Source organism: Panicum virgatum, chromosome 2N (genome assembly GCF_016808335.1).
Source record: "Panicum virgatum strain AP13 chromosome 2N, P.virgatum_v5, whole genome shotgun sequence".
NCBI classification, from domain to species: Eukaryota; Viridiplantae; Streptophyta; class Magnoliopsida; order Poales; family Poaceae; genus Panicum; species Panicum virgatum.
In genome coordinates, this window is record NC_053146.1 from 44,944,006 (window position 1) to 45,086,004 (window position 141,999).

General features: G+C 49.9%; 7 protein-coding genes and 2 pseudogenes across 12 annotated transcripts; 5 read left to right on the forward strand and 4 right to left on the reverse strand.

The window, feature by feature from the left end:
• Window positions 1-4,615: 4,615 nt before the first annotated feature.
• Window positions 4,616-6,287, forward strand: LOC120660660. The gene has a single exon (XM_039939275.1). The coding sequence runs from the start codon at window positions 4,791-4,793 to the stop codon at window positions 6,060-6,062; it is 1,272 nt and encodes a 423-aa protein (XP_039795209.1). The 5' UTR covers window positions 4,616-4,790; the 3' UTR covers window positions 6,063-6,287.
• A 15,188-nt stretch (window positions 6,288-21,475) lies between these two features.
• LOC120660663 lies at window positions 21,476-22,062 on the forward strand (annotated as a pseudogene).
• A 54-nt stretch (window positions 22,063-22,116) lies between these two features.
• Window positions 22,117-26,969, reverse strand: LOC120660662 (Golgi SNAP receptor complex member 1-1-like). Its single transcript, XM_039939276.1, has 5 exons — window positions 26,602-26,969; window positions 25,633-25,860; window positions 25,338-25,502; window positions 22,500-22,613; window positions 22,117-22,420 (listed from the first exon to the last, which is right to left on the reverse strand). The coding sequence occupies exons 1-5, from the start codon at window positions 26,635-26,637 to the stop codon at window positions 22,307-22,309; spliced, it is 657 nt and encodes a 218-aa protein (XP_039795210.1). The 5' UTR covers window positions 26,638-26,969; the 3' UTR covers window positions 22,117-22,306.
• Window positions 26,970-34,529: 7,560 nt separating this feature from the next.
• LOC120662665 lies at window positions 34,530-49,385 on the reverse strand (annotated as a pseudogene).
• A 2,259-nt stretch (window positions 49,386-51,644) lies between these two features.
• On the forward strand, window positions 51,645-52,880 carry LOC120660664 (probable CCR4-associated factor 1 homolog 7). Its single transcript, XM_039939277.1, has one exon. It carries the CDS (start codon window positions 51,847-51,849, stop codon window positions 52,684-52,686), a length of 840 nt encoding a protein of 279 aa, XP_039795211.1. The 5' UTR covers window positions 51,645-51,846; the 3' UTR covers window positions 52,687-52,880.
• A 10,468-nt stretch (window positions 52,881-63,348) lies between these two features.
• On the forward strand, window positions 63,349-67,080 carry LOC120660665 (U-box domain-containing protein 45-like). 2 transcript variants are annotated; one of them, XM_039939280.1, is made up of 3 exons: window positions 63,349-63,887; window positions 64,002-64,940; window positions 66,577-67,080. In XM_039939280.1, the coding sequence occupies exons 1-2, from the start codon at window positions 63,349-63,351 to the stop codon at window positions 64,906-64,908; spliced, it is 1,446 nt and encodes a 481-aa protein (XP_039795214.1). In that variant the 3' UTR covers window positions 64,909-64,940; window positions 66,577-67,080. The 2 variants fall into 2 exon arrangements, with proteins under 2 accessions (XP_039795214.1, XP_039795213.1); XM_039939279.1 differs by lacking the exon at window positions 66,577-67,080 and having other exon boundaries at window positions 64,002-65,173.
• Window positions 67,081-77,380: 10,300 nt separating this feature from the next.
• Window positions 77,381-78,851, forward strand: LOC120660666. Its single transcript, XM_039939281.1, has 2 exons — window positions 77,381-78,305; window positions 78,635-78,851. The coding sequence occupies exon 1, from the start codon at window positions 77,592-77,594 to the stop codon at window positions 78,105-78,107; it is 516 nt and encodes a 171-aa protein (XP_039795215.1). The 5' UTR covers window positions 77,381-77,591; the 3' UTR covers window positions 78,108-78,305; window positions 78,635-78,851.
• Window positions 78,852-81,375: 2,524 nt separating this feature from the next.
• On the reverse strand, window positions 81,376-84,819 carry LOC120660667 (motile sperm domain-containing protein 2-like). Of its 4 annotated transcripts, none has more exons than XR_005669690.1 (7): window positions 84,490-84,816; window positions 84,135-84,287; window positions 83,006-83,152; window positions 82,594-82,746; window positions 82,115-82,237; window positions 81,894-82,035; window positions 81,376-81,644 (listed from the first exon to the last, which is right to left on the reverse strand). XR_005669690.1 is itself a non-coding variant. In XM_039939282.1 (6 exons), exons 1-6 carry the CDS (start codon window positions 84,616-84,618, stop codon window positions 81,958-81,960), a joined length of 783 nt encoding a protein of 260 aa, XP_039795216.1. In that variant the 5' UTR covers window positions 84,619-84,819; the 3' UTR covers window positions 81,893-81,957. The 4 variants fall into 4 exon arrangements, 1 of the variants encoding a protein (XP_039795216.1); XR_005669692.1 differs by having other exon boundaries at window positions 81,387-81,637; window positions 84,490-84,819; XR_005669691.1 differs by having other exon boundaries at window positions 81,387-81,785; window positions 84,490-84,819.
• A 45,679-nt stretch (window positions 84,820-130,498) lies between these two features.
• LOC120660668 (bHLH transcription factor RHL1-like) lies at window positions 130,499-134,173 on the reverse strand. 2 transcript variants are annotated; one of them, XM_039939284.1, is made up of 7 exons: window positions 133,438-134,173; window positions 133,238-133,324; window positions 132,980-133,132; window positions 132,581-132,646; window positions 131,891-131,956; window positions 131,692-131,760; window positions 130,499-131,293 (listed from the first exon to the last, which is right to left on the reverse strand). In XM_039939284.1, exons 1-7 carry the CDS (start codon window positions 133,936-133,938, stop codon window positions 130,883-130,885), a joined length of 1,353 nt encoding a protein of 450 aa, XP_039795218.1. In that variant the 5' UTR covers window positions 133,939-134,173; the 3' UTR covers window positions 130,499-130,882. The 2 variants fall into 2 exon arrangements, with proteins under 2 accessions (XP_039795218.1, XP_039795217.1); XM_039939283.1 differs by having other exon boundaries at window positions 130,883-131,293; window positions 132,980-133,129; window positions 133,438-133,938.
• Window positions 134,174-141,999: the final 7,826 nt, after the last annotated feature.

Genomic DNA, 141,999 nt, shown 5'->3' on the forward strand with positions numbered 1-141,999 from the left:
CGGTGGAAGAGGGAGGGGGAGAATTGGGTGACCGACATGCGGGTCCCGTATAACGGTGGTTAACAAAGAATAACGCTTTCCATCCCCATCCCTCCAACCAAACAAAAAATGGAACGGCTCCGTCCTTCTAACCAAACACAAAACATAGAACCATCTCGTTCCTAAAAATAGGAATAGAATCGCTCCATTCTACCTCGCTCCTCAACCAAACACACCCTAAGCTACCAATGCTATGGAATGTGGCACCGAATCTAAAATTGAGTAGCTGTCGGAGTCTCGGAGAGACAGAGACAAGAGTGGAAGGACAAGATGGGGCGTCTAGCAATTGAGCACCAAGTTGTAGAGAGAGGACATGGTTGTATTCAAGGGCAAGAGAGAACACAATGTTCATATGGCGTAGAGAAAAAGTCCTTCTGTACAATAGTTTGTGTTCGGCTTAAACCCTAGACTGTTGAACTTGTATCGTTAGCTGTTTACCCCAGCTAAACAACATTTTGAACAGGATAAATGATCATATAAACAGGGGAAACAGCTGATTAAAGTGATATAAATTGGCAAGCCACTGGGTAGCTTCTAAACAGCTGATTAAACGGGTCGAACGGCTGTTCAGTCGAGCAGTATGGTGATAGCGTAATCATCTGTCATGTCAGAATGTTGTCTGGTTCCACGTCAGCTCACTGATTTTCTTTTGCTTGGTGTTTTATTTTATTCATTTGCATTAGATGTGATTTAGATGCTTCCATGTCATTGATAAGATAAATGCAGCTTCAACTTCAACGCGTGCATCCATCGTCGTTTTGTGTTTTGACATGGTCAGTCCTCTGTCGGAGCCCCGGGGCGGGGTGGTTAGGGATGGTAAAGGGCCCAATATTTTGAACTAGAAAATCTAAGAATCGGATTCTAAAAGAGCCGGGTTCTAAATATATGTATTTTTGAACTAAAAATTTTAAAAGTTTTATTGGGCTGTGAAGAGACCATTAGGGCCATGGCCCACGACGGCTGCCGGCTCGAGCGCCACCGTCTGGGGCCAGGCACCGGCGAGCGGCCCTGCCCCTGTCGGCTGGCCGCGCACCGGCACCCGAGCCGCGGGGCCATCGGTCGCGCCACTTCCAGGACCGTCGCTTCGCGCTGGTCGCTGTCCGCGAACATGGGGGAGTGCCCGGCGGTGGCATGGCACGGTGGGGCTCCTGTCGCGGCACAGCGCGGCCGCGCCGGCCGGCACAGGCTGGCGCGCTGTACGTCCGTGCATCGCGATAGCTGTATGGCATGGCATGGGATGGCCTTCGTTCCGGCAGCTTCAGACGATGGAACAGCTTCTTTAATAAACACGTACTTACCAGTCGTCGTCGGCAGTCTCCATCACGGATTGAAAGCAGGTGGACTGAGCCGAGCGGCGAACACAGGAGGGAGCTGAGACCTGAGAGCTCGTGCGCGCGTACGTACGGCCTGGCCGGACTTTCGATTCTGGAACGGCGGCGACCGTACCTTGAGGGAAGATGGAAGGTAGAAGAAGAACTTGGATTGACACGGTCCAAGTCATCCCATCGCGCGTCCGGCGGCCGGGCCCCTGGCTGGCGATCCGGCTCGGTCCAACGTTCGACCACAAGACGCCCGCGGCATCCGGGAGACCACGGGGAGGGTCCGCGATGCCGCCGTTCCTCCAAGGAAACCACGGCCGGCACGCCATCGGTGCTGGTCAAATAATCGACGGGTGGCGAAGGGAACTGGCACCGCCTGCCCCGACGGCGATGGTCGTCGCCCCATCCCGCAGCCAAGCCGGGAGCCGGCCCGGGCCACGGGCCACCCTGCCCCGCCGTCCACGCGCACCGCGCGCCACCGGCGGCACACGAACCGCGGGACACTCCGAGGCGCAGACTCCCAAGAAAACCACCGCCGCGCGGCGAGATCTGCTGTCTGCGGTGGTGGGTCGGCCGGCCGGCGGCGGGGCAGGAGGTTTGACCGTTCCTCTCCGCCCCTCTCGCTCCGTGCTCCGTTCCCCTCCCCGATCTTACCTGCCGCGGTGGCGGTCCGACGACGATCGGGTCCGGTCCACGGGCAGAAGAATCAGCGCTGAATTAAGCACGGGCGCACGTTGAGCTCTCACGTGCTCTGCTAACTAGTGGACGCCGACGAGCGCAGCTCGTTTCGCTGCCTGCACGCACCTCCCCATGATCGCCTGTTTCTCGCAGTGTTTCGCTATCCCTTTTCCTACCTTTTGAGACTTCCGACTGGCTCATCTTTTTGGCTCAATCGGCCATGTTTCGTGCGTGCATGTCGCGACCGGCACGCGTGCGATCCGACTCCACGAGTGCATCCAGCACGGACGGCTGGCCGTGTCTACCGTGTCTAGAGGTGGTAAAGGGTCTCAATTTTTGTTTAAGTAATCTAAGAGTCGGATCTTAAAAAAATCGGCTCTAATTTTATATAATATATCTCGCATAATTGGGTTGTCTCATCCTCATGATCATGCCTGACTTGATGAGTTTTTTTTTTCATCTTCTTTTGGGGCAAACGCATGGAGCCTGGCAAGTAAAAAGGGGCGTCCTTTCAAATGATCCACGCCGGCCGAGTGCAGAGAGTAGGTGCGCAAAGTTCTCGGCTTTCAGCGCAGCGAAGTCGTACGTGCCTTCAGACTTCGAGAAAATCGGCGTGCGACGAGGATGTACGAGCAACTCATGGTCGCCAGGCAACTCATGGTCGTGGCGTGGTCGATCTTGCCCGTGAGGAGCTTCAGTTCATGGCAGCACCAGCAACTCATGGTCGCCAGGCAGCGCAAGCAGTCGCACGCCTCCATCATGTTCAGGGCCTCAGGGGGTTAGTATTCGAGATGGAGTTAGGTGACGGTGGTGAGTTGACCTAACTCGAAATGGCTTGGTCAGACACTCAGACATCCACCACATAACACTCCTCTCCCATTCACGTACTCTACAGTTGATAGCCGCTTAATTAGCTCTTTTTACGGCGTGCCAAAGCCTTTTAATCAACTGTTTAGTTAATTCCAACGCCTTGAGTCTGGTGAAGAACTTTTGTGCCATAGTCCACAGTTTTACACGGCCGTAGGACCTACTCTCTCCATACTCGAAAAGAATGTTGTTTCGAACAAAGTTTGGGTCAAACATTGGGAACATAAATCATAAATAATTTTTAAGTTGTTGAGTTTCAAAATACAAAAATCATATGAATAAATTTGTCTTGAAAAATACTTTCATAAAAATATAAATATATCACTTTGTGATAAATAATTTTATAAAAATAAAAAGTCAAAGTTAAGCTTTGGAGACCGTGTCGCTGTCTAAAACGACATTATTTTTAAATATGGAGGGAGTACGTGGCGAGGTGTAGCCTGCTGCCGGCTACCAAAGTACCAAATACGCCCTATATATATGCAAGCCTATGGTTATCGTCATGTTCCATGCATCTCAGAGCTACTATATGTAGTATATGTACCATGGCGTATAGCTCTTTCGCCCTCTAAATGATGGCCTAGCCAATGTAAAAAAAAAAAGAAAAAAAGCATAGCTATATTTGTGCGCTTTTATTGGAAAATGTCTAACGGTTTTCCAAATGGCATGATGCTATCTGTTAGCTATCCTTCTCCAATTCTACTTGTTTAGTTTTAAGTTCTCAAGTCAAGTTTGTTAACTTGCTACTATTATCTTCGTTCTTGCAATATGGCCTCGTATCCTGAAATGGACGATCTCTGCACGTCAAAGCCACGGATAAGCAAGGTGCTTTTTTTTCCTTCTTAATTCAGATTGAGCTCGAACTTTTTTTTTTCCCTTGTAAGACTCGGCCAAACACCTGATTGAATAGCTCGTCCGTCGCGAACAGCCCGAATAAAAAAACAACTCCGTTGCCATCGACGTTTGAGAAATCCGGTGCATTCACATCCATTAATCAGTACCTGCACGAATCGACGAGGCTGCCCCTCGTGAACATGCGTGCTCAGCTTCAACACCATGGTCCTGTTAGGTTCGCGTTAGTTTTGTAGCGCGCTAGTGAATAGTGACACTTTGATTGCTAATTACGGTGTCAAACAAAGCCAGTTTATAAAACCAATTCCAGAATCCCGCGCTAGTGATCCTGAAGAATCTAATGCGGGCTTTGACCGCACGATTAGAGGATGGTTACTGCAACATCATTGTAGCAAATCATCGATTAGTTACCGTCATTAGATTCGTCGCGAAAAATTACATATATTTCTAAAAAAAGTTTTACAAATAAACCATACATGTGGGATTTTCTTTTCGAGAAATGTGCGCACTTTCTTGCCGATCCAAACAAGCCACCGCGGCACGCCCCGGTAGTATGGACACGGCTTTATTCGCGCGGTCTCGCCCTCTTTAAATCCAAAAAAAGAATGAAAATTAGTTATTGACGAGCTCAAAATCACGAGACAGCCAAGCCAGCAAGCGCCCCCGGACCAGGGTCGGGTCCAAGCTCTGCACCTGCGCCGGTTGTGGTGGTGGCATCGCACACAGTGGCACAGTAGCATACCGCGCCGCAGGTGTCGCGCTCGCACCCCAGCTGGGTCCAGTCCAACGCGACACCGCCCCCACCGCGTCAGAGTTATATGTAACGCGACGCTCCCTCGCCGCGAGCGGTCCCTGGTCCAAAGTCCAAGTTGCCTGCTGCAGCCAGCCGGCCGCCGTACCCCAGGAGAAAAAAAAAACAAAATCTTCGCTGCGATTCGCCCACCCATTGCAGTGCAGAGGGCGCCGCCAGAGGCTGAGGCCTTGCCTTCCCGTTCGTTCCCCCCTCCCCAAAGGCCAGCCAAGCCAAGCGACGCGATGCCCAACGCGATACCGGCCTGCTTCCGCGCCGCGGCGGCGCCGGGCGGCCGGGCGGGCCGGGCGTCGGCCACGGCGCCCTCGGGGTCCGGGAGCGGGACGGCCTCCTCGGGGGCGGGGACCAGCCTCGCCACGTCCGTCTACGAGACGCGCCTCGGCCTGGCCGCGCTGTCCTGGTCGCGCGCCGCGCTCGGGCTCAGCCTCCGCGCCGTGCTCCGCGTCTCCGCCGGCGACGACGAGGACGACGACGGCGACGGTGGTGGCGAGGACGGGGAGGAGGCGACCGTGGCCGTGCGCGTGCGCCCGTGGCTGCTGTGGCGGCGGCGCGGGTCCAAGCGCTTCCGCGTGCGGGACCGCCGGGTGGACCTGGCCTGGGACCTGTCGCGCGCGCGGTTCCCGCCCTCGGGCTCCCCCGAGCCCTCGTCGGGCTACTTTGTCGCCGTCGTCGTGGACGGCGAGATAGCGGTCGTGGCGGGGGACATGGCGGAGGAGGCGTACAGGAAGACCAGGGCGCGCCGCCCGCCGGGCCCGGGGCCCGTCCTCGTCTCGCGCCGCGAGCACGTGTCCATGCGCGACGCGGGCGCCGGCCGCGGCCACCGGACCTGCGTCCTCGTGCGCGGCAAGGAGCGGGAGATCTCGGTGGATCTCGTCTCGCGGGGCCAGGGGCAGCCCAAGGAGCAGCGGGACAGGGACAGAGACAGGGCCGAGGTCGGCATGTCCGTCTCCGTCGACGGCGAGCGCGTGCTCCACGTCCGCCGCCTGCGCTGGAAGTTCCGCGGATCCGAGAAGGTGGACCTCGGCGGCGGCGACCGCGTCCTCGTCTCCTGGGACCTCCACAACTGGCTCTTCCCCGCGCGCGACGCCTCGCCCCCCGACGCCGCCGCGGCCGCGGCCCCGCCCGCGCACGCGCACGCCGTCTTCGTCTTCCGCTTCGAGCTCGCTGACGGCGGCAGCGGCGAGGAGCGCGACTCGGCCGACGCCAGGGCGAAGGAGGTGCCCGACAAGGCCGGGAGAGGCGGCTGGGCGGGCTACGTTGGCAGGTGGGGGAGAGGAAGGGACTGGAGCGAGAGCAGCAGCAATGGCGAGAAGCGGAGGAAGAGGGGGCCGGCCCGCAGGCTGGCCATGGCGAGCTCCTCCTCGTCGGCGTCAGTGGCGTCGTCCTCCGCGTCGTGGGCGAGCGGCTCCACGGTCATGGACTGGGGCAGCCCCGAGGACGCCGAGCTGCAGCGCGGCGACGGCTTCTCCCTCCTCGTCTACGCCTGGAAGAACTAGAGTGGTGGGCTAGCGGCGGAAGCGGCTCGCCGGCATTGTTTCGATTGATGATTGGTTCTCGATTCAGTGAGTATTTCTTCTTCCCATTGTTGTAAGTTGCAATTGTTCACCGAGCAATATTCTTGTGCAGTTTTGAGTGCTTGCTCCACTGACCACACCATTCTTCTTTTACAATCTCCATAGAAATGGACATCTAGAGAAAGTGAGAAACCGTACTGTGTGATCCATGGTCTGTCTATCCAAATTAGGTCGCTCTCTTCGAATCCTACAACTACAAATCATTGGTTGGTTCTCTTCATTTGGTAGCGCGCATTGTGGACTTGAATAGCATCTTAATTTAGAGATAAAATAGGTGGTTACCCTTAGTGGTTGAATGACTAGATAAGAAAACTTAACTTTCTGGAGAAGTTGAACTGTTGAAGTAATCGAGCACGATGCAGCTGCCGCGCCGCCAACGGGATCTTGCCGCCAACCTTGTTCCCGACAGGTCGAGCACCGGGATCATGTCCATCTTACTGTGAGCTTGAGAGGAAGCGGACCCTTGGTTATTCGATTTGTTCAGACGCTTTTCTTGCACGGCTACAAACAGCGCCACCAGCAAGGTCATATCGACTTCTGAAAAGAGCTGGTCGAATGTGTGCACGCGCCGTGATACTCGTCGCCGGCGACTCATCGAGGTGGCGGACGTCGGCGTGGAACTCCATGACAACGATGTCAATGAACTTGACATGCATCGTCGTCGCAGCACATGGCGGTCGCCAGTGCCCGTGAGGTAAGGCAGCACGGGGCGGCGACTAACTGTGCCTCCATGGCATTGAGCTTGATAAGCTCAGGCTCAGGCAGTAGCGCATCGACCACTGGCGGCGGCAGCAACGTTCGTTCAGTAGTTCCCCGAGCCATGGGAGCAACCGGCCGGATTACTAGCGTACATTCGAATCCCTCCAACATTAGGGTTGCTTTTGTTATCATTTACACAAGCAAATCGTAACCACAAACAGTAACAAGCTAAACAAGTAAAGCATATATAATTAATAAACGCATGGGTCGACCCAAGGTATCCATTGGACCACTAGAGGTCATAGCTGTTTGGGAGAGCTCCACTTCACATTTTTCAGCTCCAACCTAATTCTCTTGCCAAACATGTCTACCTCCACGAACTCCGACTCGAAAAAAACATGGAACTAGGCAGAGGTGGAGCTCCCCGTGCGGCAGGGTGGGGTAGCTGCGCCACCTACCGCCGGAGTAGCACCACTAGGACCCATCTTTCTTCCTTCCGGCGAGGTGGCGAGCAATGAAGCGGCGACATCCATCATATCCGTCACAAGAGCAGTAGTTAGGCACAGGAAAAACGGGGAGAGAAGAAAATAGGCACAATAAACCCAGCAGAGTCGGCCCAAGTGGAATCGTGAAAGCATCTCCAAACCCCTAATTCCCAATCGCGCTCGGTACCCTCGCGTCGTCGGCTCCCCCCACTTGCATCCGCGCCTCCACAGTCTGTCGCGGCACCGCCCGCCGCCGAGCGTGGAGCCTGCGCTTGTGCTGGCCTGCCACCTCAGCACCGCACGGCGCCTGTGTTGGAGCCTAGCGCTTAGGCTATCTCCAACCATTCCCCCTCTCCAATCTCCCCCAAGCGTACTATTTACTATATTTTACTACCTCTCTCCAAAAGTTTCCTCCCCCTATAACTCTTTCTCTCCAACTATTCCCCCCTATATACTATCACTCATTAACTAACTATTTATTTATCGTTTTTGAATTTAAAAAAATCATATAGTATTTGTACTGTCATAATACGCATTATCATCATGTTATGGGGCTCAAACGAGATTAATATTGCGAAGAAATTGTGTGATTAGAATATAAGGGGAGTTTCAAAGCTTTGGGGGGGGGGGGGGGGGACCGTTGGATGGCCAACTCCCCCCAAAGCACCCCTACCTTCGGTGGGGGGAGGTATAGGAGGAGCCATTGGAACTCGCCTTAAGGCCACACCATGCATCTCGCTTAGGCCTGGGCGTTCGGGTTACCCGAAAATTTCGGGTCGGGTTTTTTAAATTTCGGATTTTGAAAACTAAAATCCGAAATTTGTTTAAAATAAACAAAACCTGACATTTCGGTACCTGATAATTTCGGGTTCGGGTTACCCGTACTACCCGATTTTCTGCTTGTTGTTCTAATCTAGCAGCTGAACAATGCTGAACAATAGCCAGGAGAAATCTGGAGGGAGAAAAGGAAGAAGCGCTATCGAATGAAAAAACAAACTCTTTGTCACTGCATTTATCAAGTGTATCTAGTGCTAGTAAAGAAAAAACTCGTCTCAGCCTGTGTAGTGTTCCTCCGTCGTTGGTGCCTTTCCGGCTTCCTAGTCAGTGGCCGGAAAAGCTCCTTGCCCGCACTGCTGCACGCCTGCACATAGCAAGCCTGTGCCCCCTCGTGAGCGCCGCTGGATGCCAACATGGAAGACCAGCCGCTGCAGGCCTGCAGCTTGACGAGGAGGTCGGGGCTGCGGCGACGCCGTCGGCCGTCGCGCACTGTTGCTGCGGCGCTTCTGGTGGGCGGTGGGCGTTGGCTTTGGCGTCCACGACGAGATGCGCCGTCAAGGGGCGGCGGCTCTGGCCTGCAGGGTGGTGGATAAGGCTGGGTGTTTGGGGTGAGGCGGCGCGAGAGGACGGCGGGGTGCGTGAAGAGGCGCGGGGTGCGGGGGTTGGGCGGCTGTGTAGGGTTAGGGTTAAGGTTAAGAGGTTTAGTGGGCTGGGCTGTAATGAATAAATATATTTGGGCTGTGTTATTTTTCGGGTACTTCTGATAGTTCGGGTATCGTGGCCCAATACCCAAATTATCCGTAATAATTTCGGGTACCGTGGGTTAGAATCCGAATTAGGGTTCGGGTTTTTTCGGGTTCGGGTTTTTCGGGTTCGGACTCGGGTTTTTCGAGTTCGGATTTCGGATTTCGGGTATTGTGCTCACCCATACTCTCGCTGCAGCTATAGCTGCAGGTGCTCCGACCCGGCGCACCAACTGGCCAGCCACGAGCGGCACGACACCGGAATTGGTGAGGGAGGTTGGTCGAAGCAACGCCGGCGAGCAGATGACATGCTTTGGCCATAACTATTTTATATTACATTACAATTCATATATTACACAGTAATACACACCAAGTCACTAATTGATTTGTTCTTCAAATCTACACGTTTCTTAGCTCTTGGAATGTTGGATTTTGGTCTTTACTGTGGACACTTTTCTTGTTCGGTTGGCCTTTGTTGAATTCATGGACTATTATCTTCGAATGAGAGATATGATCATCAATTAAAGTTTAAATTTACCATAGATTAGCTAGTGATGTGCGTTCTGCGATGTCTTCAAAAAATTGTATTTGCGATGCGCCCCACCTAAATTTTTATTCGAGCTCCACCACTGGAACTAGGGGTCAGCTCCATGAATTTAGGGGAGCTCCTCAAAGGGTGCCCCATGAGTAAAAGTGACTATATACACAATATCCTTTAATTCTAGAAGCCAGAGCTACGTTATCAGCCAAACAGGTTCATCAGCTCCATATTTTTTCTAGAGCATGTAGGTGGAGCTGCTCTATGGCGGAGTTGATAGAGTGGAGCTGAATTTCATAGAGCGGAGCTCTCCTAAACAGACCCTAAAATGGAGCAGCCGGTGCTCCTCTGCATATTAAATGGATCACTGGTTCGATTACGGTTCACTCCAAGGTTGGTCCTTGACGATCAGCACAAAATGGTTGACCCGGACCAAGGGATCAGCCGTTGTGGTAATTCTTCATATCAGGCAGCTGCGGACCTACGGTGAGTGCCGTGGCTTGAGAGAAGGCTGCTAGTATTACACCGTGCTTGTCCGGGCTTCCAAGGGCTCTGGCTCCTCCTGACAGCGGCACTCTATCGTCAGATGAGACGGAGCTGCCGGCTCCTCCGCGTAATGTAAGGAGAAAATTCTCTGAATGCCATCCGAAATTATAACCATCCCTTATGTACCATAAAAAGTTAAGTTGTCCCTTCATTACTATTAATTGTTATAGCTCATCCCTTGCACGTAGGGTTGCAAACGGTCGGAATGGGTCGGGTAACCCTGTTACTGTTTTCATTTTTTATATTTTAATATGAAAATGATATCGAAAACGAAATGGTCAAATATGAAAACGAATACGGACTCATTGGATATCGAAAGCGAACTAATTCGAACGGATACATTTCGAAAACAAACGGTCTATGGAAAGTCAAAATGGAAATACTGACCTGTAAGGTACAGGTAACCAATTATCCAATAAACCTGACATGAGTACGTGAAAACACATAGACAAATGATACTAACACAAGTAATTGTAAACTATCATAATAATTCACAACCTCACAATGTTCATAGCAAGACACATAGTAGTGCAGTACACTTTTTATTGCTGCCCTTTTTGTCCTAGAGCCTACCAAGAGCAATAAAAAACCTGTGAAAAGTCAGTACCAACATTAATTCATAGGTCCACAGCAGACAACACAAGCATATACGATGGATGATGGATCACTAAAATGAGATAGAAGCCGGCGAGATGTTAATCGCTGAGGCGATGGCTCTAGAAGACGGCAGACGCTCTTGTTCTTCATCCTGCCCTTCCTTCCTGGACGAGATGACAAATCCATTGCACCTGCAGCGCCGACCGTCCAAGTTAGGGGCCGCGACCGACGACACCCTCATCCAACCTGAGGCTGGTGGTGCTAGAACGGGCGGCGAGCAGAAAAACAAACATGGGGCGGCTCTGGAATGGGCGGCGCTGGAACGGGCCGCCGGCTTTGGGCACGGCGGTGGAGGGGAATCGATTCAAAGGATGATGGCTTTGATGATACATTTTTTGTCTCTCGGCTTGTGAAAGGATTGAGAACTGACATCGGTACAGGGATCCAGGCTCATATTCCAAAAACTATGGATGAGGTCGTCCTGCTTGCCAAGAGGCAGCAACAGGTGTTGGATAAAGGTAAGCAACAATGGCCTAACAATCTGCTCAAGGTAAATTTTAGTCCAATTCTCAAAAGAATGAGGGTAAGACTGGGGGGCAACAGTCTTCCCTTTGGAAGGAGAGACAGACCCTTAACTACAGGAAGGCAAACAATTTGTGCTATTATTGTGGTGAGAAATATGATCACACTCATGCTGCAGTCTGTAAACAAAGACCTCAAGCACAGGTTCATGCCCTGGTGGCCAATGACTTGGACATGCCACTATCTGAGGAAGTGGTGGCCTAGCTGGAGTTAGAGGACTCCTTGACTTCTGAGTTTTGTCAACTTTCCCTTAATATCATGGGGATGCCATTGGAGGCCAATGACTTGGACATGCCATTGAAGCTAAAAGCTCTAGTAAAAAACCAGGTGAAGTTGACTTTGGTAGATACAGGCAGCACACACAGTTTTGCTAGTTCTGCATTTCTTAAGAAAGTGGGTATTCAGCCTGTGCCTATTACCCCCAAGAAATTGAAGTTACCTAATGGGGAAGTATTGATTTCTGATCAGTGGGTGCCTCGTATGACATTGTGGTTTAATGGTTATACACTACAAGCAGACATGAGAGTGTTGGATTTTTCAGCTTTTGATGGGATTTTGGGATGTGATTGGTTGAAACCCCATAGCCCAATGCAGTGACATTGGGAAGACCCTGGAGTTTGAATACAATGGTCAGTTGGTTAAGATGCAAGGAATCCAACCACAAGAACTGACCATTCAAGAATTGTCTACAAACCAATTGGTCAAATGTTGGAAAGGTAATGATATTTGGGAACTGGTCATGGTTCATCACCAGCCAGTGGAAAGTGATAGGCCTATTCCCCAAGAGGTGACAGACTTATTGCAACAGTACCCTAATGTGTTTGCTGATCCCAAAGGACTACCACCAAGTAGAGTATATGACCACACAATTCCACTCCCCCCTAATGTTGTACATGTTAACTCAAGACCATACAGGCATCCTCCACACAATAAAGATGAGTGTCGGTACCCCAGGACTGGGGTACCCCCTCTTGCTGTGTCTAGGCAAGAGCCTTATGGTTATCCTTGACTACGTCCAAACAGCCGGACCCCTGCGGTCCGGAGCCCTGTTCACCCAACAACGGTCCCGGATCCGTCCCCCGGCTGGGAAAGGTCTGGGAGCACCACGTGTTTCGGGAGAAGCAGGCGCTCATCCTGAACAGTCGGGGGCTCCGGACCTCCCGTGGAGGTCCGGACCCCCTGTATAGTAACCGGACCCCTCACTAAGGGAAGGAATTGACACCCCGCCCCAAGGTGGTCCGGAGCTGCCACGTGTCTGCAAGCACAGACACGTATATAAGGCCGTTTGGTCTCCATACTAAGGTTCACCTACCACTGCATTCATTGCGGTAGGTGGACGTCCGCATTGATATAATAGAAGCAGAGGCGACTCTTTGACCAGGGGACACTATTGATAGCATATTACCAAGACGTATAGTGGAGCTGCTGGCGCCGCCCACGCCGCGCCTGTCAGTCTGCCATGACAGATGGACATGACGGCTCGGCTTCGCCCATTATGACGCCTACATAATAGCCTTAACAGGCCACGCCACAAGCTACGTTTCCCCAACGGGTACCTTACTGACGGGACAAGAGAAGACCTCCCTGAGTCAGGGGGACAGCAGGGCATGAAAGAATATTGGAGAAAAGATTCACAACTAGTGTAGCCATTTAAGTACTCTGCGCAGTATGCTACACAGTCACGTTGGGCCCACTTGTCGGGGCCTCAACGGCCAATGTATCCGCACCCCTTGGTCTATAAAAGGGAGGCGCCCGCTAGAAGAAAACTCGGGCTGGAAAAAGGCCAAGGCCCGGCAGAGGATAGGGACATACATAACCAAGAACAATACTTCTCCCAGTGGATGTAGGGTATTACGCTCCGGCGGCCCGAACCACTCTAGATCTTGTGTTCTTGCGTGCTTGCCTCAGTGCTAGATTAGCCTCACCGCCTAGTACTTCCCCGAGTTCTCCCTAACTAGGGAATAGGCGAGTGCGTTCCGCCACCCGGCTGTGGGTACCCTAAAAATCCTGCGACATTTGGCGCCGTCCGTGGGGAGATCAGGCGTTGGCTGGATCTTCAGGCTTCTGGGCTGTGTTCATCCTCTGCAACGACGAACGAGAAGATGAAGGAAGGCAGGGTGACACCCACGCCACATGCCATGGCACCGGCGCGGCAACACCCACGGAACGGCGGCGCACAGCAGCGACGCCTACTGTGCATCGCCACTGCGACACCTCAAAGCCGGCGCGGCGGCGCACAACGGAGGCGCCGTTGGGCGCTGCTACCCCTCCATCGACTCAAGGTTTTCTCTCAAGCAACGGCTACGCTTCCTCTACGGTGGCATGGCGTCGGCTCAAGGCTTTCTCTCAACATGGAGCCTGGAGCCAACGGCCATCCCGGAGGAAGTTGACCGTGTCGTCGTGTCATCTCCGGAATCACCCGAGGTGCTTGGTGCTGCTGCAGACAGGACCCCGCCACCAGGCACGGGGGCCCCTGGCACTAGCACCAAGAATAAGCCGGCGAACGGCCGCCCTTCTCCACGCTCCGTGCTCGTCCATACGAGCACCCGTTCTCCTACTGCAGCAAGCGGCAGGCGGGCTAGCTCCCGGTGGCAGACGGCGACGGCAGGGGGCCTCTCCCATTCAAAGCCAAAGAATTTGTCTCATGCTACCTAAGCATATGACAGCTCTTAGGCAAGGAGTGATCCCCCGAGCTCCCGAGGTGATGCTAGATGATGCAGTTCAGGCACATCCAGGGCGCCTTCGCCTCCGACGACTATAAAGAATCCAGGAGTAGCGGCACCACTTCCAATCAGAGAAGGACATGCTGTAAAGAATGCAGCCGAAGGTTACTCCTAAGATAAGACTAAGGAAATTCCTCCTTTGTAATAACGTGGCGCCTACGTGTGAGTCCAGAGCGGTCAAGGTCCGACCTTGTAAACCCGACCTCTGGCCCTATCATACAAACATGCAAAAAACGGTCCGGAGCGGTAGAGGTCCGACCTCGTAATCCCGACCTCTGATGTATACCATGACAACCACAATAATAAAGGGGATTTTCTTTCTCAGTTTTATCTAGGCTCCACATTGATTACATTTATTCGCCTTGGTTTAACTATTCTTTCCTCTTAAGCGGGATCTTCCTTTTATTGCTAACAATCCAAGTTAAGTTACTGGCTTGTGGCCAGGTGGGGACACCCCTTCTAGCTGGAAGGCAGTTCGGACCCTTAAGGACCTGCTCCGGAGAAGTAGTACTCGTATCCTGGGGTAGAGAAGCTCCGCGTAGCTTAGCCTGGTAATGTACCCTAAGTTTACGTACTTCACTACCCTGTTACAAGTACTCTAGTATCCGAGACTGCTGTCTTTAGAGGTCCCGGGCTCCCTTCTAGTATAAGGCTTGGTTTCTCGCACCTTACTATGAGGACCGGTGACATATTTCATCGGATCGTCAGCAACGACTCAAGTCCACTCCGGTGGCCCGCTCCGGCGGAGACCGCTCGCCACGGTCGACTCAAGTCCACTCCGGTGGCCCGCTCCGGCGGAGACCGCTCGCCACGGTCGACTCAAGTCCACTCCGGTGGCCCGCTCCGGCGGAGACCGCTCGCCACGGTCGACTCAAGTCCACTCCGGTGGCCCGCTCCGGCGGAGACCGCTCGCCACGGTCGCCAAGAGCCGGGTCCGGGAAGTGGTGCTTGTTCCCTGAGCAATCTGAGGTCTGTGTAGCCGCTTAGCTTGGTTCCGCACCCTAAGCCTACACCTTCGTCGCCCTGTGGAGAGCGCTCTAGTACCTGAACCTGGCAACCGGTGTACCGGCCTCAGGGGTCCGGAGTGCCCGCTCTCTGCATGAGCACACCGACACAATCAAGTTTGCGTGGAAACACATCACGATAGTAGGCCCCACCCGCGGGTTCGTACCTCTCCCGAGGTGGGCCCAGGGGCCACTGTCGGTACCCCAAGACTGGGGTACCCCCTCTTGCTGTGTCTAGGCAAGAGCCTTGTGGTTATCCTTGACTACGTCCAAACAGCCGGACCCCTGCGGTCCGGAGCCCTGTTCACCCAACAACGGTTCCGGACCCGTCCCCCGGCTGGGAAAAGTCTGGGAGCACCACGTGTTTCGGGAGAAGCAGGTGCTCAGCCTGAACAGTCGGGGGCTCCGGACCTCCCGTGGAGGTCCGGACCCCCGCGGAGTCCCGGACCCCCCATGGGGTCCCGGACCCCCTGTATAGTAACCGGACCCCTCACCAAGGGAAGGAATTGACACCCCGCCCCGAGGTGGTCCGGAGCTGCCACGTGTCTGCAAGCACAGACACGTATATAAGGCCGTTTGGTCTCCATACTAAGGTTCACCTACCACTGCATTCATTGCGGTAGGTGGACGTCCGCATTGATATAACAGAAGCAGAGGCGACTCTTTGACCAGGGGACACTATTGATCGCATATTACCAAGACGTATAGTGGAGCTGCTGGCGCCGCCCACGCCGCGCCTGTCAGTCTGCCATGACAGATGGACATGACGGCTCGGCTTCACCCATTATGACGCCTACATAATAGCCTTAACAGGCCACGCCGCAAGCTACGTTTCCCCAACAGGTACCTTACTGACGGGACAAAAGAAGACCTCCCTGAGTCAGGGGGACAGCAGGGCATGAAAGCATATTGGAGAAAAGATTCACAACTAGTGTAGCCATTTAAGTACTCTGCGCAGTATGCTACACAGTCACGTTGGGCCCACTTGTCGGGGCATCAACGGCCAATGTATCCGCACCCCTTGGTCTATAAAAGGGGGGCGCCCGCTAGAAGAAAACTCGGGCTGAAAAAAGGCCAAGACCCGGCAGAGGATAGGGACATACATAACCAAGAACAATACTTCTCCCAGTGGATGTAGGGTATTACGCTCCGGCGGCCCGAACCACTCTAGATCTTGTGTTCTTGCGTGCTTGCCTCAGTGCTAGATTAGCCTCACCGCCTAGTACTTCCCCGAGTTCTCCCTAACTAGGGAATAGGCGGGTGCGTTCCGCCACCCGGCTGTGGGTACCCTAAAAATCCCGCGACAATGAGATAGAGAGACAGGTTAGAGAGATGATACAAGCTGGCTTTGTAGTGCCTAGTACAAGTCCTTTTTGCCTCACCGGTATTGCTTGTCCAAAAGAAAGATGGCAGCTGGAGGTTTTGTGTTGATTATAGATGGCTCAATGAGTTAACCATCAAAAATAAGTTTCATATGCCTATTATGGAAGAAATATTAGAAGTGTTATCTGGTAGCAAATACTTTACTAAACTGGATATGAAATCAGGTTACCACCAAGTCAGAATGAAACCAGAAGATGAGTACAAAACTGCCTTTAAGACTCATCAGGGCCACTATCAGTTTAGAGTCATGCCATTTGGGCTGACCAATGCCCCAGCAACATTCCAATGTTTGATGAATGATGTGTTGGCTCCATTCTTGCGAAAATTTGTGTTGGTGTTCTTGGATGATATTTTGATCTACAGCCCTTCTTTGTCTGCCCATATAGACCATCTCAGACAAGTCTTGGACAAGTTGAGGGAACATAACCTATACATGAAGCTCAGTAAATGTTCTTTTGCCAAGTGGCAACTACATTATTTGGGTCATATCATTTCAGGAGGAGTGGCAACTGACCCAGTAAGACAGCTGATATGGTAGCATGGCCAGTTCCTCAAACTGTTACTGAGTTGAGAGGCTTTCTAGGGCTGACAGGATACTATAGGCGTTTCAGAAACATTATGGCCTTATTGCCAAACCACTCACTCAACTTCTTAGAAAGAAACAGTTCTGTTGGTCCCCCTGCAGCTCAACATACTTTTGACACACTGAAGCAAGCTATGGTTACTACACATGTTCTAGCTTCACCCAATTTCAATGAAACATTTGAGGTTCAAACTGATGCATTAGATATTGGCATATATAGGGGCATTCCTCATACAAAAAGGGCAACCAATTGCTTTTCTGAGTAAAGCCTTAGGAGAGTGCCACAAGCACATGTTCATTTATGAGAAGGAATTCTTGGCCTTCATAATGGCTGTTGAGAAATGACGCCAATACTTGTAGAGACAAGAGTTTGTGATTAAGATTGACCACAAAAGTTTGGCCTACCCGACTGAACAGAATTTATACTCTGATGTGCAGAGGAAAGCTATGACTCGGCTCATGGAGCTACAATTTCGGGTGGTCTGCATAAAAGGGAAGGATAATTTGGCTGCTACCGCCTTATCTCGTGTGGGGCATCTACTAGCTCTCTAGGCTGTATCTCAAGTCCAACCTCAGTGGATACAAACTATGTTGAATTTATATGTGACAGGTAGTAGAGCTTAGGAGTTGTTGACTCAGTTGGCTTTACAAAGTCCAAATGATCAAGGTTTCAACTTACAGCAAGGCATCATAAGATACAAGGGCAGGATTTGGATGGGCAATAATTCTACAGTACAAACTAAGCTTATTGTAGCACTCCATTCCAGTGCAGTGGGTGGGCACTCTGGTCAGCATGCTACTTATCATAGAATTAAAAAATTATTTTGTTGGAAAGGCCTCAAGCAAGATGTGGAAAATTTTATCAGGCAATGTCAGATCTGTCAACAGGCTAAGCATATGCATTCTCAACCTCATGGCTTGTTCCAACCTTTACCCATACCAGAGAGAGCTTGGCAGAACATTTCACTGGGTTTCATTGAGGGCATGCCTAAATAAGATGGCTACACAGTGATTTTGGTGGTAGTGGATCTCTTTACGAAGTATGCTCACTTCATTCCCTTGAAGCACCCTTATATACAGCTCTCATGGTGGCCCGTGTGCTCTTTGATACTGTGGTCAAATTACACTGTTTACCCAGGTCAATGATCTCTGATCGTGATAAGCTCTTTATGAGTCATGTGTGGAAGGGAATATTCAAATTGTTTGGAGTAAACCTCGAGTTCAGTACGGCTTATCACCCGCAGACGGATGGCCAAACTGAACGAGTCAATCAGTGCCTCGAGATATACTTGCGGTGTTCAGTTGGTGATTCACCAAAGACTTGGAAATCTTGGCTTGCCCAGGCCGAATTCTGGTACAATTCTACTTATCATTATGCATTGGTGTGCTCTCCTTTTACAACTCTCTATGGCCATGAACCGATTGTGGGTATCCCAGCACTAGTTTCGTCGGATACTGCTCCTGTAATGGCTGAGTTCATTACTGATCACCAACTACACACTGAATTGTTGAAGGACCATCTGGCCAGAGCACAAACACACATGAAAGTCAATGCAGATCGTCAAAGAACAGATATGAACTTTCAAGTGGGAGATAAGGTGCTTTTGACAATGCAACCTTATGCTCAGTCTTCACTCATCAATAGACCCTATCCCATGCTCGCCAAGAAGTATTATGGACCTTACACTGTTCTACAGAAGATTGGCAATGACGCTTATCGTCTGGATTTACCACCTTCCAGTTTGATTCACCCCACCTTTCATGTTTCACAGCTGAAATCTTTTACTCCTGACCATACATCGGTGTTTCTGAACTACCTTCAATGGTCAGCCTGGACGGGACTGATGTCGTGCCTGAAGCTATATTGGATCGTCGTCTCGTTAAAAAAGGCAACAATGTTGTCCCGTAGGTACTCATCAAGTGGACCAAGCTCCCTGCTACATTGGCAACCTGGGAACAGGGGTGTCCCGCCCAAACCGGAGACCCAGTGCGAAATATTAAGATGGGCCCTAGTGGTCCTAGCGGCGGCAGCGTCTAGGCTGCTGAGTGTTGTGGCCGTCTAGAACTGGCCGTAGCCCGTGGGTGTCTCACGACTCACGTCTGGCGACCGGCGTCGGAGAGTAGACACCACGACCGCCAGGTGCGAGTCCGCTCCATATCTACCTCCGCGAGGCATGAGTGTCAGTGCACGACAGGAGATAAAGCGGTGTCGGTGATCGAATCGAGCGCCACTGCGGCTGCCGCGTAGAAGGCTGGGAGCTGGACTATCAACAATCAGGAATACGATGTGTGAATTCTTGGTGCAATTTGAACCTCGCACATGCCTAGGGACGCCCCTGCTTGGGGACAAGCAAGTTCTCCAGAGGGCAGATGTCATGGCTGACGGGCATTCCAAGTGAAGGCGCCAACGACGAAGACGTAAACCGAGAGAGGGAGGCGTGTGTGAGTCATCTGCGTGTGGGTCCAGGTGACCAAAGAGAGTGAGTTGGGTATAAAACCAAAAGCTTGTAACCGAGAAACATGAACAATTTGATTTGAATAAAGTTTTGCCGAGGTAGGGTGTCCTCTGCCCGGTCCTCCTCTCTATCGATTCTTCCTTGAGCACCTCACATCGCCAGCGGCAACGGGGCGTTACTATCCGGCCGGCACACGGAGGCGAAATTCTTTATGCACTAATTATCTGACTTCTATGTCTAGTATGTTCATTCAGTGCAATTATATAATGATAATATTGCATTAGATGATTAGTTATCATTTATGTGTCGATGATTTCTGTCATTTAGGGCTAGTTTGGAAGCCCCGAAACCCGTCGGTTCCCCGTGATTTCCCCGGGCGAGAATTCCGTGGGACAAGCTCCCCGGGCAAATTTATCGCGACATTTGGTAGCCAGCGAGACGTGGAATTGCAGCCCGCATCTCTGCGTTTTCCACGGGGAAAAAAATCCGTGAGGCATGAGGCTGGGAGCGCTTCCCCGTCCCTCGGCTCTCGAGTCCCGACGCCGCGATATCTTCGCTCGCTACTCGCGACGCAAGGGCGAGACCGGCGCCGCCGCCGCCTCCCATGCGACCTCCCTCTCCGCCACCATGTCTCTGTACGAGAATGCCAGCACCTGCGCCTTCGCAGGTTAGTCCACCTCCGCCCGCATCTCCTCCCCCAAGTCCACCATGAATGAGATCCCTGCCGCTGCCGTGGATCCACCCCCCCCCCCCCGCCCCTGCCACCCTGCGTCGTCACATCTGCTGCGCCTCCTTCGCGAGTCAAGACCTTCGCCTCTGCTTGGGGACTCCAGCACCGCCTTTGCTGGAGTCCCCAAGTAGAGGCGGGAGTCCCCAAGCAGAGGCGCCAAGACCATTCAATTGCAGCAAAACCACTGGTAATACTTGTTTTGCAGAACTCACCATTCAATTCTGCTGGTACAATGGCGGGAAGTGGTAACACGTTGATTTGACAAAAGGTATCACCACTATCTTGGATATAGGACAAAATTATCATGGATACATGAACACTTTGGTTAAAGATGTGTTTGTAACTCATATCTCTTCTGCTTCAGCTCATCTTCCTTTTGTTGCTATATAAAGAAACATGCTTGGTCTGGACTAGTAATGTGACATGGATTGAGCAGTATGTTGATTAGCACAGTTTCTTTAGTTGACTTTGCTATTCATCAAAAGTATACTAGAACAATGTTTTGTGTGTGCTAATTGTTTACATGTTGGCTTGGCTGTCATCCTTGCACTGTACAATCGCAGTTTCCTCTACAAAGTGTTTCATCTGCTAATCATTGTACTCCCTAGTGGGACAAAAACAGTCGATCCATTTTACTAAGTACTAAATCCATGCTTTCTTTATCAACTGTCAAGTTATTTCTCACTTCGCATGTTTATACAGAACAATGACCTACAAGGAACAATCCCATGCAGCATCAGAAACAAAGTGATGGTGGGCATTAGGCTCAAGTGACTGTACTTTGTGCTTGTGATTAATTCCTAGTATTCTGCAGTGAATGACCAGCTGGAGGACTAAATGGAGGGTTGGTAGTTGGTAGACTTCAAATTGGTTTATATCTCAATTCCTGGATGTATGCTGCAATAGAGTGACTTGTTTGGGCTGTATATGTAGCAAGAGGAATACTTGCTCGTTCATGATTACGAGATGTCATTCAGATATTTTATTTTTTTCTAGATTTTCTCTAATTTTTTTGAGACTATTTTCGTTCTCTGGTGTTTCTAACCATCTTGTGGTTTCCAAACAGCGATGGCGAAATATTTTCTAGATTTTCTCTGATTTTTTTGAGACTATTTTCATTCTATGGTGTTTCTAACCCCCTTGTGGTTTCCAAACAGAGATGGGAAATAAAACCCCAACGGGGTGGGCAGCCCAGGGAAATTAGTTGCCGCAAAAATCCCCGTAGGGGCATCTCTTCCCTGGGTTTGCCTCCCCGCACTTCCAAACTAAGAAGGAAAAGTAGACTTTTTCTAATCCAAAAGCTGCTGAACATGCTTATTTCATATTATAGTAATCTATAACTCAGATAATCTATGTTGCCAAACAGCTCATGGATTATTTCTCTCAAATTTATAATAATCCAATTATATAATCCATCATTTAGAAGCTAGATTATATAATCTTGCTTGTAAACAAACAGGGCTCAGAGCAACAGCGGCAGCTCAAACAACAGTCACACACAGAGAGCTCAGAGACACATCCACATTCGAATCGAACGCAGCAGCGGCAGCCGCCGAGAAGGATGAAGGTGGAGGTGGTGGAGATGGCGCTGGTGCCGCTGAGCGAGGCGACGCCGAGGCACACGCTGTGGCTCTCCAACCTCAACCCGACAGTGCCCAAGAACCCACACGCCGCTCGTCTTCGACTACTACCCCTTGCCCATCGGTGCCGGCGCCGTAGGGTCCCCTTTCTTCGACCCGGCGCGGCTGCAGGACGCGGTGGCCTGGGCCGGCGCTGGTGCCCTTCGACCCGCTGGCGGGGAAGCTGGTGTCCAACCCGAGCGGCCGAATCAAGATCGACTCCACTAGCAACGGCGCGCTCTTCACCGTCGCCCGTGCGAACTTCACCGGCGACGAGCTGTTCCGGGACTTCGAGCCATCCCCTAAGGCACCCCGCCTCCTCGTGCCCTTCGCCAAGTCCGGCGAGCCACCCTGCGTGCTCGCCATGGTCAACAAGACAGATCCGTGAAACCAAAAGCAGTAGCCATACTTTCGGATCCACCAGTAAACCCAGATCTGGCAGCATGGGGTTGGCAGAGTGTCAGTTGATGCAAGTTCGACAAGCCACACGTACTCCCAAACGTACGCTAGGTTCAGTTCAGACTTGAGACTTTTTATACTGGGGTTTGCAGTTGCACAGCTTTAGACATGGTGGCTACAGCACGCCCGAATCGTAATAGCATTGAATCAACCAATATTGTACAAACACCAATCAAGTTTATCTGTACCGGTAGTGTGATCCCAAACGTACAACACTGTAATACCTTTTGCTCTGGCAAAAACTACTTAGACAACCAGTAGATGAAGATGAGGAAGGCGCAGACGGAGGCGACGAGCGAAAGAATGATGGTGTCCATGGATTTTTTCCTTCTGATGGACGAGAGGACGTGGTTAATCTGTGGGGTTGAATGGAAATTTGTGAGATGTACACAACACGGATTGAGCTGTTTTGGTCATAGGATATGGGACGCATACCGTCGGAAGCCGGCTGCTGACATTGCTTATCTTTGAAGTGATGCCGCCAAATGTTGACCGTTGAGTCATGAGAGAGCCTAGCATCGCTTGAGCTTGCGATATCACGTTATCCATCTGATATCATTAAATATAACTTTTCAGGCATACAAACAATAGTATTCACCATTCTGAGGTTGTAAAACAAGTTAGACAAAAGTTGAACAGAAGGCTTTCCCTGAAGCAATTAAACTGGCAAATTTGCTATCTAGCAAGTGATTTCTAAGCTCAAATGAGATACTTTTACTGAACTGATAGTAATAGCATAGTACTATAGCAGCACATGAACTTAACTACTGACACAATTGTTTGAGGCCAATTTTGTGCCTTTTGGCTGTTCCTGGACAAGTATATATAACTTGTGGTTTCAGGTTAAGTTCTCACTTGAATAACAGAGTACTAATTTTATTAGTTAACCTTTTGAGGCAGTAAGAGGTAAGTGGGTGATTAATAAGTAGAGAAGATTATTAAGGTCAATAAAAGTGACAATAACAACAAAGCCATTTGATCGTACACTGGATATTAGTAGCCTCAATAGATGTGAATGAAAACAAACAAAATCTTCCGGGTCAGTAGCATAGTCACAAAGTCCCTGGGTCGACCGGGTCGAGGAACGGGGTCGAGGGTCGTCACTTTATAAAATTGTGGTACGAATGGGGTATATATTTATGGAACGATAAATTATTATGTGGAACGCGACCCTGATTCATCGGGGTCGATATCTTCGGATCGCTGTGTCTTTATAAAGACAAAAACTATATATGTGCTACTAATGAAGAAACTAATCTGCACAAGCATATAAGAAACGTATAAAAGAGTACATTTAGACCATGCTACACGTACTCAGCTCATTGTCTAACAAAAACCATACCAATCCACAGTCCTTAACCTCCTTAGCCCAATTAAATCTGCTAGCAATGGGGCTGCGACCCCTTTCAAACCGGGACACGATCCAACCTTGAATGGGACACTGACCCTCTTCGACCCCGACCCTCGAATCGGAACGGCGTTCCCGGGTCGAGGGACGAGGCATCGACCCCGAATCCTGTGACTATGGTCAGTAGACAATTGATTCCCAATACCAGCAACTACTACTCTCTAGCTTTTCCACACCACCCACAATTTTTATAGCTGCTTGATTACATCATTTTTTGCATCTTAACCATACAATTTTCAGGTCCCATATAAACTACAACTTCTATTCATTGTAGCCTATTGTCATTATGCACATTTGTTCATGGGAATTGCAAGTCCCATTGCAATACGCAGGGTACTGAGTTAATGAAGCAACTAACACATAAGTTTGAACCCCATTGCGCACAATGGTTGGAGCACCTCTACCAGCCAACAATGGGTAGTGCAACAAGAAGTGTATGTTGGTCAGCTAAATAGCAAATATTTGCAAGAAGAACTGCAGAAACTCCTAGGGTATCATATTTATCTCAACAAACTGAACTCCTAATAGTCCAACTATTAGGATCATTACAAGTTGATAAACAACATCATTACATACATTAATAGCAAGCTGTAAGCCAAGTGCGCAGAATCTTTCGATTTTGCAGGTAGGTCATTCATGTTCAGACACTACAAGATTTCAATGGGGGCTTAGCTCCTACTACCCACAACACGTGGTATGTAACTTCAACTATCCTCAAAGCTTCCACATCACAACATTTGCCATGGCAGTTTCAGCTTCGAATAAAACAGAAAAGCTTATTTAGAAGGGACATATTTCAATCATATTCCACCCCAACTATATCCTCAACAGTTAAGCATGATTGATTTTCTGTTGGATGTATAATTTTAGATAGGAAACGTTAATGGTATGTACAAGTGGCATTTAGTTGTCAGCTTCTCACAAAAGAATTGTGCTTTCAAGTGTTGGCAAGAAGTACAGAGAATGCCAACATGCTGAAAACAGGATTTGCGAACCAGTAAGCAGAAGCGGATGTCAATATAGCTATATAACATGAATGTTATTTGTGCTTGAGCTCCATTAAAATTGTTCCATAGCCACGTGTCATGAGTTAATCTATTCCATGCTTGTTAGTTTTTAGCTCACGGTACAAATCATTAATCTCCTACATCCTGACCTGAGCACACAAGTGGGTCAATCTCCAACGTCCCGACCTGAGAATTCATTAAACTAGAATCTCATATTGAACGATGCGAGCAATCAGCCTTTTAGGGTCCAATTGGCAACCATACATGGTTATGTCATGTTCACCATTTTGTTAAAGGTTTTAGGTATGTCCAGAAACTAGGCAAGAACTCCTAGGTGTTTCCCTCTCAACAAAAATACAGAGAGATTCTGAAGTTTTCTAGTTGTTTCCACCGAGGTAAAAAACTATCACACATGAGGGAAGTTGAATGAAAAACTAATTCGAACAAACAAAGATGTTATATTATACAGAAAGATATTAGAAACTAGGCAACAACCAAGTGCTGTTTAAATATTATAGTCAGGTTGAAGAATTACTTAGTGCCTACAAAGATATTGATATGTCAACCAAGTTCATTCAAAATACATACATTGTTCATCACAAGTGTAAAAGGCAATATTGGCACAGTAGCATGGTGTGGTAACATGGGTCCATTTCTACCACTTTCCAAGAAATGGTAGTGCGTGATTCTTCAACTTTACATAGTGAATTCCTTTATTTTGATCCTATGCCATGAAATCATTTCCCAATAGGAAGAAAAATGCAGGTTCTAGTGCAAAAGTTTGGTTTTCCATATTGTTCTCTCAAGAAGACATAGGAGAAACAATCGAAGGATGCCTGAACGGGAGGGTATTCATACCTGTCCAGTACTCCTGCTTATTGCAGCTTGTTCCCTTAGAAGAGCTTGATCAGCTGAGTCTGATGCCTCTTCAACATCAAACTTTGCTCTATCAAAATCTCTCAAGTCAAGGAGTGAAGCATGTTGTTGTTTCACTCTGAGGCTTGATCGAAGCCGGTAGAATTCCTATATCAGAAGAAACAAACCATGATTGTCAATGGAAGTCCAGTCATGCCATATGTGGTGTTTTTTTAAACCGTACACCTGGAAATAATTATGATGAATGAAAATAGGTAGTCTAAGAGGCAACCAGGACCTGGGTAAGGTCTTGCAAAATCTCCATATGACGAGTCAGAGTATGAGAAAGAACTTCAGAACCTCCTGATGATACCCAAGTTTGCATTTGCGAATTTACTTGTTGCAATTGCTTCAGCGATCTTTCTATATCTGACTCAATATCGTTCTCTGAACCATCCGATTTCATAGAAACCAATTTACGGTATGCAATCATTTGGTCATCTAACTGAGCTTCCAACCTCCTCGCCTGAAAGGAGAGATATACAACATTTAAAACACAGTAGACCTTACACAGCAATAACCAGACATGACAGAAAACTGGATTAGCCTACAGCACCATAAAACCATAAAGGAATAAATAATTGAACTAATATAGTGCAGCATCGCAACACTGACAGTTTTAAACTAGAAATCAAAGACATAGAACTGGAAAAAAACAGCCCAGTGCCACTGCAGGTAGATTGATCAAAATCCTCTACAATCATAGTACCAGTAAATAGCATGTCCCCGCCATGAAGATAGAGCAAGTCATTACCTGGTTCATTTAGCACTGTGTGACACAAAATCTAGACAGTACAGTATGCAATCAGTGGCACATTGCTACAGATTGCCCCTTCAGTTAGGCAAAAAAAAAAACACTAGATAGCGCTACAAGTGGACAGCTAGACTAACTGTCGAAACAAAAATATTAAATCCAATTCAACTTTTCTGGGCTCCGCATTCGCTCCGTGCACGAATAGCCTACGGATTCAACGACTTACAGAGTACAATAGCCTCCTCTAACTCGTCCCTCCTCACTTTTGCGCCCATGGATGCCCCCCTCTCTCGGAATTGACAGGAGCCAGATCCCAGGTAACGACAGAATCCCGAAATTCTCCTGGTGGAGAGAGGCACCCGCGGGGCTACGCGGCCGCAAGAGCGGGACCGAAAGGATCCGAGGGACTGCAAAGGGAAGGAGCGCGCGCGTGGGATTCGCGGGGCGGGTCACCTGCTTGCGAAGGGCGTCCCAGGAAGACGCCTCCATGGCCCCCGCTTCCACCTCGTCCTCTTCGGCGCCGTCCTACAGGTTCGTCCCGTCGGGTGGGCAGAGACCCCGTCGGCGCGCGGCGGCGGCGTCTGGTCTGGATCTCGCGCGCGCGCGCGGGCGGGCGGCGAGCGAGCGAATCGGTGGGAGGGCCGGTGAGGGGGAGAGGACGGGCGCAAGGGGTGGTTGGTGATGCGTGCCCGAGCACGATGCGCCGATGTGTTTGGCGAGGGAGAGGCGTCAGGTCGGGTGGCGTGGTCAACCGCGGGTGCGCCCCGGCCCGGGCTCGCTCCGCTGCCCAACTGTATGTTTGGTTGAAGAGCGGGACGAGCAGGGTCGGAGCGGACCGCTCCCCGCGATGGTTTGGATGGAAGAGTAGAGGGTTGGGTTGGGTTGGCTCAAGAGGAGAATATTCTTTTTAGATGTGGGTTCGCCTTGTTTCTCAGAAAATGGCGGACGGGGTGAACCCAATCCCGTCCGTGAGCTCCGTCAGCACCCGGCGCCCGCCGCCTCCTGCAGCGCAGCCCGCCGCCTCCACCGCCTCATGCCGCGCCGCCCGTCCTCGTCGCCCGTTGGCGAAGTGCGTCGTGGTGGCCGAGCTCGCCCGCGACTGTTCGCGCCCGCGGCGGCGGAGCTCGCCCACGGGCGGAGTGCGTCCGCGGCGGCCGAGCTCGCCCGCGGCTGCCCGCGCCCGCTGCTGCGGATCTCGCCCGCGGCGGCTCGCGCCAGCGGCGGCCCGCGCCCGCTGCTGCGGAGCTCGCCCGCGGGTGCCCGCGCCCGATGCTGCGGAGCTCGCCCGCGGGCGGAGCGCGTCCGTGGCGGCCGAGCTCGCCCGCGGCGGTGGAGGGCCGGTGCGCGCGGATCCGGCGGCGGTGGCGAGGTGGCCGGCGGCGGCGGGACGGGGCGCGCCGGCGGCGGCGGGACGAGGCGAGTGGAGAGAGAGGAGATGGAGGGAGAGGAGTCTGACATGTGGGGCCCACTAACGGAGTTAGTGTTGCCATCCAACCCGTATTCCAATTCCCTCAACCAAACATGTGATGGGTTGACTCCATCCCAAAATCAGATCTACAAACCAAACAATAGATGGGTTGGCTCCGTTCTCAAAATGAGGGTTGGAGCCAACCCAACCCAACCCACTGATCCCGCAACCAAACACACGGCAAGTTGCCGAGCCGGTCGCGGTGCCCAATGGGCCATGCCACCACTGCCACATATCCCAAATCCCAATTATGCCCGGGGTATTCTACTAGCCGTGACAGTGACGTGAGTTTTTCACAGGATTACAGAGGAGGATAGTTTGATGGGTGTAATATGGAAGTAGTAGTCTCCATGCACTACCCCGAACCTTAAAAACCTAAGCCTCTTAACTAAAGGTAAATAGTTAAATTGGTAGAGTCAACTTGGTCCCTCAACTCTTAAAAGGTTTAATATGGTTATCCAACTTTAGCTTTTAATTCAATTTCATCTCTAATCCGAATCCAATTCCATCCCTCATCCCAATGGCGGACCCAACTTTTTGTCAAGACTAGGGCCAAAATTCAACGGCCAAAACTAACTCATGCGCATCACATATAAAGTAATAGCTACAGTAAAAGATCCAGATCGAGAAAAAAACTTGAAATTAAAAGTTTGATAGTTTGATACAATACCTAGTCAGGTAGCCAAGATTTGGCGCGTTCATCCGGTCACATCTTCCATTTCCTCGTCGCTATTGGCATCTCCTGCACATGGACAATATGAAAGTATAAATAAAAATGTTGCACATGGACAATATGAAAGTATAAATAAAAATGTAACGAAACAACTAGAACTCCATAGTTCTTTTTTAATGTAAAAATGTAATGTACCAGAAGTAGTGCTTAGTCTAGGTAGACTTCATTTCTTGAAAATGATGTAAGATGTCAGCATCTTTTAGCTTCAGAAATACTTCTCGCCCAATATAACATAGCATTCTAGAATTCAGCCACTCATCTCCCATTTTATTCTGCGAATCTGTCTTGATAATGTTCATAGCTGAGAATGCCCCTTTTACTGTTGCGGTTGCAACCGGTAAAACCAAAGCCAATTCAATGAGGCAATAAACTAATGCAAAGTTTGTGTGTCTATCTGATTGAACCATCTTCATTGCAAGAACACCAAGGTCCACACAATTTTTTAAATCAGGATCAGCTCTCACATCATCAATGAAATTATCAAGTTGCCTTTGAAGTTTGGAAAGCTCATAGTGGGAGAAAGTCAGCATCATAAATCTTAGCAAGTTCCATCAGTTTGTCACGGTCATAATTGGCAAAGGAATTTTTTGGATCTAGACAAGCAATGCATCTCAATAATTGGGTAGACCTTTATGGAAACTGGTTGTTTAATTCAACAATAACTTGGTCATTCACCACATTAAAGATTTCATTTTTGAAGTGATGGTAGTAGGTTACCTACTGCCCTCCACGACCCCTTGATCGACCCCTGACTGTTAATTTGTCCTCCATATTTGGGATAATGATGTGACGGGTCATACAGAATTCCTTTACCCCATCAAATAGCTCATCCCAGCCATGCTTCCTCACATCTTTTATTTTCTCCAATGTGATCCCAATCAGCCCTACAGCCCGAACTATATTCTGATCTTTTCTTTGCAAGCATTGTGATAAATCATTAGTAACGCCCAACATATTGATCATAAGATGCATTATAAGCACAAACTCAAAGTTCTCCATTTGCAACAACAAACCAGAAGTTGTAGTTCTCTTTTCTCCAACACCATCTTCAGAAATATTCTCTAATACTTCTAGGACAGCATCCCACATCTGCTGAAGATGACATAAAGTTTTGTGATGTGAGCCCCATCATGTATCCCTGCCCTTGCAAGGTTGATTTCTTGATTTTTCCCTCTTCCACTAAAAAATTTACCAGTATCCAACTGATTGACAATGTTCTCATGGTGGTGGTGTGCCAATTGATCTCTTCTCTTACAAGAAGCATTGACGGTATTGACGATCAAAGTGGTGATGTTAAAGAAATAAAATACCGAAGAACAACACTTAGCAACTGAGACCACCACTAGTTGAAATTGATGTGCAAAGCAATGTATAAAAAAGCATGTGGATTCTCATCCAATATTTTCCTTTGCAACCCATGGAATTCTCCTCTCATATTAGATGCCCTATCATACCCTTGCCCACGCAATCTAGAGATCGACAAACCATAGTGAGCAAACATACCATCTAAAGCTTCCTTTAGAGAAGAGGAAGTTGTATCAGCCACAGCCTTGACACCAAGAAATCTTTCAATCACTTGCCCTTGCGCATTGACATACCTACATAGACACATATCACATACATACAAATCAGCAAGATATATAGATACAAATCAATAAGAAAAGTGAATCGAAATTAGTAGGACATACCTCACTATCACAGCCATTTGTTCTTTGATAGATGCATCTCTTGCCTCATCCACAAGAACAGCAAAATACCTTTTCCCAATGTCCTCAACAATTGCTTTGGCAGTCAATTCTCCACAAGTCTTGCACAAGTCTTTCTGAATTTTATGTGATGTCATTGTATTGTTCTTACCAGCAGTACCAAGTAATTGTGCAGCCTTTTCATCACTTTCCTTATACCATTCTAGCATCTCTAAAAAATTTCCCTTGTTCCTTGATGTGGAGGACTCATCATGTCCACGAAATGCATGTGCTTGCAGCAAAAGAAATGTTACAACTCTCAATATAATGATCAAGCGACTTCTATATTGTTCTTCCCCCTTTTTGGTTCCCTTAACTAATTTATGTCTCACACTTGTTCTCTGGTTTTTGTAGGACTCATAATCAGTTCTTGCCTTATTGTGAGCTAAAGAAGCAGCATGATCATCAAATAACTTTGGGCCATCCTTCCAATTAACAAACCCATTTTTTGTGAAGGCTTCAATACCAAAATTCTCAACTCTAAAAGGTCTAAAGAGATAACAATAGAAGCAAAATGCAGCATCCTTCTTAATACTATATTCCAACCAAGGATGATTTGTATACCATTTCTCAAGAAAACTCCTACAGCGGCCACTTATTTTCCTTCTTGGATATGTATGACCAATTGGTTGGCATGGACCTAACAAAATATACTCCCTTTTGGCATCATCCCTAATGTTCGAATGCATTTCATCAATTGGTTTCCGAAGGCCAGATCCAAAATAATATCTTCATCAGGATCAAGCACATGATTCGAATCCTGATCTACAATCTCCTCCTCAATTCCTACTGTTCCCTGTTCTAGATTAGGAGGCTCAATTGACTCTATAGCAATGCCAAACGGATCAAATTGGACTTGTGCAGCACTTAATCTAGTCCCAGCTGTATTTTGTTCTGTACCTTGAGATGGAGGTGGAGGAGATTGATTTGTTTCTTGTTTCGGAGCTGAAGGTGGAGAGACATCATCCACTTCATCTGCATTATGTTGTGTGGCAGGGGGACACGTGCAGAATAAGATTGCAAAGTCTTGCTCCTTTTCATTGTGTAAACTATAACACCAATTTGCAATTGGTCATGTCAGTGCCAATAATATTCATATGCACTTGGGAATTGGAATTTCGGAGAGAAATTACCTCAATAATACTCGGCAGTAGTGCAGCTCGCAGCCCAGCAGCGGCAGGCTGCCCGGCGCCCGCGGGGGACGACGCCGACGGCCGGCGGGGGAGGCGCGACCCTAATGGGGGATGACGGGTCGACGGCAATGCGTGCGTGCGAGGGTGCGAGATCCAGGCGACTAGGCGAGGCAGCGGCGCAGCGCGAGCCTGCGACTAGCGATTGCGGCGGCGGCGTGCATCTTCTGGCCGTGCGCCCGTGCATGACCTGCCTTGCAGAGTGCTGACCTGCTTGTTTTGTTGGGCTATTGGGCCACAGATTGAGGGGGGTTGCAAAATTTTTTGTCCCACGACTAGGGCCATGGCCCTAGTGGCCTGGGTTGCAGGCCCGCCCCTACCTCATCCGAACTGGACAATCAAATAGGCATTCCACATCACTTGTATGCATGGTTTACTATAGCAAATTTCATATATACCCGTGTTTCAGTTGGCTTCTCTCTCCCCTCAACGTGCAGCCGCTCTTCCTCAAAGTCTTCTTGGACAAGTAGCAGCACCACAAGAAATCCAGGTTCTTCCAAGCTTCCACAGCTATGGAAGAGGATTGATCATCCAGGGAGCAAAGCTGCTCCCCTTCTGCTCTCTCAACAATGTGTTTAATACTTACTCGTCTGTCGTACCTGTTGTTCATGTTAGTAGTTTTTAAGGGCATGTTAGTAGTTCTTGGTAGCCTTTGACTTGTGAGATTAGTAGCAATTTATTCTTCTTGTATATGGAGGGCACTTTGGACTTTGAAACCTATGCTAAGATCCGGTTGGATGACGTGGCATGCCTACGTGGAGGTCTAGCTCTGAAGAAGGGTAAGATTGAATCAAAAATAGAAGTTAGAGGATTAAATTCTTTTAAGAGTTGAGGGATGAAGTTGACCCTCACATGAAAGTTCAAGGATGAATTCACCTATTTTGCTGGATCTCCCGAGTTGGTGTGTTGCGCCTGAGAAATTTTTAGGCTGATTTTTTTTGTGCTAACAGTTACATTTGGATGATTCGTTGTACGTTTCATGTTCAACTTTTGTTCAACTCCAATTTTGTTTCCTGTTGTACAACATTTTGTTCTATCTGAACATTTTTACATCTAGTTTGGATGATTTTTTTCTAATGTTCTAAGTTTTGTTTCTTTTGTGAAATATTTTGTTTCACTTGAATAAAGTTTGTTCCTTGAGTTAAAGTGATTTATTTAAGGTACTGAAAATTTCTCATCCTACTTAATGTCTACAAGGATAAACTTTTGTTCCATGAGTTAGGATGATTTTTTACTAGCGTTTTCCATGAAATTTATGAATTTAAATACTTATCAATAATTTGAAATTCTTCTTGTTAAATTGTTTAAGCATTCCATACATTCATGTTTTCAAAATTTAAAAATTATCTATAGGCATATATGTGTCATGTTAACTTAAAATTATATACATTTATGTTATGCTCTGTTAGTTCAAATCTACTGAAACGAGTATACCAATCAATGACACTTATGTTAGGAGGTAATCTTTTCTTATCTAGGCATTGAGATTTATATAAATTCACCACAATTAAAATTTATAAAGCACCATACGAGTACAGGCTTACAACTCTCTTGAAATTGATCCAGAATGTCAAGTAGGGGAATGTTCCTTATACAATGGCTGTTAATAATTATAGTTTTTCATGTCGAAACTCGTACCTTCAGTGCTCTAATAGTACATATTATTTCTTTTCATCCTATTTCAGTTCAGTGGTCGATAAACTTGAGAGCAATTTGATTACTCATGGTGGTGCCCTAGAATCGAATTGGAGAGAGAAATTTATTAAAAGTGAATAAAAATATTTACTCTTCTTATGTGTCCCGACTATGAGTAGAAAAAAGCAAATTAAACTCTTCTTAACATGACATGTCGACCTAGACTCAAGTGCGACTTGACCATGCAAGAAACAGCCCTAGATACATGGGGGACGCCTGATCGGCCGGCTGCAGCTTGCCTGTCCCCTTTATGTATCCCCTTCCGTATCCCCTAAACACGTGGAAGTCAGCACAACACCGAGAAAACAGAACCGTCTCAACCGGTCCGCCCCCGTTAATGCTCTGTTCTATTCTTTCCCCTTCTCTGCTCACTCGTTTAGCTCATGCTATCCTGAAGCTTCTTTCTCTATCCGCAGAGGCCTCCACCTCGCTCCCCTTGTCGGCTGCGGCGCATTCCCCCGCTCCCTCCTCGCCAGCCCCGGCGGCCCTCTATGCCGGCCACGACGCCTCACCCGCTCCCTCCTCGCTCTCCTTGCTGGCCGCGGTGGCCTCCTCACCGGCTGCGGTGCCTCCCCCTGCTCCCTCCTTGCCATCTGCGGCGCACTCCTCGCCAGCTCTGGCGGCTCTCTGCGCCGGCCCTGGAGCCTCCCGCTCCCTCCCCTCCGGACCTGGCAGCCGAGCGCGTTAGTAGGCTGCGGCCATGTCCTGGTGTTGGTGCTGCTGCTGTTGCGTGGTGTGTGCCAGCTGCGATTTTGGTAGAGGCAAAGTTCTGACAAGAAATGGCAGCAGCAAGCTCGAGCTTGGTGGTGGCAGTGAGCTAATTATGAAGGGGAAATCATTGTTTCTAGATTCTTGATCTAAATTTTGGGTGGTCAGGACCTTTATTCATGCTTCATAATTTTGATTTGGGTGATCAGGAACTCTATTCTTGCTGGGGGATCTCGATCTGGCGAGGGGGAGTTCGATTTTGGTGTTTCCTTGGTGCATCGAGTCGAGGTCACCACGACGGGACATCGAGCTAGGAGGCTTCTAGGATCTCTTCTCGCAGCAGCATGCTTGGCAGCAAGGTATGCAATTTTCTACTTTAGATTCTATTTTCATGACGTCTGATTGAAATCTAGCTCACCAAATAATCAAAATGAAACACAGATAGTCTAGTTCCTTTGTAAAATAAATTGTTGTATACATAGGATTCAATGATCTTGAGTCCCAAAAAACATATTTTTGGGATTTGCATCAAATGACTGAGTAGCATTTCCTGGTTGTGTGCCTCGACCATGATCAGGAGTCCCAAAGAAAGGACCAAACGATGGAGGCATGAAATCATTTCCACCTAGATAGTAGCCTGGATAGAAGCCTGGCATTTGTATGTGATGTTGGTGTGTACTAGTCCTTAAATGGCCCTGCATACCAATAAAAAAAGGAATACTATTATCAGTATCGCATATAAGTCTTTACAATGGTAAATAAACTAGAAATCTTATACCAAAATAGTGTTATATGGATGTGAATGTGTTACTACTTCTATTGGAAAATGAGATGTCTTTGGATCATTTATGATTTTTTTTCCTCTTTCCTGTTGGCTTCTCGAAATCAGATGCAGAACTAGTATTTGCTTCCATTGCAGAATCAGATGCCTTTGGGTCCTTCTTGGTCTTTTTTCTCTGCCATGTTGCCTTCTCAAAACCACCAATTGGTCTCTCAGATCCACGAACTTCCTTTTCTTTAACTTTGATGCCTCTTGGTTTTATAGCCTCATCTTGTTGTTGTGTTCCTACAAAAAGTTAATTGTTTAGGAAAAAAACACAAGTATTGTTCAGGTTCAGGTTATAATTATTCAGGTTCAGGTTATAGCATAGTGCAAACCTTGTGTATGAGTTGAACTATCCAAATCTGGATCAAATCTTTTTCCTAGGCTTTTCTCCACATCTTCTGCTAATCGCTCTGCATTGCTTACAGCCATTAAGTATGTTTCATCAGATTTTGCAGCTCGGGCAGCTAATTTAAGAAACATTTTAGATAACTCCTTTCTGCATTGTGATAGCTTTGTTTTGGGATCTTCGTGTGTCTCAAAATTGCTCTTGATATGAAGTACTTTCGCATCTATCGTCCATCTTTTTAGTATGTATTGTTCAGGAATTTTTTTAATATTGTTAATATCAAGTATCTTCAACGCATGGCAGCAAAAAAATCCAACGAATTCAAACTTTTTGCAGCTACAATTTACTTGACCTCCCAATGTAGAAAACTTTACTATGTGTTCATTTTTCCTCCCACAAACATTTATTTTGTACTCCTTTTCAGCATCAACATCACCACAATAGAATAGATCACAGTTCAGTGTTTGCATCACTTGTTCTTGAAATACCTTAAACACCGCAGGAGTGTAAATTTTTGCTGCATGCCTTAATATTCTCAGGTTCGATTTCAAAGGTGGGGTACTTTGTGTTGCCTTGAAATCACATCTCACCTCCTCATATCATTTATCTGCCACCATCCGGTCAAAGTGCTAAAAAAATTAAGTATGTCATATTTTACACTAATATATCCCTTCAACTCATTATTCATGCTTTTACTTCTTTGAGTGCTAACCATATCAGTAGAAAATGTATTTCGTCCATGTAACACCCCGGGTGTTTACACAGTAATTTAATTAGGTGCCTGCACAGTAATTGTGTAGGTTTGCCACGCATTATGTGCTTGAATTACGTAAAAAGGATCTTTTTGTAATTATGAAAGGTTATAAGTGTAATTATGATTTTATGCAAGGTCCTTTCTGTAGTTGTGTTGAATAGGTTGTGTAATTATAGTTTTAGTGGAGGGTGTTTTTGCAAAATTTCAGTGCATTTAATGCATGGCAGCCATTTTTGCTTTTGAGTCTAGAGTTGAAGTGAATTTGCTTTGAAAAAGACAAATTTCCTAGAATTCAAAATCTCTTCAATGATTTTAATTTTAGCTCTTGAATCTTTGGTCAAATAAATTTTTTCACAACATCAAAGTTGTAGATCTTGAAAAGTTGAACAACTTTCATGTTGGGCACTTTTTCATTTGAGCTTTAGTTTAAAAGTTATTGCTTATATACAGAGAGGTCCCTGGAACTTTTGGTAATTGCAAAACGACCCTTTTCTTCCACCTCCACCCCCTGCTCTGCTTCTCGCCGCCGACGCCACCGATAGCGCCGCCGCCGACGCCTTCCCGGCTTTCTCGGCCATTACTCCGCCGTGTGCTGGCGCCCACGCGTCGCGGACGACCTCCTCCCCCTCCTGTTGCTTCGCGCTGGAGCCTCCCGGCCGAGCCACGCGCCCCCGCCGCTTCCAGAACCGCCCCGACGGCCGCCACCGCGACGCCGCCGTGGAGCGCCCCCTGCAGAGCCCGCCGCTCTCTTCTAGCGAGCGCCCGCGCACTACAAGAGTCCCAGAACTCGATTTCGCGCATCCCTTCGCTCTCTCCTCGCTCCCACACCGCAGAACACCGCCGCCGCCCCGCTTGAACCCCGGCGAGCTCCACCCCGCCGCGGAGCCGCCACCCCAGACCCGCTCCACCCCTACATCCCCCACCATTAGCCGCGCCTCGTCCTAGCGCAGCTCCCAGGCCATTTTCCCCTCGCCCAAACCTACCGGAGCTACCTCGCCGCCGTGCTCCGAGCCCGCAAGCCACCGCTCGCCGTCGACCCGCTATCTCCGGCCCTGCTCTCGAGCTCCAAAGCCACCCAGAGGTGCGCCTTGGCCTTCTTAACCTCCCACGACCCTCCACCCTCGCCGCCGGCGCTCACCGTCGCCGGATTTGGCCGGCCATCCTCCCTCTGTTCTTTTCCCCACGGCCAGGGACCCCGAGTTTGAATTTGAAAAACCCCAGGGGGTTGTCTGCGATGTCAGTGACTCAGGGAAATAGTGCTATAAGGACTTGTTTGAAATAGTTTGTTGTGATCTTTGAAATTCAATATCAATTCATAGAAAATTCGTAAAATATCAAATCTAGATGTTTTGGAATCCTCTTGAAGAGCTCTATGCAGTAGAACCATAATATGTTAGGCTTTAGTTACAAGTTTTTGCTGTAGATTTTGTTTTGTGTTATTAGGTAAATAAATACTTGTTCTTTAATCTTTTTCTTATCTGATGCTTGAAAGCAGTGGCTTACTTGAGGTGCTTCCAATATACCGACTATTAGTTGACTATATTGGAAGTAAAGTGTGCTCAGTCAGCTGAGGGAGTCTGACCTTCCCGTCGGCGATGCGAACCGAACGCTGCGCTCAAGCAGTGACTTACTTGAGCTGCTGCCAATATACCGATCTCGATCGACTATATTGGGAGTAAAGGAACTTGTGAATACGCCTCTGAGTAGCGTATGTTAACGTTGGCCATACGGCGGAAATTGTATGGCTGCCGCTTCTATAGTGAGCGGTAATGTTTGGGAACGCTTTCATGAGTGCTGGCATGAAAGGTTCATTGGGTATATATATTTATGTTCTGTCAATCTTAATGCAGGTACGCTAACCACGATTCGATAAGATAAGAACGGTTAGAATGTATCGACTAGCTATATAGGGAGAGCCGTATTTATCTATACCACCGTGCTAACCACGTAAGCCCAACCATAGTTGGCAATTGTTTATCTTATGAGGTCGGTCAGGACGTGCATGCATATTTGGTTGATGTTTGATTGGTTCATAATAGTTGAAGTTGCTACATGAGCTTGTTAAGGAATTTCTAATATGAATCCTCATAAGATAAGTGTTAGTGTGCTTAAAACATGAGTGAGTGAAATTCTGATTTTAGTAGAATGCTTGTAAAATGCTTAGGTTTCCTTTAGATGAAAAATATGGTTTCGAGTCATGCCTTCCTCCTAAACCCCATCTTGTTGTTATAAGGATCTTTTCATTCCTTAGAATCTCAAATGATGAACCAGTACCAATTGTGGTTTATTATTCTTTGAGTTTGGAATCATATCATCTTGTGAATTAGAATCACATTTGTTTTACCGCAGTCTTCTTAAAGCTTTATTTGAGAAGTCTTGAGATAATTGTATTACTCACATTTGAATCCTTTTTGATTCAGATGGCGACTTGTTCCCAGATCTTTTGGGATGAGGAGGGAAATGCTCATACCGATTGTCTGTACTGGGAGGGTTTTCCGAGGATTCTTTGGGATTCACTTCGTATCTTCCACTACCCAGATCCACCCCAGTACACGGGACGCCAGTTTTCGGAGGATGGAATTAAGAAGAACAGAGTTAAAATGACCATTCCTCAGCACCCCACCTTGGAGTGGCCACCGATTGAGATCGAGGTGATTGGGTACCGTCTTGTGGATGCGTTTGAGAAAGCAGCTCTCAACGCTATCACCACTTTTTGTGAGCACCATCCTGAGGAGCTTGCAGCATATCCTATTGGTTTGTTTCCAGCAGTCAGTGCTGGCAATGCAGAGTGGCTGTTCAGGGGCACACACTTTGGGCACTCGATTGGAGATGTAGCGGATGAGACTATCGAGGCAGTAGTCAGATATATGAATGCTCAGTCTCACTACCAGATACTCCAGCAGCGACACATGGACCAGGTGATAGACTTGGCCCAGGGTTTTCAGCGAGGCCTTCGTTTGAGGGATACTCAGATTCAGGGACTTCAGGATGCCGTAGCTAGGAGGGATCTGGCCATTTCACAGTTTGAGCATCAGGCTATGGAGCATGGTGCTGAGATAGAGCAGCGCAACATAGTTATTGGTTTTCTTCAGGGGCAGGTGAATGAGCTTCAAGCAGATTGGGCTGATGCTTTGGCACATGTTGGTATGCTCCAGGAGCAACTAGATGCCCCAGCTGAGCCGGCAGCAGCAGAGGAGGACCCAGAGGAGATTGAGGGAGTATCTGACTTAGATTCAGAGCACGCACTTGCTGAGCCTAACCCTCAGCCGGACGACTCTTCTTCCGGCAGTGCCTCTTCTGTGGGCAACCTCGACGACTTCTAGGCGTCTTAGACTTGTCCTAGATAGTTGTGTTCTCTTGTTGTAGCATATGTATATAGGGAAGATGTTATTGTAAAATAGCCTTAGGGAGGAGTACCACTTGTTGTATTATATGTGGTAAGGTTGAGCGATGTTAGGTTGTAAGAAAAATGTTGCTTTGGATGTAATATAAGTAGCGACTACCAGTTTGGAAATCATAATCTTCCTACTTAGCAAATATCTTCATTTGTGCATTTTCACGCCGCTGATGAATATTAAAGATGTTGCAAATTTTGTGGCATTTGTGCTCATCAAATGTTAGCATGCGAATCTGTGAGACTAAATTTTAGTCCACCCCCTTCTATGATCTCTGTTGTTTAGCAACATAGCACATAGCGATGAAGAGCGAAGTGATAGATTATTGTCTTTACCCTTTGCTCTCAGCATTGAGTCTCTATACGATGGAGCATGAAGCTATCTAGCAGCTGACTAGTTTTGATTTTTGTGGGTTGCACAGTTATGTGTTGTGCATATTGTGCTACACCGCATCTAGTAAATTTTGCTGATTTTGTTTTATCCATTGTATGATCATTGCACGTGCCATTGATTTTGGAAGCGAGAAATATGTATCTAATGGATGTCTTCCATGATTACAGATGGTTGGTCATACACGTGGAACGCCTGATGGCTTCGGTTGTGAAAATGGCAGTGGATCTCAGCAACCACCGCCACCCCCGTCGAATCTGGCCGAGTTAATGGCCATGCAAACAGAGCTGCTTCGCCAGCTAGTCCAAGGGCAACAAAATCAGCCACGTCAACAGTATGGAGGAAGGGAGGCACAACCAGCGGGTTACCAGGAATTCTTTGGTACCCAACCTCCGCTTTTCAGCAAAGCTGATGACCCATTGGATGCCGATGCTTGGCTCCGTACGATCAATTCCAAGTTTGCTTTATTAGCAGTACCGTGTGTTGATGCAAACAAGGCCCCCTTTGCCGCCCAACAGCTGCGTGGTCCTGCACGTATATGGTGGGATAATTATTGTGCAATGCAGCCTGCTGAACATATCATATCTTGGGAGGAATTCAGAACAGCCTTCAGATCACATCATATTCCGGATGGACTAATTGAAAGAAAGTTGAATGAATTCTTGGCTCTAGATCAGGGAACCCGCACTATTCTACAATATGCACAGACCTTCAATCATCTGTGCCAGTATGCGGGCCACCATGCTGATACTGATGCCAAGAAACGTGATCGTTTCCGTCGTGGCCTCAATACTAAGCTCAAAGAACGTTTAAACTTGGTTCAGCCCAATACCTATAATGAGCTGGTTAATATGGCCATTACACAGGAAGATTGTATTGCTGCACATCGTGCTGAAAAAAAGCGGAAGGCACCAACGGGACCCTCGAGTGCCCAGCCACCGAGGTATCGCCTGGTGCAAAATACTCCACCAAGGCCTCCACAAAGAAATGCCCCAGTGGGTAGGTTTGTCTTTAGGCCGCCTCAGCAACAAGGAGGATTCAGACCTCCAGTGCCTCAGCAACAGCAACAGCAGCAATTTAGGCCGAGGCCGAATGCCCCACAGTTCAATAGTGGGAATAGTAATAATCGATGTTTCAACTGCGGCAGTGCTTCTCATTTTGCCAAGAATTGTCCACAACCCAGAAAGAATAATCCAGGGCAAAACTCTAATCAGAACAACAACAACAACAACAACAACAACAACAACAACAACAAGAGCAAGGGCAAGAAGCAAATGGTGCAAGTCCGACAAGGGCGAGTTAACTTCACTACTCTTGCAAACCTTCCAGCAGGAGCACCAGTAATGACGGGTACTTTCTCTATCCATAATAAACCCGCAGTCATATTATTTGATTCTGGTGCAACTCATAGTTTTATAAGTGCCAAATTTGGAGCAAGAATAGGATTGGACTTTTGTCATACTAAGGGATCTTTCATGATAACAACCCCTGGTGGGAAGATAGCTTCCAATCAAATCACTAGATGTGTGCCAATTAAGCTGGGTAGTAAATTGATAAAGACAGATTTGATCCTGTTGAACTTAGAAGGCATGGATGTTATTCTGGGCATAAATTGGATGACTACACATAAAGTACTGTTAGATATCTCTTCACGAGCTGTCGAGATAGATTCACCACACCAAGGCGCCACCATACTCTATCTACCACGACGAGAGTGCTTCAACTCTTGTGCCTATGCCGCAAAAGAACTTAAACTTGAAGATATCCCTGTTGTGTGGGAGTATGCGGATGTATTTCCAGATGATTTGCCTGGAATGCCCCCGGATAGAGATATTGAATTTGTTATTGAGCTTCAACCCGGTACAGCCCCTATTTCTAAGAGGTCGTACCGAATGCCTCCAAATGAATTAGCAGAATTGAAAGTCCAACTCCAAGATCTTCTTGACAAGGGCTTTATACGTCCAAGTTCTTCACCCTGGGGATGTCCGGCCCTGTTTGTGAAGAAGAAAGACAATAGTTTGAGGCTATGTGTTGATTATCGACCACTCAATGCGGTCACTATTAAAAATAAGTATCCTCTTCCCCGCATTGATATTCTGTTTGATCAGTTAGCTGGAGCTAAGATTTTCTCTAAGATTGATCTTCGTTCTGGCTACCATCAAATAAAGATCAAGCCTTGTGATATTCCAAAGACTGCTTTCTCTACCAGATATGGACTATATGAATATCTGGTTATGTCTTTTGGCCTTACCAACGCCCCAGCATATTTTATGTACTTGATGAATTCAGTCTTCATGCCGGAGCTAGATAAATTCGTCGTGGTTTTCATTGACGATATTTTGATCTACTCCAAGAATGAAGAAGATCATGCTGAACATTTGCGTATCGTTCTTCAATGATTACGAGATCATCATCTTTATGCCAAATTCTCCAAGTGTGAATTTTGGTTGGACAGCGTGAAATTCTTAGGTCACACTATCTCCAGTGATGGTATATCTGTTGATCCAACTAAAGTACAAGAAGTGATGGATTGGGAATCTCCTATTTCAGTTCATCAAATTCGCAGTTTTCTTGGTTTAGCTGGATATTATCGTCGATTCATTACTGATTTCTCCAGAATAGCCAAGCCTATGACAGAGTTATTGAAGAAGGGAGTGAAGTTTGTTTGGAATGATAAGTGTGAAGAAGCTTTCCAAACTCTCAAAGCACGATTAACTACTGCTCCAGTATTGTCTACACCGGACAGTACCAAATCTTTTGATGTCTATTGTGATGCTTCGGATACGGGACTTGGTTGTGTGCTTATGCAGGACAACCGGGTTATTTCTTATGCATCAAGAGCTCTCCGGAATCATGAGAAGAATTATCCAACCCATGATCTGGAGTTAGCAGCTGTCATTCACGCTCTTAAGATTTGGAGACATCATCTTATGGGAACTCACTGTAATATTTACACTGACCATAAGAGCCTCAAATATATCTTCACTCAAGCTGATCTCAACATGAGACAGAGACGCTGGCTGGAGTTGATAAAGGATTATGATCTAGAAGTGCACTATCATCCAGGAAAGGCTAATGTGGTTGCGGATGCACTCAGCCGCAAGTCACAATGCCATTGTCTATCTGTAGAACCATTCAGTGAAACTCTATGCCAGGAAATGATGAAGTTAAACCTAGAAATGGTACCTCAAGGAAGTTTGAACCATATATCAATTGAGCCTACACTTCATGATAGCATCATCATGGGACAATTACATGATGAGGGTATCAAGATCATCAAGGAAAAGTTATCACAAGGTGAAGCAAAGTATAAATGTTTCCGAGTGGATCACAGAGGAGTTCTATGGTTTGAATCTCGACTGGTGGTACCTAAGGATCATCAGCTTAGAAAGCAAATCCTTGATGAAGCACATCTATCGAAGTTTTCGATTCATCCCGGTGGTACCAAGATGTACCATGATCTCAAACAAAATTTCTGGTGGACTCGAATGAAAAGAGAGATCGCCAGATATGTTTCTGAGTGTGATGTTTGTCAAAGAGTTAAAGCTAGTCATTTGAAAGTAGCTGGTACTCTCCAACCTTTATCTATTCCATCCTGGAAATGGGAGGACATTAGTATGGATTTTATCGTTGGTTTACCCACTACTCCTCATAAGCATGATTCTGTTTGGGTAATCGTTGATAGACTCACCAAAACCGCTCATTTTATTCCAGTACACACCACTTATTCTGCCAAGAGGTACGCAGAGATCTATCTCGATCAGATTGTTCGTTTACATGGAATTCCAAAGATGATTATTTCTGATCGTGGGCCTCAGTTTATAGCACGTTTCTGGGAGCAAATGCAAGAATCCCTTGGAACAAAACTGATTCGTAGTTCAGCTTATCATCCACAAACAGATGGGCAAACTGAGAGAATCAATCAAATCCTTGAAGACATGTTGAGGGCATGTGTTATTCAATATGGCAAGAATTGGGTTAAATGCCTAGCACTGGCAGAGTTTTCATATAATAACAGTTATCAATCCAGCTTGCAAATGGCACCATTTGAAGCATTATACGGTCGAAGGTGTCGAACTCCTTTGAATTGGTCACAAGCTGGAGAACGCAAAATTTTTGGGCCAGATTTAGTCTCGGAAGCAGAGGAGCAAGTCAGAGTTATCCAGGTTAATCTTAAAGCAGCCCAATCAAGACAGAAAAGTTATGCAGACAAAAGAAGAGATCCTTTACAATTCGAGGTAGGAGACTTTGTATATTTGCGAGTATCTCCTACTAAAGGTGTTCAACGCTTTGGTTTAAAAGGGAAATTAGCACCCCGATACATCGGACCATTTGAAATTATCGAAACTTGTGGACCCGTTGCCTACCGACTCCGCCTTCCAACTCAATTGGCCGCCGTTCATGATGTCTTCCATGTCTCACAACTTCGGAAGTGCACCATGGTACCTACTGAAATCCTTGAACCATAGGATATCGAGATTGAATCCGATCTATCTTATACGGAGTATCCAATCAAGATTCTTGACACAAAAGAAAGAAGTACTAGAAGGGAGAAAGTTAAAATGTACAAAATCCAGTGGAATCAGCATACTGTAGAAGAAGCTACATTGGGAAACTGAAAATTTTCTCCAAAGAAACTTTCCCGACTTTCTTAGAACCAGTCCAGGTACCAAGTCTTTGCACCCTTTTCTTACTGTAATCTCGGGACGAGATTCCTTTTAGGGGGGAAGGCTGTAACACCCCGGGTGTTTACACAGTAATTTAATTAGGTGCCTGCACAGTAATTGTGTAGGTTTGCCACGCATTATGTGCTTGAATTACGTAAAAAGGATCTTTTTGTAATTATGAAAGGTTATAAGTGTAATTATGATTTTATGCATGGTCCTTTCTGTAGTTGTGTTGAATAGGTTGTGTAATTATAGTTTTAGTGGAGGGTGTTTTTGCAAAATTTCAGTGCATTTAATGCATGGCAGCCATTTTTGCTTTTGAGTCTAGAGTTGAAGTGAATTTGCTTTGAAAAAGACAAATTTCCTAGAATTCAAAATCTCTTCAATGATTTTAATTTTAGCTCTTGAATCTTTGGTCAAATAAATTTTTGCACAACATCAAAGTTGTAGATCTTGAAAAGTTGAACAACTTTCATGTTGGGCACTTTTTCATTTGAGCTTTAGTTTAAAAGTTATTGCTTGTTTACAGAGAGGTCCCTGGAACTTTTGGTAATTGCAAAACGACCCTTTTCTTCCACCTCCACCCCCTGCTCTGCTTCTCGCCGCCGACGCCACCGACAGCGCCGCCGCCGACGCCTTCCCGGCTTTCCCGGCCATTACTCCGCCGTGCGCTGGCGCCCACGCGTCGCGGACAACCTCCTCCCCCTCCTGTTGCTTCGCGCTGGAGCCTCCCGGCCGAGCCACGCGCCCCCGCCGCTTCCAGAACCGCCCCGACGGCCGCCACCGCGACGCCGCCGTGGAGCGCCCCCTGCAGAGCCCGCCGCTCTCTTCTAGCGAGCGCCCGCGCACTACAAGAGTCCCAGAACTCGATTTCGCGCATCCCTTCGCTCTCTCCTCGCTCCCACACCGCAGAACACCGCCGCCGCCCCGCTTGAACCCCGGCGAGCTCCACCCCGCCACGGAGCCGCCACCCCAGACCCGCTCCACCCCTACATCCCCCACCATTAGCCGCGCCTCGTCCTAGCGCAGCTCCCAGGCCATTTTCCCCTCGCCCAAACCTACCGAAGCTACCTCGCCGCCGTGCTCCGAGCCCGCAAGCCGCCGCTCGCCGTCGACCCGCTATCTCCGGCCCTGCTCTCGAGCTCCAAAGCCACCCAGAGGTGCGCCTTGGCCTTCTTAACCTCCCACGACCCTCCACCCTCGCCGCCGGCGCTCACCGTCGCCGGATTTGGCCGGCCATCCTCCCTCTGTTCTTTTCCCCACGGCCAGGGACCCCGAGTTTGAATTTGAAAAACCCCAGGGGGTTGTCTGCGATGTTAGTGACTCAGGGAAATAGTGCTATAAGGACTTGTTTGAAATAGTTTGTTGTGATCTTTGAAATTCAATATCAATTCATAGAAAATTCGTAAAATATCAAATCTAGATGTTTTGGAATCCTCTTGAAGAGCTCTATGCAGTAGAACCATAATATGTTAGGCTTTAGTTACAAGTTTTTGCTGTAGATTTTGTTTTGTGTTATTAGGTAAATAAATACTTGTTCTTTAATCTTTTTCTTATCTGATGCTTGAAAGCTTGTATTGCTCTGAAATTTTTGTGGGGGTTGAATCATGTTACACTAGTTTTTCTATAAAAATTTCATGATCAGTTCTTTGTTGTAGCTATTTATTTGATTTAATCCTTGTTTAGTATACTTTATTTATGATAAATAGTTTCTGTTCTTGTTAAATCCTGAAAATATTCCTGAGTGTTCATCTGGAAAATATTAGCTTGTCCAGGAAGTTTGAGGCTTAGTTCATTACTAGAACAGGATCTAAAATTGAATCTTGCTAAACTGATGTCTGTTTTGTTTATTTTCTCAGAATTATTTCTTTGTATGTAAAATCATGAAAAATTCACAGTAGATAAATCATCCCTGTATAGATCTTCTGTTAAATTTTGAGCCTCTTCTTGGCTCTAGTTTGATCTGTATAATTCAAGCTTGTGCTAGGTGTTGCCTGCATAAATGATTTGTTGTGATTAAATGGCTACATGTCTTGGCATGATTTTTACAGGGTAGCTTAGTATGTTCATGTTCTATTTAGTGTAATTTTGGTAGAATTTATTAATATTTGTACTCTGAGTTGTTGATTTATTTACAAACCATGACTTAGTTGTATAGGAAATCACCACCACTCATTTTATGAAGTTAGTTAACTTCTTTTGTGCTGTTGATCATGATGCCTTGTGTAGTTAAATGTGTTATTTAACTACTCTATAAAGGATTGCCCATGTGTGCTTATAATGTTGTTTTTGCATTACATATAGACACGACTGCCTTATCGGACGGGACGTACGAGCTGATCCCGGAATCTGACGGAGGTGATCTCGAAGCTCAAGCGAACACTGCGGAACTAACTGAAGCCCCGGACCAAAGTTCGGAAGAGCCTAGGGCTGAAATAGTTAGCAACTACCGAGAAGGCAAGCCCCGGACATAACCTATACTTCAAATTAATATCATTTACTGTATTATTTTACTTGTGCATTTACAGTTCATAGGAGTTGAATTGAAACCCTAGATGCATGATCCTAGGAACCTATGTACTGAACACTAGACCTGAGTTCGACTACTTGCTAAGCTTATAGGGTCGGTAAAAGTCGAGTGATTGCCTGTCACTCGCGAGCTTTATAGGAATTGATTGTTTACTTTCTGTCATCAATATAAGGACGACGGACGGGGTTGTGTTCGATTTCATGATCTTATGTGAGACCCCGTCTGTGTTGATGAACTTGCTAAGGTCGCGGTGTGTGGTAGTGCCGGTTAAGTTTTTGAAAGTACTAGTCACATGCCGTAAATATGGTACGCGGCAAGCCTAGTAGCCGATTGGACCGGGGAGTGGATATACCTCCCACTCTCTCTTAGGAGTAGGTTTTATTTTTATGTTGCGCAACACTACGACTTCTAGGGACAAGGTTCGGCCTTGGAGCCCTGTAGTCGGCGAGAGTGGCACTATCCACAAGCCGGAAAGAAAGGTCAACGGTTGTTTGGGAATGACCCGACGGTGTTCCAGACGTGTGTGCTAGGTTGTCCTTGCAAGGTTGAATTTCGATTCAGAATCGTCCGCCTCTCACGATGAAATGAGACTGCTTGATTGATCTGCCACACAGAGTAATAAGAGCAACAATATTATGATCAATCTTGATGTTTGCTTAGTTTTCTACCATGATTGGTTAGTAGCTGCTTACATAGAATGGTTAATCAACTAGAATCTTGAAGCTAAAACCTGAAAGTAAGGACATACTTTTATTGCTTTTCAGCAAAAAGGAATACCAGAGCCTCACAAAACCTTGCATAGTCTAGTTAAAGTGGGCTACTTATACCCGTTGACGGTTAAGTCTTGCTGAGTATTAGAATACTTAGCCTTGCTGTTGAAACCCTTTTTCAGGTATGAGTTTTGAGGATCAGATCGCTAGCTTGACCTATCCTTGCTCGTTGCCTCCTGGCTGGTCCGTAGAATGGGATACGTCTTCGGCCGGCAATGACTATGACGAGTGATACCATGCTTGGGCTAGCTTGGTATACTTTTGCGACGTGTTGTAGTCATCGTGTTTCATCTTCCGCTGTTTAGACTCTGAACTTATAACCATAGCTTGTATAACTGTTATTTAAGTTGGCTTTGTAATAATGTGTTTAACTGGTTTGTAATCGTTATTATGCCTGAGTTGTAAAATTGTGGTTGTAATATCTCTGAACTCGCCTTCGTGCGGGGTATGCTTGTTCGATCCGAGAATCGGTGGTTGTATCGGGACGTTACCCGACAGACCAAAAATTGTTCCGTTTGAAGTGCGTTTAAGCTAATGTTGCCTTTATGGTGATGGTTTATGCACTTGAGCCGGGATAATTTAGGCGGTTCTGCCACAGTCCATACACTAAGGCACATTTCTCCTTTTTATTAAATAATCTTTCGAGCCACTCATTTTCTTGCAGGTTATATTTCTCTAGCAAATTGTTCCATGCATTTATAAAATCCTCCTCCTCCTCTTGATCATAAATACATCTCTAAAAATCTGTATTAAACTTCTTATATTCCTCCACAACTCTAGAGAGGTGCTTGTATGCATTTTGGTTCATATGCCAAACAATAATTCTATGATGACTCTCTGGTAGTACAATCTTAATTGCTTTGTCCATTGCTGCATCTTCGTCAGTTAAAATAATTTGTGGCTTCTTGCCTGACATAGCAGCTAAAAAGGTGTTGAAAAGACAAACAAAACTTTCAGTAGTTTCATCATACAAAAGTGCAGCACCAAAGATGATAGTTTTCTTTTGGTTGTTCACTCCAACAAGCAAACCAAATGGACGCCCATCATTAACTTTTCTGTATGTCGTGTCAAAGCAAACAACATCACCATAAACTTCATAATCTGCAACCATTTTTGAATCAGTCCAGAATATATTTGTTATCAAGTCATCATCATCAACCTGAATGGAATAGAAGAACTTCTCTTCGTTTGATGTTTTCTTCTCTAGATATTCCAACACTCCTCCGGTATCTGCTTGGTTTATCTTCAGTGTCCTCTTTGAATACAATTTGTTTTTCATATCTTCACGTGTAAAACCAAGATTATCAATTCCACCTGCTTCTTTTGCCATGAGATCAAATGTAGCTTTATTTGAAATGCCGACAGCTTTAGCAGCTTCAACACTTGCAAGTTGTGCTTCTGTTATTGTCCTTTGATATCTTAAATGATGTGCTTGGCTAGCGGTAGCAAGAATATGATTGTGCTCAGGCTCAAATTCATAGATGTAGTAGAACCCATCTTTGAGACTGATCTTCATGCGATTTTGACACATACATCGGGTCTCTGGTCTACTATACTTGGAAGAGTCCTCTCTCTTATCAGGACCTCGAATACCTATTCTTTATTGTGGTAGTATTTTTCACATTATGTGAACTGCTTCGTTGAATGCTGAATCCCTTGACTCGAGCATAGAAATTGTAAAAGTCATATACCTCTTGCTCATAATAGAATTTCATACCAATCTTTGGTATGTTGTCTTCCACAGAATTTTCTACTTGGGCCGAATCTTTTCTGTAATTCTGGTTGAATTGTTAGAGGGAGCCATGTGCATTAAGTTAGAAATAAAATATATATAGTAAATTCACACTACGAATGATATTAGGGTATGATTTGTATGACTTACGCTTTCTAACTCAATCCTTTCTGTGTCAACAGACTGAGTGTTGATCCTGAAGAAATTTGATGAGGATGTGGCAGCATCAGTATCAGGTGGCGTGATGATGCTTTGTACTTGTTGAAGTAATGGCACTGACATATCCATGTAGTTAGTCTGGTGAGGCGTAGGAAGATTGGCGTAGGAAGATTTTACTGAGAAGCCATGTAGTTAGTCTGGTGAGGCGTAGGAAGATTTGGCTGACAAGCCATTGTTGCTGTATCGTTGAGGAAGATGTAACTAATGATCTAGATTTGGCTGCGAAGCCATTGTTGCTGTGTCATTAAGGAAGATGTAACTAATGATCTACATCTGTTGTAATTGGTGCCACTTTATAGGATATGCAGCTTTCTTTCCCTCCATTAATTTCAGGTAATTGTTGTTTGGTGCTTAAAAAAAAGTAAACGCGCGCAGCATGGGGCCACGAACGGAACGGACGTCTCCGTTTTCTCGGCGTTGGGTTGTTACGGGGCAAAAAAACAGAGGGCTGCAAGCAACAAACTCCTTCCATTTGTTTATGATGTTCTAAGTTTTGTTTCTTTTGTGAAATATTTTGTTTCACTCGAATAAAGTTTGTTCCTTGAGTTAAAGTGATTTATTTAAGGTGCTCAAAATTTTTTCATCCTACTTAATGTCTACAAGGATAAACTTTTGTTCCATGAGTTAGGATGAATTTTTACTAGCATTTCCCATGGAATTTTTGAATTTAAATACTTATCAATAATTCGAACTTCTTCGTGTTAAATTGTTTAAGCATTCCATACATTCATGATTTCAAAATTTAAAAATTATCTATATGCATATATGTGTCGTGTTAACTTAAAACTATATACATTTATGTTATGCTTTGTTAGTTCAAATGACACTTTTGTTAGGAGGTAATTTTTTCTTATCTAGGCATTGAGATTTATATAAATAACGCGGCTAACTTACGGCCGGCCGTAAATTAGAACGGTGGTACGGCCGCCCCTCTTGGTGATGTGTGCATGCATGTGATAGGCAAGGAGAGTAAGAAAAAGTGCATGCATATGATAGGCAATGAGAGAAAGAAAAAGTGCATGCATGCACATAATTTCAAAATAGAAATGATCATAGTTTCAACACCGAGCATCAAAATCAAATTCCAATTGCACAGGTGTATCTCTTTCGAGGAGACCTTCAAAACAAGACCCCACTTGAATATATTTCGACGATACTTTTTAAAACACATAAATTGCTTTATATACAATGAAAAAAATGCCAAAATCAATTTGTTAAAATGCTCAATCGATCTGCTAAAGTTGTCTATTATTGATCATGCGGTCAATATTCACCTACCTAATAAAGTTGTTTACCCTTATGCACTATTGACACTAAATATTCTATCTTCACAATATGAACATCAATGTCCACTTAACTGAACTCGAGCATGCAAAAGCAACATTATGTAAACCCATGAACAATTTTTGCAAACATCATAAGCAAATTAGAATACGCGAAAAAATATTTTCTCTCAAAAAAATTATATCATTAAAATATAGTGGTGTGAGATCTTATTTTGAAGCTTTTATTGAAACAAACACACCTGTGCAATCGGATTTTGATTTTGATGGATGGTTTAAGAACTACAACTTTTTCGTTTTAAAATTGCTTGCGTGTGCTACTGTCCCGCGGTGGTGAAATGTCAACTTAGACTGCCATACAATAGCACAAACGTACGGCAGTCTGTAATAAAGTCATTACCTTATATAAATTCACCACAATTAAAATTTATAAAGCACCATACAAGTACAGACTTACAGCTCTCTTGAAACTGATCCAGAATGTCAAGTAGGGAAATGTTTCTTATACAATGGCTGTTAATAATTATAATTTTTCATGTCGAAACTGTTACCTTCAGTGCTCTAATAGTATATATTATTTCTTTTCATCCTATTTCAATTCAGTGGTCGATAAACTTGAGAGCAATTTGATTACTCATGGTGGTGCCCTGAAATCGAATTGGAGAGAGAAATTTATTAAAAGTGAATAAAAATATTTATTTTTTATGTGTCCCGACTATGAGTAGAAAAAAACAAATTAAACTCTACTTAACATGACGTGTCCACCTGGACTCAAGTGCGACTTAGCATGAAAAAAACAGCGCTAGATACATGGGGAGGCCCTATCGGCCAGCCGCAGGTCGGCACGCCCGGCGGCCCCGGGCGGCAATCATGCCCGCGGCTCCCGCAAAACGGGCCCCACCACGTGGCACCAATCGTGAGCCGGCGGCGCACGGCACCCACTTTCCCCATTCGAGGCTATGCTCTTCTTCTTCCCCCGAATTCCCCCATCGGACTCTCCTCTCCTTGCCGGATCTCACCACCCCCACCCCCACCCCCACCCCCCATCCGCCCCGCCCATGGGAGCCCCCACCCCTCGCCGCTGACCCGTGGGCTCCACGTCCCCCTCCTCCGTCCTCCCCCTCCCGCCCCCGCCTCCGCTCCCGCTCCCGCTCCACCACGCGAACCCTAGCTGTTGTTGCCGAAAGAGCTCTGGCGGCCGAAGAGGAGAGGAGAATAAAGCTCGAATCTTGGATGCGCCCGAGCCGATGGCGACGCCCGCTGCAGAGAAGCCCGACGATGTGGAGATCCGCGAGGTCTGGGCGGACAACCTTGAAGCCGAGTTCGCCGTGATCCGCGACATCGTCGACGACTACCCCTACGTCGCCATGGACACGGAGTTCCCCGGCGTGGTGTGCCGCCCGCTCGGCACCTACAAATCCGCTGCCGAGTTCAACTACGCCACCCTCAAGGCCAACGTCGACATGCTTAAGCTTATTCAGCTCGGGCTCACATTCTCCGACGAGCATGGAGGGCTGCCGGCGCTTGGCCCAGGCGGCCGACCCTGCGTCTGGCAGTTCAACTTCCGAGGGTTCGACCCCCGGACCGACGTCGCCGCCGCGGACTCCATCGATCTGCTCCGCCGCAGTGGGATCGACTTCGCCCGCCACGGTGCGGATGGAGCCGACGCTCGACGCTTCGCGGAGCTGCTTATGTCCTCCGGCGTCGTGATGAATTCCGATGTGCGTTGGGTAACCTTTCACAGCGGCTACGACTTCGGCTACTTGCTCAAGCTGCTCACCGGCACAAACCTGCCTGACACCATGTCGGGATTCTTCCATCTCGTCAAGATTTACTTCCCTGTGATCTACGACATCAAACACCTCATGAGATTCTGCAATAGCCTCCATGGCGGGCTGAACAAGCTTGCTGAGCTGCTCGACGTCGCCAGGGTTGGAATCTGCCACCAGGCAGGGTCCGACTCGCTTCTGACTGCGCTTTCCTTCAAGAAGCTCAAGGAGGCATACTTCAACGGGTTAACCGAGAAATATGCCGGTGTGTTGTATGGGCTTGGCTTTGAGGGTGGGGAGACCACCTCAGCTCACTGAGTAATGGATAGTTAAATAAAAGATGAACTATTTATGGGAATGGAGAAATCTGTTTGGTTACTCTGCTTGATGATTTCCTTTTGCTTGCCCTGGATAGGTATGGCTTTTCACTCAATTGTGATTTCAACACCAAAACTACCTTCAGCTGGGCTGCTAAGGTGGTTTCTACTGTATGATTTAGCTGTGGTTTGATAGAATGTGTTGTTGGGTGTTGACTGCTCTTTGAGGTTTATAATGCCACAGTAATCAGTAATCACCAATTCACCAACTGAAGACTCAAACATTATCAACGTCTACAATGCTATGGTAATCAATCAATTACACCAAGTCATCATCTGCAGTGTCAAACACTGTTCAGTAGCAAAAGGAACACTTTAACTTGTCCTCTGATATATAAAGCTCATCAGTTACATGGCTTCTGGGTTACCCTTGAATCGTGGGTGTTTATAGGCATTATTCTGATTTCTGTACCCTTCTATAACATCCAATTTGCATTCTCTTTTTATGGAGGCTATAGCTGTAGTTTTGCAGTCCCTAGTTCCCACACCACAAACACAGTGCACTATACACCTCTGTTGTTTTGCATAATTTTGTGAGTTCAGTGGGCCACTTGAACCAACTAATGAATTGAACAATACACATGAGTTTCGGATTCCACTGCCAAAAAGGCTCATATCCAAATAGCAGTGAATATCTACACAGTGCTAAGAGTGAAAAACATTTCACATAAGGTGCAAAGTGACGTCACATAGCGTTATATTGTTCATAAAAAATCCATTCTCTGAAAGTTTCAGTTTGGACATCTTGAAGAAGATTTTTGTGAATTTGTCTAATATTTAATGCTGCAGATAGCTAGGTAACCGATTTATTGTGTTATGTTTTATTTTTCCTGAACCCATATAGTACTGTCTTGGCTGCTGTAGATTGTGTACTATCAAGTTTGAATTTCATTATGGGAACACGCTGTCCATTGTAGTAGATCTCATCATTTGCTGCCAAATTTTGTTTCTATCTATGTGAGTGCATCATGGTCGGTGCACATACTTTTAAATCAGAGCTTGATTATGTACTGTCTTAGAAAGCTTTTGCTTAAACAGTATGCCAAAGTATGTTAATAAATTTTAAAAAAAGCTTTGCTGCGCTAGTCCTCATCATTTCTTTTCATTTGAACTGATATTACCCGTGTTCCTTGAGCATGGATTGCGGAATAAACATTTAACTATTTATGAATATTGGATAATTGTGTTGATGCTTGTGTGTTTGGTGATTTCCATTTGCTTGCCACCAAATAGGATCAGTTTTCTCTTCAGTTATGATTTCCCACAAAAGTCGTACTTAGGTTAGGTGTGATTTTCTGCTATCTGATTTTACTTGGTGAATTTGATGGAATGCACTGAGGCAACTTGGTTGCACCAGTTCAAGTGCTGCAGTGACATTTTCAATAGCAAAAGAAACAATTACTTTGTCTATATGAATCTTATCGAGTAAAATGCACCGTGGGTCCTTAAACTAATTGACCTGTTTTGTTTAGGTCCATGAACTCTGAAAGTGCATTTCTGGGTCCCTAAACATTTTAAGTCGTTCACCGCAGGTCCATACGCATCCATGTGGGCAGCTAGTGCTGATGTGGCACGCTGACTAGGCGCTGACCGTATACGTGGATCGCCAAGTCGGCTCTGACGTGGATTTTCTTTTTATTGTTCCCCCTCTCTCTCCCCCCGTCCTCCCCCCTCCATCACGCCTCCGCCTCCGCCTCCGCCTCCCTCTAGCCGGCGGCGCCCCCCGCTCTCTCGGCGCCTCCTCCCTCTCCGGCGAGCAGGGGCCCGGCCCTCCCTCCCTTCGTCTCCTCTCTCCTCCCCTGCCGGCGAGCCGCCCCAGCCATCCCTTCCTGCCCCCGCCGCAAGCCGTCCCGTCCCCTCCGGCGGCAGGGGCGCGGGGTGGCGGCGAGCGCGCGCGCTGCCAGCGGCGGCGGCACGCGTGCAGGGCCAGCGGAGGCGGCTCGCGCGCAGGGCCAGCGGCGGCGGCACGCGCGCCCAGGCCCATGGCGGCGGCGGCGGCGCCCGCAAGCCCCTCCTCCCTCATCCTTCGCTCGAGGCCGGCGAGCCCGAGGCCGCGCTCAAGCTCCGCCGGCCCCCTGCGGCTTTGCGGCGGCTCCTTCACCTCCCTCCCGGCGGCACCTCCATCCCAACCCGGCATCACCACGGCGACCCGCGCGCAAACACGGCAGCAAGGTCGAGCTCTCCCTTGCTCCCCTGCCTAGCTCTCCCCTGCGCGGCGGCGGCCAGATCCGCACGCTCCCCCAGCGTCGGGCCTCACGGCGCAGACGAGCCGGACCGCCACTCCAGCGCCGCCCCTCGAGCCCGCCGTCTGCTGCCTCCTCGCGCGGCGCCCTCCACTCGCGGTCGGGCCTGCGTGGCGCGGCGTGCGCGGCGGGGCGGCCGCGGCGGCGCGCGCTCGCCAGGCTGGGCGGATCCCGCGGCCATGGCGCCTCCTCGTCCTCCCCCCTCCTTCATGGGCAGCGGCCATGGCGGGTCCTCCGCGATCCGGCGGCCGGCATGGCGCACGACGCACGGCGAGGCGGGGCGGCGCGGCCGCGGACCGGCGCGCACCCTCCGCCCCACCGCCGGCGAGGCTCTGTGCTCGCCATTCTCCCTCTCCCCCACCTTCGCAGTGGGCCCCACTCACGGCCGCCGATCGGGAGCTCCGCCGGGCCAGCGCGCGCGAGCTCCACCACGGCCGACGCGAGGACCCGAGGAGGAGCTTGGGAGGGAGGAGGGAGGCGGCGAGGAGGAGGGAGGCGTGGAAGGATAGGGCGAGGAGCGGAGGGGAGGTGGTTCGCCGCCGTGGCCGCTCGCCGGCCGCGCCGCGGCCGCCGGTCCGCCCTGCCGCAGCCGCCGCATGGAGGGGACAGGGGATCCGCCGTAGCCGGTCGAGGAGAGGGAGGAGGGGCGAGCTCGGCGTGGCGAGGAGGGAGGAGGGACGGCGGCGCTCACGGGCGGCGGCGCCGCCGTCCAGGTGGGTCGGGGCTTGGGAGAGAAAGAGAGAGAGAGAGAAAATGAGAGAGCGCCTAGTCAGCGTGCCACATCAGCGCTAGCTGCCCACATGGATGCGTATGGACCTGCGGTGAACGACTTAAAAAGTTTAGGGACCCAGAAATGCACTTTCGGAGTTCATGGACCTAAACAGAACATGTCAACTAGTTTAAGGACCCCAGTGCATTTTACTCAATCTTATCGCATCTAGGTTGACATGGTCTTGGAGCAAATCTGAAAGTTGGTATATGGACTCACTATTATCACCTCTATACCCTTTCCTAAAGGTGAAGACATTTCAGTGTTTTAATGTCACTTATTATCAAATTTTTGGATGGAGCTCAAACTCACATGTACTCTTTAATGGAACTTTATGTTTACACTTGATATTCGATGGGGACATGGAATTTGTATCTATATGCATTGCATCCACTGGCTATTGTTATCCATCTTTTTGGAGTTCCACCAATCAAAAGAACACATATTCAAATAGCAGTGAGATGAATTAAACAGTGATATTGGCATTAGGTGAGAATCCTGATACCAACTAACGGTCAACTGAATCTAAAATAAATATATGGTCAGTCGTTGCCTGTGGAGGTGGTGCATATCAATTATAAACTGGTTCTGTACTGGCTATATGGTGACTCTATGTAGGGCTTTTGGTATGATCTCAGAAATTGGTCAAAGCCCAAAGAAAACCTTCTATAGTAACTTAAATGTGAACTTCCTTTTTGAACGAGGTTTTGACACCCATTGTGTTTGGTTGTACTATGCTCAATGATTTCACTGGTGATCATTGTAAAAAAAGTATGTTAGAACATTGTTTGGTTATGATTATCATTGAGTTGTTTCATGAGTACTGTATGATCTTGCCGTGTGTTGGTTGTCATTTCCTATTACTACGAGCTCTTCATTATCAGTAGATTTTGTTTATTTATTGGCATTGGCAGGTACCACCTATTTTCAGGGTAAAGTCACGTTTACCGTCTGAAGGCTGAAGCGAACATTATCATGATACATGCCTTAATAGTTTTAGGTTGGATGCTATTGAAATAAAAGTTTCACTTATAGGAAACATTTCATGTATCCTGTCAATTGAGCTAGCATTACCGGTGCGGAGAGAATGGCGCCACTTTAAAGGCTTTTTAGGGTTCCCGCTGAGACAGTGAAACTGGCTGGCTCGTTGCTCTGAACTCTGAAGTGGTGGAAAACATTAGAAATGGGTAAATATCAGTCGCTAGGAATAGGCTATTTTTACTACCTACAGCAACCTGGCTTTGTGTTCAGTTATCCTGAAACCTTTGCTACAGTCTCTTTTGCATTTCTATGTGGTACAGTATCTGCTTTGGGAAACACTTGTGCCGATCAGCTGTATCTTCTGGATGTGTAGAACAACTGGTAGCATCTTTCTGAAGCCGGTTGATTTGAAATAAGTTTCGCTTGGACAATTTGCGGGATCGACGCCTGCCAGTGGAGGTGGAGTTGGATTGCTGCTGCAACCTCATGCTGCCGGGCCAGCAACTCGGCCCACGGCTGCTGGGCTCCCCATAGCTGGGCGGAACAAGCTGAGCAGCTGCCGTCCGCCCGTCCGTGCTCACGCCGCGCCGCCCTTTGTGCCGCCGGCCGCCGCTAACGCCTGCCCTTTGGCGGGGGCGGAGGAGCTGAGCAGCTACCGTCGAATCATCCATCACATGAGGCGACATGGCTCTTCCTGCTGAGGTTACATGCCATGCCAGGTCTGATCCCCTTGCTTCTCAGGCCCCTGCCTGCAAGTCAAAACCAGCCGGCCTCCCACCGATCATGTTACTTTGATCCATGTGGTGTTGATCACGTCCTTGCTGTCCCCGTAGTTTTTGACGTAATGCGCCGCGTCCATCCCCTGTGCCCCGGGATGGATCAGGCCAGCGAGACTGTTCCTACTTCGACGCACGCCCGGCATCTTCAGTAGGTATGCGGGGAGCAGAGGCCAGAGGGCAGCACATGCCCAGGTCCTGGCGTGCCTTTGGTTACAGACTAGTATGAATTATGAGTTTATCCACAGTAGTTGTGGTTCTAGAACGATGCTGATCTGACCTGACCTGCCTTCACTTCACTTGCTCAGCATGCTGAGCCGTCTTCGACTTGGGGCTCCACCGATACCATGCGTTTTGACAGCCTGCCGTAGACCCACATGCCCAAAGCGTAGGACCGACCCATGGATCCTCATCTCTCGACACCCCCACACCGGTGACCTTGTCCGGCGACGGCGAGCAGCCCCGGTCGGTAGCCCCGCGCACGCAGCGCAGCTATTCCTGCGCTTCGAGGAGGGCGTGCGTGCGTGCCCCCGAGCGGCCGCGTCGCTCTCGTCCCTGGCCGAGCCGAGCGGTGGCGTCGTCGTGCGTGCCGCCCACCAGCCGGGTTTCGGAGTCAAGGCCGCCCCCATTGAATGCCATCCGGCTCGGCGACCGCAGGACCCGGCGTCGCGTCTGCCATTACGCCCGCCCGTCCCCGCGCCGCTGGGCGTCGCCCTCCGCGGCGCGGGCATGCCGGCATGGGCCACGCGCCGCACGCGACAGCGTGGGGGGTGGGTTGGTGGCCGCGCCCTCGCCCTCACCAGTCGCCCCCAATGATTTGGGATCCCAAAAATCCTCATCAAGATTCAGGACGGGCGCTCCCACCGCGGGTACACACTTTCGGTAACGATCGCATCGCCGCCGCCGCCTCCTCTGTACGCTCGTGTCGACCCGAGGCTCGGTCCCGGCACGTGGAGAGGAGGAGGGGGGCTCGGAGCAGAGCGTTCGTGCTGCTGCTGTCAACCGCTGGGGGACCGACCGTCCGCAGGTGTCGGTGGCGGGGCTGAACGCCGTCCACCGTTACGGTCCTCGTGCTGAACGCGCGAGGCGGGGTCGCGGGACAGGACGCTGCAGTGCCGCTGGCGCACTGGTAGTCTGGTACGGTGGTACGGATATTGTTGTACATGCAGCCCGAGCCCGTTAGCCTGGCACAAGGCATGTTTTTTTTGGCTCGGTCCAAGCCCGGCTCGGCTTGTTAACCTACGGGCCCGGGCTGGCACGGCCCGGAGGAGCAGGACGTGCTTGGGCCGCACCCCGGCCTGTGACACGGCACGGGCACGGCCCGTCCGAACAATTGGCCCGGTGACGGCCCGTTCCCCTCCACCCCACCCCCAATGGCTCCTTGGAGCTTGACAGCCCAGCCCACGAGTGGCGCCCGGCCCATTCAACACCCCCCTCCCCCGCTTCCTCCCCATCCAACCCTAATCAGCCGCCCCGAGCCCCCGACTCCCAAGTAGCTGCCGGCCAAACACGCAGGCGCCGAGCGGCCGCCCCCGCCCTGATGCCGTGCCGCCCAGTCGACGCCCCCACACGGCCACACCCACGTGCTCGCCGTCCATCCCGTCCCCGGCCCCCCTCCACGGCCACGAGTCGTCCGCCGGTTCGCCGCCCCTAGCTCGCACGTCTAGGCTCCGGCTCTCCCTGGGCGACACGCGCGGGTGGCGCGGCCGTCTCCCTTCCCGCCTCCAGGCTCCGGCTCTCCCTGGGCGGACCCGCCGCTCGGTGCTTTCGGGCCGGCCCGACGGCCCACGGGTCGTGCCTTGAGCCGACGGTCAGGCACGAGCACGGCGGCGGCACGGTGAGCACCGGCACAGCACGGCACGACATCGTGCCGGGCCGGGCTCCCGTTGGCCATCTATAGGTACGGAAAGTCCGGTATGCAGCAGGTGTTGTTGCCCATTCCATTTCCTCGGTGGTTGCGCACCACTCCGGGGTAGACCTGGGCAAATGTCGGGTCGGGTCGGGTTCGGGTCGGGTCAAGGCCGGGTCACGGGTCGCATAGGACGGCCCGCGCCCGACCCGTACCTATCACCGGGTCGGGTCGGGTTGGCCCGTGCACCCTGCGCGGGCGTGTCGGGTCGGGTTTTTTTCGGGTTGGGTCGGGTTTTTTTGGCCTTTGGGTCGGGTTTTTTCGGGTTGGGTCGGGTTTTGGGTCAAAAATCACGGCCCGTGCCCGGCCCGTTGATTGTTGCAGGTCAAAAAATACGGCCCGCGCCCACCCGCCACATAGCTCGGGTCGGGTCGGGTCGGGTTTTTTTCGGGCGGGTTGGGTCGGGTTGTTCGGGTCAGGTGACCCATGCCCAGGTCTACTCCGGGGGATTCGCCCCCTCCCCCCCGGCGTACGGCGCGCATCGACCAATTTCGACTTGTGCCGGCGCTGCACGCGGTCTGAAAAGGGTTGGTGCTAGTCTGATCAGCATCAGACGAGGTAGCTAATGGCTACGATCATTGGAGCACATCCATTGATCACCGTACCATCGCAAACTGTGAATAAATCGCACGACGGTCCGGCGGTGGCGTCACTGTGCCGCTCCGCTCCGCTCCTGTGCTGTGCATCCACCAGCCAATTTAAAGCCGCCACCAACAGGTACGCCGACCAATTCTTCAAGACCCGCCCCGCTCCGGCGGCCTCCGGCTCCTGTCAACTGTGGACGACCGCCGCCACGTTCACCCGCGTCCGCGCCTGCACTGCTCGCCGTGGTAGGCCGTGGTGAAGCAGTCATGCCCATGCGCTGCTCTACGCCTCTACCGTCCGGCTCTCCAATGATTTGGGACGGGAATCCCTCGTGAGTCAGGACAAGCCCTACGCGACGCGCACGAGTCCTGTGTGCTGCGAAGCACCGGTATCTTTCTGAATCTGGCCTCGCCGCCGCACGCGGGAGATGGTGATCTCACACCGTCGCACGTCGTGAGCACTGGGCGCGTCGTACTCCCCCTCTCCCTATCTCCGTCTCCCTCGCGCCAGCCTCGTGCCGCTCGGCGCCACCGACCGGGGCCCGGTGCCGCCGTAAATGCTGGGAGCGAGCGTCGGTGGCGGTGGCGGGCGCGGGGGCCGTACGGTACGACCGTCGTCTCACTTTGCGATCCGGTCGGCAGCCAGCTGCGCGATCTCGTACTCCGGTTGGCTGGCTGGCCGCTGGTCGCTGCCGCGCCCGAGTGGAAAAAAGCTGATCCGCCGCACGACACCGATCGGCGGTGCTGGATGAGGCGGTAGCGGCACAGGTCCTCCTGGCGACCCCGCTCGAGCTCTTCCAAAAATCCGATGCGGCGCGTTGACCCGAGGTGACTTGCGTAGTTGCGTCGGTGGCGAGCGCATGCTGTGCGGAGAGCCAGAGCGGGGCTACTTCAAGATCGAAGCAGATAAATAGCGGTCCCGTTTGGCTGCTAGAATTTTAGAAAATTAGGTGTATAGTCCGCGCGCTGCTAGTATTGAAAATTCAAAAAATTTGTATGTCATTATATTTTTACTTAAAGATTATACTATTTTTTACCATACATCATCTTGTTCATTATCGTAAATTATATCCTATTATTGGTTATAACAATTCAAATATGATCTACCTATAATAACAATTTGATTTGTTGAGTTTTAATAATATTATGCATATAATTATTCTTATTTTTATTTTATTTTGATTGATTGTTGTTAGCTTTAGTTTTTATTAATTAATAGTATATGTTTGTAACTGATACATAGCTAAATGATATTTTATATTTAATTTTTCATAATGACATTGGTTGGTAATTTTTAATTAGGCACAGTGGTATTTTAGGCTAATTTTTATTATAATGGGTAATTTGTATTTTTTTTATTTTTCTCCGATTAACGTGAGAATTTCTAGGCCTTGAAAACTAACGTGGAGGCTCCATTTGTTGGCCAAATAATAAGATAATAGATTAACACTTTGACAGTTAATTACAGTGTCAAATAAAACCAGTTTACAAAAACTAACTCTAGAACCTCTGCACCAGGAGCCTAGGAACTCTGAAGAATATAACGAGACCTTTGACCGCATAATTAGATGATGGTTACTGTAGTATCACTGTAGCCAATCATTAATTAATTACCATCATTTGATTCGTCATGAAAAGTTATACCTATCCCTAAAAAGATTTTGCAAATAGACTTGGCTCTTGTTTAGTTGCATCCAAAATCCCAAAACTTTAAGATTCACCATCACATCGAATCTTTGAATGCATGCATGAAGTATTAAATGTAGCTAAATAAAATAACTAATTACACAGTTTGTTTGTAATTTGCAAAACGAATCTTTTGAACCTAGTTAACACATGATCGAATAATAATTACCAAATACAAACGAAAGTGCTATAATACTAAAATTCCAAAAATTCTTGTAACTAAACATGGGCTTCATCTACCCATGCATGCGAGAATTATTTCTCGACTTGCGTGTTCTAATAAGTAATTCTGGAACGAACCAAACAGGGCTCCTGCTCCACGAGCCTGCACCCTGCAGTCAAAGTGGCTCTGTGTGCGCTTGAAAGTCGAAACCGTGAGGCATGGCCGCCATGCCTCCTTATTACTTACCGCGAGCTCCTGCGCCCTCCATGAATCATCAATGGAGATATGGCCGGGGCTGGCAACGTACCATGGACGGCCGGCGCCCGGCACGGGCGTATGCGCGCCTCGCGAGGTCCATCTCTCCCGTGAGCAGTCGTCAGCAGCACACGACACACGCCTCTCGTCTCTGCCACGCCGTGCCGCGCCGGGATGTTGGTACGAGGAGAGGAGAACAGGAGCGCGCAGCTAGCATGACGAGTCCCACCCCATGATTCGGGTGTGCGACCTGGGACTGGAGAGCTCCGTAAGCAGCAAATCCTTTTATGCATCGGCGGTGCCCAGCTGGGGGAGCTGGGCGTTGTGTGGGGGGTTCCGGCAGCAGCGCTTTGTGGGCGTGATGAGCTCACCATCTGTTTCTCCACTCCAGTCTCCACACATGGATCCGCTGCTTGCAAGACCAATCGGGCATTTGGATCATCGATCGACGGTGCACAGCTCTCACGGTCCGCCAGGTGCTCACGTCGAATCTGCGTGGTTACATATGAGAGACAGCAACACCAAATTGACAGAGGATGCGTGGATCCACAAACCATCGTCATGGTCAACGAACCGGAACCCAACCATAAACAAAGTCCAAATTCCAGTGCTTCCTTCTTTCAAAAAAAAATCCAGTGCTTCCCCCGTCATGGCGTCATCGGCATCAAGATCACGCTGGAGCGTCGCGGGCAAGGTCTTAATCTTAACCAAGCGTCATTTCACCGACCTGGTTGGCGGCCAAGCTGACAGCACCGGTAACAATTCTTTATCAGGCTCCTCTTCGTCTTCCTTCCCTGGAAGATCCAGCTGTAATTAGACCTGCCTCACTGGTGGTACACTGTGCGGCCATACTGTATGCCCGCAACCATAAACAAGCCAATTCAGTTAAGCGCGCCATTAACAATCGCCTCGAGGTCCTCGGCTCAAATCTAACACCATTTATTAGCTTTTATTCTATTCCTCTACAAAAGAACCCCCCCATCCCGCTGACCGCGCGGCCCCACCGGCCCGGCGGTCTTCAGTCAGGCCCACACTGGCTGCGCCCAGCGTCCCCCTCTCCACGCGTATAAACCCCAGCTCACCCCGCCGCGCCACGGCTTCCTCCGGACGCCAGCCGCGAGCGCCCGAGCGCAGCCAGGTGTCTCGCCCCGCCCGCCCGCCCGCCTCCGGCCGACGGCCGGCCAATGCGACTTGCGGACGGAGCCCGCGCCGCCGCAGCAGGAACGTGACGCGATCGATGGTGGCGAGGTGCGCGCACGCCGACGCCGGCGGGTTCCGGCTCTGGCCGATCTTCTCGGCCGCCGCGCTGCGGAGGAAGGTGCTCGAGGTCCTCACGTGCGGCGGCGGCGGCGCGGATGGGGGTGGATCCTGCCGCGGGCGGACGCCGTACCGGTCGCCGCAGCGGATGCCGAGGCCGCGCCCGCGCTCGGACAGGCTCGCGGAGCTGCTCAGGGCGGAAGAGCCCTCCGAGTGCGGCGGCGGCGGCGACGAAGACGAGGCCGACGCGGCGGCCAGGAAGGTGGAGGCGCTCGAGGAGCTCAAGGGCGTCGTGGGGGCGCTCCAGGGCGCCGGGGGCGGCGCGTGCATGTCCCGCGTCGAGGCGGCGGCGGCCGTCCGGAGGAAAGCCAAGGACGACGCCGCCGCGAGGGAGATGCTCGCGATGCTCGGCGCCATCCCGCCGCTCGTCGCGATGCTGGACGAGGGCGGCGGCGGCGGGGAGGAGGTCACGAACGCCGCGCTGTACGCGCTGCTCAACCTGGGGATCGGCAACGACACGTGAGTCTCGCGCGTTTTCCTTCTCGCGCTCCTCTGTTTCCTCCGCTTCGTGATCAGATCTGGGTGTATTTGGTTGGTTTCTGAGTCGTCGGAGTTGGTTGCTGCGATTCCCAGGAACAAGGCGGCGATCGTGCAGGCCGGCGCCGTGCACAAGATGCTCCGCATTGCGGAGGGCGGCGCGTCCGCCGCGCTCACGGAGGCCGTCGTCGCCAACTTTCTCTGCCTCAGCGCGCTCGACGCCAACAAGCCCGTCATCGGCGCGTCCGGCGCCGCCCCGTTCCTCGTGCGCGCTTTCCAGGGCGCGTGCGACACCGAGCAGGCGCGCCACGACGCGCTGCGCGCGCTCCTGAACCTCTCCATCGCGCCCGCCAACGCGCCGCACCTGCTGGCGGCCGGGCTCGCGCCGGCGCTGGTGGCGTCCGTCGGGGACGCGCCCGTCACAGACCGCGCGCTCGCCGCGCTCTGCAACCTCGTGGCGGCCTGCCCGGAGGGCCGCCGCGCGGTGAGCCGCGCGCCCGACACGGTGCCGTCCCTCGTCGACGTGCTCAACTGGGCCGACGAGCCCGGGTGCCAGGAGAAGGCGGCCTACGTGCTGATGGTCCTGGCGCACCGGAGCTACGGCGACCGCGCGGCCATGGCCGAGGCCGGCGCCACGTCCGCGCTCCTGGAGCTCACGCTCGTCGGCACGGCGCTGGCGCAGAAGCGCGCGTCCAGGATCCTGGAGATCCTACGCGCCGACAAGGGCAAGCAGGTGGCCGGCGACGCCTCGGGCGTCGTGGCGACGGTGTCGGCCCCGCAGGAGCGCGGGTGCCGCGGGGAGGAGGCGGTGGACGGGGAGCCCGCGGACGCCTGCATGAGCGCGGAGAAGCGCGCCGTGAGGCAGCTGGTGCAGCAGAGCCTGCAGAGCAACATGCGCCGCATCGTGCGCCGCGCGCGGCTGCCGCAGGACCTCGCGCCGGCGTCGGCTGAGAGCCTCAAGGCGCTCACGGCCTCCTCAACCTCCAAGAGCCTGCCGTTCTAGGAGCCAAGCCCCCACCGGAACAGAAAACACAGGTAAAAATCGAACCACTGCGCTGACGCCGTCCCTTCACAACCGCACAACGCCAGTAACTTCAGCTAGTACACAGCATTTGAGCATGTCGTTGCATCTTCAGTTGATCGCTGCTCAATCAACACTGATCTAGCATTTTGTCTGCCATTACAGTCACTGACTGAATCGTTGTCTCATTGTCTCACAAACGGCTACTACTAAACAAGCGGTCTAATCAGCCATGGAAATTTACATTTGTCCCTTCCAAACACGTTCCACAAAGGCTGTATTTAGATCAAAAGTGAAGCTGTAGCACTTTTCGTTTGTATGTGGTAAATATTGTCTTATCATAGGCTAACTAGGCTTAAAAGATTTATCTCGCAACGTACATCCAAACTGTGCAATAAATTGTTTTGTTTATCCACATTTAGTGTTCCATGCATGTGTTATTTGCTATATTTAATATTTCGATGTGATTTTGATGTGACGGAAAGTTTGGAGTAACTAAACACAGCCAAGGCCGTGTTTGGTTGCGCTCTGTAAAGTTTTTGAAAAAAACATCTTTCTATATTTGAAGTACTAAATATAGACTATTCACAAAAATAATTACAGAACTGTAAATCGCGAGGCGAATCTAATGAGTCTAATTAATCCATCATTAGAGGTTGTTTACTGTAGCATTAATGTAGCAATTTAGCATCTAATTACAGTCTAATTAGGTTCATTAGATTCGTCTCGCCATTTACAGACAGCAGTCGCAATGCGTTTTTTATTTCGTATAGATTTAAGTCTCCATACAGGTGCCGGAAAAAAAATTTGGAATTTGGAAGTTTGCAACCAAACAGGGGGTAAACCTACCAAACACAATTTTCTCAGTTTGTTTAATCTTTGACCACTCTACCACTACCAGCAAGTACAAGGAGTTTAGCTTTGGAACTGTCCTAAACTGCAACATCAGCCATTTCCCACCTTGGAAACCGGTTTGCAAGCAAGAAGGTCAAGAAGCTCTCTTCATTATCTTCTCCTCCTCGGCAGCATCGGTCAGCGCCTCGCTTTGCCTCGACCTCGGGTGCTGCCATGGCCATTAACAGCTGCTTGTTGCTTTGGCGCTGTTTAGATCAAAAACCCGTAAATTTCGTAAAAAAAACATCACATCGAATATTTCGACACATGCATAAAGTACTAAATAAAGTCTATTTAAAAAACGTTTTGTATGGATGGACTGTAAATCGCGAGACGAATCTAATGAGACTACTTAATCTATGATTTGCAACAGTGATGCTACAATAATCATCCGCTAATTATGAATTAATCATAGATTAATTAGCATCATTAGATTCGTCTCGCGATTTATAACCCATCTGTGCAAAAAATTTTGTAAATAGACTTTATTTAGTATTTCAAATTAGTAAGATTCAATCGCAAAATTTTTTGCTTTTCATCTAAACAAGCCGACAAGTTACAACTAATCCACTGTCAGTACCCCTGTTCGCTTCTCCTGCAAGCCAGCTCTCGAACCCATGGAATAGTTTATGCTACGATTATTCTACTATCTCCTGCTGATGGAGACCACGGCTCCTAGAACTGTACCAGCGCTGCCTGATGATGGGCCAGACAGTAAAAAATTCTCTCTGAACCCGTCTTTTTTTTTTCTTGCAGTCAGGAGATTGATAAGGAGGAGACTTTGCTGCACTCCGCACTGCATCCCATTGCATGCGTCGGAGACCGGGAATCTTTGGAGCTCCTGCAGAGCGGAGTGATTAGAAGATGGGCTAATCTAAGCACTTTATTTATCGGCTGCTCGCTTGCTCGTCGCCTCTTTTCTCGTGCCTGCTGATGGAGACCACGTGCTCGAATGGATCGATTCGAATTCAGATGCCGGACAGGACCCCAAAGCTTTGAGATGTTGTTCTCCTGATTGGTTTTTTTCTTCTCCTTTTGTTAATCGCTTCGACTGTTCTTCTTTCGCTTTTGTATATGGGAATAGGTTAAGTAGTCTAGTCATACTACTACATCTAGTGGTCAGTGCGTCAGCGTTGCTCTTTTAGATGTGTGCACATGTTCTCGTGTTGGGGTGTGTGATAACGTAGTGGGGAGTTTTAGAAGAACTAGGAAGAGGTTGTAGAAGTTTTCATATCTTAATGCTGGCTCATTCATTCATCATTTCGTCTTTGCCGACCTGAAAACGGATACCTGCTTCAGCTTTCGTCATGTGTTGTGTTGCGTTGTGCATTTTTAGGTTGAAGCCTCAGAGGCTCAGACCGTTATCATGACGTACGGCAGCTGCAGCTTGCCCTAACAAGGGTCGAGTGCTGATTTCAACCTGCTTTATCTTACCCAACTACTCCCTCTGTTTTTTTTTATATGACACCGTTGACTTTTTTAACTTTGATCAATATTATTTAATTAATCAGTTAGTTAAATGATGTGAAATGAGTACCTTTACGTCTGTTATCAAGAGTCTCTTAAATCTAATTTGAAGATTTGGCTATTTGCATAAATATTTGTAGAAAAGTCGAATAGTCAAAGGAAGAAAAAAATCAATGGTGTCATATATTTAAAAACGGAGGGATTCAAAAAAAGAAAAACCTATGAACCCGTAAGAGTGTTTTGGGAGTCATACTGCTTCATTAGGTTTTTGGAAGCAATTGTAAGACACGCGGACAACTTGAGTGAGGGTATCATAGCCTCATAGGGTTTGCCGTGGAGACGACTTGAGAGAGGGTATTTGATTTGGGGAAAGAGGTGGTCCATACTCTTCACACTCCTCAGTCCACTTTAGTCATGATCCTACTGGTATCTTGGACGGTGCTCGGTTTTTAACCTGGGGAAAAATAGTTAAACCAACCGGTTAATCTCTGGTGTTGTCAAGACACTGTTGACAAACAGAAGACGACACGCGCGCGCACAAACTGTACAGCCTAAACACGCTCGCGCGGCCCATGCTCTGGTTCTTACACTCTTACTAGCTAGCCAGGAGCGAGTAGTAGTGATCGTCATGTGGTGTGCGTGATGAATGATTAAAGGGGTGGGTGATCGGGTAGCCTCGACGACAGGACCAGACTCCAGAGAGGCTCTCACCGTCTCTCTCTCACACACAGACACACCGGAAAGAAAAGAAGATGCTGCCGCGATGGCTGAGTAATAATAATGCGGTATCGCCCGGGCGCGGCCTGCCGGCCCTGCCTCCCTCAATCCTCCTACTGTTCCGTTCCGCACTGCCGCTCACATGGTCCTGCGTGCGAGCGGATCGGCAGAACTTTCTAAAAAAAGGCCATGTTTAGTTCGAGCTAAAATTTTTTTGCGTTGAAATTTTGCTAATTTGAAGTATTAAATAAAATCTATTTACAAAACTTTTTGCACAGATGGATTGTAAATCACGAGACGAATCTAATGATGCTAATTAACTCATGATTAATCAATAATTAGCAGATAATTACTGTAGCATCACTATTGTAAATCATGGATTAAGTAGGCTCATTAGATTCGTCTCGCGATTTACAACTCATCTATACAAAAAAAAATTATAAATAAATTTCATTTAATACTCCATTCATGTGTCGAAACATTCGATGTGACTGTTTTTTTAGGTTTACGGAGTTTACGAGTAAAGATCTAAATATGGCCTTATTATAAAAAAAACAAGAACATGACGTATAACCAACTGGAAGCGCAGAGCTGTGTTTTTGTTGAAGCGAGGACGATCGAACGTAACGGCCGATCGAGGCTAGCAAAGGCAGATCGCCGGAAGATTTGAGCATGGAGTTCGTTGTCCCCTCCACTCCCCAGCAGTACCCTATGCCCGGCAGATCGTGGTGGACGCCAGTGAGATCTTGCGCCCTCGCTCGCTGTCGCTGTAGGCTGTAGCTAGCTTTGGATTGGGACGGGACGTCCTGGTTGTACGCGTAGGGCCGTAGGTGCGGACGGACGGGGCCAACCCGGCCCGGCCGTCCGGGAGCTAGCGCGCTCAAGCAGTGCAGCAATCATGGACCGCGGCGGTAGGCACGTGCGGTCGGTGCAGTTGGTGGGCACTGCCGCGGTGGAGTGGACAGTGGAGGTGGAGCCGTCGGAATCCCGGGCGACGCGGCGAGGGGACGGGGGGCTAGCGCCGATGGATCCAGCCGGCTCGCGGGGAGGAGATGCAGGGGGCCAGCTATAGATGCCGTTCGGGCCGCCCGGCCCTAGCACGAGCCCGGCCTGGCCCGCTCTTAGCCGTGCCGTGCCTGGCCCGGCCCAATAAAGTCGGGCTGTGCCGTGCCAGCACACGAGCTCTACCAGCGGCCCAAGCACGAGCCTGCGGGCCTGTTTCGTACCGGGCCAGCCCGCTGGAGCCCGGCACTGCAGCCCAGGCCGGGCCGCCCGAAGCCCCTAGTTCAAATACAGATCACAAATCACCCAATTATAGCAAAAAAAATCACAGATCAAAGCCCAAAGCCCTACTCCAAATTTAACAAGCAATTCAAAAAAAATCACAGATCACAGCCAGCCACACACAGTCACACACAGAGACATATAACAAAATATCACTTAACTGATAAGTGATAACACAATTATAGAGTTGTTTTAACACTTGATCTATGTGATCAAGTGTTGCTGCCTCATTAAAAACCTTCCTAGGTAAAACTCACCCTTGTGAGAAACCCTAGGAAGGGAAAAAGAGTACAGCCCAACTCTATAATTGTTCAAAATTACATCACATTGTTCAAGTTCAGCAGACTCATTAGTACATTACAAACAGAAGATCAAATTGCAAAACATTACAGCTGACTTGGTGATGCTGCTGGCCTCTTGTCTAGGCCCAGCCTTGCCCCTTGCATTCACTTCTCATGACTAGCTATTGGCAGGGGCAGACCTAGCAAATACAGACAATAGAAGAATCAATGATCATGATTTAACTCATTTCCATGTGAACTTGTGAAGTACTTACTCATTTCCAGCAATCTGCCCTTCAGCATTGTCCTTGATGCCAAACTTTAACTCCAAATCTCGCGTCAACTTCTCGACATCATACTGCGCCCTTGCATCAACAGCTTCCCAGTCCTTGACGCAGGTCAAGTACTCCACATTATGAGGCGCCAAGCGTCGTCGACGCTCCTCGATCACCCTGCCAGTGAGACTAAAGCAAGATTCCGAAGAGACAGTAGAAACTGGAACAGACATAACATCTTTTGCTAGTATGGACAGAATGGGATATGTCAGTTTGTGCTCATGCCACCAAATTATTGTGTCAAAATCATCATCAAAGCAGGTGATAGTATCGCTGTCCAAGTAGGAAGCTAACTCTGAAACAAGAGGCACAGATACAACAGCAGATGTAGATACAAGAGCAGGAGAAGAGGGACTTGTACCAGCAGCTCCATATATCTTACCCCAAGTATTTTTTTTTCTTACCAGATGATCCTGATATGTTGGAGGGCCTCTGCAACCTAACTGCACCATACTTGTTTTCATACTTGTTATATAATTTGTACAGTTCAGCTCTTACCTCAGTGAAGTAATTAGAATAATCAACACCAACAGCTTGAGAAAGAAGCTGGAGAACATTATGAAATCCTCTAATCTTGGCCCTTGGATCCAAAACAAAAGCAAAGGAATACAAAAGAGGGATGTTTTGCCAATACTTGAGGAACTTCAGTTTCATAGGAGTCAGAATGCTCATGAGCAAAGGATTAGTCTCTCTGGCATGCAAATGACAAGCAATTTTAAGGATATGATGCAGCATCAGAGGACTAGTTGGATAATAAACACCAGACAAAGCAACAGTTGATTCATAAAAAATTCCAAGAAACTCCATGATTTTCTGAGCAACAGCCCAATGACCTTCACTGAGTAGTGGCTAGGGCTGGAAACGAGCCGAGCCGAGCCAGGCTTGGCTCGGCTCGGTGCGGCTCGGTGGGTGGACGAGCCGAGCCTGGCTCGGCTCGGTCCTTTGGCGAGCTCATTCAGTAGGCTCGGCTCGGCTCGAAGGAGGCTCGCGAGCCAGCTCGAGCCGGCTCGCGAGCCGGGGCACAGCAGTTGCCGCCGGCCAGCGACCGGGCAGCACGCGCGACGGCGCGCGGCCGAGCTGCAGCGGCGCATGGCCGGGCGGAGCGGTGGCGGCGAGGGAGGGGGAGGTAGGACGCACCCACGCCTGCGGCCGTGCTCCGCCCACGCAGCGAGCGCCATGGCCGTCGAGAGGATGGGGAGCAGGAAGGAGAGGAGAGTGAGGGCGGAGAGGGAGGGAGGGGGCGGAGGGCCGGCGTTGACCCGCCAGGGCAGCGAGGGAGAGAAGGGAGGGGGGCGCCGGCGTGGACCCGTGGCAGTCGGCTTCGCCCGCGCAGGGGAGGAGAAGACGGCGGCGGGGAGGAGAAGACGGCGGCGCCCGCGAATCGAAGATGGCCGGCTTTGGGGGAGAAGGCCGCCCACGCCCGCGGCCGTGCTCCCCACGCCGCCGTCCGCCCGTCCCCTACTGCTCCGCGCGCCGCAGCGAGCTCCGTGCACGCCGTCCTTGCTTATCCGCCGCTGCCATGAGCACCGCCGCACGCCGCACGCCACGAGCCGCGAGCTTCACCGGGGAGGCTCCGCCGTTGGAGGGTAGGGGCGGCGGCCGGCGGGCAGCGGGCCGGCGGCCGCCGGCCCGGAGGGCCGGAGTGGGGGCGAGGGCGGCGGCCGGCGGGGACCGGCACTCCGGAGTCCGGCAGGGCGGCAGCCGGCAGGGGACGGCGGGCTGGTGGCGGCGGCGGCGCGGCGCGTCCTGCCTCCTGGCTACTGGGTGGATGGGCCTATGAGGCCGCTGGGTGGATGGGCTGCTGGGTGGATGGGCCGGCCTACTACTGGGTTGGCCCAGCTCGCGAGCCGGCTCACGAGCTGAAGCGAGCCGGCTCGGCTCGGCTCGCTGTTTGGACGAGCCTAATATCTGGGCTCGGCTCGGCTCGTTCAAGGCTCGTGAGCTGCTCCGAGCCGAGCCGAGCTGCACCGAGCCCGAGCCAGCTCACGAGCCTCGAGCTTTTTTTCCAGCCCTAGTAGTGGCTCACCATTAAACAAACCATAATTAGCAGCAATAAAGGTCGAGAAAGTGCCCTTGTATGGTATGAGATGCTTGAGCATGAGATAGGTAGAGTTCCATCTCACATCCATATCCAAACCAAACTTGCGAGGTTTAACCCCGTTAACAATGCAATAGTTATGAAATTCACCAATGCGTTGGTTAGAAGAGTTCAAATAAGAGATTGTAGTTCTAAAAGCCTCAAGATAAGACTTGATCCTTTTCAAACCAGATTTGACAATGAGATTTATAATGTGACATGCGCATCGCTGGTGCAAGAGTCCACAGAATGCATTGCCATTTTCTCTGTTAACATTGTCAAGTGGTGCTGGATCAGGACCAAGATAACCAACAAACTTAGGAATGAGCCTTGACATAGCTCTGGAATTAGAAGAAGCATTATCAAGGGTCACAGCAAAGATCTTATCTGTCAAATCAAACTCATGAACAACAGATTCAACACGTTCAGCAATGTTAACACCATTATGTGAGCTATCAATGAGCCTAAGCCCAATGACTCTCTTCTCTAACTCCCAATCAGCAGAAACAAAATGAGCAACCACACTAAGATAGTCTTGCTTAGTATTGCGCGACCAAATGTCAGAAGTGAGGCAAACAGATGTAACAGAACACAAGCTATCAATTAGAGAAGTACGACGCTCAAGAAAGTATTTTTCCAAATCTCTAGTAGTGGTCTGTCTAGAGACTCTAAAAAAACAAGGATTGTGAGCACGCTGAATGTACTCCTCAAATGCTTCATAACCAAAACCAAGAGGCAAATCAAGTCTAGAAATCAACCGGTACACTCTCTCCGAGCAACATCGGGTTTGTATTTCCAACCAGTGACTGAACCATCACCATTGAACTGGATGCGGGACTGCACTAAAGCAGCATGCTTAGCTTTCTTGACGCATTGCGCCTGGTGACAGAGCAGATGTCCAGTACCAGAAGCAGATCGAGCAGACAGAACATGATTACAGTGGCGGCACTTGGCAGCGATTCGGACCTGCTTGCCAGAGGGCAAGGTCTCAAAGATCGGCTCGAAGTCGTTCCAGGCACCAGACCTGGCACGCTTCAGCACGATGTTGTTGGCAGTAGAAGCAGTAGGCGTCGAGGCCGGCGTCTGAGTCGCCAACGCGCCGACGCCATCACCTCCAGCACCAGCGCCGGCATCATCAGGGGCATCGACATTGATCGGAGCAACACTGCTACCGAACAATGCCTCAGCATCGGCAGTTAGGTCGTCGTCGTCGTCCGCGGGCAGGCCATATGCCCTGAGGTCATCGTTGACGGTGTACTCCTCCATGTCGTCCATCACGACGACCTCAGGGTGCAGCCCACCTTCGCATCAACCCTCGGCGGCTGCGTTCCTCAACGGCCGGCGGCCCCGAGTGCATGAGACCTACACAAGAGACAAGACGGAGATGAAAGACGAGGGTTAGGGGTAGGGAAAAGAATGGAGATGGAAGACGAGGGTTAGGGTTAGGGTTACGAGACCTGCGCAGCCGGAGCCCAGAGCCGTAGAGAGAAGAGACAACGACGGCGAGACGACAAAGACTACTGCGAACTCCGGCCAGGATTGGAGCGAGCCAGCGAGGTGTGTAGGAGGCTAGGAGCGCGAGATCTCTCACCGGAGCGACGGAACCAGAGATCTACTCATAGGAGACGGAAGGGAAGACGACAAGCCGGCGCCGGAAACGGGTGCGGCCGTGCGGGTCGCCGCTCACCGGCCGGAATGGAATGGGGGCTAGGGTTACGGGCGGGGAGCGGAGCGGAGCGGCGGTGGGATCCAGGCGACGGGGGGCGCGAGGCGTGGCTGCGACCCGCCAGGAAATGGAATGGGGGCTAGGGTTACGGGCGGGGGGAGCCGCGGGCGGGTGAGTAATATACTCCTGCCCCGGTGCCCCCTCCCCTGGCCAGCTGGGCTGCGCCGGCCGGCCGCCGGCTGGAGTCACTGGGCCACTACCGGGCCGGCCTGGTAACTCCGTTTCCAGGCCGTGCCGGCCTAGGCACGGGCACGGGACACGGGCCGTGCCAGCCCGGGCACGAAATGGACCGGGCCGGGCCAAAAAAACGGTCTTCCGGGCGGGCCATCGGGTCACGGGCTGCATGGCCAACTATAGGGCCAGCCGCCGGGGACACTGGTCACCTCCACCGGCATGCATCCGTGCGTCGCAGTAGCAGTCAGGGTTAACCAAACCGGTCGGAACCGGCCCAGTTTCGGTTTGGGCCGGTACGAAATCGACCCAAATTTAAAATTCAAATTCAAATTCAAAAAAATGAAAAATTCCTAAAAATACTTCAAGGTGCGACGAATTTAATGGAGTCAAATTTTCTAAAAAATTCGTCCATTTAGTATAATTTGCGGGCATATGAAGTTAAATCAAAAAAGAAAAAAAAAATAGGCCGGTCCATTAAGGCCCACCGCATATGGCGACCGGTAAACCGGTCAAACCGGACGGTAAACAGTCAAACCGAGAAACCACTTTTAAACCGTCAGATTTTTTGGTTAAAACACCGGTAACCGGTCAGACCGGACCGGTAAACCGATCAAACCGGTCGGTATACCGGTCGGAACCGATTACACATGTGCTTTTAAATTTGGATTTGAATTCAACCGGTTTCCACCGGTTTTCGGTCAAACCGGTCCAGTAAACCACTACCTGAGGGCGGCGGTTTGATCGGACCAGTCGGTTTTGTAAACCCTGGTAGCAGTAGGAGACCGGGATTCTTGGTGCGCGTAGTCACTCGTTTGTCCACCGCGCACGGCCGCACGGGATCGTCATATCCTCACCGTCCCTACGTCTTCTGGCCGGCCGCTGGGTGTCGATCGCCTGGGCCCGGTGGTGTCTGGCGTCCCGGTCGCCTTTGCCCTTGGTAGGTTGGCCCTGTAAAACAAGGGTGCTTGGCGCCGCCGTGCAGAAACTACCGTTCTGACAATCTGACTACGGGAGTGCGGTGTCCGCAAAATTTATGCTCCAGCCATCGTGCTGGGTCCGGGCGCCTCCTATGGATGGCAACGGGCACAGTTTACCTGCGTGCCCGCGGGTAAAAACCCGCTAGGGTGAGGATACGGGTTTCAATTTACACCCACGGGTATGGGTATGGGTTTCAATTTGTGCCCGCGGGTACAAATATGGCGGGCACAGAAATGTCTTACCCGTGCCCGTGAACCCACGAACCCGCTTCAAGTCCCTGACATGTGGACCTCGTGTATTAAATATATAATGGGGAAGCATCAAGTTTTCTAGGGTTGCTTCTGTTTCACTCCTCCCCCACGCTTCCAGCCACCTCCCAGGCCCTCCCCACCGCCGCCGCCCCTCCGATCTGCCCTGCGCCGCCGCCCCTCCAGTCCTTCCCACCGTCGCCGCCCCACTGCCGCCGCCCCTCCGGTCCTCCCAACTGTCGCTGCCCCTCTGGCCCTACCCCGCTGCTCTGGCCCTCCCCGCCGCCGCCGCCCCTGTGGCCCTCCCGAGGGCCGCCGCCAGCTGCCCGACGACGCGACCCCGATTCGACGACGCGACCCTGATTCGACCCCGTCCGCATCTCCCTCGTTCCCCGAGGCCCCGAGTCCCCGACCGCCCGATCTCCGTCTCTAGCTCTCCGGCGGTTTGCGACTCCGCATCTCCGACCCCCGTCTCCGCCTCCGGTCGCTCGGTCCGCCCTCGTCTCGAGCTCCTCCAAGCCGCCGCCGCCGGCCCGCTCTTCGGCGTCCGGCCACCCTCCATGCCGCCACCGCTGCCAGCCCGCCCTCCAAGCCTGCACCGCTTGCCCGCCCCCCAGGCCCCCAGGCTAGGCGCGGTCGCGAGGAGGAGGTGAGCAGGGAGCGGTCGCTAGCGCCTGAGCCCTGCCGTCCGCCGCCCCTATGGATCTCTAAGGTATTGCGGGTATGCGGGTACCCGATACCCGCGGGTGATGGGTACGGGCATAGCATTTCACCCGTCGCGGGTCACGGGTGCGGGTACGGGTTTGAGGGTAGCTTTGCGGGTGCGGGTCTGTATATTCCTTACCCGCGGGTAATGTGCCCGTTGCCATCCATAGCGCCTCCTAGCCTAAGAGCAACTCCAGCCCACTCTCTGTTTGAACTCTTACTTTATTTTTAGGAGTTTTTGGAGGAATTTCTACTCCAACAAAGCTCCTAAATTGACTCATATTTTGAGTAGGTTCTCAAACAACAGTCTCAAGCTCCTAGGAAAGGAGGCCCCCATCCTCCCTCCCATCCATCCCATCGGCCCGACGCCTCCCCGCCCCGCGCCGCCGGCGCCGGCCGCCACCTCGTCGCCCTCAGCCGGCCAGGCACGCCTCCACCCCGCCGCCCTCAGCCTGCCGGCTGCCGGCCGCTGGTCCTGGCCGGCTGGCCCTCTCCCCTCCCACTAGTTACTGCAGGCGTGATCTGCCGCGCACAGCGCTGCGTGGCACATGGACATGGCGCCCTCGCTCGCCATAATATATTCCGTCCCGTCCACCGGCTCCCCTCCGCTTAAAGATGGCAACGGGCAGCAAAAACCCGCGTACCCGCGGGCACCAGACCCGGTGGGCAAGGATACGGGTGCGAGAGTCTGTCCGCGGGCACGGATTCGGGTACGATCCTAAACCCGTCGGGCATCAGCTAACGGGCAAGAAAAATGTCTACCCGTACCCGCAAACCCGCACACCATTATCTGACATGTGGGTCCACAATTCCTTTCCTCCGATCCCCTGCATCCTTCCTTCCCCGTGAATCCTTCCGCCGCCAGCTTATCCAATCCAATTTCAGCCCCCCACGCCGCCTCCTCTAGATCTGAGCAGTCCTGCCTCTCCGCCATGGCTCCACCACCCCACGCCTCCTCAGCTCCGCCACCTCTCGGTCTCCACCACCCCCACACCCATGCCTCTTCCAGTCCTTCGGACTCTGCTGTCGCCCGCTTCCTCTGCGGCTCCCAACCTCCTCCAGTCTCAGCCACCCCAACGCCGGTCCCCACCGTCCTCGACACTCGTCGCGCTCGCACACCGACCGTCATCCTTGTCGCCCCCACGCTGATTCGCGCGGTTGCGCCGTCCTCGTCGCCCACACACCGGCCGTCGTCCTCGTCGCTCGCGTGCCGACCGGCCTCGCCGCACACATGCCAGCAGCCGGCGGCTGTCCTCATCACCTCCACGCCGTCCTCAACTCTTCATGCCGCCGGCTGCCGTCCTCCTCACCACCCTCCCACCGACTGTCATCTCAGTGACCTCGCTGCCCTCCAATCCAGTCGGCCCGCTGTCTCCGCCACCATCTTCATGCCAGCTCGCCGCCCTCCTCCAGATCTGGCGGGCACACGGGCATGCCCGCGGGCAAGGCATACCTTCAGATGGCGGGCGCGGGCACCGATTGCCGCTCGTGGTGGGTGGCGGGCGCGGGTGCGGGTACGAGATTTTTCTCGCGGGTGCGTGTCCGAGCCGCGTGTATCCGCAGGCAAAATACCCGTTGCCATCTTTACCTCCGTGCACTCCACTGCCCCGCACGCCCCTGCCACATGCCGGGCCTCGCCGTCCAGCGGTGGTTCCTCAGCTGAAGCGACCGGGTTCGCTTTGCGTTTCCTGCGCGGCACTGCGAGCCTGCGATGCTGGCTCTGCGACGGGGCCGGTGGTGACTCGCTGAGACAGCTTGCGATCCCGCGACCGCGGCGGGATGGGCAGGGCGGGCAAGTGGCTCCGGAGCTTCCTGCCGGGCAGGAGGGGCAAGGCCGGGGCGGCGGACCCCGCGGACCTGGCGCTGGCGCTGCCGGGGACGGGGACGACCACGACCACGACGACGCCGGCGTCCACGCCGGGGGCCAAGGAGAAGAGGCGGTGGAGCTTCCGCCGCCCGGCGGCGGCGTCGCCCGCCAAGGACGCGCAGGGCGGCCGGCTCGCGCACTACAGGTCCCTGGAGCCGCGGGTGCTGGACCCAGACCAGCACGCCGTCGCCGTGGCCATCGCCACGGCGGCCGCGGCCGAGGCGGCCATGGCGGCCAAGCATGCCACCGCGGCCATCGTCAGGCTCTCATCGTCCGCGCCGGGGTCCAAGCGCACCGTCATCGGCATCGACGAGGCCGCCGCCATCAAGATCCAGGCCGTCTTCAGGACTGTAACATTGCATATTCATTTGCTCAGGATATTTGGTCAAGAAATTCAGAAAGTTCAGATTGTTAACTCTGAATGGTAGCCAACTCTGTGACCTGTTCAAGCAATGTTGTGTTTGATCTGAAAATACTGCAAGTTCAGCACCACATTGGAGAATGCATTTCTGAACATTTCTGAATGCATTTTTTTATCTCATCTGGAGAATGCATTTGTGCTGAAACCAGACAGCAGGACTGCAGAATAGAACACTTCATTGCACTGTAGTTGGCAGAATGGAACACTTCGGGCCTGTTTGGTTCCAAATTTTTTTTCAGAAGTCCCTATCACATCAAAAGGAATCTCACTATTTTATAATATTAAATAAAATCTGTTTATAAATGTTTTTTGACAGCTGAGTGCTTTTTCGCGAGACGAATCTAATGAGCCTAATTAATTCATAATTTGCTACAGTAACCGTTCGCTAATCATGGATTAAGATATCTCATTAGATTCGTCTCGCAGTTTAGCCCTAGGGTTCTGTAGTTAGTTTTATAATTAACATTTATTTAATACTTCTAAATACTAAAAAGTCCCTAGGACTTTTTTTAAGTCTCTATTCCAAAACACCTCCTTCATTTGTCTGAACAATGTTGTCTAGTGTCTGGAAAGAAAATTAATATAGCAATCCTGTCTGCAAGATGAACAAATTTAGTGTAGGCTGCAGACTTGAGATAAACATCACACAGCTATGACATTCTGTTCTGCTGATATTGTAACTTAAGAACTTTGTTCTTTCCTCTCTTTTTTTTTTGTTTAATGCAAATGTGTTCCCTGGGTGGTTCATTCAGCAAAGTCATACAGATGTCCACACTTATACACTTTGTGCTGACATCAATTATTCGGTTGCATTTTCTAAAATGCTGCACTGCATAAAGTATGCCATTGTGTGCCCTCCAAACAATTTCAGAGTTGTGCCTACAGCTTCCCAGTACCATTATTACCATACCTGCACTGCACCCAGATCTGTGTATATAATCAAGCAGAGTAGCATTGTCTGAATATATAATTCAGCATGCCTAAAGGCATTCAGAGAAATTGTTGGTAAAAAATACAGACCAAACCATGTGGGATATGTAAGGAGTGCACAGAATAACACAGACCAAATTCAGTTCTGTTCAGCCTGTAGCTCAAAAGAATGACAGCAAGAATACATGCTACAAGAGTACAAGTAGAACAGAAATGCTTTGACAATTTCTCTGCAGTTACAGTAGGGAAGCTACCCCCAAGAATTTGAAGAACAGTGAGCATGCTCCTAATGAGAGAAACCTGTCTAACCACTCCTGCAGTGTTTATGCAGAGAAGATGTTCATCTATGCCTGCAATTGGCTCAACCCTTTCTTGTGAAACTGATCCGATTCAATGCAGCCGCACGCCCCGGCTCCTCGGCAGAAGTGTCAAAGCGGAAGCGGGAAGCTCCTAGCGCCTAGCACCACCCGCGCACTGCTCAGAGGAAGGCAGAGGCAGGCACAGGCAGCGTCGCACTGCCCCGACGTGTTGAGCTAAGACGCGTAAAGACAAGGGAGGGGATGAGCAGATGGCGCACCGGGGTTCTTGCCGGAGACGAAGGCAAAGACGGCGTGGAAGTCGCGCTCGGAGAGGGGGCCGCGGGTGAGCAGCGTGTAATGCCCCGTGGCCGTGATCGAGATCACGACGTGAGAAACCACAAGAGGAAGAGCAAATTCGGGGTTGGGAACCGGCGGATGACCCGGTCTCCCGAAGAACACGGAGTTCTTATCTCAGATTCAGAATGAGTCTGTTGCTTACACGGCAAGGGGTATTATCCCTCTCATGCCGATCCTGACCCGTAGGTCCCACACACGCGAAACACACTCTCCCGCTAAACAAACCCATAGCGCGGGTGAGCAACGCTACCGCGCGCGCACGGCCGGCGAGGAGCTCCGGCCTGGGGCGGGCTCCGGCCGGCGCGACCGCAGCGCTGGACGGCGGAGGGCGGGCGTGGATGGCGATGGCGCCGGGCGAGCGCGCGGCCCACTGGAATAGAGTCTCATTTGCAGGCCAGCTGGAGTCGAGGCTTATTTTGGGCTCTCGTTTATTGCATGCCGGCTCCTAGTAGGGGTTTTATTTTTCAGGCCGGGCTGGAGATGCTCTAACGCGGATGGCATCGTCGTGCCAGCCTGCTGATCAGCAGCAGGTCAGCAGAGAACGTGTCCGGCGAGAAACCGACGCAGCTCCCGTCGTACCGTACGCCGCCGCCAAGGACGGGACGGATCCTGGCGCGCACCGTTGGAGGGCCTTTACGCTACGCCTGCCCATGCTGCCGGGCTGGAGGGCCGGTCGGGCGTGCGCACCAGCATCCATCAGGAACTCAGGATGATGCGCACGTCCAGTCCGGGGTTGCACCTCGACGCTCGCGTCGCATTGATCGGCGCCTGCCTCTCCGCTTTTGTGCCAAGCAAAGCTTTGCTTCTCCCAGTCGTCCCAGCCACTCAGCCAGCATGGGTTGCTGCTGTCTGCTGACTTGCTGTTGTTGGAGGGCGGGGGACGCGCGGGCGGCCGGGAGACTGGAGAGGAGAGAGGAATGCCAGCACCCTCGACCGCCAGCGCTCATCGCTTCGGCTGGTATCTTCTCGGCGGTCAACTGGCCTTGGCCGTGTGTTTGGTTAAGGCTGTAAAAAATTTCGCGAATTTTTTTTAGTTTTTTGACCACTAATTTAGAATGGCACAAATAAAACTTGCCATTCTAGAAGAAAAATAGTAACACTTTAACTGTTAGTTACAATATCAAATAAAGTCAGTTTATAAAACCAACTTTAAAACCCCGCACTAGGAACCCTGAAGATTCTAATGAGGCCTTTGACCGTGTGATTTGAGAATGGTTACTGTAGCACAACTATAGTTAATCGTCGATTAATTACCGTCATTAGATTCGTCACGAAAAGTTATACCTATTCTTGAAAAAAATTTATAAATAGACTTCATTTAATTCTTCATGTGGAGGTTAGAAGAGCCATTCTAGAATCTCTAGAACGAGAACCAAACGAGGACAGTATCATTCGGGGTTCCCCGGTTCCCCCCTTCTAATACCTTTCTTATTTTATTTTAACTTGTACAGATAATGTCGAGTGCGTATACACGGCTACACGCACGCTTCTTTATATACTTTGACCTCGTGAAAGTTGATGTTACAAATAGCAACAGAGATATATTTGTGTTACTTTATGACCTGCTGAATTCTACACGGGGAGGATGGCTTCAGAGCAGAATCAACTAAAGACGTCAGAATGGAGTAACGAAGCATGAAGCTGTCTGTACATGCTCGAGAACGACACAATGCTTGTTCAGAATTGTTAAGATTTGTTCATGCTCATGCTTAATTTAAGATTTGTTACCAAAGCGGTACCCCAGACAGTGTGTTCATATATACTTATACATATGACATGTCATAGAAGGACAACTGCAGACAAACACCAATACAGCACTCTCAGTTCTCATCATGACCTCTACTCTAGAGCCCTCTTGAACTGCTGGCAAAACTTTCTTCGCCCGTCGTCCAAGACATTCTCTCGTGTCACCAGATGCGGCACTGTATTCACAAATCTTCAGTCGCGTCTTCTATTTCCTGGCCACAAAGTAACGAGACTAAAAAACTGATGGAGTCACTTCCTAATTGGAGGAATGGAGGTGCTCATGTGCCACTCCGACAAGCAAACAAGGCCATATTTGAGCAACCACCGACAATATCTCTGCAACTTAGTTTTTACTGAAAGCACCAAAAATATTTTTCACACAGTTCGGTACTTAAAGCTTTCAACTGATAAGAGAAACAACATTTCAGAACAAAGGCAGGCAAGGGAAAATCAGCACTGACCTGCAACCAAAACCTGCCAGAGCCGTTCCTGGATAATGATCTGCTACTGAAGAAATCAAGACATTTAACAGTGGAAATCAGGAGGCACGGTTTCTTCTGTGAAGTATTCTTTCCTCACAGTCTCAGAATCGCAAAATCTCACCTGACAACAATATCAATAGAGGGTAAGGTTACCTGTATCATTTGATGAAAAGCTCTGATGGAGGAGGGAGAGAGCATACCAGGGAGGCATATGATCTCAAAAGAGGTTTAACAACCTGCCACATTGGTTGAAAAACAAATGGAGCATCTACAAAAAGAACTTGGCCAAGCTGCTTCGGATAGTAATAGTAGAAAACATCAATCTGGGAATGGAACATTAATTGCAATGCATGCACAAAAAAAAAACGTGTTTACATGTTAACATTAGCTGGAGCATACAGAAAGAAATCCATTTGTGAATTACTCCATTTGATAAACATCATTTATGTCTTTCTGAACTGATGTGCCTTTTATGCAGAAAAGTTTCTTGTTTTATTCATCAGGAATTACTTCTTGCAACAGATGTATACATTACATGAATCACTAACGCGCACCACTGCCCTCTTTTGAAATCCTTTTATATCATCAGAAATCAAAGTAAGCATGCATACCTCCATAGTCTAAACAGCAAAAATGGTAATCAGGGATGCTTAGTTAAGTCTATAAGCTATCAACTTACCAAAAACTTTAAGAACTGGAGATCACCATTTTCAACACGGAAGCCTCGCAGATCAAAGATTCCAAGTATATTCTCTTCCCCTGAGGGAAGTCTGTTTATTGCTTTCTCGACCAAATAGGCACATAGCTTCTCATTTTCAACTGGATCTTGTGTCTGCAGTAGCGTATTCAGAATATTTGTTGAGAATAAAATGCATATAAACTACAGGAAGTATCAGTATGTTACAAGTCAGAAGATACTACAGCTAGCTAAGCCAAGTGGTTTTGGAGCCAATATGAAAAAAAAATCCTGATAGTTTACCATATCATACTGCTGTCCTTTGTTTTTTGTGCTATTTTAACAACTGGAAACAATTCAACCACTATCCTTATTAAGCATTTCAAAATCAAGATTGGGAACAAAAGAAGCGCACCGAAGGAAAATGTTTGGCTGCTATTACAACTAGCACAGGTCTGCCATCAATGTCCAAAGAATCATGTACATATGCCTTGCCAGTTTGGTACAAGCCTTTCACTGATTCTTCAGATAATTCTGATACACCAAAGTCCTGACGCCATTTCTAATGCAGATGTAAGAAAGCTTAAGGTATAAAATGCATAAATAAATTTTTCACATGTCAGGCGTTTAATGAGTTTGCTAGGCTTTCCATGACATTGCAAAACATAAATACTGAGGTGTCAAGGGTATCATTTCAGATCAAAATTAATATTGGAACAAATCCAGGTTCAAAGGCCGACGATGGGAAACCCGTGTAACAAAGATAAGTGATAACAAGCAAATAAATTGGAACATGAGTATCAAAATTTGACAAGTCCGTATAAGTAGAAGAGATGAAGATTGTATGGTCAACTGTGCCTAGTTCCTATCCTTTGTGTAAGAAGCTGCTAAGTCCAAAGAAATAAATTGGGCTTGGGAAATTGTAATCTATCCTTCGTTTTCTCTCTAAAATACATACTAATCTTTAAATTTCTCTCTGTATCTCTGAGAAAATTATCCAAACACATCATTCCTATAATTTTCCTACTTCTTTCATTTCTTTGTTTTTCTCTTACATTCCTATCTATCATTTGCCAATTCCAGTGCTTTCCATTTTTCTGTGTTATAATCATTCCTAAAGGGAATAAATAGTTATAGTTCAGCTGTGCCAGTCTTAGTGCATCTTGAGCTGTGCCAATTCCGGTGCTATTTGTTACTTTCAGTGAATTGACCGTCGGAACTCGGCACAGCTCAAGATGCACTAATGACTCAAAAAAATAACAAATGTGCAAAATGTTTACACAATGATTGGAAATCTGAATTCATAGAAGTTGCTTGGGAAAGCCTGCCCCCAGTTAATCAGTTGCTTTTGTTCAAATGTTACAAGCTGCTGCTGACTAAAAGAATCATCTACAGAAAAATGTACCACACTTTCAGAACCCAGTATCATGGATAATGGATATAGCAGGCACAGGTTCAAGCACACAGAAAAGCTAAGATGAGAACTGCAGTGAAAGAGAACCATAAATGTTTGATGTTTCTGCGGAACATAATTCATAGGATACAATGGCCTTGGTGAGCTTGGAGACAGCTTCGTCGACGGAGAACTTGCGGTCCTTCAAGAACCAGAGGATCATGTCGTCATCGTCCCTCCCGTTCCTGCCCGTGGGGAGGCCCGGGTGCTCCCTCGCCAGCCGTTCTTTCACCTCCACGACAAGCTTCGCTCGCACGCGATACAGTTCAACCAACGCCAGATAAACAGGTCAACCAATAGTCTCAGCCACACACCCCATCCCACTGCTGATGACACCGATCAGCGCAGCAGCGGGGTGAGGGGGATCAGGAAATCTTCGGAGTGTCAAGAGGCGAGTGGGGCAGCGTGGTGCCTGCGGACGGACGCACCGGGTTGCACTTGGTTACCTTGGAGGTGGAGGCGGCACCACCGGCCCCCGGCGTGGCGGCGCGGCGGCAGCGCACCGCGCTCCTGGCGAGGCTCCGGGAGAGCGGAGGCGCCCGGACGACGGAGCGGAAGGAGCAGGAGGCGGCCATCTTCCGCCGGGATCCCGAGTTTTTGGGACCCTGCGACGCCGGATTGTGGGGGACCGGGAGCAGCCGGATCGACGGAAGAGGGGAAGCGCAAGGCCAACGCCCCAGCGCGTCCTCTCCCTATCCTGTCCGTCCTCGGCCGTACGCTGAGGCCCAACCGCCCAACTGACGGCGGCGGCTCGATGGCGCGTCGTGTACGTCCAGGAGCGCCGGAGGAGGGCGCGCGACGCCGGAGACCGTCCATTTCCTCGATCGACTGTCGTCTTTTATCCCTTTTTTTTGTAACTTGCTCTTTCATTACCTAGGCTCTATCATCTGTTTCTCAACTACTTAGCAACTTCTTGCCCTAACCAGATGCATGCAAGTCCTTATCTTTGCCAATACCACACCACTCTATTTCAGTTTATCTCATACATGATCCTCAATGGCGTGCAAATTGATTCGTTTCACTAGACATCTACTGTGTGAGAAAAGGAGGAGCAACATTGTTTTTTTTTAGGGTGGAGGAGCAGCATTGTTGACAACTTGACATTGACCAACAGGGGTGTAGAGCTGGTATAGGTTTGGGCTAATTTTTTTTGAGAGGGGGTTCAGCACCCCAGAACTAAATGTTTATAAAAGAGTTACACACGCCATCAGGCGGATCAGAAAACCAGACATACCGGCCAATAGAACTGAAGAGCGTACTTCTCGCCAGAGTGTGAGCGTCAAAATTTGCATCCCTCCGTTCATGGACGATCTCCATCATCTGAAAGGCCGCAACACCTTCCTTAAGTTCCTTGACAATCTGGCCATAAATACCGGATGTGCTGCCTGCCATACCCCGAACTGCATTAGCATAGTCACTTGCCATCCGCACCCAGCTGAGTGATAGATCATTTGCTAGTGCCAGCCCTTCCCTGAGCGCCAGCACCTCCATGGTTTCCGGATCAGAGATACCTAGCATAACCACTGCCGATGCCCCGAGGAATCTTCCTGCCCCATCTCTGGGTCACTTGCCATCCTTGAATTTTTAGAGAGAGCCGCATCAACATTAAGCTTCGACGTCCCGCCTAGGGGGAGGAATCCACCTCGGTATCCTAGTTTCTGTTCTTTGCCTCGCCGCTGGTTGAGGTTGTGAGAGATCCAGATCGGCAATAAATCTTTCCACAAAATTGTGTGTCGATAATGGGCTCTGGAATGTGTCTTCGTATACAGCCTTCCTTCTAGCATGCCAAAGCGCCCACAGTGTCACCATCGTTCTCCTTGACTCCTCTCTCGGCAGAGAGGTGATAACTGCTGCCAACCATGCCTTCGGATTCTGCTCTTGGATGTTGCATATATGTTCTACAGTCTCCTCTTTTGCCAAGGCCCAGACGCATCTGGCCATATTGCACTCCAACAGAGAGTGTTTCCAAGAATCTAGTTCACCACATATCAGGCAGCCTGCCTGCTCTGCCATATGTCGCCGATGGAGTACATCTACTGTTGGGATCGAGTGCCTTGCCAGTCTCCACAGAAACACCCTGATTTTAGAGGGAACTTTTAGCTGCCAGATGGCTGACCACTCCTGTTCATCTGCCTCAACGTCTGAACGTCCCGGCTTATTCTCCAGCCATGCAGTAACATTCTCTTGTCCCTGAACTAGCATACGGTACACTGACCGTACCGAGAACAAGCCAGACTTCTCGTAATGCCAAGCCCATAAATCATCATACCTTCTCATCGGGAGGGGAATAGAGCTAGCTACCTCTGCATCCATCGGTGTGAGGAATTGTTGCAACTTAGCATGATCCCATCCTAGAGTTAGTGGATCGATCAGCTCCTTGACCAGCTGCGGGGCGTCTGGTCGAGGACAACTAAGCGGCCAGAGCTGGCCGTCACGGGGCAGCCAGTTTGTTCTCCAAATATTTGTTGTTTCTCCCGAGCCAATTCTACTAATAATACCCTGTGCCAAACCTCCTTGCCTTCACTGATAGCTTGCCAAACACGTGATGGCGATACACCTAACCCGGCCTCTAGGAAATCCACATTAGGATAATAAACAGCTTTAAGAACCCGTGCACTGAGAGAGCTGGGCTCCTTCAAGATGCGCCACGCCTGTCTTGCCAGTAGAGCAAGATTGAACATCTCGATATCTCTGAATCCGAGTCCTCCCCACCTCTTGGGCTTGATCATATCATCCCAAGCGACCCAACAAGGTTTCCTCTTGCCGTCTTTCTCCCCCACCAGAAGCTCCTCACGATCCCATTGATGTGTTCACACAAGCCTCTTGGTAGTTTAAAGCACGACATAGAGTACGTCGGTATTGCTTGCGCAACTGCCTTGATGAGAACTTCTTTCCCACCTGCTGACAAAGAGTGTTCCATTCAGCCCTGAACCCTCTTCCAAACTCTGTCTTTTAGGTATTTGAAAGCATCATTGACAGACCCGCCAACATCAGATGGCATTAATAGGTATTTTTCGCTCACAGATTCATTCTGGACATTCAGTAATGTCTTGATCTCTTCCCTGGTACTGTTTGAAACCCCTTTGGCAGAATGGATCGAAGACTTATCCATATTAATCTGTTGGCCCGATGCTCGACAATAGGTTTCCATCACGTCGTTAATCTCCTGGGCATTCTCAGTATTTGCTCCAAAAAACAGCAGGCTATCATCTGCGAAGAGTAGATGGCTTACCACCGGAGCCGATGGAGCCACCTTGATACCTTTAAGCGTCGATGATCAAAGTCTTGAGTTTAAGAGGCACGACAGGCCCTCTGCTGCCAAAAGAAACAAATACGGAGAGATAGGATCGCCCTGACGGACCCCCCTTGTCGGCTTAAAAGAGATGAGACGTTCTCCATTGAATAGAACAGAGAAAGAAATAGTAGAAATCAAATGCATTACCATGTCGACCCATAAACGATGAAAGCCAAGTTTGGTCATGATAGCACATAGATAACTCCACTCCACACGATCATATGCTTTCCTCATGTCCAGCTTCAGCGCACAACATCGTGTGTCTCGCTTCCTCTTCTTTTTCATAAAATGCAAGCACTCATACGCTGTGATAACATTATCCGTGATAAGTCGGCCGGGAACAAAGGCTGACTGTTCCTCGGAGATGATCTGGGGTAGCACGAGCTTCAGGCGGTTTGCAGCCACTTTTGATGCGATTTTATTAATCACATTGCACAGACTGATGGGACGGAACTGTGCCAAGTCCTCCGGGCTTGCAACTTTTGGTATGAGCACAATCAACGCATCATTAACACTTGACGGATCATCATCTCCCTTCAGGATACGCAAAACTATCTCGGTGACCTCTTCGCCACATATGCTCCAATTTCTTTGGAAAAAATGTGCCGGCAAGCTGTCTGGCCCCGGTGCCTTGGTAGGAAACATCTGGAAGAGAGCCTCCTTTACTTCTTGCTCACTAAATGGCGCAAGGAGATTGTCATTCCTTTCTGCCGTTACCTTGACTGGCACCGTATTTAGCACTGCCTCCATATTTTCAGTGCCTTCAGATTTGTACAAATCCAGATAGAAGGGCGAAGCTAAGCTGCCCATCTCCTGTACGTCCTCTGTTAAATGCCCATCCTGTCTTTTCAACCTTGTAATTCTGTTCTTTTTTCGTCGCTGGCACGTTCGCAGATGGAAGAAATGAGTATTCTTGTCACCTGCTGCTAACCATGTTATTCTTGACCTTTGTTGCCACATAATCTCCTCCCTGTGATACAGCTCAACCAGTCTGTCAGTGATCTTGCATTCAATATACGATGGCCCAGTGCGGGTGGGGTCAGCCTGTAATTTCTCCAATTCCTCTTTCAGGTGTTGAATCTCCAAGTGTACATTACCAAATGTTGTCCGGCCCCAGCCTTCCATCTTACTTGTCACGACAGCTATTTTCCGTTGCAATTCCTGCACCGTCCGAGCCTTCCCCTCTTCCTGCCAAGTGTCTATTATCCATGTGGAAAATTCTTCATGCGATTCCCACATGGTTTCATACCTGAACAGCTTCTTGCCTCTTTGTTTCCGTTTTACTCCCACCTCCTGGCGCCACTGCAACAATATGGGGCCGTGATCCGAAGCTGCAACTGCCAGGTTGCGCACAGTGGCAAACGGAAAGAGGGAGTTCCACACCGGAGTAGCCAGAGCACGATCAAGGCGCACTCGGCAATAACTTCCCCACGTCACTTTCTTCTCAAAAGTCCATCTGCGCCCTTCAAAACCAAGGTCATAAAGGCCGCATACATCCACCATCTCTCGGAAGCCTTGAATCTGACCATAGCTTCGTTCCTGCACTCCTTCATGCTCTCTAATTGATGTAAAACTTCATTAAAATCACCAATGCACACCCACGGCAAGGCATTAGATGATTTTATATGCTTCAACATGTTCCACGTTTTAAACCTCTCACTTGTTTGTGCTTCCCCATACACACAAGTTAACCTCCATGGATCGCCCACAGCTTCTGTTACAGAAACATCGATATGGTATTGTGAGTATGGTAAGATCTCTACCTTTATTGTATTGTTCCAAAAGATCCCCAAACCACCACTGCGGCCAGAGCTGCTTACAGCAAAAGCATTATCATAGCCTAAGGTGCTCTTAAGACCTTCAACACATGCTTTATGAACTTGTGTTTCCAGCACACAAAGCACGGACGGGGCAAAACCTTTCGCTAGTTTGCGGAGCTCCTTCACTGTCGCAGCATTGCATAAGCCACGATAGTTCCAACTGAGGCAACTCATCGTGCTCGACGGTCCTCTCCTAGAGAGGCCGCCCTATCTTTTGCTGGAGATTTTATTGCTCCTTCCTTCACCACCGACGACGCTTCCTTGTCTCTTGCCTCCTTTATCCTCTTTTCAACGACATGAAAAGCAGCAGAAGGCGTCTTAGGGCTACAACCGGCAGGAGGTGGGCCACGCAAAGAAAAATGGTAATGATCTTGTGATGGGCCAATAGATCTGCCAACAGGTCAGGTAGATTGCCTCGGGTACAAGTTGGGCCTCCAGTTCACCTCTCGTCGCAATGTGCAATTGCATTCACTTGTGAACGCAGCCGAGGAGCAGTAGCAGACTTTTTTTTTACTAGATGATGCCCGTGCGTTGCTACGGATAACAAAATATTCATAGTACATTACAAAAATAGTTTAATGAATTAAATCCCAATACTAACAATCCATAATGCTTGATTCGAAGATATAGTTCCCAAATTAAATCAAATGAACACCTGCAGCTGACCTCATGATAAATCCCAACAAGCACCTCCAACCGCTTAATCAAATGTATTTTATATTCCTGACTCTGAGAGTATACAAAACAGTAGTAGCAGTAGACTTGGATAGTTGGGTGGCGCTGACTTGTGACTAAGGATGAAAACAGACGAAAAAATCCCGTCCCGTCCCGCCCATATTTTTATATTTATCCTATCCGTTCCGTATTTACAAAAAAATATGAAAATTGGACAGAAAGCGGGAGAGGGTATATCCCGCCCGTATTTGCGGGATCCCGTTTTTGGCTGGGATAATCCCGTATTTTTTCCGTATTTATAAAATCCAGAAAAAAATAAATAGGCACACCATATATCCTCTCATGTTTCTCAACATCAATACATGTTTCTCAACATCAATACATATATTTCACAGTTTAATAGTAGGAAACAAGAAATATTGATCATAATTTTGTAAAATAGCTTGTGTAAAGGAGTGTCTAGTATTATATTCATGCAAAATGAGTGGTGATTAAATAATAATGCATTTTGGTAGATTTTTCGGTTCCCGCCCATTTTTGTAACCGTTATGTTCTGTTTCCACTCCCGTACCTGGCTGTTCCGCTCCCGCTCCTGTTTTTCGTAATAAAAAACAAAAAACATAAATGGTTGAGAGATTTTCCCGACGTTTCCGTCCGTTTTCATTCCTACTTGAGACTTGTGAGACTGCCAGACTCGCGTCCGGGCCGTCCGCCGAGTCCGCGGATTTTCCGTCGGGTCAGGTGACATCGTGGCGAGGCCACGGCCCACGGCTCCTTGCTTCCAAACGCATGAGACAAATAAACCACAACTTACGTTTCAAAAAAAATAAAATAAACCACAACTCCGCCGCACCGAACAACCAGCCCCACTAGAGTTGCATTTCTGTGCCCGGCGCTTGGAGCGAGGACGCAGGCCTCCTCTGCCTCTCTCTCTCTCGACGTCAATGCGGCGTCGAGCTCTCACTGTTAGTGCCCAACATGTTAGTGCCGGCTACTGTGACCGGCACCAACGTGCACTGCCACGCCGCGCCACGCCCACCCAGACATCCACTTTAGTGCCGGTTGGTACGGCACTAAATGTTTTTTTCTTTTTCTTTTATACAAATTGCTGTGGGTATTTGTATCGTATTAGGACCGTATTACAGACTAATATTAAGACCGTATTAGTACCGTATTGCACACTAATATTAGGACCGTATTAGTAACTTATTGCACACTGATATTAGGATCGCATCACACTAATATAATATTATATATATAGTATATGTACATATATTTAGAGTTCATATATGGAACACTTCGGAGTTCAAAAGTACTTGAGATATTACAAATTATTAAGCATCAACTATAGTAACGTATCAGCTTCCTCGTCGTCGGATCTTCTTTGGCGACGCTTGTACGGAGATCGCCATGAAATTCGCCCTTAGGATTTATGACTTCATCGAGCAGGAATCCGCATATAGCTTTTTGAATTGCCCTGACCCGAGCCATTTCAATGAGTTCTTCTTTCATCCACCAACGCTGTCACATTTTCGATAAAGTCATGAGAATAAAAAATAATAAATTAAAATAATGAGCAGATGTGATTGTGCTCACGTACATTGAATGTCTCCACTGTCATTTGCCCTTTTTCACTTGCAAAAGAGTTGATCCACTCGCATATGTAGTATCCACATAAGTTGTTTCTTTGGTCCTGTCTCCAACACTATGGACAAATGTGAATTACGATATATAATTTTTCTGATGTTTATTGCGAATGACATTAGTAGCGAGAGTATATTCATACCTGAAAATCAGTGAACCAACGAAGATGCTCGATTTCACCTATGGGCAAGCCTATGTGTTTGCAGAGGTAGCGACTCCATGCAATATTTACCACCTCGATGAGATTTTGGTACTTTGATTTATCTTGCCTTAACGAGTCGTACACCAAGACCTTGTGCTCCTCAATTCAAATACAAAGAAATATCTAATGAAAGCTGTGCATATACATACGCACAACCAATTAATGTTGATTATAATAGTTATTAAATAGTATTATTAATACGAAGGGATTGAAAAAAAGAGGCTAACAAAGAACGACTCACTGATGGTTGTATGTCAAGAGAATGAAGGGACACATGCTATTCTTACGCAACCCCCTGTATATAACATTGACTATGTCTTCAGGCTTTTGCGCTACCGATTGCTCGTGTATAATATCGGGGTCGAAGAACCCGACGTTATGGAAGTTCTTCTTTCGGCAAATTTGAATTTTTGACCTACGGGACACAAGAAAAACGGGGATCAGTCAACACACAAGGCTAAAATAATGAAACGAGAGACAATACTTACATGCACCATACACTGACGAGGGACTTGTGAAGGGCATCTTGATGGTATAAATCGTAAAGTGCTGCAAACTAGATATATACATCATCTGCCCCCCGCCAGAAATGCTCATCTTTAATCCGAGCTGGGAACATCTCTAATTCATTAGCTTTAGATTGCACGGCATACCATTTGTGTAACTCGGCCATTCTCGTTGGTAGGACTGGTAGCAACTCTAGCCATATCAAAGGTTCACCAAGTACAAACTATTTCTTGCCGCGGGCATTCTGTAGGGCCTCCCCAAGCAATTGAGCCCTTGTTAGATCAGTTTACAATATCATCCCAGCCATGGTCAACAGATATCTTGATTCATCGGGACATTCTTCACGCGGCACTATCAACGGAGGGATCGATTGTTTGGACTGCTCTCCGAGCTGGGGAACGGTCTTTGCATTAATCCGTCGATTCTTGGGGTTGCTGTAGCACTTTCTGAACTGCCGATCATAATCCGACTCCCTTTCTTTCTCCTTGGTGGGATCTTTAATGAAGTGTTTAATGAAGTGTGCCTTTGCAACCGGATCTATTTCTGGCTTCTTGTTCGCAGCCTCCCTCAGTAGCTCGCGCTTCAGCAAGAAGGTTTGAAACGATTCTTCTGCCTCTTCCTCTTCTGGAGCCTTCGCTTTCTTCTTTCTTTGCTGCTTATGAGATGGCTGGACCGAAGGTACCGTGTATGTCTTCTGTCGCTGACTCTGATTCTGTTGTGCGGCTGGTGATGATGCCGGAATTGGCTCGCTTTGTGCGGTTGGTGATGGCGGATCCATGCTGGGGTCCCGTGCAGGCGGTGGAGAAGGTGGGCCAACACTAAGATTCCTGTCAGCTGGCGTTGGTGATCTTTGCCTTGAGCACCGAGCAGAATCTGTGGCTGCTTGCACCAATCTTATGTCGCGCTTTGGCCACGCGATCCATGTGTGTACGACATGTTGTAGTTCTGTTTCTTCAGGACCTATAGGGATCGGGAGGTCCATGTCTTCCCAGCGTTCTTCAGTAATTCGGTCAACAAAGACTCTGGCGAATCCTTCAGGAATCGGCTGGTAATGTATTGTCCCGCCTTCTTCTTGGACTTCTGCATAATCCTCAGCACAAACTTTGAGCTTTTTCCCATAAAGAACCAGAAGCTCACATTGGGTCCTAACGGTGATGTCGTCAATGGGGTCCCTCAGCCTGTCGGCACCCAAATTAGGGTGCTCTGTGGAAGCAACACTGCTACGATGCTGAGAAGGGGGGGCTGATCTCCACATTGGCAGCTGGTTGGTCCGAGCGTTGCCCAACTGTTGCCTCAAGTGACATTATCCGATTTTCTAGGCTACGAATCTTCTCTGCCACTACGGCCTTGCTTCTGCATCGGCTTCGGTAGGTTTCGAGATCTCCGGAAAAGCCATATTTCCATGGAACTACGCCCACGCCTCGGGTCCGTCCAGTGTGTTCCGCATTCCCAAGAGTGTAAGTCAGCTCGTCATTCTCTCTGTTGGGCTAGAAGGTTCCTTCTTCCGTACGCCTCATTGCGTCGTCGAGTCTTTGGGCAGCCTCTCTTAGTACGTCGCTAGTCACAAACATTCCAGTGTCGGGGTCTAGTGTGCCTCCATGAGCATAGAAGTAATACCTTGCTCGTTTGGGCCAACTCAAGGTCTGCGGTACGATTCCTTTTACAATTAAATTATTTTCCATCTTTTCCCATTTCGGAACAGCAACCTTATAACCTCCAAGCCCAAGTCTATGGAAGTTTGTCTTTTTGCTAGCATTCATTTTGGCTTGAATCGAGGCTGCCATGCTGTCAGCACTGTGCTTGTAATTCACGAATTCATTCCACCACTCTCGTTGCTTCTTCCAGACTTTATCAAAATATGGTGTGAGGCCCTTGTTGACAAAGTTTGCCACCAATTTTTTCTTGAACGAGCCGAACTGAATTGCCATCTTCTTAAATGCCCATCCCTTTACTTTGTCAGCTTTGCCTGGGGGAAAGTTGAAGTGCAACGACACCTCTTTCCATAACAAATCTTTCTCTGAATCTGGCACGGTATCTTCAGGTCGATCAGAGACTTTATTTTTCTTCCAAAACTTGTACTTTATGGGGACGCTTTCCCTAACAAGATATCCCAATTGATTTACAAATGTCATCTTAATTTGACCAGGGGCTAGTGGCTCGCCAGTTGCTTCGTTGATCTCCGTGATGGTCGTACATCCTACCATCTTCCTCTTGGAGCCATATTTCCGTTTAGGCTTCGTCGATCCTGATGCCTGAAAGAATCGCAAATTTATCAAGCGGATTGCTAGCAACTAGTGGACATCGCGGTAGGTATGCGTAACCTTCATAACCCACAAGCAAGGGTTCCAGATCAAAAATTATCATGATATTAGGTAACTTATTGACTGAAACATTCATAAGAATTTTTAGCTGGAGCATGACTGCTTACACAAGGACTGAAATAATCAACAAAGCTAGCAACATAACACAAATAGTTCACAGCTGGGCCACATGTGTCACAAACAATATCTTGCTCCTAACATATATATTGACAAAATGTTTATCCTGATGCATGAAAGAATCACTAAACTTTTATACCTCGGCTTCCTCGACATTTTCTTCTTCCTCCCCACTAATATCTTGCTCCTCGTCGCCATGATAATACAAGTTTAAAAATTGGTTGCCATCGTTCTCGTCCTCATCAAACTCTGGGGCTATGTGCCCAGTACTACCACGAATGAGCTCGTGCATTAACTCGTCTTGGTTGTCCGTAGGATCCATTTCCACTACCTGAAACAATAAAAAAATATAAGTATTTTCTAGTACTAATAAAATGTACATATTTACAAAAATATTGTACACATGTTTATATTCATAAATGCTCACATGGTTATTTAGATCCAGAAATCAAAACACCAAGGCAATCATAGCAATCATACGGAGAAATCAAAAAATAATCCGGAGCCTAACAGTCATGGGGAATGGAGATGATTATGAGGAAATGGAAGACGACGATGAAGGTGAAGAATTCGACACTAGTCCAATGAGTATAAGTACCAGGAAGAGAGGTTGCCGCACTAGTAACACCAGTAACGTTAGTGCCGGCTATAATTACCAGCCGGCACTAACGTGTACCTGTAGCACCAGACTATGCTATACCTGTAGCACCAGACTATGAGACTAATAAGCTAAAATAGCAAGCATGAGACTATGAGACTATGAGTCAAGATCACAAGTTGAATTTGAAACAGTCGCAAAGAGCGAAGCTTTCCGCCCAATAGGTAACGGTTAAGACAAGAAAACATTTCAAAAGAAGGATAAAAAGAACAGGAACTGTGGGCACATACAGAACATTCACCCTTCTCTCACAAAAGACGGAAACAGAGAATGGGACACACAGGTCTCAACGGTCAACTGTCTAGCAGAGTTCATGTGTGGCATGGACAGTGGACTGCAAAACTTTATGCTTTGTACACAACCACAAAACTCCTGAGACACCCATTCTCTCTCAGATGTTCACTCCACTCCTATGATCGATTTCAGTAACTAGAGTTTCATGTTGATCTCTACCAGGTCCGAAGTGTCCCTTGAGCTGACAGGGGGTTCCACACCGACGAATATGTATAGCCCGGCAAGCTCGGCTTCCAGAGTCAAAGATGCCGCAGGGCGGTACCCAGTTATTGTTCTTAGTGTATCAAGCTGCTCCCTCAAATGTTCCTCTGTGTAGTTGCCCTGGTGGAAACAAGTGATAATTAAGATGATTTTAGATCATGCTAGACAAATTATGGTTTCGAACAAAAGCACAACTAATCAGTAAATTGTTCTACAAACTGCCCGACGGGCTTGTTCATGTCCGCGACTAGCAGTTAGTTACTTCAACTTTTTCATGTTATCCAATGGCATGAAATTGTTAAAAAAAGTTAACAACACGCCAAGCTTTCAACTGCTCTTTTTTCCTCGTGCCATAATCGATACATGCTTTTCTTTACACTGTTAATTCTGGTCATGTGGCTTGTCTTTTGCTCGACTGCCTCTACCAATTGCAGATGCTATTAGTTGGTGCCGCTCTTTTTATCCGTCAGCAGTAGCAGCTAACTTCAATACTTCTTTGCAATAAGAATTGTGGTGCTGCTTTGGCAACTCTGTTTCCTCTTGGGTTTTGTGATTAGTGTTGCCGGCTCAATGATTTTTGTTTCAGTTATATGATGATGTCCAACTGGGAGGGAACGAAAATGTCATTTGCTTTGCTACTTGCATGGCTTGGCTCCAAGTGAATAAATCACATGGTGCTTTCAAATGTGAAATTTCTGCTGTGATTCATGCTGTTCCATGTTCAGATAACTCAAATATGCCCCGTATGCTTTCCGTTTTGCTATACTTTCTATGGAGCAGGGCTAACAATCTTGAAGACTGTTGGATGTTTTCTGAATTCCTTCATCTTGTGCTGCTCTCATCTATGTGCATAGACATGGTCAGTCTGATCGGTAGCATGCTAAGTTATTGATTACATTTCTGTTGAAACTTTGTTGTTGAGGTGGTTATTCAGAATCTATACTCCTTTGGAATGCATGTGTATAAATTTTTGAGCCAGTCTTTTTTTTTCATATTTTGATTCATGATTAGCATGCAGGGTAAGTTGTATAATACTATGAGTGATATGCCCACTGTTGGGACGATTCAAACATTTCGTAGTTTAAGAATGCAAATTGCATGCATTTTACTTTCTTTTTTTTCAGTCATATGAAAAGAAATACAGACCTGAAAGAGAGGCATCAATTCTGACAGCATATATGGCTTCAGATATTTCAGGTATATATATCAAGATATCCTCATCTACCTTATCTACCTCTTTCAGATATTTGGTCCTTGGATATGCCTTGAGCAGGATACAAGAATCGTGAAGACAGAAACCCACAAAGAAGAAGAAAAAAAATCCTTGATTCTACTCTTCATAATTATATTATTTGATTCCACTTGCAGCTAGATTGTTAAAACAGAAATACTAAGGTTCTTTTATTTGCAGGGGAGGCGCAGGGGAGGACCTCGCCTGGCAGGGGCAGCCGGCGGCCGGGCTGCGCGGAACGGGCCGCGCGCGAGGACGACGAGGTGCGCGGCGGCGGGGGCAGGGACGATGTGGTCGCGACGGCGGGGGATGACCTCGAGGGGCGGCTGCACGGACCGGGCGGCGAGGACGCCGAGGTGCGCGGCGGCGCGGGTGAGGACGACGAGGCGTGGGGGCGGCTGGGCTGGGGACGACCTCAAGGGACGGCGGGCTGGGGACGACCTCGAGGGGCGGCCACGGTCGAGCGCTGGTCGGGGACCTATGCGCGGCCGGGGAAGAAGGCGGCGGCGCACGCGGGGGAGCGAGCAGGGGCGGGTTGGGCGACGTCGGGGCGGCGGGTTGGGGGCGACGTCGATCTAAATTTGGCGAAGGGGGCAATTTGTTGGGGGATGTCTCGGTTAGTGCTGGTTGGCCTTACCATCCGCCACTAACGTGCCCACGTGACGTCAGATGGACACGTTAGTGCCGGCTGGTAATCCTAGCCGGCACTAACGTGCGCACGTTAGTGCCGGCTATAATTACCAGCCGGCACTAACGTGTACCATCTGGCGGGAATTGAAAATTGGCCACGCCAGTTCGCATTTACACTAAAATTTTAATATTCATAAATTTATTCATAATAGCCTTAATAATTAGAATAATATAACAAAAAATTATATCTTATTTTTTTAGCTACACAATAATAATAGTAATTGAAGTAAATTAACGAATATGCAACCATTATCAATTATGTGTAGCGTATAGGGTTTATATGTGTATATGTTTCTGTTATTCATAATAAATCGAAAACATTTCATTTTGATCCATGCAAAAATATTCAAAAAACTTTTCAATAGTAGCCTATACAATGATGTAATCAATTCGCATATTACTTGATTATTTGTTTGTAATTTAATGTTTCAATGCTTCTAGTAATGCAAAATTAGTGAATGTAAATAATATTTATACCATGCAAAAATATAATATTATCTGAAGATGATATTATGTCATAATTGGACAAATAGTATCAAGAATTGAGATAAATACGATGTGGTGCGTTACATTACATCACTGATTGAGAGAATTCAATATATAACTTATATAAAACTACTACTCATTATCATTATCTACTGGAACATTGATAATCTTCGTTTTGACGAAAGTGCCTTGAGCGTGATCACAACGTAAGTAAGGTGTGTCCTCTTTGTATAAGAGAATGCTAGGGTCAACGTCAACTGAGAATGGAGGAAGGTCATCAATCTGGTCATAATCTTCCGAATTGTCCGAAATATCCTCAACTCCAACAACTTTTCTTTTTCCTGGAAGAACTATGTGCTGTTTCGGCTCAATTCCAGCCTTGTCTGCTTCAGGCGTCTTATCCGACTTCTTCTTCGGTTTGCTCGACATGTCCTTCACATAGAACACTTGTGTCACATCCTTGGCTAGAACGAATGGTTCATCTTTATATCCAATCTTTTTAAAGTCAACTATGGTCATCTCATACCGATCATTCGTTACGCCTCCTCCAGCCACCCATTCGCAACGAAATAAAGGGACAACTATGGGCCCATATTCAAGTTCCCATATCTCCTCTATGACACCATAGTAGTTGTTCTTTTCTCCATTACAGTTTACTATACACATACGGACACCACTGTTTTGGTTGATACTTTTTTTTGTCTTGAGCTCTTGTATAAAATGTATACCCATTGATTTCGTACCCTTGGTATTGCTAGACAGTGATTGATGGTCCCCTAGCCAGCCATTGAAGTTCTTGATCAACTGTGTTGTTGCCCAATAATTTTCGTCTGAACCAGCCGTCAAAAGTTTTTATATGTTGGCGTGTAATCCAAGCAAGATTCTTCTGTGGAATTTTAGACTGTATAATATTCATGTGCTCATCAATATATGGAGCCACCTTGGATGAATTCTGAAGAACCATGAAGTTTGCTTGGCTGAATTCACTACAAGGGATGTTCACATTACATTTCTTTTCCTAGTGTGCCTTTTCCCTTTAGTCGCACCTCATGGTGTGACACGGGGAGCCCAATCGGATTGAGATCAGGAAGATAGTCAACGCAAAACTCAATGACCTCCTCTGTTCCATAGCTCTTAGCAATGCATCCTTCTGGGCGAGAACGTTTACGCACGTACTTCTTCAATACTGCCATAAACCTCTCGAAAGGGAACATATTGTGTAGAAAAACAGGACCCAGGATAGTTATTTCTGTCACAATATGAACTAGAAGGTGTGTCATAATATTGAAGAAGGAAGGTGGGAAGACCATCTCGAAGCTGACAAGACATTCGACAATGTCTTTCTGCAGCTTTATTAGATTATTTGGATTAATTGCTTTCTGTGAAATTTCATTCATGAACACACAAAGCTTTACAACTGCCAATCTCACATTTTCCGGTAGAACACCCCTCAGTATAACCGGAAGTAATTGTGTCATCATAATGTGGCTGTCATGGGACTTCAAGTTTTGGATTTTCTTCTCTTTCACATTTATTATGCCCTGTATATTTGAGCAGTACCCAGACGGGACCTTGATACTGTTCAAGCAATCGAACATACTTTCCTTCTCCTCTTTGCTCAGATTATAGCTGGCAGGTTTTAAATAGTTGCGTCCTTTGTCTCTCTTCTCGGGTTGCAAGCCTTGTCGTCCAGCTAGCATCCACATGTCGCGCCTTGCTTCCAATGTGTCTTTTGACTTACCATACACTCCTAGAAATCCTAGTAGGTTGATGTCGGGTACCACGATTAGGGACACCCTAATCGGGGTACTAAGACCGCCTTAAAAACGCAAACACCTGTTAAGGCAACTGGGCCCACGAAGGCCCACGGCCTCCTTCCTATCTAAAGAGAAAGGAAAGGACTCAACGAAGCCCAGCATGCGGCCCATTCACACCCCTCTCGGGCCCACGGAACGATCTCCGCCTCGCTCGAGGGCTCCCGTCGAGATCTCTCGACTGCGCCCCACATCTCCGCCTCGCTCGAGGGTAGCGAACCCACCCTCGAGCAGGCGAATCATCTCCGCCTCGCTCGAGGCCACCCCTCGGCATAAAGGACAAACGGCCCCGCCGCTCAACCACTCGCCGTACGGGGGAATTAAAAGCTGACTACTCCTCCACGGCGCCCAGGACAGACGGTGTCAGACCGCCATTCCTCATGATGGCTACGACCGGAGTCCCATCTGCCGACTTTGGTCACTGCTCCACCATCCCAGACGCTGTGGCGGCACTGTGGAACCTGCGACGCGGGACAAGACGCGCTCGGCACAGTCCCCGTTGCTATTCCGCCAACTCCGGTTGACCGGACTCCACCTCACCATGCACATGGCCCCGGACCCGCCTCCTGCTCGGGAAAGGGCCCGGCGATGCCACGTACCCCTCAGGGGATGCTCAGCACATGCAGCTGAAGTACCGGACCTCCCCCTCGAGAGGTCCGGAACCTCCACGCGACCCCCGGACCTCCTTAGGACGCACATCGGTACTTTGTCCAGAAGGGTCCAGGACCGCCGCGTGCTTCGCCACCGCTGGGGCACGCAGGACCCTGACCTGCAGGGTCCACGGAACGCCATATCTGGAGGCTCGTACACCCTACAGTGACGACCACGCCGCCTACAGGGGCTGGCAGGACGCCGGCGCGATCTACGTAGGACCAAGGACGATATCTAGGATGACTGTCACGCCTGACGCCATGCCCTACAGTGTACTTCCTACAGTATTCAGTCATTGTACCCCGCGATTCGGGGGAAAACGACGACTTCCACGCCCCCACTCATGTGCGCCGCCCCTCCTTGTGACTATAAAAGGAGGAGGCTGGCTCTCTCGGGCGCGGGAGAGAGGACACTCAGACGCTTCTGGGCCTCAGCTACTGTAACACCCGGTTTATAAAAGAACATAAACCGAGCAATCATATACGTGCCAGGATCAAGTCACACGTATATACAACAGAATGAACAGTATATCACAGCACATATCACAAATAAGACATAATAAAGCGAATACGAATGTTATTTATTACATTAATGACGAAAATGTCTGATACAACGGAAGCGAAGTACAAATACGATAAAACTCTCCGAAGCTGAGCAGGGCGCCACAGGGACGTCGACTGGGAGACGAAACGCCTAGAAGTCCTCGTAGCCCTGGTAGCGCTGAGCGAACTCCCTCGCGTCGGCAGGAACTGAGCAACAGTAGAGTGTCCCCAAGAGGAAAAAGAGTAGAGAAGGCAAGAGTGAGTACACAACTTGTACTCAACAAGTATAACACAAACTATGAGGCTCTAAGGTTGGCTGACTCAACTGCATAAGCTTTTAAGTCTTGGCAAAATTTTATAAAAGCTATTTACTACAAGTTGATGAATTACCATAAACCCAGTTACATAGTAATTAATCAGAATTAAATTATAAAACTACTGAGAACCAAACCGAAACCACCAAGGTAACCCCGAGAGGCACCCCCTCGTCGGAAGGAGTTAACCCCACTAATCAAAAGGAGGATCTGGGCCGCTCATGACCGTGAGCACGGCTAGTATACCAATTTTACACTCTGCAGAGGTTGCACATCTTTACCCACAAGTCGTGAGCTACGCTAGTTGTTCATCACACTTCCTTAGGTGAGATGACTAGCAAACTCACTACAAGGCCGTTATAAAGGACACGTTGGTAAGGTGTAACCGCTAAGGATTCAGGCAATGCAACGATGGTACCCACCTCGAGGGGTACGCAGACCAAGCCTCGTAGCCTGGGCACCATTCCAGTCTTGTGGAGAGTGGCCAACCAGGCAGTAAGCACCGTGCTGGCCCCCTAAACCATGTTTCTAACAAAACCAATTTTAACGAGACGTGAGCCACTCAAGCCACACAGAGGGCCACTCTCAGAATTAAGTTGCATATACCATTAATCAAATTAATTTAAAAGGGCCAAGTGTGTTATAGCGCGGCACCTAGCACAACTAACCAAAATGCAACCCAATGATATATATATTGGATATAAAGTGGCTAGGAAAGTCCTTATAGGCATACAATATTAAAAGGGAAAATTCGATTCATGCCACCACAACTCCGTGAAATTGGGTGTCATGTTGAAAATCATGCCACTCAATGGCATGATTTTCAACATGAGATCCAATTTCAAGAAATTGGAGTGGCATGGATCCAACTAACCCATATTAAAATGCAGTATGGCAATGTATTTGAAAGTGATAGGTTGTTCATGTTATACTTGCCTTCCTCGTACTGCTCCTGCTACTGCTCAAACTGGTCGGAAGACAGCTGCTCCGGGTACTGGTACTGGGGCTCCTCCGGTAGCTCAACGTCTACTCACGAACACATGGCCAAAACAAGGCACAACAATAAGCATACAAGCAAACACTAACAAAAGCTAAGAAACAGTACATCAATACATAAAAATAGCACACTAAACTAGTCTAAAGCTATTCTACGCGTTACAACGATCGCGTGGATATAAAGAACGCCTAAAACGGAGCTAGAATGCAAAATCTAGGCAAAAAACAAGTTCTAGGGGCTTATCTGCGAGAAAAACTAAGTTCCAGGGAGGTTTTCTGCAAAAACCGTGGGCTTAAACATAATTAAACCTTAGCTGTAGGGGTTAGCATGCAAAACTGCCAAGGGTGGACTGCGGGTTCTAATTTAATGGAACTCAGGGTGTTAAGTGCTAAAAACAGGACCTATATCTAATTTCTTTTGAACTGGCCGGAGCTCGGGTTGAAAAGCAAAGAGTCCAGGGACTCTTTAACAAAAGTTACAGGCCGAACCGGTACGCACGATTCTTGGCCGCTGGATCTCGATCTGGTGGTCCAAATCTGCTCGGATCGGGTTCTAATCGGGGGCGTCCACGCGGGATCTGACGGATCAGGAGGGTTTGGGCGCGGGGCGGCGGCGGAACGCGTCGGCGGCGTGCTCCCGCGGCGGGGGATCGCCGGTGATGGCCAATCCGGCGTTCCCATGGCCGGTTTGGACCGCGGCCTGGCTATGGAGCATGTACGTGGCACGCGTAAGCCACTGGGCACTCAACGGGGCGCTGCGGGGCTGGGAGCTTGGAGCTCGGCGACGATGGCGGCTCTGAGCGGCGAGGTCTCGCCGGCGCGAGTGTTCTGGGCGACGCCGGCGTGAGCTAGGGTTTGGGGCGGCGGCTGCGATGGGGATGAGGCGCAGAGGGCCGCAGGGTGCGAGTTAAAGTAGGCGTGCGGGATCTGGGCGTCCGTGCCTGGTAGGGAAGGCCGGCGGGCATCTCGGCGGAGATCGCGGTGTGCGGTTGCGAGGCCGGGAGAGGCGGGGAAGACGGGCCTGACCAGGCAGGCCCGGACGGTCAGTGACGGGCGAGCGATGCGCTGGGGAAGCGGAGCTGAGGCGCAGGAGGGGCGGTTGACATGCGGGCCAGTCTTGTCAGAGAGAGGGGGAGTGGCCACGGCTGCGCTGGCTGGCAAGCGGGGCCGGCGGTTCAGACAGAGGAGGGGCGAGCGCGCGGTGCGGGAGAGGGAACGGGCCGAGAGGGAATGCGGAGCGCTGCGCGGGCGCTTGGGCTGAGCGGGAGAGGAGCTGGGCCGTGGTGTGGGCCGCGCGGAGGGAGTGGCTGGGCCCGCGTGGGGAGAGAACGGGCCGCTGAAGGTGGACTGGGCCGGACGTGGGAAGGAAGAAAGGGAGCTGGGCTCGGGCTGGTTTGTTGGGTTTTGGGTGGGCTCTCTTCTATTTCTTTCTCCTTTCTAATTCTAACTCTATTTCCTATTTCTAACTCTATTTCCTATTTCTATTTCTAACTCAAACAAATCTATTTGAATTCAACAACCTTATGCACACAAGCAAATAAAATAAATGTTCCAGCATGAATGCAGCAACAAAGTTTAACCTATGATAAAATTTTAATTACTTGAGGAACAAAATTGGATTAAATGCAATACTAAACACATTAAACCTTAGAAAATTAATTAAAGCCAATTAAATTTATTATTAAAAACTGAAAATTAAATTAGGGTGTTACAGCTACTGCGATCACCAACGCTCACGATCATCGCCATACTCGACTCCTTTTCTAGCAGAGACCTGGGAGCTTCCCTCCCTCTCTCGCCTCGCTTGTACCCCCTACTACAAGCACATCGGGTGCAAGATAATACAGTGCCCTCGCACACCCCCTTTGCTGGACGTACGGCCTCGTGGCTGGAACCAGGATAAACCGTGTGTTACTGTGTTGTCTCTTGCATCATCACCTGGGACGAGGAAACACGCGGCATTTACTAGTTGGCATCCGGGCCCCCGGGTCGGGACGCCGACAGTTGGCGCGCCAGGTAGGGGTGCGCTGCGTGACATTTTTCTCTCTTGTTCCCATTTGATCTTCAGGGATGGCGGGCAGATCCAACCCATACCCTATGGGTGTTTCAGATCCGCTCCCAGTGGGATTCGTGATCTGGTTCGGGAGTCTCGAGTTCAGAGCGACCGGCAATGGTTACCTCATGCGGCTCCTCTCGCCCATACACAACCCCATCACCCCGACTTCACCAGCCCGGCATAACAGGCGCTCGGGTCAGCGTTCGCGACAAGCATGCTCGGAGCGGCGTCACGCGGCACACCACAGCTCCCCCACGTGGGTCGAGACTGGCATGTCACAACTCAGCATCATGGCCAATGGGGCCACCGTTTCGTCATCACGTGCCTCGGCGTCATCTGCGCCGGCACCGTCACTTGCTGCGGCACCAGTGTCTCCCAAGGGGGGCTCGACCTCGCCTTCGCCCTTCCCCTTCGGGATGCGCAACACTGCCGCCCGCACCTATGCCTCTTCAATCAGCACTAACTTCACCGAGTATGAGGATCTGCCGGGTCATCATCTTCTGTCGATCCGCAACCTCATCGCATCGTCTCCCGATGAATCCTACCCCGAGACGGAGAGCTCGATCGCCAACGACGTCAACTTCTTCATAAATAACTTCACGGCCGAGGAGGCCAAGGACTATTCCGGCGTTCGCGACCCCGACGCATTCCGCTCGTTCCAACTCGCGACGGCCTATTGCCTCACCCGCTCTGAGGACTCCAGTGAGGGGGATTATGATCCCGCCCAGGAGTGCTTCATGGCTGACCTCGTGGATGAGCAAAACGACAACGCCCCGAGCAACGACAGGGACGGTGGGGCGGACGCGCAGGCAAACCAACCGGTGGTGCCGCCTGCAGCCCCTTCCTCATCAAGCTCGGCGGCGCGGCAAGCACAGCTGGTACAGCTCAAGGAGCTTCAAGCCAAGCTCGACGAGCAGCGTCAGCAAACCCAGGAGCTGCGCACCGCACTCGAGCAGCAGCATACCGCGTGTGGTGCACATGCCCAGGCGGCGGGACGTGTTGCCCTGGAGCGCATCCTCGCCGACGACAACGTCGACAAACCTCTGGAACTGAAGACGTCCGGCGAAAAACTCGTCCCTGCGGCCTATCTACTCCAAGCTATGCCCGAGACATCGACACCTTTGGGCCGCAACCTGCGTCGCGAGGCACAGGAGCTCATCGAGCAAGCTACCGTGCAGCAAGCCGAGAGTTCTGCGTCTCGTATGCGCTCGAAAGACCCGGAGCAGCCTGGTGGGACTGCGTACTAGGACCGCGAGGTTTCTGTGCACATACCACCAGCAGGGAAGGGCAAGGCAGCCGTAGCGCCCGGTGCGAAGGCACCCTCGGTACACGAGCGCGTCGGCAGAGTTCCCGTAAGGGAGTGAATCCGTGACACGCGCGGGCATGCTGGTGACGGCGACGCCTGCTACATCGTCGATGGTAGAAGGTACACCCCTCGACAGGGCGGATGCTTCGACCCCGAGCACGACAGGGGTGAGTCACCGAAGCCTCCGGGCACCCGAGTGTTCAGCCGGGAGATCTGAACTGCTTCTTTTCCCCCGCGCTTTCGACAACCCAACACCGTCGTCAAGCACTCGGGTGAGACTGATCCTGCTGTCTGGCTCAACGATTACCGCCTAGCGTGCCAGCTAGGCGGCGTGACGAAAGACGTGGTCATCATATGCAACCTTCCTCTTCATCTTGCTGACGCCACACGAACGTGGCTCGAGCATCTTCCTGCGGACCAAATCCACAATTGGGCCGACTTGGTCCAGATCTTCGTGGGCAACTTCCAGGGCACATACATGCGCCCTGGGAACTGTTGGGACCTCAAAGGGTGCCGGCAGAAGCCCAACGAGTCCCTACTCGATTACGTGCGGCGCTTCTCCAAGCAATGTACCGAGCTCCCCAGCGTCACCCACGTCGAGGTCATCAACGCCTTCCTCGAGGGTACGACGTGCAGGAACCTTGTGCATGAGCTCGCGAGAAGCCTTCCGACCAACACCAACGAGCTGTTCGATGCTGCCACCAACTATGCCGCTGGTGAAGAGGCTGTTGGTGCCATCTTCGACGACAAGCCGAGCAAGCGCAAGGACGATGCGCCCGCGGAGGACAGCAACGTCAAGCCCAACGCCCCCGCCAAGAATCAGAAGCGGGGAAGGAAGGGAAAGAAGCCGATCCCACCGAACCAGCACGGGCCGAGGCGGGCAGGGGACTCCGAGGAGGCCTTCGCTACCTCCCCGGATCGCAAAGGACCTCGAGGCCCCCCTCAAGGCGGTGGTGGCCAGTTCGATGATATGCTTGAGAAGCCGTGCCCTTACCACAAGGGCCCGGTCAATCATACCCTCGAGCAGTGCGAAATGCTCAAGAAGTATTACAACCGCGTCTCGCATCGCGACGAAGACAAGAAGAAGGATGCGGGCGACAAAGGTGGAGATGACAAGTTCCCTCCAGTGGGGAACACCTTCTTCATCTTTGGAGGAGCAACGATGAACATGACTTCTCGGCAGCGCAAGCGCGAGCGCCAGGAACTTTTCTCCGTCACCAAAGCCACGCCATCCTACCTCGACTGGTCGAAGGACACCATTTCCTTTGGCTGCAAGGACCACCCCGACTACGTCCCGCACCCAGGACGGTATCCGCTCATTGTCGATCCCATCATCGGCAACACCCGCTTCTCCAAGGTGCTCATGGACGGAGGCAGCAGCCTCAACATCATGTACGCCCACACCTTGGAGCTCATGGGGATCGGACTAGACAAGCTTCGCCCCAGCAAGTCGCCGGGGAAGCGAGTCCAACCCCTCGGCCAGATCGACCTGCATGTCTGCTTTGGCATGGCAGCTAACTTCCGCAAGGAGGTACTCACTTTTGAGGTGGTGGGGTTTCGAGGATCCTATCATGCCATCCTTGGCCGTCCTTGCTACGCCAAGTTCATGGTCGTCCCCAACTACACCTACCTCAAGCTCAAGATGCCGGGTCCAAAGGGCGTCATCACCATCGGCTCTTTGTTCGAGCACGCCTACGAGTGCGACGTCGAGTGCGTTGAGCGCGCGGAGGCTCAAGTGGAGGACGAGGCCCTCGCAGCCACCCTCGACAAAATGGCAAGCGAGGCCTTGGACTCCACGCACCGACACGCCGGGAGCTTCGAACCCGCCGAGGGTATCAAGAAGGTGCCCCTTGACCCGAGCCACCCCAACGACAAGGCGTTGCAGATCAGCGCCACCCTCGACGGCAAATAGGAAGTGTTGCTCGTCGGATTTCTCCGCGCCAACGCTGACATCTTTGCGTGGAGCCCCTCGGATATGCCTGGCATACCGAGGGAGGTCACCAAGCACTCTCTTGATGTCCGACCCAACTCCAATCCGGTGAAGCAGCGCATGCGACGCTTCGACGAGCTCAAACGCCGGGCGATCGGCGAGGAGTTGCAGAAACTTCTGGCGGCTGGATTCATCAAGGAGGTATTCCATCCCGAGTGGCTAGCTAATCCAGTATTAGTGAAGAAAAAGAGTGGAAACTGGAGGATGTGTGTAGATTACACTAGTTTAAATAAGACATGTTCGAAGGTTCCCTTTCCTTTGCCATGAATTGATCAGATTGTAGATTCTACTGCGGGATGCGAACTTCTATCCTTTCTTGATGCTTACTCCGGTTACCACCAAATCAAGATGAAAGTGTCCGACCAGCTCGCGACTTATTTTATCACACCTTTCAGCATGTACTGCTACGTTACGATGCCCTTTGGCCTCAGAAACGCCGGAGCCACATACCAACGGTGTATGCTCCACGTTTTCGGAGACCATCTCGGGCGCAGCGTAGAGGCATATGTCGACGATATCGTTGTAAAATCTAGGAAGGCGGATGACCTGGTTACTGATCTCCGGATCGCATTCGATTGCCTACGGGCCAAGGGGGTAACACTCAACCCCGAGAAGTGCGTGTTCGGGGTGCCTCGAGGCATGCTCTTGGGTTTCATTGTCGCCCAGCGGGGCATCGAGCCCAACCCTAAAAAAGTCTTGGCCATCACTCGGATGGTACCGATTCGAGACCTAAAGGGGGTACAGAGGGTCATGGGATGCCTAGCGTCCCTTAGCCGGTTCATCTCGCATCTCGGCGAGAAAGGCTTACCCCTGTATCGACTCTTGAGGAAAACCGAATGCTTCACGTGGACCCCCGAAGCCCAAGAAGCCCTCGAAAGGCTGAAGGCGTCGCTCACTCGCGCCCCCATTCTCACGCCACCCACGGATGGCGAGCCCCTCTATCTGTACATAGCTGCGATGACCCAAGTGGTCAGCGCGGTGATCGTGGTCGAAAGACAAGAGGAGGGCCATGCTCTGCCCGTCCAACGGCCGGTGTACTACATCAGCGAGGTGTTGTCTGAAACTAAGACACGCTATCCGCAGATTTAGAAGCTGCTCTACGCAGTGGTTTTGGCTCGGCGCAAGCTACGCCACTACTTCGAGGCATATCCCGTCACCGTGGTCTCATCTTTCCCTTTGGGAGAGATAGTCCGCAACCAGGAAGCCGAGGGTAGAATTGCCAAATGGTTTGTGGAGCTGATGGGAGAGACTCTCACCTACGCCCCCCGCAAGGCTATCAAGTCACAAATCTTGGCCGACTTCGTGGCTGAATGGACGGACATTCAGCTACCCTCACCACAAATCCAGAGCAAATGCTGGACTATGTACTTCGATGGGTCGGTGATGAAAACTGGCGCCAGTGCCGGCCTCCTCTTCATCTCACCCCTCGGAGAACACATACGGTATGTGATACGCTTGCATTTCCCTGCTTCGAACAACATGGCGGAGTACGAGGCCCTCCTCAGTGGCCTCCGCATCGCCTTCGAGCTCGGCGTCAAGCGCCTCAACGTGCACGGTGACTCTCAACTCGTCGTCGATCAAGTCATGAAGGAGTCTAGTTGTCACGACCCGAAGATGGAGGCGTACTGCAATGCAGTGCGCCGCCTCGAAGACAAATTCGACGACCTAGAGCTCAATCATGTCCCGCGCAAGTACAACGAGGACGCCGACGAAGTGGCCAAGATCGCTTCGGGGCGGACCACCGTCCCTCCGAATATCTTCGCCCGCGACATCACCAAGCCCTCCGTTGAATTCACGGATCCAACGGAGACGGGCCCCTCGTCCGCCGGGCCCTCCAACGAGAACCCCCCGGCGGACGAGGCCGAGGCCATGGACATTGACTTCGGGACCACCTCCGCGGACGAGGCCGAAGCAATGGAAGTCGATGAGGCCCCCACTTCGCATGATTGGCGTGTCCAGTATCTCAACTGGATGATTCGAGGGACCCTACCCTCGAACCGTGCTCAGGCGCGGCGCCTCGCCAGGAGGGCCAAGTCCTTCGTTCTAATCAACGACGTGCTATACAAGCGCAGTCCCTCGGGCGTCATGCAGCGATGCATCCCCGTCCCCGAGGGCAAGGAGCTGATCCGCGACATCCACGCTGGCATCTGCGGCCATCACGCTGCGCCGCGCACCCTCGTGGGTAACGCGTTTCGGCAAGGTTTCTATTGGCCCACCGCGGTTGCCGACGTCACTGACGTCGTGCGGATCTGCGATGGTTGCCAGTTCTATGCTCGAAAGATACACCTCCTGGCCCATGCTCTGCAGACCATCCCCATCATGTGGCCGTTTGTCGTGTGGGGACTGGACTTCGTCGGTCCGCTGCAGAAGGCGCCCGGGGGCTTCACCCACTTGCTGGTAGCGGTTGACAAATTCTTCAAGTGGATCGAGGCTCGACCCATCGGCAAGATCAAATCCGAGCGAGCAGTTCTATTCTTCACCGACATCATCTTCAAGTTCGGGGTCCCAAACTCGATCATCACCGACAACGGCACCCAGTTCACAGGCAAGAAGTTCTTGGCGTTCTGTGACAGTTTCCACATACGTGTGGACTGGTTGGCTGTGGCGCACCCACAGATGAACGGGCAAGTGGAGCGTGCCAATGGCATGCTCCTCCAAGGACGGAAGCCACGAATTTTCAACAAATTGAACAAATTTGGCCGGAGATGGCTCACGGAGCTACCCTCGGTCATTTGGAGCCTGAGGACGACACCAAGCAGAGCCACGGGCTTTACCCCGTTCTTCCTCGTCTATGGCGCCGAGGCCATACTCCCCACTGACTTGGAGTATGGGTCGCCAAGGCTCAAGGCATACCAAGAGCAACCAAACCAGCGAGCTCGCGAAGACTCGCTGGATCAAGTGAACGAGGCTCGAGACGTGGCCCTCCTACACTCTGCGCGCTACCAGCAGTCCCTACGAAGGTATCAAGCACAGAGAGTCCGGCGCCGAGACCTCAACAAAGGGGACTTGGTGCTGAGGCTTCGACAAGACAACAGGGGCCGCCACAAGCTCTCACCACCATGGGAAGGATCATACATAATCGCCGAGGTGCTCAAACCCGGCACGTACAAGCTGGCGAACGAAAACGGCGAAGTCCTCACCAACGCTTGGAACATACAACATCTACGTCGCTTCTATCCTTAGCATTCCAAGCTATTTGTACATCGTTTGTACTCGCAGTTTAATTTTCCCGAAATAATAAAGAAGTACACATTACTTGTTTATTTTTGGGAACCTTCCGGACCCTCGAAGGCTCGGATGCGCACTAACACTGAGGTACGCTCGGCTTTACCCTCGGCAAATCCGAGCCTTCCTCGGGGGCTACTACGGGGGAAACCCCCGAACGTGCCAAAAAAATCACCAATGTTTTTCGAAATGTTTCCGTCTCGCCTCTAAGCTTCTTGTATCCTTGGAAAAAACGGACACGAGGCGTAAGCAACTACGGTACGGGGCCGGCCGAGTCGTGGGGCCACCTACGCCTCCGGGATACGGCACCCCCCTCACCACCCTACGCCTACGTTGCTTATGAACGCGAAATTCCTCGCAGACGTTTATCTAAGTCGCATACGAGAACACGAAAATAAAGTAAAGAAACATAGGCTCGAACGCACAAGGCCTCGATGGGCCACACAGTCGATTTAACGAAAATAAATCTCTTATACTCATAAGATACGATTACAGAGTGCAAAGTACGATTACAGCAAGCGCTAATCTATTACATGGGCTTCGAGGCCCAGATTTCCTACAGGCTACCATCCCCCCCCCCTTGCGGGTCTTCAGTGGCGTCGAATTCAACAATGGGAGGGATGTCGGCTTCGAGCTTCTCGGCGAGGATTGTGGCAAACTCCTCCGCGGCTGCGTCAGCTTCGTCCATAATGGCCGACGGGGCGTTCGCATCAGCGTCATTGGGAACGACGTACCCCGACGACACCCTCTGGAGATCCATGAGGTAGTGTGTCGAGGCCACGGCGAGGGCCCGCAGGACCCCGAGGCGGAAGGTGCTCTTGGCATGTTCGGCAATCCGTCTGTCTAGCGCGCGTAGGCGGCTGATCACCGAACTGCCCGAGATGGCACCCTCCCCCTCGAGCCCTTGGCACACACTCACGGCTGTCTGCTCCAACTCAGCGAATTCCGCCTGCGCCGCAGTGAGTGCGGTGTGGACCGCTTCCTTCGCCGCGGACTCATCCGCCACCTTCTGCTTCAGCAATAAGCAAAGGAAATCAACTTAAGCCACGAAAAGAAACAAACCAACGAAAACTCGAAGGTACTTACCCGTGATACTTTTCAGTGGCTCTTCCCTCTGGGCTCGGGCGGCCTCTGCGAGCGAGGACAAGGAGGCCTCTTTCTCTTTGAGGGCGGTCCCCACGTTCTGGAGGGCCACCTCCTTCTCCTCGAGGGCTTCGCCCATTTCCCGGAGGGTCCCGGTGAGCGCGACCATGGCCACCTCCTTGTGGAGGAGCTCGGTCTTTTGCTGCTCGAGCGATGTCCCGAGGCGCTGTAGCTCGGCGCTCTACGCCTCGCCTTCCTGAGCCTTCTCCTCGAGCGCCGTCCGGAGGCGCTGCAGCTCGGCAGCTTGCGCCTCGGCCTCCCAAGCCTTCTGCTCTGCTGCGGCCCTCTGGACATCCCGCTCACCGGTAACCAGCGCCAGATCCTCCTCCAGCGCCTGCTGACGCGCTACCAGATCTGCCATTCTCGTGTCGGCTTCGATGTTCTTGAGCACCAGCTCGGCGTTGTGCTGCTCGAGCTGGCTCATCTGGGAGTATAGCCGGGTCATCTCAGCGCTCTTTTCGCGTGAGATGTCCCTCAGCTGCGGCAGGTGGGAAGGCGTGGGTAAAAAAATGTTAAAACCAAACCGAATCCGAGCAATTTTCAGGGGAAAGCATTTACCTGGCTGACCTGGTAATCCGCCCCCTGATGGAGCTGGAACGCGCGGTCGAGAGCTTGTAGGATCTCGCGGCCGACGCCAAGCTGCGTGTTCCAGGCTTCCTCCTCCTCTTGCTCCTTGCGGAGGAACTCCGAGGGGAGCCCGGACGGGACGATCGCCCCGAGATGACGCCCCTCGGACGTCCCCACCTCGAGCACGCCCGCGCTGGCCGACGCGAACTCGGCAATATGCGCGGCGGCGCTAGCCGCAGCAGTGGGGTCGATGTCCATCGAGTCCCCGTACTCCTCGCTGTTGTCTGGCAGGTCCACCGCCGCCGCCATGCTCCCTTGCACCGTTGACACCGGCACCACCGCGACGGTACCCTCGTCCTGGGCCTCGGTGGGCTCCAAGGCGGGGGCTCCTTCCGCCCCCGGCACCCCTTGCGCCGTCTCTTCCTCTACGACACCCTCGGCCTCAGCCCTCAGGGGCTCGAGGACGAGGGCCTCCTCCTCCACATGGTCGGAAGGGCGCTCCTGTGCGCCTCCACCAGTTTCACCTCCTATATCCGACCGGGCGGCGCTAGTCGCGTTGCCCTGGCCAGCCTCAACTTCAATGACTGCCCGGGCGGCGCCGCCCCGGCCGGTCTCCTCGGCGTCGTCAGCCTGAGCGGCTGCTTTAGCACCGCTCTGGCCGGCGTCGCCACCCTCCTCCTGTGCTCGAGCTCGCTGGGCCGCCTGGGTCCCTCGAGCCATGGCCTCCCGCAGCTTTGCGGCCTCCGCCACGAGGTCCACAGCAGGCAGGGGCTGCGGCGCCGTGTGCGGCGTGCTGCGTGCCCCGGTCTTGAGGGCCTTAGCCGGGGCAAGCTGCACCGCATCCTTGGCGACGGCCCCGTGGTTGAAAATCGAGGAACGCAAGTTGAGGACAACAGGATCGAGAAATCGACCAAACACGCAACAGAAACGAAACCCAAGTTTACTTACCCGGATCGAGCACTCATGCTCCGCTTCCTCGTGGCGCTTCTTCGAGCCCGAGGCACCCTGCCGCCCCTCGAAGACTGCCCCGAGGGTGCCCCCCTCGTGTCGGCCTGGTGACTCGAGGCTGCCAGCACAGACGACTCCGTGCCCACTGCAGACTCATCGCCACAGACAAGCACCAGGGCTGCGGGCGTCTCCTCACCGGCTGCCGGAGGCGATGACTCCCGCTCCGCACCCTCGAGGGATGGGCGCGCCGATGACTCTGCCACAACCCTTGTCTCTTCCGGCGCCGCCGGCGCCCCCTCATCATCCTCCCACTCATAGGTGGGCGGGGGGCTCGCGCCCGCAGTTTCCCCGTCGCTCCCCAGAGCGTGGCCCTCGGCATCCGAGGCCTCCTCCTCGTCCTCCTCCGAGGAGTCGAGCGTGGCGGGAAGCGGTTTCCCCTCCACGCGAGCAAGCTTGCACACCTTGCCGTGCTTTGCTTTCCTCTTCCTCTTCCTCTCGACCTTTGCCTCCACCGCGTCCTTCCGCCTTTTCATCTTCTCCGCATGGAGGCAGTTGATTTGGCGTTCTTCCGGGATCGGGAGCTTCGAGGAGCCGCACCTCAGCCCCTGCAAGGCATGCCCGAGTTGGAGTCAGGAAAAGGGGCTACACAAGACACAACAGGATTTGAAATCAAAACTTACCAGAGAAATGTACCCCGTCTCGGGGCGCATCTTGATTCTCCAAAGATCCTCGGGATCGCGGGGGAACTCCACCACCGCATACTTTGCCCTCCGGGCGGCGGTGGTGCGGGAAAGTAGGTTGTACGACGTCCTCGAGCCTTCAACCTGGCTCCCGGGGGTCAGCTGGAAGATCGGCAGGGCCCTTTCCGCGAGAGGGATCACCCTCTACCGGTGGAAGTTTCGCGATGACGGCCGCTGCCGTCAACCCCTTCCTCGCCAAATGCGCCAGCGCGTCGGTGAGGACTTCGAGCTTGTCTTGTTGCGCTGGGGGCGACACCCCCCAGTCCCACTTCGGCGGTCACTCCCGGAGAACTCTGTTGGTGAACGGTAGTTCCGAAGGTAGAACCACCCTCGGCTCCACCCAGCGTTGTTCGTCGTCATCCTGCTCAGGATGTAGAGGTTCTTCCGGGAGTGGCGCACGTGGAACGTCAGGCCACCAGCTCGCGCAAATCGCCTCGGTTGGCCGCGCGCGCTCTTGACGAAGAGTTCGCCGCGGAACAGGTGGATCCAGAGATCCCAGTGTACCTCTATCCCGAGGTACCCCTCGCAGACGGCGACGAAGACCGCCGCCTGCAAGACGGAATTGGGGCTGAAGTTGTGCAGCTCTGCTCCATAGTAGTCGCACAACGCCCGCATAAACCTGCTGATGGGGACGCCGAAGCCTCGCTCGTGGAGGCGCACGAAGCTCACGATGTAGCCCTGCGGGGGCTTCGGCTCGGTCTCATCCGGGTGCGGGGAAATCCACACCAGCGCCCCCGAGTCGGAGATCCATGGCAGCAGCCGGTCGGCCACCAATTGCTCCGAATCGCCACGGTGGCGGAGGACTTCCCCCACGGCAGTGGCTCCTGGATGTCCGACATCTCTGCGAGTCGAGGGGGATGCGGGAGTGGAGGCTCCGAAATGGCTAAGATGCTCTTTCTCTCTCTCTCTTTCTCTCTCTCCTTCCTCTTCCTCCTTCCGCTCTTGGCTGCGGGCCCAGGATGCAGGGGAGGCGGAGAAGGTGAAGTAGGATGAAGGCAGATGGCCAGGTGAGCCCAAACAACCCTGTCCTCTTCGTTTTTATTCACCAAGACGGACGCATCCGCGGCCGCAGCCCGAATCTACCGCATTGAATGCGATAGATTTCACTGTCGCTGACGGCTGGGCCCCACGACCGCGGAGTCTCCCACACGTGCACGCAGCAATAACTGCGGCACGGTAACCGGCGGGCACGGCGCGACTGTTGCACTATCCCATTCGTCAGCCACCGCCCACGCCGCTTCGTCTGCCCGAGGCTGCCGCCTGAAAAGGCGTGCACCGCATCGCACGAATCGGGCCACGTCGCCCACCACCAGCGGAAGACCCGCCCGCGTGACTCGCGAATCTGCGTTATTTTCGAATCAAGACGGAATATTCCTTCGGGGGACCCTTTACCCTCGAAGGAATCGCATTACGAGGCCTTACCGATCAGGGGTTCGAAGCCTGGCCCCTCGGGGGTTCGACAGGCACCCTAGATCACCAGAGTCAGGGACTGCAGGGATGTGCCGTACAAGCCACCCTCGAACGCGGAGTTCGAGACATCCTACACAGTGTTCAAGGCCAGTCGAGGGTGCCTAGAAGGGGGATCCCATCGAGGGAGAGCATCGAGCCCTCGGACCCTATCGAACGGGTCCGAGCCCCGCCTAGCGAACCCTCGCGAGCGCATTATGAGACGTGTCCATGGACCACGAGCCGACCCCTATCGAATGGGGCACGGACGTCCGCTTGAACTACCCGCTAATAGCTCACCGAAGCAGCCATTGCTCGCGGCCCGGGCATGGGTAGCATGGTGCGCTTCACCCCTCCTCCCTGCGGAAGGGCGACGAGGGTCGTAATCAAAGTCGAGAGTTCCCCTGAACGCCTTCAGACAGGCCTAGGCTCGGGGGCTCCCCGCACACCACGGTTAAGAACGCACCCTCGAATGAGTCGACGACCGTCAATTGTGAAGCTCCACGTGTATAACCAAATCCCCCGCTGTTAACGTACGCTCCCCTGATGGGTAAGCTGAACGCCGAGTCGCTGTACCAGCACGGGAATGCCGAGGGCGGCTGAAAGAGTGCTGTTGCCGGCTGAAAAAGACGCTGGACGGCCACCCCGGTAAGGCGACCCAGTGGGACAACGTTTATAGCCCTTGGACGAGCACAAACTCTCCTCCAAGGCCTCGGGGGCTACACCCGCGGGTGCGCTGACGCGCCCCCGTGAAGGAGACTTCACACATATTCGAGGCCTGTAACCCTCTGTATGCCCCTATACCCTCGATCATACTTCCCGTACAAAAGAAAGAGGGACTTTATTGCTCAATAAAGATTACAAAGGGTTACCGGCGCGAGGCCGTTGGAAGATACAAACACGTTGCCACCTACGTGGCAATTTTCCCTGTCTTGGGGAGGAGCGAGCGACGAAGAAAGGCACCGAGCCCCTTGCTGACGCAACGGCCAGGCTGCTAGGGATGCGAGGAGCAGCCCCCAGGCCGCACGGGTCTAGCGGGATGCTCTCCTCGCAAGCTTTCCTCTAGCGTCTCCTCCACCAAAGACCATGCGGGGGGTCGAGCTGGCGGACAGCGCCCTCCGCACCGTCTCCCCGAGAGCAACCTTGTTGCCGGGGAGGACGATGCGAAAAACAGCCGCCAGACCTGGCGCCAGTGCCACGGCCAGGCATCTCCATCCCCCTTCAGGCTAGGGGACATCGCAGGAGCAGGACCCCATGGGCCCAATGCTCTTCTGCTGATCCCACTTAAGCTGAGGGATGGTGCGCACGCCCACTCCGGTCTTCCCCCACCGCTCGCAAGCATTCTTCTAGCACCAAAGCCTAAAAAGCCAGGCCACCCCATCTGGGGGCCGGTCACGAAAGGCAAAGGAAAACATTACAAGATTTAGGCGATGCTGGAAGAAAGAGCTGGGAGGTTGGAGAGGAAAGGGAACCCCACGACCCCTATTTATAGCTGCGCCGGGCACCAAGCTTCAAGCCTGTCGAAAAGCGGGGGCTTGGGTCGCCCGTGACGGCACGGCACTCCACGAGCAAAGGATGCCCTCGATTACCGCGCCGAGACGCACCCGAACGAAATAAAGCGAAGCTGAGCCCCTGAATGCTAAGCGGCGCAGCATCGGCTCAGTCCGACTACCATCGAACGGCGCGCCGCCAGGCAACCAGGGAAGGCAGGGCCAAGGCCCTGAGTGCGGGACAGTGCGATGAAATTGCCAGCTGTTGAGCAGCAGGCGCCGTCGTCACACTGACCCCCCTCAGCGCGCGGACACGTCTTGTCCTTGAAACAAACAAAAAAGAGGCGCGCGTCTCGAAGTACTCCCCCTACGGGCGCACTACCCCGACCGGCGTGCTGTCACATCCACCGGGCTGGCGCTCAGGCGCATCTGGCGGGTGCTCGGCATTGACTGATCACGTCAAGGGGGAAATCGCCGAAACCACCCTTTGGCCGAATCCTTTGACTCGACCAAAGCCTCGGGGGCTACTGTCGGGTACCACGATTAGGGACACCCTAATCGGGGTACTAAGACTGCCTTAAAATGCAAACACCTGTTAAGGCAACTGGGCCCACGAAGGCCCACGGCCTCCTTCCTATCTAAAAAGAAAGGAAAGGACTCAACGAAGCCCAGCATGCGGCCCATTCACACCCCTCTCGGGCCCGCAGAACGATCTCCGCCTCGCTCGAGGGCTCCCGTCGAGATCTCTCGACTGCGCCCCACATCTCCGCCTCGCTTGAGGGTAGCGAACCCACCCTCGAGCGGGCGAATCATCTCCACCTCGCTCGAGGGTAGCGAACCCACCCTCGAGCGGGCGAATCATCTCTGCCTCGCCTGAGGCCACCCCTCGGCATAAAGTACAAAAGGCCCCGCCGCTCAACCACTCGTCGTACGGGGGAATTAAAAGCCGACTAGTCCTCCACGGCGCCCAGGACAGACGGTGTCAGACCGCCATTCCTCATGATGGCTGCGACCGGAGTCCCATCTGCCGACTTCAGTCACTGCTCCACCATCCCGGACGCTGTGGCGGCACTGTGGAACCTGCGACGCGGGACAAGACGCGCTCGGCACAGTCCCCGTTGCTATTCCGCCAACTCCGGTTGACCGGACTCCACCTCACCATGCACATGGCCCCGGACCCGCCTCCTGCTCGGGAAAGGGCCTGGCGATGCCACGTACCCCTCGGAGGATGCTCAGCACACGCAGCTAAAGTGCCGGACCTCCCCGCTCGAGAGGTCCGGAACCTCCACTCGACCCCCGGACCTCCTTAGGATGCACATCGGTACTTTGTCCAGAAGGGTCCAGGACCGCCGCATGCTTCGCCACCGCTGGGGCACGCAGGACCCTGACCTGCAGGGCCCATGGAACGCCATATCTGGAGGCCTGTACACCCTACAGTGACGACCACGCCGCCTGCAGGGGCTGGCAGGACGCCGGCGCGATCTACGCAGGACCAAGGACGATATCCAGGACGACTGTCACGCCTGATGCCATGCCCTACAGTGTACTTCCTACAGTATTAAGTCATTGTACCCCACGATTCGGGGGGAAACGACGACTTCCACGCCCCCACTCATGTGCGCCGCCCCTCCTTGTGACTATAAAAGGAGGAGGCTGGCTCTCTCGGGCGCGGGAGAGAGGACACTCAGATGCTTCTGGGCCTCAGCTACTGCGATGACCAACGCTCACGATCATCGCCATACTCGACTCCTTTTCTAGCAGAGACCTGGGAGCTTCCCTCCCTCTCTCGCCTCGCTTGTACCCCCTACAACAAGCACATCGGGTGCAAGATAATACAGTGCCCTCGCACACCCCCTTTCCTGGACGTACGGCCCCGCGGCCGGAACCAGGATAAACTGTGCGTTACTGTGTTGTCTCTTGCATCATCACCTGGGACGAGGAAACACGCGGCATTTACTAGTTGGCATCCGGGCCCCCGGGTCTGGACGCCGACAGTTGACGCAAAGATTCTTCGACAGATGCATCACATCAATTGCATTGCGAACCTATAAGACTTGCCAATAAGGTAGGTTCCACAATATAAACTTCTTCTTCCACATTGGAACATGTCCCTGGTCATCCTTCGGAACAGGTTGGCTACCGGGACCCTTTACAAATACTACCTTCACATCCTTGATCATCGAGAACACACGCTTTCCATTACGGAACAGAGGCTTAGGACGAGTTTCGGGCTCTCCTTTGAAATGCTTCCCTTTGGTTCTTAGGGGGTGATCGGTAGGAAGGAATCGGCGATGGCCCATGTATACGCACTTCTTACAGTGTTTCAAATAAATGCTATAGGTTTCATCATAACAGTGGGTGCAGGCCATGTATCCCATGTTCGACTGTCCCGAAAGTTTTGCAAGTGCAGGCCAATCATTGATGCATACAAAAAGCAAAGCTCGGAGGTCGAAAGACTCCTGTTTATACTTACACTTCATAAGCACCGACATCATGATGAACTTACGCTTCAGGCACAACCAAAGAGGAAGGTTGAACATACATAGGGTCACGGGCCATGTACTATGAGCGCTGCCAAACTCAACGTATGGGTTCATTCCATCCGCACTTAGAGCAAATCTTATATTCCTTGGGTTGTTGTCAAATTGAGGATACTCTCGGTTAAGATTTCTCCACTGGGACCCATCTGCTGGGTGTCTGATCATGTGATCCTCCTTACAGTCTTCTTTGTGCCACCGTATCAACTTAGCGTTATCCTTGTTTTTGAAAAAGCGCTTCAGACGTGGTATTATAGGGAAGTACCACACCAACTTTGCGGGAACTCTCTTCTTTACCGGCTGCCCATCAACATCACCTGGATCATCTCGCCTGATCTTATACCGCAATGCGCTACAAACAGGACAAGCTTCCAAGTTCTCGTATTCGCCGCGATACAGGATGCAGTCGTTAGGACATGCATGAATCTTCTGCACGTCCAATCCAAGAGGGCAAACCATCTTTTTAGCTTCGTATGTTGTTGACGGCAGTTCATTACCCTCAGTAAGCGTGTTCTTTACAATCTTTAATAGCTCACCAAATCCCTTATCGGTGACACCATTAGATGCTTTCCATTTCAGCATCTCTAGCGTGGTACGCAACTTCTTCTGCTCCGGTTTGCAACTAGGGAACAACGGCCTTTTGTGATCCTCCAACATCTTCTCGAACTTTAATGCCTTCTTCACAGTTTCACTGTCTTTCTGTGCATCAAGCAACGCCTGACCTAGCTCGTCAGGTGGCTCCTCTTGTGCAACATTTGCTTCATCCTCGTCCATTGGTTCATCTTGAAAGCCACCTGCTTCATGAACCCATGCCCAATCTGGAAGATTGTTATCACCATCGTCATCTTCTTCATTATCTTCCATCATAACTCCAACTTCGCCGTGCTTAGTCCAAAGGCTATAGTTACTCATGAAACCATTCAATGCCAGGTGATTCCATAGATTATCTCTTTTTCGAAATTCCTTTTTATTTTCGCAAACACTGCATGGACAACATATTAAACCCTTTGGCGACCTATTTGCCATTGCCGCCTTGAGAAAAGAATCTAAACCCTAAATCCACGCCGAGGTGCTCCGGCTTCCGTGCATCCATTGCCGGTCCATCTATACAAATTAAAAAAAATTATGCTCATTATCCCTAAAAACAGGTTACTATGAAGTAATTCAAAAAAAATATAAATGTGTCATAGGCCACATATCTAGTAAATTTAAACTAAATAGCAAAATAAATTGGCACAATAACATATACACATGTCACCATGAAATAATTCAAAAAACTCATTCTAAATGTGTGATAGTCAAACTATATAGTAATCATTCTCTAAAAAGCAACAAATCAATTCTACCTTGCTCAAATTAACGAACAAATTAATAAATCATACTCATTTTCTCTCATCCTTAAAATCCTTAAAATTTTGCATAATAACGTATACACATGCCCCCGTGAAATAATTCAAAAAAATTACTCTAAATGTGTCATAGTCAAACTATCTAGAAAACCTTCTCTAAAAAGTAACAAATCGATTCTATTTTGCTCAAATTAATGAACAAATCAGAAAATTATGCTCATTTTTCCTGAACCTTAAAATCACTATTTTGTTTATCTAGAAAGCATGAAACAAAATAAACACCGTGAAAGAAGAGTGGAAGAAGCTACTAACTGTCGGTGTCCTGACCCGGGGGTCCGGAACCCAACTAGTAAATGCTGCGTGTTTCCTCATCCCAGATATTGATGCAAGAGGCAATACAGTAACGCACGGGTTTATCCTGGTTTTGGCCGCGGGGCCGTACGTCCAGCAAGAGGGTGTGCGAGGGCACTGTATTATCTTGCACCCGGAGTGCTTGTAGTAGGGGGTACAAGCGAGGCGAGAGAGGGAGGGAGGCTCCCAAGTCTTTGCTAGAAGAGGAGTTGAGCGTGGCGAGTAGCGATGTTGGGGCTGGAAGCGAGCGTGTGTGCTTTGAGCGATGTAATGTCTAGAGAGCCGACCGACCCCCTTAAGGGAAGCCCGCATCCTCCTTTTATAGACACAAGGAGGGACGGGTACATGTATAGGGGATCGCAGAAGTCGTCGTTTCTCCCCGAGCTGTGGGGATACAATAGTTGAGTACTGTGGGAAGTACACTGTGGGGTATGGCGTCGGGCGTGACGGTTGTCCTGAGCATCGTCTTTGACCTCGCGGAGATCGCGCCGGCGTCCTGCCAACCCCAGCAGGCGGCGTGGTCGTTGCTGTAGGCGTAATGTGGCGTGATGGTGTTCTGGGGGCCCTACAGGTCAGGGTCTTGCGTACTCCAGCGGTAACGGGGCACGTGGCGATCCCGGACCCCCCTGGACAAAGTGTTGGTGTGCGCACTAAGGAGGTCCGAGGGTCGCGTGGAGGTCCCGGACCCCTCGAGGGGGGAGGTCCGGGGCTCCGGCGGCTAGTGTTGGGGGTCCCTCTCCGAGGGGCTTGTGGCGACACCGGACCCCTCCGCGAGCAGGGGGCGGGTCCGGGGCCATACATGTGATGAGGTGGAGTCCGGACGGCCGGAGTTGGCAGAATAGTAATGGGAACTGTGCCGAGCGCGCTTCGTCCCGCGTCGCAAGTCCCACAGTGTTGCCATAGCATCCGGGATGGCGGAGCAGTGACCGGAGTTGGCGGATGGGACTCCGATCACAGCCACTGTGGGGAATGGCAGCCCGACGCCGTCTGTCCTGAGTGCTGTGGAGGAGTGGTTGGCACTTAATGCCTCCGTACGACGGGCGGGTGAGCGGCAGGGCCGTTTGTCCCTTATGCCGAGGGGTGGCCTCGAGCAAGGCGGAAATGAGGTGACTGCTCGAGGGTAGGTCCGCTACCCTCGAGCGAGGCGGAGTTGATTTGCCTGCTCGAGGGTAGATTCGCTACCCTCGAGCGAGGCGGAGACGCGGGGCGCAGTCGAGGGTCCCGATGGGAGCCCTCGAGCGAGGCAGAGATCGCTTCGCGGGTTCGAGAGGGGGTGCGAATGGGCCGCATGCTGGGCTTTTTTGAATCCTTTCCTTTCGTCCAGATTGGAAGCAGGCCGTGAGCCTTCGTGGGTCCTGTTGCCTAACATGTGTTTGCCTTTTTTAGGGTGATCTTAGTACCCCGGTTAGGGTGTCCCTAATCGTGGTACCCGACACTAACCTTTGGTGCACTTGGATGGGTGAAATCCTCACAAATTTGGGGGAAAATGGGCAGCACCTCCCTTCTAACACGACATGAGAGAGAGGAGGAGCTCGGCCAAATGAATTGGTCGGGCTGGGGAAGAAGGAGTGTCTGGTATATATGGGGCAAGTCAGTGCCGGCTGGTGGTTTTAGCCGGCATTAAGTGTGGACGTTTAGTGCCGGCTAAAGCCACCAGCCGGCACTAACTTGCCCCGTGCCAAGTTAGTGCCGGCTAGTATATATAGCCGGCACTAACAGACTTCTGACCGTTGTGGGTTAGATGTTGACCGTTGGGGGGATGGTACGTTAGTACCGACTGGGGTTTATAGCCGGTAGTAACGTGCCCGTGGGTTACTGTTTAGACACATTAGTGTTGGCCCCTAGTTGACCGGCACTAACGTGTTGGTACCATTGTATATTTCTCCAGTAGTGTCTACTTCGGGACGCCGGCAGCGACCCGGCATCATGTACGTATACGGTATATTAGGGCTAGCTAGGACGGTCGGTGGACGGGAGAGTATTGCGCGGAGAGCAGGAGACGATGGACGGTGGCGTGGCCGGCGTTTCTGGCGGTGTCGTCGTCGGCTCGTCGCCGCCACACGCCACAAGGCGGTGGTCACTTCGCGCGCCCGCCGCGGACTGATGGAAAAGTTTTCTTGGGCGGCGCGGTGGACGCAAAGCCAGCCACCAGGACGCGCGTGTAGAACGGTGCCGACCATCATCATGCGGCTAGTACGACGACAGCGCGCGGCACGAGCAAACGGTATGCATGTATGTGCAGAGCTGCGTAGAAGATTACGGATTCTACTTTCCAGGTAGGGCGTTCTTCGTCGCGCTGCTTACGTTTCTTCTTCTCTAGCTAACCATTTCAACCTCACGCACGCCACTAGCTAGTGAACAATGTTCATTTCAATGCAAGTTTATATTTTGTACTGCCTCTAACCAGCTTGCTCCCGCATGCAAGCAGCCCTTCCGATCCTCTAAGTTCATTCAACGATGAGTTGAGGACCTCGATCTCCACCAGACGACCTTCCTCTCTGAAAATGATTTCAGACCTTCACCTATATATATGGTGTGTGAAGACAGATCGACAGAGCACTAAAAGTATCAGTCACTTTGTGTCATGCGTGGTGCGGTGGTCATATCTCTCGATCGATCTCTTTAATTAATTATAGTTAAGGAATTGTTGTGTTATTCGAGCCTCTTTTCAGGCATGCATGCACTCGATTATCTGTTACTATATTTCAGCTCATATGACGGTGGTAGAGATACAAGCAAAACAAAATAATGCCAACAAATAACAGACAATACAAGTAGGCCCGGGTGTTCGAATAATTCGGGTCGGGTAATTCGGATAATGGGAACTTCGGGTATCTAAAAATGCTAACCGAAATTGACCCAAAAAAAAGAATACTTGAAATTTTGGGTACCCGAAATATCGGATTATTCGGGTTTTCCCGAAATACACTATCAACTGCCAAATCTTTGTTTCACCCGTTAGGCAACAAGTAAAAAAAGAGGATCAAATACAAAAGTAAGATCAACCTATCGCTATTATTACACAAATCAAACAAGCAAGCAATCAACAAATAAAACAAATAAATTTCTTATTGGGTTGTTGGGGTCAAGTCAGTGGATTAGGCCATGATCTATTGGATTTTCAATAAAGTTTGCGTAATTTGGGTATAATTCAGGTACTGAGAGTCAAAACCCGAATTAAATTCGAGTTTGTTAACTTCCTACCTGAGATAGTGATCGGGTATATTAGGTTCGGGTAATTCGAGATCGGGTTTGGAAAATTGTGCCCACTCCTAAATACAAGGCAAAGCAAAATCTCAAGCCGGCGTAAATTCAGACTGCAGGCTGTTGTATATATGTGAATAATTGTGCATATGGAATAGTAAAGTTTGAAACAAAAACATGAACCTATATTTCCGACAGTAGCAAACAAATACAGGCTACAGAGGGAATACCCAATGCTATTCAGATAGGCGAAAAGAAAATCACACCCGGTGGCCTGCACACTACTGTTTCTCCTGCATACGCATGCGGTGCATATTGCGGGCTGACTGGATTCGGTTTGGCATGGAGCTAGGGTTCCTAGCCAGTGCATGCCCAGCCGCCATAGCTAGGGCTAACAAATTGCCTAGTCCATCGGAGTAGCTAACTACTGCTCCCTCCATTCTTAAATATATGACACCATTGGTTTTTTTTCTTCATTTGACTATTCGTCTTTTCTACAAATATTTATGCAAATAGCCAAATCTTCAAGTTAGATTCAAGAGACTCTTGATAATAGACGTAAAGATACTCATTTCACTAATTGATTAATTAAATAATGTTGATCAAAGTTGAAGAAAAAAAAGTCAATGGTGTCATATAAAAAAGAACGGAGGGAGTAGTAGGTTTGACATTGGCTGTCATATCATCTCCTAAACAATAAACAATAAGAAGCCAGCTAAGCGCATGCATGCCGGCCAAAGTTGGACGCAGCACAAGATTACAATCCAAGTCAAGGTTGACTTTGCCTATGCGCAATAATTAATTAGTAATCGGGCCGGCCGTCGTCGATGCTGATCTTATGCATCTTTCCCCAATCTGATTTCTAGCCGCCCACGGGGAGCAGAAAGTAAAACCAGTGTGTGAACCCAAACCACCATCGGCTCACCTCACCAACCTCTGCTGAAGCCTGGGTGGGTGGCACTGGCACTCGTGGTCCAGGTGTTGGCACGCCGGCGCCGCGGCGGATCTCTCGCGCGTGATCGAGAGAGAGATTCGGCGTGGCGGGGTAGGAAAAGGATCGGATAGCTGATGAGAGAGCCTGAAAGCTGTCGTCGTCCTCGCCGGCCGGGCCGTCGCCATCATCATTTCTCGCGGCGGAAAAAGCCTCTTGCAGGCCTGCACCTGCGAGCGACTGCGATCGCGCCGGCCGGTAGCGACGTCGACCAAAGCTGATCTGATCTGATCCATCACTCGCGCCCGCCCAGCTGCATTATTAGGCTATCAATCGAGGCCGGTCGCCGTCCTCGCTTCTTGTTGATCTCCCGGATCGGTGAAAACATTTTGTTTAACGGCTGATTAGAATAGATGAGCAAATGCATGCGCATTACCGGCGGCGAACGAACGAATCTGGTCATCTGGTTGGCTCCGGCCGGGCACTCGAGATCTTTTGGTCCTCCCTGCTGTCATCCGAGAAGCTTTTGGAAAATACTAGAACTAACAGCAGTGCACGTCGACGTCATCGGCAAATTAACACTTGCGTACTTGCTTGCTTGCATTGGGTACACGCTCCGCCGTGGGCCTGCGATTAGGAAGATCTAGCGGAGTTAATCCCGGCACTAATCAGCTTCGACAGCGTGGTGAGGAGTACGAGTTACGCAACCCCCCACTATCTAACGGAGCCGACTGACGGCTGACTTTCTCCGCACTCCATATATAGTGTCATGATTGCTGCCTTTGACAATGGCAGCCTTGGCCAGTGATCTTCTGTGCTTGGTTCTGAATGGGTTGGTCAACGGGCAGGGATATCCAGACAGGGGAGAAGAGGACTCTAAACTGAGAACTTCGCGGGGAGAAGAGGACTGCTCGTTGTTGACGGCGAAAATATCTAGTAGTGCTCCGTGCTTCCATGCTTTAGCTCACTGTACAAATGTTGGTGTGGAAATTTTCTTTTGCTGAAGCAAATATGTTACCATCAAGAATTCTATGAAAAAAGCACCGTTAGTGTGCCGGTGAAGTCGTAGGCAGTGCATGCATGATTCCACCTACTAGGATTTAGAGCCTGCTTGGTTGAATGCCAAAATGTGGCCATGCCAAAACGTGGGCTATATCTTTTTTAATCAAAATATTAACAAGTTTTGAATAGCACTTGGTTAGGTAGGCTACTTTAATTTTGGTATCCAACCAAATGAGTGTCAAAATTCATGCACTTGCCTGCGTTTTTAGCATGCATGCCCATATTTTGATAGCCAACTAAGCAGACTCTTAAACTTCAAGTGCCCAGTACATCTTTCTGAGTTTAATGGTCATTTATCTGGTTGGTGCAAAGCCTGAAAGTAATACTCCACTCATTACGTTACCAAAAGAAGACAAGCCGGCTGATTTCGGCTGATTTAATAGTACTCTGTGAGAAGAAATAAACCGAAACAAGCCGAAACAAGCCGGGAAAAGACAAGAGAACAGGGCCGACATCAAACGTTCTACAAAATTTCAATCCGAACAGCGACTTGAGCATGAAAAGAAGGGAAGAATATTTGGGGAAATCTTAACATGGTAATATCTGAAAAAGTTTTTGAGATAATGTTTTATGTGAAGCGTAAAGGTGACTTTCACCACCCTACATCGTCAAATCATTTTGGAAATTTTCATGACTATACATTTATGTATGTTATGTCATGCTGGTTTGGGATCAATGGTATTTTGCCATCCTGGTAATTGGGTCATTTTGGCTTCATCTTTTAGGACCCCCTTTGGAACGTAGTATTTGTAAAACATAGGAAAAGGAAAAAAAACTATGTTGTAGTCTGCTCGTTTCTTCTCCTTAAATGACATAGCAGTGCTCCTACCCTCAAGTTAAAAAAAGACCATAGTTTTTCTACAGTATCTGAATTAATACTCCAGAATTCCTAATTGTTTTCTCCATTCCAAAGGAGGCCATAGTTTGGCGGTTGTGTCTTATTATAAAAACAAGCGACGGGTCAGAATTATTCTTCTAGTTTGTCCTATACTGAAAAGGAAATGTGGGCATCGCAATACTACTGCAAATGAATTTGCTCTGAATCTTAGGCGTAAACATTCTGTGGCCCTATTTAGATGCACAAAAGTGAATCTGTAAAGCAGTGTAGCATTTTTGTTTGTATTTGGTAATTATTGGTGGATTAACTGGGCTCAAAAGATTCGTCTCGCAAATTATAGACAAACTGTGTAATTAATTATTTTGTTTAGCTATATTTAATACTTCATGCATGCGTTCAAAAATTCAATGTGATGGAGAATATTGTAAAATTTTGAAATTTTGAAGGAAACAAGGTCGTAAACAAGGGCTTTGTCTTCTTTCTCACATATTGCACCTAGGGGTGGTAATGGGTCATGGCCCTAATGGCCTCTTCACAGCCCAATAAAGCCCTTAAAATTTTTAGTTCAAAAATACATATGTTTAGAGCCCGGCCCTTTTAGGACCCGATCCTTAGATTTTCTAATTCAAAATGTTGGGCCCTTTACCACCCTAATTGCACCCGGGCGAGTCGGGCGACGCACCCCGAAATGGGACGTACGTGCAGGCACACGTCTCAGTCAGTACCTTTATCAGCTGCCTAGCCTAGCCGTGCGTTAGTGCGCTGATGCCTGATGGTGTCGTGTGAGCTTCCACGTCGAATGCTGGCGGAGCATGTGAATCTAGCTAGCGAGCAAACGATGGCTCCTCCAGGGGTCAACGTGCCGGATATTAATTGTTTGTCGGGACAAAAACGTCAACGGGATAAGTGCTGCTGCAACTCGTCAACAATAATCATGCGCCGATCTCGTCAACAATATATAATGATTTCTACCCGCACAAAAAAACAATATATAATGATTTCGTTAGGACACGTGGTGCTGCATCTGATCTTGAAATTGATCCGGGGTGGATCGAGGAGCGTGGTGATGTATGAGCATTTGGGTTCCACTTTCTCATGGTCATACACGTCGTGTCTGATCGAGATAGTATCCAAAGATAGCCTAGCAATATAAGAGAGTACGTGCACGTCGTTTTTGTAGAAACTAAAGCTATATTCTCCAATGATTTTGTGTGTGTGTGTGTGTGTGTGTGTGTGTGTGTGTGTGTGTGTGTGTGTGTGTGTGTGTGTGTGTGTGTGTGTGTGTGTGTGTAACGGTAAGTTGGCATGGATAGGACGGAGAGATCTTTTTCGTGAATTTGTTCTGCTACGTATAATGCGTTAATAACCTTTGGAAATTTTGATCGCAATGTTTCCACTTGAATAATCCTTATTAAGGACGCCAATAGCAACTAAGTATAATGCGGTCTTAATATTCTTTTTAATGAAACATTAACACCATCACCTACTGGTTAAGTACTGTTATTTTTTTTAAAAAAGGTATAAGGTTCGAAGTGCAGAATCAGTGGGACAAAGAAAACAAAACGAAAAAAGAAAAACACAAATGGTAAATTACGGCAATAACGACGATTTAATGGGTAATCAGCGGAAATATTCCCCTCGTGTACGGTATTTTCATGATACTCCTCCCCACCTTGATTGAAAACAGCATGAGGACATCACTTATTTTGGAGGAAAGGAGATAGAGTTTAAATTTCTTGAGCAAGTGGTTGAGTGGTTCAGGCTGTAGTAGGTAGGCCGAACTATAAGCCATCACTGGTATGTGACTTTAAGGCCAGATTTGTGGTTTCCATAGGACTTCTTATAAATCTCATCACATCGGATATTTGGATGCTAATTAGAATTATTAAATATAGACTAATAATAAAATATATTACATAACCACTAGGCTTACTTGGGAGATGAATCTATTAAGTCTAATTAGTTCATAGTCGGCCAAATTACAGTAAATATGTACTAATTATGAATTAATTAGAATTAACTGATTCATCGTCTCGTGAATAAACTCTAGGCTTGTGCATTTAGTTTTATAATTAGCTTATGTATAGTCTTTCCAATTCGTATTGAAACATTCGATGTGATAGGGTTTAAAACAAGCCCTAGGGAACCGAACTACCCCTAATAAGTGAGCAAATTATCGTATCTCAGCAGTCAGTAGTTGCAAATCCTTTCCCGGCCGGCTGTTCATCGATTCCCGGCTGCAAACCTCTAATAGGTCGTTTCCAGAACGTTCCGAGTCCAACTGACTTTTTGGGATTAAGCCATGAATAAACGATCACTTAAACAAACAATTAATCCCCAGCCTAAGATTCCAAGCATCACTCTTGACATATCCATCCACCCATCCAAGTCCCTACCAGGCTAGAATACCAGCACATTTTGTTCTTCGCTGGTGGGGCCAGAGAACAACCCCAAGATCGAGTAGTACAGAGAAAATATAGCAAGATACACTTGGGAGAATAGAAAAACGCAATGAATTTGGAAAGAATGGGCTGCTGTTCTGCTCCAGCACCAGCCAATAATGTTTTTCTCTCACACCACTCCAGCAGCAGCCTCTAGCCACCAGCCAGCCAACAGTGTTTTTCTCTCATACCACTCCAGCAGCAGCCTTCAGCACCAGCACAGCGAACAGGGACAAAGCTGGGAGACCAAATTCCCCGTCCAACCGCAAAGGACAAACTTGTGCGTAAATTAAACAGAAAGTGGGGCCGAGCAAAGCTAGGGCAGGAAACAGAAAAGGAGGGGGAAAGTTGATGCGGATGGCGGGAAAGGAAAGGGGTAAAGCTGGCACAAAGCCGGCTGCAGGAGAACCAGCCCTGGATTAATTAATTAATATTTACTGGAAAGAACAACAACAGCATGCAGGGATTAATATTAAACAGAAAAGAAAATAATGGTGAAGCTAGGAAGAAATTAAAAAGAAGAAAGAAAAAGAAAAAGGTGACTGAGGGCTGCTGCGCTGCGCGGCTGTGCAGTGCTGAGAGCCCGTGGGCCCGCAGGGGTGCAGATGGGCCCGTCAGGGAGCCCACGGTTCCCAGGAGTAGCCGAGCGAGACCCGCGGACAGGGAAGTCCGTAACTGGAGGCCGACGCCGTCAGGTCGGGAGTGTCAGGGTTTCGCCGTTAGTGAAGCGGCGACCGTCGTCTTCTCGAGGCCGGGATCATGGCTTGGACACGGACGCGGCGTCCTTGGGCTGCTGCTGCTGCGAATGCGAGCCCTCGCCGTCGGCCCCGCCGGCGCCGTTGGCCATGGCCGACTGCGCCGTGAGCACGGACATGCTCGGGGAGGCCGGCACGGCCGCCGGGTCGGCGCCGGCGCCGTTCATGCCGGGCGGCAGGCGCATGGCGGCCATGTGGTGCGCGGCGGCGGCGACCCCGAGCCCCGGCGGGCGCATGTGGCACGTCGCGGAGGAGATGGCGGAGGCGAGGGAGACGGGCATGAGGCACAGGCCCTTCCCCTGCAGGTACTGCATGGCGGTGCCCATGTCCTCCTCCATGAGCTTGGCCACCTGCTGCTCCGTCACCGCCAGTCCGTCGCTCCCCGCCGCGGCCGGCGGCGCGCCGCCTCGACCCTGCACGCAGAACACACGTGGCCTCGGACATTCAGGCACGCCTGTACGACGAATAGGAACTTACGAAGTGGTGGTGCCGCTCGCCGTTGGTTCGCGCCTCGCGCGGGGGCAGTGGCGTCATTTCGCGCGGCGGCACGCGAGGCACTGTGGCGCAGCGCTGGCAGTAGCCATCAGCCGTGGCGCTGAAAAGTTTGATCACATCCCGCCGCTGATTCTTTCGAGTGCGGGAAAAGTTGGGGGGAGAGGGGAGAGAGAGAGAGGGGGAAGCGAAGCTAGGCAGGGCTCAGCAGGAGAAAGCTAGAGAGAGAAGCTGCACTGCATGCCACTCGATCGACTCGACTGGACTCGACTGCAAGTGGGAGAGAGAAAGGTAGAGTGAGAGAGAGAGAGAGAGTCACCTCCGAGGACATGTCGGCCACGAGCGGCGCCACGGCAGCGGCGCCACCTAGCCGGCTCATGCTCAGCACCTGCGTGTGGGTTGGTAAACGCAGATCATTACGTTACATACATGTCAGCAGCACCTCCATCAACGGCACCATTGGTGATCTACACCTACACTAATACTACTACTAGTACATTATTAAAATTCATGCTTGCCTTGACTTGGAGCTGCAGGAACTTGACGTAGTCGATGATCTCGTCCAGCATCGACGCCTTGTCCGTCTGCACGCAGCCAGCCATCCACAACATTTTCAGAACAGGAAACTCGCAGCCGTGAGGGTATGCAATGCAAGCCAAGCGCAAAGAACAAAAAGGAGGGTGGACAGACAGCTGAAAAGAGAGCGCGCGCGCAAAGCTAGAGCAGCCTCTCTCCCCCTCTTTGGAAGCGGCGCCGCGCGCGACATGGGCAGGAATTCTAGGCGGGGGAAAAAGCCATGCCCTTCGTCCCCGCGCGGTCGCCGAGGGAGTACGGTGCTGGTCAAGTAGGCCAACGTGCGGGTAAGTGTGCCCCGCACGCGCGCCCACCACCGGCCACGCCTCCGCACAGGCAACGACTCCGTCCGTCCTACAGCTCTCCATCCACGCCCGGGCATATGGCGTTGAACTCTAGCAAAGCTGCTGTCTTCTCCACTGTTTAGTCCCCCTCGTTTTCCTCGGCACAAAAACTCGTTGCGGGTGATTGGGGGAGCCTTTTATTGCCCTGCCAGCATCATCTCCCAACAACCAAAACCCTAGGCCTTGGCCTTGGCAATCTCTCCCACTCTCCCTCCCTCTCTCTCTCTCGGCTGATCGTGCTCCCAAAGCGTGTACTAGGCAGTATGCAATTGGGTTTTCTGTTCACCGTACCTTGTTGGCGTTGGGCACCAGCTCCTGCAGGGCCTTCATCCTCTCCGCGATCCTCTCCCTCCGGAGCTGCAAAAGGGGGAAGACGACGACGACACGATTGGAGCAGCAGGTGAGAGTGAGACTGGGAAACATGTGCACAGCATGGCCAAGACGAATATGAGAACCAAGAAAGGGACAAAGGAAACGTAGCGGTTGGGTTTGGCAGCCGGAGCGGAGGGAGAACAATCCAAATCCAGGAAGAAGCAACAACGTAACAGACAGCTGATTAGCAACCGCCGCCGCGGATTTATTCGCCCAATTGAGGATTAACTACTGCTGGCCGACGTGATTAATAGGAAACGCAGAGCGGCAATTAGGGAGGGGGGCCGGGAGGAGGAGGAGCGGCGTCGCGTAGCTCACCCGCTCCGCGATGCTGTGGGGGTCGGTGGCCTGGCCGCGCCGCGCCCGCACGCGCTGCCTGGGCGGCGCCGCCGCCGCGGTCCCGCCTGAAGCCCCGGCCTGAGGCTGTGACGCGCCACCGAAGCCCTGGCCTGGCAGCGGCGCCGTTTGCTGCTGCGAGCGAGAATCAAAGAACCGTGAGGTTAGAGAGTTGGACCGTACCATGTGTTGCTTCAAGCATTAAGCCATGTACGCATGTGGCTCGTTGAGCTTGCAAACCTGTGGATGCGGCTGGAAATGTTGCTGCTGCTGCTGCTGGAGCGATCCGGCGAAGGCGCCGCCGAAGACGGTGGCGGCCTCTCCTCCCTGGAACGAGCACCGAATAAAAATGCAAACTTTTTGCAAAAGATTCTAGATTCTTGACGGGGCCAAAAAAAGGCAGCAAGTGGATTTGAGGGAAGAAGGCGATGGATGAGTACGGCGGAATTGGCAGCGGCTTTGAGTAGCGCCTGCACGTCGCCGCCCGATCCGCCGCTGCCGAGGGAGAGCGGGAGGAGCATGCCGCCGTCCCCGCCGCCGCCGCCGACCGTCGAGCGGCCCATGCCCTGGAGCAGCATGTGGTGGCCATGCCTCAGATCGGCCAGCTGCTGCAGCACCATCTGCTTCGCCGCCGCCGCGGACTCCGCGCCGCCGCCGCTGATCTGGTGCTGCCGGAGCCGCGACGCTAGCAGCGCGGACTCGTCGTACAAGCCCCCACCGAACTGTTGCTGCTGCTGCTGGTGCATCCCCTCCGCCTCCACTCCGCCCTCCGGCGCCTTCGCTCCCGCCGCGGATGCCAGTTCCGGCCAGGCCGACGGCTGCAGGCCTCCCAGCATCTGGTCGAGGAAGTCGTCGTGCACGCCGCCGGCCGCGCGGAGGTCGTCGAGGGAGATCTGGCCGGCGGCGGCCATGGCCTGCATTTCCCGCGTCGTGGGCTGCATCCCTTGCTGGTCGCTAGGGTTTACGAGCCGGGCGGGCGGCTAGCTAGGGTTACAGGGAAGCTGGCTGGCTGGATGGCCAAGCTGAGGAAAGGTTGGTGGCTCCAACTCCAAGCAAGGGAGACGAGAAAGAACCAGGAGCACGGCGGGTTGGTGTCGCCGGCTATTTATAACGGGGGCGGCGGCTATTTGTTTTACGACTCCACTGATGGATGGAACAGAATGGAATGGATGATGATCAGCTGCTCTTGGCTGTGAGACGGCTATGACTAAATTGACTAGTGTGTGACACTGTGACTAATCATCTTCTTCGATTCTTTTAGAAGAAACACTAATCAAGTGTCTGGTTCAGCGTGTTGTGAGAGTAAAATGACTGCAACTTGTACAGTGTCATGTGGTTGACAGTAGTAGTCATCCTGATACAACGGGTGGATCTTCTGTGCAGACTAGCTAATTGCAACCCTGTAAAAACCAGATCATGAAAACCAGGCTCAGGCCCGAGCCCGGGCCCAGCCAAGATTCCGCCTACCCAAACAGCTGCTAATTGCAGTAGATGGGACTTGACAGCATATTTGTGTTGAATGAATGGCCTCCATGCTATATTTTTCAAGCGTTTCTGGAATATGCATGTTGGGTGAAGATTTGGAGAATGAGGACATGAGGTATTACAAGCAGTAAATTCAGCCACGATTCCGGAAGGGTGGAATGAGACCACGATTGTCTTGATACCGAAAGTGGAAAATCCAGAGAAAGTAACACAGTTTAGGCCCATTAGTTTATGCAATGTGGTCTACAAAGTTATCTCTAAGCTTCTTGCAAATAGACTAAAGAAGGTGTTGCCGGATATTGTTAGCAGTTACCAAAGTGATTTTGTGCCGGGCATATTAATAACCGACAACATCTTGGTAGCATATGAGAGCTTGACCGCGCACAAACCCTAAACCGCGATGGGTTGATACTGTTATGAGCTGTGTCACTTCGGTTAAATATAATGTTCGGTTTAATGGCATGGAAACAGATGTGTTTACACCTTTGAGGGGTTTGAGGCAAGGTGACCCTCTGTCACCTTATTTATTTCTGCTAGTTGCGGAAGGTTTGTCGAGCATGTTGAGGGGAGCAGAAACTCGAGGGGAGTTAGAAGGTGTGAAAGTCTGTCGAGGTGCCTCGGTTATTTCACACTTATTTTTTGCAGACGTTTCTCTTATTTTGATGCATGCGGAGCAACGTAATGCGGAGGCGCTGCGAGGAATTCTGGATAAATATTGTGCTGTCTCGGGCCAAAAGGTTAGTGAAGGAAAATCAAGTATCTTCTTTAGTGCTAACACAGATGTGGAGGTGAAGGCTGTAGTATGTCAAACTTTAAATGTCATGACAGTCTCTTAATGATAAGTATTTGGGGCTTCCGGCTTTGGTGGGAGCTGATAGGAGTGATTGTTTTTGGCATCTGGTGGACCGAGTTAGAGCTCGAGTGAGTGGGTGGAAGGAGAAGCTGCTAAGTTTGGGAGGTAAATAAATTCTCATCAAATCGATTGCTCAAGCAATACCAGTATATGCGATGATGGTGTTTAGACTTCCTCAAAAAATTTGCAAAGGAATCTCTGACACTATATCACAGTACTGGTGGGGCGACGACGACAAGAAGAAGAGAATACATTGGTCTGCTTGGTGGAAAATGTGTATTCCTAAACTAAAAGATGGAATGGGATTTAGAGATTTGCAGAGTTTTAATTTGGCTCTTTTAGCGAAGCAAGTTTGGAGGCTGCTATGTGAACCAGAATCACTGTGTGCAAAGGTATTGAGAGCGAAGTATTATCCGGATGGAAATCTTTTACATGCAAAACTGAAGAAGAGCTCGTCTTTTACTTGGCAGAGTATCATGGCAGGCCTAGAATGTTTCAGAAGGGGATGTATTTGGAGAGTTGGGGATGGATCCCAAATCAACATATGGGAGGATGCATGGATTCCAGCAAGTCATGATCTCCGGATTCAAACACCGAGAGGGACAAGGCTGGTCACTTCTGTAAGGGAACTTATTAATCCAATAGATGGCTTGTGGGATGAAAATCTGGTGCGATCTCTATTCTGGCCGGTCGACGCGGAGAGAATCCTTCAGATACCATTGCATCATGGAAGAGAAGATATGGTGGCCTGGCATTATAATCGTAGTGGAATTTTCTCTGTTCGTTCTGCGTATCATGTGCAATGGGAGCACAAATATGGCAGTAGGCCGGAAGTGGATCAAGCAGGTGCGTCAAATTACACAAAGGTATGGGATGCACTCTAGAAGCTTCGGTTGCCGGGCAAAGTAAAATTTTTCGGTTGGCAAGCTCTGCGGGGTTTCATTCCATGCAGAGGAATTTTAGTAAATAAACACATAGACAATCAAAGCTTCTGTCCAGTCTGTAACTTGGGATGTGAAACATATTCTGTTCACCTGCGAGCGAGCACAGGCTATATGGCGATGTTTAGGTGTTTGGGATCGTATCCGAGAAGTACTGATGGAGGATCACTCGGGTTCTGTTATAATGGAGGAGATAATCAGGAGAAATCAAATGCTAACACATCTAGATAATGTGGGCTTTGCGGAACTCATTTTAACAGGGGGATGGTACCTATGGTGGGAAAGAAGACTGAAAGTTCATGGGCAAGAAGTACAAAGTTTCGCAAGGTCAGCTATGTCGATTATGGTTTTAACGTTAAACTATAAGAATGCAACAAAGAAGGAAGTTCAGGTGAAGGAAGGTTGGAAGAAACCTGCTGAAAATTATGTAAAGTTAAATGTAGATGCAAGCTTCAGTGAAGCCACAGGTACAGGAGCCACTGGTGCAATTATTAGGGATCATACTGGACAAGCAATTGCTTTAGCGCAGAGATTTTTACAACACGTTGGAGATGCACCAATGGCAGAGGCATTTGCTCTGCTGGATGGTCTTCGGTTAGCAGAGCAAGTGGGATGCAATCGGATAATCGTAAACACAGATTGTATGCAGGTGGTTTCGACCATGCGTGATGACGGCTTCTCAGCAACGACAGCAGCTGCTGTCTATGATGATTGCTTCAAGCTTTGGCAAGAGTTTAGCTTGATTTCTATAGAGCATTGTAATAGGGATGCCAATCAAGTAGCCCATGAGCTAGCTAGAAATTCTTTTCTCAATAGGAGCTCATGTATTTGGGCCGATGAGCCACCAAATTTCATTTTTGCTACTCTAGAAAAGGATGTAATCTTAATTCATGATCAATAAAGCTAGCCATGATGGCATTCCCTAAAAAAAATGTACCCGGAGCGGCCTGGCAACTTGAAATATACGGAAATGTATAAATAGAGGTGATGGACCGACTTGATTTTGGCTCAAATTTTTTAGGATGGAGGAAGTATTTGCATGATGAGGCTTATATGGGTCTAGTGTTGGTAGTTAATTACAAGCATGGACTTGTTTCTCATGCCCAAACCAAATTGGGGGGATCATTAGAATTTTCAAGTCAATTCAAAATTTCGTCTAAGATGGAAACTTGGAATAGAGTATAATCATTCGACTTAGAAAATTTCAAATTGGATATGAAAATTTTCAAGTTGATTCTAGAAAACTTGGTTTCAAGAGAGTTTTGAACTTGATTTGAGGACTTTATATAAAAGACGTGGATGTGGTTATGACACAGGAAGCATGGGAGACTGGGAAAGGAAGAGTTAATTTTTAGTGTTTTTCATCCGTTCAGAAATTGGAGTGGGTAGATCAGTGCTGCCTACTAATTTATTATTTTCACTTTAAGACTCCTATATAAGATATGTGTAGTGATGAGTTCCAAGTCCATTTTTGAGAGCCGGACTACATACAGTGCTATGGCAACCCAACGAATTATTATATTCCTATACTATCGTGGTGCATGTTCAGGCCTTGGTCACTATGGTTTTAGGGTACGACACAACATGATACTATGGTTGGCTATTTTACAGGCTGATTATGCAACGAAACATAAGAATAGAGGCAAAGGAAAAGTACTAATTAAAAGATATGATGGCTTATTCCCACATTTTTGTAACTAGCTAAGCTAACTTAAGTTTCCTATAAAACTCTGAAGCACAACCTCTGTGTTTAACATTACAATCGTCTTTGTACTCCTAATTAGATACAAATAAGCTATACAAACTAGACATATATACATATGTATGCTTAACACATGATTAATACTCCCTTCATTCCAAAATTTAGATTGCTTTATTTTATTCTAAGTTAAACTTTCTTACCTTTGACCAACCGTATAGAAAAATACACTACCATCTAACACCATCATACTAGTGTAAAAAAAAAAGCTAACATGGATATATGTCTTCACAATTTTGTTATTTAGCATTCTAGATGTTAATATATTTTCTATAAATTTAATCAAAATTAGAGGTGTTTAACTAGGGACAAAACATAACGTACTTGGAATGGTGGAAGTATATATCCCTTTATCCTATAGAAGAATAATATATGGTGGTGACCGAGACAATTTGAATAAATCGAAATACTGAGTATATGTTGAAGATATATAGACTGGTACAAGACAAAGAGGGTTTATATAATCTAGCTTATGGTCCAATAACAATACGATAAAATGCCACTTTGGACCACAAAAATAATTTGAAATAAGGTACACAATTTATTTCACTTTTTTTATGGCCGGGAGTGTACTTTTACCACTTTTACCAGGACAAAAGATCATTCTATATTATTTAAATAATCCGAAATAAGCTAATCTGAATCAGATTATTTTTTAAAATATCAGATAACATTTTACCATTTTCTTCTTGGACCTCAAGCTTAGATTACGTAACGAGGCCAGAGAGTAACCGGCTGAAAGCTGCTTCTCTCCTCCCTGTGCCGGCGTTGCAATGTCCCTCTTTACGCTGTCAGGCAGCCGGTGGTAAGTCGGCAGTGGAACTGCAAATAAAGGCGCACGCGTACGTGTCCGCCCGGGACGCGCACATGGTTAACGTTGCCTGTGGCTGTGGAGCTTGTGATCCGTAGCTGAGGGGCGCACACGTACACCAGTTTGAACCCTCGGTTTGTTCAGTCTTGTGAACGAGGCCTCGCGTCGCGTTCGTTCTTTCTTTCCCCTCTTGATTGATGAAAATCTTAAAGAAGCGAGGCCTCGCCTTTTTAGGTCCCGTTTGGATCCATCCAACTAATTGGATAATTATTGTTTAGTAAGTTGAAGGGCTTTAGCTGCATATTAGCTGGTTCTGTTTAGATCCATCCTAACTAAAATGAGTTACCTAACAATTAGTTGGTGGATCCAAACAGACCCTTAGTATGTAGTTATGCATCGTATCGACGCGTGACCCGGTCAATGACTCAGCATTGACCGTCGAGGTTTCTCCCGAATGAAAACCAAGTGCTGCCGTGTATGATCTCTGCATGATGAGGTGATCATCGCTCTCCAGTTCAGGCATCTAGCCCCCCTCACTCAAGATCCAGCTCTCAATGGGGTTACAGCTAGGGGTGGTAATGGATTATGATTCTAGTGGTCTCACAATTCAAATTGATCCTTATATAATTCTAGCTCAAAATTGTATTAGATTAGAGCCCGGTTCTTTCAGGATCCGACGCGTAGATTAACTAAGTCAAATTAATTTTAAGACCTTTTTCATGCGGCACTGATGCTAAGACCTTTTTAGTTTTGAGAGCATGTACGCCAATGCAGTTAGGCTGATGGATCGAGCGGTTAGAACCTGTGGTTGCCTCTTTCCGAATTATATTGCCCAACATGGTAGTGCCGTAGTGGTAGGCCCGACCCGAGCAGGCAGCCCGGTACAAACAAAGGGATCATCTTCTTCGTTCATGCGGTCGACATCCTCTCGTACTACCAATGCAACGTGGAGAAACATATGCGGCCGCGCGCAACTGCATCTGTATCATCATTGGCTGACTTGGGCTACTCTTAGGCTGCTGTGCTGCGTGACTGACTGACAGGTCAACGGTTCAGCAGCTAGCCTTTGGCGAGGAGCGAGAGGAGAAGATGTCAACTTGGCAGCATGCATGGTCGGTCGCCGAATGCATATGGACTATCATGGATAGATGCAACAACGGAAATACGGCTAAACATAGAGCGAGGGCCGGCCTGCCTTGTCGGCACGTTCTTATGATTTATCCCCGGCACAGCACGGCACGGCACTAATTAAACACAGGATGCATAGTCCATCCCGTGACTCATAGCTATAGATTAGAGCGAGGCGAGAGCATCTGACCAGGGTTCGTTTCGAAGCTACTATGAAGGATCCGCTGACGACCCCTCCCGGCCTGAGCCCCCTGTACCTGTGCCTAACTTGCGGCCCAGTCGTCCCTCGTCCGAGAGCACAGCGAAGTTAGGCGTGCAAAAAAAGACGGCGAAAGCGAGCCTAGTGATCGACAGTACGTACGTGCGCCCGTGATCGAGCAAGCGCACCCGGTCCAATCCAACGCACCCAAAATATTTTTTTCCACACTTCCTTTTCATTTTTCCTTTTTTTCGTCTTACCATTATGGAATTAATTTCTTTTTAAAGATTAAGAGCCAAACTAGCTTAAAATAAATAATAATTGTTCCGAATCCTGGTTCAACTCCTTCAATACCGAATTCAAGATGTTCCATCTTTGCATTTATTGCAATTTTTTCTCAACTATTATTTAAAATTAGAATAGTCTTATTACTTCAACAAAATCTTTTTTTTAAAAAAATAAAATACTATTTCGATTCCTATATAATTCTTATATATCATAATATGAATTTTTCTTATTGTTTCTTCTTAAATTGGTTACGATTAACATCTTTTGGAACCTTTCTGGAATGAATCCATTTTTCTAGGAAGATGGAACATTTTGGGTAATGTACCCAGGTTTTTTAAGTCACTACTACAAAAAGAGTTTGTACGGTGGATGAAAATCAAATTTTAGAGGCGTGTGTGGCTTTTCGCAACTAAAAATATTGTTTGCAGGAACGAATAACGAGCCTGCCCCTGTAAATCCATTTCTAAGGGCGGTTCATGCCCTCACCCGCTCCTACCGACCGAATAAAAAAAATAAGAAAAAATCTCCGGAGCAGTCGCCCCTCCCCCGTGTCGGCAGCCTCTCCTCTTGTGCCGGCAGCAGCCGCTGCGGTGATCGCCGCCGCTCCCTGCGTTGCCGCCATGCGCCGCACACTCTTGCCACAACCCCCGACTGAAGTGTCTCCTCATAAAAGAAGACTTAAATGTGATACAAATATCAGTCTCAGGAGGCTGATAACACATTTATTACATCAGATGGTACATCACCGTACAACTCTACGCGGTAATGGGCAGTGAAGCGCCACTATCGCGAGGATAACAACTAAAACCCACACAACGACATTAACTATGAAGAGGTCATCAGAGTCTTGCGCCATACGGAGCTTCCTGTGGGTGACCCTATCCACATGCAAGGTTGGGTGCAGGACGGAACCCCTACTCAACGTCTTCGGGAACGAAGTCTGGATCTTCCTCTGTAAAAATTTGAAAAAGGGGTGAGTACAAACGTACTCAGCAAGTCCAACCACACCCACGGAGGGGGTATAAACAGAATATAATGCATAGGGTAAATCAAGGATAAGGCTAGGGTTTAATTTGCGGAAAGCTAATTTTTATGCAGGGATTTATTTGAAAGAAAGGGGTTTTCAAAAGTAATTATCTTGCACTGAGTAACACGTAGGGTCGATCCACTCAGGATCCCAGTTTTAAGTTGCTACCGGACTCCTCATCCGCCGTAGCACACGGCACAGCTGCCGAAAACTTTTCCAAAATAACTCACGCCAACCCATCCATTCCTAGAAGAAACACTAGTTGTGTGACCAAATCGTAACTCGCCCAGCACCGTGGGCACAGCTATTCGAATAGATTTTTAACTCTGCAGAGGTGTGCAACTTTATCCACAAGCGGGGTACCACAGCACGATCACTTTAGTGTCGGCGCAGATCTCCACAAAGCCATTACCCACCTTAACTAGACCTGACTAACCACCACGGGATCCACTAAGGGGCCATTGACCTATCTCTGAGGTTTAACCGGGGCATAAGTCACACAGAGCTTATC

What these genes read in the sequence shown, in the direction of transcription:
- LOC120660667 (XM_039939282.1), bottom strand. Translation starts at nt 84,618, where the DNA reads ATGGCCGCCTCCTGCTCCTTCCGCTCCGTCGTCCGGGCGCCTCCGCTC. An exon ending in TCCAGTTCTTAAAGTTTTTG is followed by an intron (nt 82,238 to 82,593) that starts GTAAGTTGATAG and finishes TTCCATTCCCAG; the next exon opens with ATTGATGTTTTCTACTATTA. An exon ending in TGAGATCATATGCCTCCCTG is followed by an intron (nt 82,036 to 82,114) that starts GTATGCTCTCTC and finishes TATTGTTGTCAG; the next exon opens with GTGAGATTTTGCGATTCTGA.
- LOC120660664 (XM_039939277.1), top strand. Translation starts at nt 51,847, where the DNA reads ATGGCGACGCCCGCTGCAGAGAAGCCCGACGATGTGGAGATCCGCGAG.
- LOC120660662 (XM_039939276.1), bottom strand. Translation starts at nt 26,637, where the DNA reads ATGGAGGCGTCTTCCTGGGACGCCCTTCGCAAGCAG. An exon ending in TTTTGCAAGACCTTACCCAG is followed by an intron (nt 25,503 to 25,632) that starts GTCCTGGTTGCC and finishes CTTCTGATATAG; the next exon opens with GAATTCTACCGGCTTCGATC. An exon ending in TAAGCAGGAGTACTGGACAG is followed by an intron (nt 22,614 to 25,337) that starts GTATGAATACCC and finishes TAATGATATCAG; the next exon opens with ATGGATAACGTGATATCGCA.
- LOC120660665 (XM_039939280.1), top strand. Translation starts at nt 63,349, where the DNA reads ATGGTGGCGAGGTGCGCGCACGCCGACGCCGGCGGGTTCCGGCTCTGG. An exon ending in CTGGGGATCGGCAACGACAC is followed by an intron (nt 63,888 to 64,001) that starts GTGAGTCTCGCG and finishes TGCGATTCCCAG; the next exon opens with GAACAAGGCGGCGATCGTGC.
- LOC120660668 (XM_039939284.1), bottom strand. Translation starts at nt 133,938, where the DNA reads ATGCAGCCCACGACGCGGGAAATGCAGGCCATGGCCGCCGCCGGCCAG. An exon ending in AAGCCGCTGCCAATTCCGCC is followed by an intron (nt 133,325 to 133,437) that starts GTACTCATCCAT and finishes TGCTCGTTCCAG; the next exon opens with GGAGGAGAGGCCGCCACCGT. An exon ending in TCCTGCAGCTCCAAGTCAAG is followed by an intron (nt 131,761 to 131,890) that starts GCAAGCATGAAT and finishes ACCCACACGCAG; the next exon opens with GTGCTGAGCATGAGCCGGCT.
- LOC120660666 (XM_039939281.1), top strand. Translation starts at nt 77,592, where the DNA reads ATGGGCAGGGCGGGCAAGTGGCTCCGGAGCTTCCTGCCGGGCAGGAGG.
- LOC120660660 (XM_039939275.1), top strand. Translation starts at nt 4,791, where the DNA reads ATGCCCAACGCGATACCGGCCTGCTTCCGCGCCGCGGCGGCGCCGGGC.